The sequence below is a fragment of the Meles meles genome, chromosome 20 (genome assembly GCF_922984935.1).
Source record: "Meles meles chromosome 20, mMelMel3.1 paternal haplotype, whole genome shotgun sequence".
Classification (NCBI taxonomy): Eukaryota; Metazoa; Chordata; class Mammalia; order Carnivora; family Mustelidae; genus Meles; species Meles meles.
The window spans coordinates 40,149,374-40,271,269 of NC_060085.1; the positions used below are offsets into that span (position 1 = coordinate 40,149,374).

The following is a 121,896-nucleotide window of genomic DNA, read 5'->3' on the forward strand; positions in this document are numbered from 1 at the left end:
GTTTAGTTTTCTTCCTCCTGTTCAGAATAAAGGAGGACTTTTTTTTTTTTTTTTTTTTTTTTTTTTAATTGTGTTCACAGTGAAGACCCAAATTCCGGAGTCACCCAGACATGCATTCCAGTCCCAGCTGGGCCACTTACTGGCTGTGTGCTGGGAGGAATCCCCTTCTCCTTTCTGAGCCTATTCCCTCATCTGCCCCATTTATGGATGCAGGAGAATGAGCTTGGAGAAGACAGTAACTTGTCCAAGGTCACAGCCAGAGAGCAACACAGGCAGGATGAGAACCCAAGCCTAACCACAAGTCCAGGGTGAATGTCAGACCCCGTCCTGCCCTGAGCAGGGATCACAACCCCTCGTCTCACACAGAAAGGGTGACCTCAGCTCCCACGGCAGCCCCTTCATCCCAAGGACTCTGAGCCTGATGTGGGGTCACAGGGAAACACAGGCTGGGCGAGCAACAGGCCCACGGCCTCATCCCCAGCCTCCAGATACCCACGCAGGGAACCTCCTCCTTGCTCCTCTGGCCAAAACATGTTTTAATTGTCCGCATGCAAACCAGCTCCTCTCACACCACCGTACCCATTTCCCAGGCAGCCCCACTGTTCAGAGGCCTCAGCTAGGATGTCCTACTATAGAGGCACTGAGGAGAAAATGCTGGAGAAGGTGCCAGTGGCAGGAGGATTGCTCAAGACAGACCCATCTTTCTTTGGGAAAGACATGGTCTTCAGAGTGGAGGACAGGATGACTGCAGGGGGACTGGACAGCACAGAGAATCATATTGGCCTTTGAAGGACATCCAGGATCAGGGAACCCAGACTGAGTCAACTGCATTAGCTGCTGCCTCGCCGATGTCCCTGGGGCCCTCACTCCTGCTGACATCCAAAGGCTTCTCAGGCAAGCTCGTGGGACCCTCCATCCATGGGAAGCCCTGGTCTCAGGAGCAAGCCTGGCCACCAGGAGAATATGCAGTCCGTGCCCCCCAGGAGCAGCCTCAAGCAATGGCGAGGTAGGGATCAAATGCCTGCCGCCTTGCACCTCAAGTGGGACAGTTCCGAGGTGTGTTCCACACCGTCTCCCCGGGGACCCGCCAGCACCGAGGCCGGTTGCCCATGGCAACAATCTACTCAGTACTGTGTCCTCTCTTGGCTGCTTTCCCTTCCCTATCTCATTTCCCGACACCTCTGCCAGTGTTTCTGGGGCTCCCCTCAAACCCTCAGAGTCTGCTTCTGAGGGAGGCAGCCTCACCACAGAAAATATTTATTCATTCATTCATTCATTTATCATTCATTCATGCTACAGAATGTCTGCTGTTTTATGAGCATGAAAGTTACTTCCCATAAGCCTCTAGAAACTGAGAATTGTCATTCAGTTAGAAAACACTCATGGAGCACCTCTGTTGGCTCAGCCTCTGACGCTGGTCCCACCTCACGTATCTGGGAGGCAAGGGATACAAATAAACCCAGAATACTTAACCAAGAGTGTCCCCTGTGCCAGGCCCTGAGCAAAGACCCTCCATGAGCATCTCTTCTACCATACAGACAATGACCCCGTAAAGTGGTTATTTGTTCACCTCCTTTTTCAGACAGGGAATTGAACCTTCAGAGAGGCCAAGGTGACATGACAAGAAAGCAGCAAAGCCAGGATCCCAGCAAGGTCTGTGGGAATCCTGAGTTTGCTGAACCTTGACCTAACTGCCATGCTACACAACAGCCCACCTTCCCTGCTGCCCCCAAGGCTCCCCGCACCAGCCAAGTGGGCCTAACATTCACCCAACATCTATGGAGTCAGCTACAAGTGGAGGAGCTCAGGCCAAAAGGACTCGGGCCCCAGAGTCAATTCTCTACTCCTCCCTTTACCTGCTCTGCGACCTCAGGCAAGTCAGTTCACCTCTCTGAGCCCCAGACGCCTTGTGTCTAGAACCGGGTGATGCCTTAGGACTTCCAGAATCCAGACCTGGCCCCAGTTGCTGTATCTAAAGACACAGGTGAACGTGTTGGGGGGAGGCCATTTCCAGCTGTGTTCCAGAAGTGTCTCGGAAGCAGTGGGCTGAATCCCAGATGCCTTTCCCATGGAAACAGCATTCTCAGTCCTCAAGACCCTCTTCCAGCCACGAGGTGGCACGCTTCCAACTGGTTCACAGGATTACACCTGCCTCACTCCACCACCAGCCAGGCCCTCTTTCACAAGAGAAAACTGAGGCCCAAGAGGTAGAATTCACAAGGCCAAGAACACAGGCAAGCCTCCAAATCAGGGACCATCCAGTGGGGAAAGGGGAGGGGGGGTGGGTAGGAGCTTTGGGACGGCAGAGACTGGTGATGTCCCCCTGAGCTGTCGAAGGCCCCTGAGGCAAGGAGATTCTGTCTAGGTAGGTGGCCTTGGGCAAGTAGCCTCTCTGGACGTCAATGTCATCCTCTGTGAAATGAGATACTAATCAGCAGTATGGGGTTGCTGTAAGGATTCAATGAGATACTATGTCCAAGGCCCTCAGCTCATTTTCAGCCTAAGTGGGAGTCTTGGAGGGGCAGGGCATGACGAACGTGGCCAACCGTCCCTTTCACACATGACTCCCACAGTATCTCTAGTCTGTATACACCACTTACAATGGATCTTGACCCTTCTCCCATCGAGAAGTAGAGTCTGGGGGTGCCTGACTGGCTCTGCCGGTAGAGCACGTGACTCTCATCTCAGGGCTGTGACTTTGAGCCCCACACTGGGTGTAGAGATAACTTAAAAACAAAATCTAAAAAAAAAAGCTGAGTCCATGTCCTCGCCTCTAGAACTCTAGAGTCTGGAACTCTAGAGTCACTTCTGGCTTCTGCAGAAGTGACACTGTGGGACTTCCAAGGCTGGGTCAGGAAAGACAATGCATCTGTCCCGGCTCTTTAGCGACACCTGCTGTTTGAACGCAGCCACCATGCTGGGAGGAAGCCCAATGAGCCCCGTGGACAGATTCCCACCTAGAAGAACCAAAGGGTTCAGTGGGCAGCCCCGGCTGAGCTCCCAGCAACCAGGCAGCATGCATTGCTGGCCACGTGGCCGAGTCATCTCAGACGTACCCCCCTCCAGCCCTGGGCAAGGTACTTTGGCATTTGTCACATGGAGGTGAGGAAATCTCCCCCCGCCCAGCCCTGTCCAGATCGCAGATCCATGAGCAAAACAGATAATGGTTGTTGTTTTAAGGCACTAAGCTTGGGGGTGTTTTGTTTGCAGCAGAAGAAAAGAGATTCAGAAAGGTTCGGGGACTCACCTAAGGTCACAGCACTGGTCAGTGGAGCTAAGCCTGAAAGTCCTCAGTGTCCTGGGGCAATTCTTCCTTTCACAATCTGTGGGGGGTTTTTGTTTGTTTGTTTGTTTGTTTGTTCTTAAGAGATTTATCTATTTGAGGGAGGGGGGAGCAGAATCCCCGTTGACAGAGAGCCTGACATGGTGTGCTCCATCCCAGGACCCTGGGATCATGACTGGCGCGGAAGGCAGACGCTTAACTGACCCAGCCCCCCCAGGCACCCTCTACAATCTTCATTTAATAAATGAGGACATCAGGGCACAGAGAAACTCAGCAACACACTCCAGGTCACAAATGTTATGGGCTGAAGTGTATCTCTCCAAAAAGAGAAGTTGAAGTGTAACCTCCCCCACCCCACCTGCTAGCCCCATACTTCAAAATGTGATCCCATTTGGGGAGAGGGTTTTCAGTAGAAGTAATCAGGTTGAGATGAGGTCATTAGGGTGGGCACTCATGCAATATGACCAGTGTCCTTATTTTTTTAATAAAAGGAAATTTTGGCCATAGATCACACAGAGAAAAGACCATGTGGAGAATGTCATCTCCAAGCCAAGAAGTGCCTGAGGCTACCACAATGTAGGAGAAAAGCCTGGAACAGATTCTCCTTTATGGCCCTCAGACAGAGTCAATTGTGCGACATTTTGATTTCAGACATCTAGCTTCCAGAACTAGGCAACAATAAATTTCAAAAGTTTGAGACACCAAGTGTGTGGTAGTTACTGCAGCCCTAGGCAACTGGTAACAGCTCGGAAGTGGGAGTCTAACCCAAGTGTGTCTGAATTCTAATTGTGTTCTACTGTCTCTCCCCTGAGGCATTCCAGGAAGGCTTCCTGAAGGAAGTGGCATCTAAGTCCTGAAGGATGCAGAGGAGTAAGCCAAGAGGTGAAGGAGACAAGGGTGTTCTCTGTAGAGGGGCAGCTTGGGATGCCAGGAGACCTGCTCTAAAGGCAGAAGACGCTCTCCTGGCTGGCATGGGCAGGCGTGTGGCAAGGGCACAAGCTGGCCCGGAGGCAGGAAGAGGATGGCCTTTGTTAATCCAGCAGGCAAGCCATTTGGATGTTATCCCAAGGGCAGTGGGGAGCCATCTGCCTTTTTCTTCTGATTCTTGTCACCCCAGCAGGATTCCTCTAAGAGCATTTCACACTGGGCCCTGGCCCTCCCCCTTGGAGCCTGGAAGTGAGGGAAATCGTGGGTTTATGCTCAGCGGGAGAGGTGCTGTCTTTGCAAAGCCCCCTCAGGTCTGGGAATTAAGGGCTTCTACTGCGGCTGACTTCCACCCTGCGGGCCCCTCAAAAGGTGTCCTCACTGCCAAGTGCGAATCCAAATAAAGAAAGGCCTCCACAGAGCTCTTGCTGGGGGTAGAGGGAAGGGGGTGGTTGGGGAGGCCCTCTGAGGGTGGCTTCCTGAGATCTCCCCTACAGGGTGGCCCCATCTCAGGAGGCACTGGGTGGGATCCTCAGGTCCTTCCTGCCAATGGGAAGGCTTCCAATTAAGACGTCCCCTCCCACCCCCAGGGAGCTGGCCTGTGGAGTCATTATTAAGATCCCTGTCATCTAAGCAAGGCCCCATTGGTTGTGGCAATTTGGATGTCAGAAGCCTTTCTCCTACCACCACCATGCCCCCCAAAATCTTCTTTGCATCTCCCAAAGTCTTCCCCAACATTCCTTTCAAATTCCAATTCCTCAGCTAAACCAGAATTTCCCAAGTGTCCCTGGGCCGCCGCCGTCACCCCTTGCCCCCTCCAGTCTCCTGATGGCCTCCTGCCTCCCCCAGGACCCCCGAAGCTGCTCACCAGTCCTGGATGAACAGATGTGGCCCACAAACACCGGATCAGGGACCTGCAAGACCGAACGGAGGCTGGGCGTCAGGAGCCAGCTGCAGGGGTGTGACTGTGGCAAAGTGAACCCAGCACCCAACCACTACCCCAGAGGACCCGGCCATCTTTCTAAGAAGCTTAAGGGGTCTTTCAACCGTAAGATTCTCCTGCTGGTCACTGTCCTAAGAGGCTAGGAGACTGAGTGGTCGACCTGATGGGAGCCAGCCTTGATTGGCGGAGTTGACAGGGTTCTCCCCCAAATGGTCCTGCTGAAACTCTCTTCCCCTGTGCCGCCCCCCAGGCTGGACCCAGAGTCTTGCTTCACAGGGGTCCAGAGTATGCCCAGAAGGAGCAGAAGGAAGGCAGGGGGAGACAGGGAAGGAGTTTAACTCAGACTTCTGTTTGTGTGTGTTTGTTTTGTCTTTGCTGCTGGAAAAGAATCAGGACAGAGGGCTGCCTGTGCCTTGTTCATAGTAGGCCCCCGGGAAGTGGCCAGGCCCTCTGGGGTTATGGCAGGGCTTGGAGACAGCCTCTCCCTTCCCTGCCATGAAATCTAGATTAGGCTGGGTTTCCATGGGGAATAAAGAGGAATGATTTCCTAGGAAGGGGCTGGAGTCTGAAGGCACTCAGGGCACCACCAGGGAGGCAGCTGGGGTGGACCAGATGATCATGGACGGAGGCCGTCCCTAAGGAGGGCCCCTGCATCAGAACCCAGGCCAACCCCGCCTCACCTCACCCCCGCCTGCCCCCCTGCCTTGTTGTGCCTGAGAGGGAGCAGCCCTGGGAGGGGGGCAAAGAACTGAAGTGTGGGGAAAGGCCAGAGGGGCCTAGAATTTCTATTCTGGGGGCAAACAATGTAGCGAACACGTGGGGTGGACCCATGGGGCTGAGATGGTCCCGCCAGTCCCACCAGCCCTCAGGACTAGGGCTCGGAGTCGGGCTGAGAATGAGACCTTGGAGAATATGCAGACACCGTGCAGCTTTTCCAAAACTGAAATCAGGGCTGCAGAATCACCAGAGGAGGAAGAAAAGAAACGGAAGGAGAGTCGGAGAAACAGACAAAAGGAAAATTACAGACTGAACGCGGGAGAGAGGAAAAGAGAGGCTTGAAGGCAAATACGATGGGGAGGAGATGAAAGAGCTACACAGAGGAGGAGATCCAGAGAGGAGACGCAGGGGGATGGGAGGGAGGGAAGGAAAGGGGGGGAGGAGGAGAGTAGGGAAGGAGGGGAGGGGAGAGGAGAGTTGGGGGAAGGAGAAGGGGGAGGAGAGGAGAACAGGCCTAGGGAAGAAGGGAGAAGAGAAGGGGGCAGTTGAGAGGAGGGGAGGGGAGAGGGGAAAGAATGGAAGGAGGAGAGGAGGCTGGGAGGGAAGCACATTACAGAGGAAGAGAGGTAAAGCCGCAAGCCCCAGCACACGCAGCCTTGGGGTCCCAGGCCGCATAGCTCAGGGCTATGCTGCACCCCACACTACCCTCCGCAGTGCAGGGCATGGGGCAGAGCCCTGAGATCCAGTAGCCCTGGGCACCCAGCCCCCTAACCCCGCCCCAGTGCCCTAACCGGTTTCTGCCTTCCGCTGGGGTGAGTAGAGGCAGAAACCCCAGTCTACACCCTTGGCCCTCACCCACTGTGTGCTAGCGCAGGGTGCGGGGAGGGGGGGTGCTGCACCCTCCCCCAGGGACTGGCCTGACACAGCCCCGCAGCGGCTCACCAAGCCCCAGACGAAGGAGCCCCAGGAGCCCGGGGCGCTCAGCAGGGCAGCTTCTTCCTGGTCACGGGGTCACGGAGAGGGCACGCTCCAGGTGAAGAGCAGCCGAAAGGTTAGGTCCCATCAGCCCTAGTTTAGGTCTCTGGCCCCACCTGGCAGCAAGGAGTGCCATGGAATGTGATCTTTGTTTCAGGGGGGCTTGCCCACCTAACATCTGGAAGTTCAATTTCGAAAGAACGAAGAATATTGAGGGACATCAAGCAGAGAGCAGCAGGGCCCCAGAGAGAGGGAGCAAGAAGTCCATGGCGATAGGGGAGCCAGGAAGAAAGGGGGGCTAAAGGCATGAGGTGTTTCTGAAGGGGAGAGACCAGAGCGAGAGGTTGGGGGGCAGGGCATGGGGGTGCCGGGGAGGACAGGCCGCGGCTTTCAGTCCAAGGGGAGGCGTCATATATAGGAATCCGCAGGTTCTGGCTCTGCCCCTCATTACCTATGGCTTTGGGCAAATGACTCCAACTCCTGGGACCTCTGTTTCTGCGCCTGTAAAATGGGCATAGCCACAGCACGGACTTCATGGCTTCCTGTAAGGGTGCGGTGTGAAACGCCCGCAGCGCACACGCCAGCACGGGGCCCGCCGGGAGCCCTCAGTGACGAGAAGCTGTGGGAGAGCACAGGTGAATGGAACCAGGGGGAGAGAGGCACATGGGAAGAAGCTTCTAGGAGCCCCTTTGGCCTGGGCCATCATTTTGCCTGCTTGGAAAAACTCAGCCCCAGGTTGGCGGTCCCGGGAATGCTGCCTTGAACCCCTTCCATACTTTCTTAATTTCATCCTCACGCAGACGCTAGGAGGTGAGGTCTGTTCTCATCTCCATTTTAACGAGGGAGCCTCAGCTCTAAACACCTAATAAGCCCGCTATTGTCACAAGGCTAATAAGCAGTTGAGCTCAGGTGCCAGAAGGGGTCCGGAGAGTCCTCCCTGCCAAAAGCACACGCCATTGCAGCGGCAGGCAGCCTCAGTCTCTCTGAGATGAATGTTCTCCCCTCAGGCTTCAAAATCCTGGCTGACCCTGCTGGACCATGGAACAGAAGCCCTGAGGAACCCTGTCTGGCTGTGGAGAAAGCCCCAGGCCCAAGCATAGGAATTCAGTGAATGAGACGCTTCCCTTCCAGGCTTTTCCTTGACATTCCTCTCCTCTGGCTTGGAGGAGGAGGGGTCGCCGCAGGAAAAGCATGCGACGTCCAGCTCACTGATGCTCATGCCAGGACAGGGATCCAGCTGGGGCACGTGTGCTGGGCAGGCAGGATCCAGAGAGCAGAGGGGAGGGGCCGGGGCACAGAGGGGGCCCAGTGTTTTCTCCCAGGCGGCTTGGAACAGGATGTTCTGAAATGAGGAGGCAAGCCAAGAAGTAGGGCATGTGTGTGTGCATGGGTGTGTGCGTGCGTGTGTGTGTGTGGAAGGTGAGTGGCACAATGGGATGTCAGGGGCAGAATATGAGCAGATGGGGGAGGGTTAGGCATTTATCTGAGCAGAGCAGGTGGGAGCTAATGATGGAGGGCAGAGTGGGGGAGCAAAGGGGGGAGGGAACAGGGCAGGGGAGGGAGGAAAAGGAGGACCCCAGCGATGTCCGGGGCATCTCCTGCTCTCACTGTCCCCTGGCCCCTTCCACTGGGAAGAGCACAGGGGTCCCTGCTCTGAGGAAAGCCTCATGGACCATCCAAGTAGTTGGAGGTAGAAAGCTGGCCAAGATCTCTTCCCCTGGCTCCCTGGCCTATGGCTTCTCTGGGTGACCAGTGGTTCTATTGGAGTCACACGTCCTCTTCTTTCCCACCCCACACCCATCCTTCCTGAAGAATCAGGAGCAAGAGACTGATTTGGGACCGCTACTTCTGAACATTGCTATAGGGGGATAAGTCATGCTTCTAGTTTGATTTAGGGGTTTGTCTGGGATTCACTAATGATTCATTTGGTTCCATAAGAAGGCAGCCTTTGCAGGGGGCACATGGGTGGCTCAGTCAGTTAAGTGTCCACCTTCGACTCAGGTCATGATCCTGGAGTCAAGCCCCACATCAGGCTCCCAGCTCCATGAAGAGCCTGCTTTTCCCTCTGCTGCTCTCCCTACTCTCTCTGTCTCTGTCCAATAAATAAAATCTTTAAAAAAAAAAAAAAAAAAGGAGGGCAGCCTTTATCTTGGTGTTGATGAGGTTAGATGAGGGATGGTGGTAGCTGTCTGGTTGTCATAGGACTTGACCGGGTCTCAGACTATGGGACCCTGAGACTAGGACTGACTTGTTGACTGAAACTGGGTGGATGGATTGAGCTTGACTGGTTAGGTGACTGGTTAACCAGGAGACTGACTCGCCAACTACAAGTCTGACTGGCTAACTGGTTGATAACAATAAACTTTGCGGGTAGTTGACTTGTTGGCTGCCTAATTCAAACTGACTGGATAACTGGGTGACCAGGAGCCTTAAGTGATGATCTTGCCCGAATGACATTAACCCATTAACCGGCTGGGGGAGTGGCTGCCTCCTTCAGACTGATTGGATGACTGGGTGTCTGACAGCCACCCCAGAGCCTTGACGGATGGCCTTTAGTGCATGCTTGACTCTCAGCTGGCTGGCGGGCTGCTGTTCCTTGGTGGCTGTGACTGACCAGGCCACAGACTGGAGCTGCCAGTGACTAATGGTGACTGACCAACAGGCAGAAACTGACTATGCCCGATGGACTGCTCTGGCTGGGTGATCTGACTGTGTGCCTTAGTCCTTGAAAATCAAGTGTCTGGCTGCCTTGACCACCGCAGACCGCCTGATGACCACCTGCCGATGGTCATGGAGTTTCGCTGTGAGACACCACCCTTCCAACTGAAACACCTTCATATGCTGACTGGCTGACTGATTTTGATTGGCTGTTGGGTAACAGATGATTACTAGGGGACTGCTTGGCTATTTGAGGGGGCACTGACTGACCCTGCCTCGACTGGCCAGTTGGCCGACACATCGAGATTGACCCGGTTGGGGAGACCTACTGACCATGACTGAGTGACCACCACGTGAGTGAGCGTGTCTGACCACATAGCCCTGACTGTGTGACGGAGTCTGACACTGAGACAATGAACAACTGATTTGGCTGGGCGGGGCTTGCGGGCTGACAGGCTGGCTGTGACTGTGACCCCTGGTGTGAACAGCTGTGACTGGGTGTAATTGAGTCCAACTGTGAGTCAGTGGCTGACTGCCTGACTAGCTGACTGGTGGAGGCCGGCGGGACGACTGGCTGACTCCTGTCGTGAGAGACCCTGCCTCGCTGTGTGGCCCTGGCTGCGTGTCACAGTCTGACCATGAGACCATGACAGACTGACTGACTGACTTTCCTGGCCAACTGCCTCTGGGTCAGCTTGTAAACACAGCCCCTACCTGTCCCAGAACGATGAGAGGCCCTACAGGGAGCTAGCCCAGCCTGAGGGACAGAGCGGCTTCTGTGGAGCGGTAGGGGCGGGAAGAGGGAGGCAGGAGCCGCCAGAGGGAGAACGGGAATAGGCCCTGCCCAGGGTGGGCCCAGATGGAAAGTTCTCCACCTCACCCTTGCAGGGGCTGGGTCATTGGCCCACATTTTCTGAGCTATGTTTTTGGCTCTAGTCTTATAGCTCCTTTATTTGGGGGGAACGAGGAGGGGGGGAAGGGAGCTGGGGGAGCCTATGAAAATATTGAGCCAATAAGTCACCAGCAGGATGCCGGTTAGAGGAGCCTGCTGTGGGGGAGGGGCAGGAGGAAAGCCAGGTGGGGTGGGAGGGCTGGTTAGGGGGCTTGGACTGGGACCAAACTCTGCCCTGGAAAATTCAGGCCTTGTAATGCGGAGCTGGGGAAGCCTGAGGAAGGAGCAGCGTGTCTGTCAGGCACACCTCTCTTACTTCCTCCATTTTATAGCTGAGGAAACAGAGGCCCACAGGCCTCAGGGCCCAGGGCATTTCCCAAAAACCTTGCACCCCAGGACCTCCCCAACAGAACCCAGGAAAATGGTGAACTCCAGCCCTCTCTTAGGTGCCCCAACAGGCACTGGGCAGCCGGTTTTCAGGGGCAGAGTTGAGGACTTTGGGCAAGATGCTCGGCCTTCTGAGCCTCAGTCTCCTCATCGGGTGAAAGTATTTCTAGCAGGAAGGCATTTGGCCGAACTCAGATGCCTCTACCGCCTGCTGTATGTGTGGTTTCCTCACCCACAAATGTGAACAATATCAATAATGGCTCTTACTCTCTCAGCCTCTCCAGAGAGGGGAGAAAACAGAATCCAGACAAAGACCTCAACTCAGTGCCTGGCACTGAGTAAACATCTAAGAAATGGGAACATTCATGATTACCAATACTCACGTCCCGAGGGTATGTGAGGATTCGTAAAGATCTGCCAGGCAGATACACCTGGGAAGCCACGCAGCTCAACCCAAATGGTGAAGACAGCTGGGCATCTGCCAACAGCTCCTTCCCTGAACCCGGCTAGGCTGTCCCCAGCCGCCCTGAAATGCCACCAGGCCCCCGCAAGGATTTCACAGACTCTCTGGGGGCTTTGGCTGCTCCTGATGCCATAGCCGCTGGGGCCTGACCCCCAGGGACAGGGAGGTAAAAACAGGAGGAAATTCTCTGGGGTTCCCCTGGCAAGAGCCAAGGACCCAGTTGTCATGAAGAGGCCCTGGGTGGTGCAGAGGCCTCTTCCAGGAAGACCCGGGGTCTCAGGCCCTCCAGGGAGGAAAGACCAGGCTCTCTTCTGACCCAGGGCAGGATTTCCCCAGGAGGCTGAGAACCCAGGTATGAGCCCAGAAAAATCCCTCCCACACTAACACAGTCACCCTGTTCTCAAAGGGCTGCTGAGGATGTGAGCTCATTTGACCTTCACAGCTACCCATGGCTGCAAATTAAAACCAAGTAATGAAGCCTCACCAAGGTCACAGCTGAAGAACAGAAAGTGGCTCCTAACTCCTTCCTTCCTCATTCATTCCTTCCTGAGGCTCAAGACTTCAAACACAACTGTGTGCGAATCCCAGCTCAGCCAGTTACTGGATCTCTGACCTTGGGCCAGTGATGTCTCTGCTCAGAGCCTCAGTTTTCCCCTCTGTAAAATGCAGATGACTATATCACCAACCTCACAGGATGGTGGTAAAGTTTTGATAAAATGCTCAGTAAATGCTTTAAAAACGTAAGGCTCTGGGGCCTTTGGGTGGCTCAGTTCATTAAGCAACTGCCTTCGGCTCGGATCATGATCCCGGAGTCCCAGGATGGTGTCCCACATCGGGCTCCCAGCTCCACAGGGAGTCTGCTTCTCCCTCTGACCTTCTCCCCTCTTATGCTCTTTCTCACTCTCTCTCAAATAAATAAAACCTTAAAAAAAAAAATGTAAGGCTCAGGGAGCGGGAAGTTTCTTTCTTCGGTCCCACAGCTGCTTCCTCATCGCAAAACAGAAGGAAGGACCTACGACATGGGGTGGTTGGGAAGAGTCAACAAGCCCTTAGCATAGCTGCAGCCACCTCGCGCAGCTCCCGGGGCCACGACTCACGTCCGCAAGAGTCACCGCCTCCCCAGCTCTCGATAACAACCCCGCCCGCACACATTAAGGGCTCATTTCATAAATAGTTCATAGGAACTATTTATTTGTCTTACTCTTACTGGGTAAAGCAAAGAAGGAAACAAGCATTTAAATACAAAGGGTGTGCTAAGGGCTAAGCGGAGGTGTGGGAGAAGGCAGAAAAGGGACCCCCATGAGAGGAGAACCAGTGAGGGAAGGAGGAAGGAAAAGAAGGCATCAGACACATCTAGTGCTAAGCAGGGAGACAGATGGCACCAGCTCGGGGGCTCCCGACAGAGGCAAGGCCCTTGCAAAGGCCTGGAGGCTGGAGACAGTGAGCTTCTGGGGCCACCCCAGATCCTAGTGGGGCTAGAGTTAGAGTCCTGGGGGTGCAGGCCTGGAGAGGGGACCTCAGCCCATGCTTGGCGGGGAGGAGGGCAGAAGGAAGACCCAGATTCCTGAGGCCCAGGAACACTGGCGGAGGATCCTTTAGGCTTTGGCCAGGCTCCTGGCCAGTCCCTGAGCAACTTTCCTGCACGGGGCCTGGGAGAGGGCTGCTGGGCTCCAGGCAGGGACAATCACTGTCCCATTTTACAAAAATGTTCTCCGTTCCACTCATCACCACTTGGTGTATTAGAAATGTGGGTTATTTGTTTATTTTCTGTCTCCCCTGATTTTTAAACTGCACAAAGAGGGGTGCCTGGGTGGCTCAGTCGGTTAAGTGACTGGTTCAGCTCAGGTCATGATCCGGAGAGTCCTGGGATCTAGTCCCACATCCGGCTGTCTGCTCAGCAGGAGACTGCTTCTCCCTCTGCCTCAATCTCTCTCTGACAAATAAATAAATAAAATCTTAAACAAACAAGCAAACAAAGACCAGGATTTTTGTCTGCCTCATTCACTGTCGTATCCTCCGCACCTACAATAACAAAAAGAGCAAATGGTTCAAGTTCAGAAAGGTGACTTGCCCAGGGTCGCACAGCCAGTAAGGGACAAAAGCTAAGGATTGGAACCCAAGTGGGTCTGACCCTCCTACATTAAGGGTTTGGCTTGATGATGCCTGTCAGCCTCGTGAAGTTTCCTTATGTGGGCACCAGGCCTTCAGGCTCTGCCCTCTGCCTTCCCCTGGTTGGTGATGGGGTAATTGCGGGCGGCTGTGTGACTCACACTAGGAAATAACCAGAAGAATAAAAATAGTTTCTGTTGGCCCCGGGCATTAGGTTTCACAACAGAATGGGGGCCCCGTGAGAGCAAGGAGGGTGCCTATTTCACTTGGCATTGTGTCATCAGTGCCAGACAAATGCCCGGCCCATCGCTGGTGCTCAGGACATCTCTGTAGATGAAGACCTTTCCCTCTCTCTCTCTCTCTGGATCCTGGACCACCAGTTTCTGGCCTTGAGGTCCAGGCCATGTTCCCTGCTTCTCTGAGCATCCCTCTGACTTCTGGCTCTCCAGGCTTCATGACCCAGCCTCAGGAAGCCCCTCCCCTTCCCTGAAGTCCCTGCTCTCAGAGCCTAGTGCCCATGACAGTCACCCTGACAACATGACGGGAAAGGTCCTGAGTTGGCCTTCCTGCCCAGACGGTCCCCTCCACGCTGGCCAGAAGGTGAACGCAGATGTGCTCTGATACCCTTTCCACTGCTCTGTATCAACTTCCCCCTTCCTCAGCCAGGACTTTTCAAGAAAAACATACCCTTTGCCTTTCTCTGTACATTATTTCCTCCCAAGCTACCAGAAATTGAAATCTTCAAATTTCCCGGGCTGGGAGACGGGGAGGAAAGCAATGGGAAGGTGCAAACAAGGACTCATTAAGCCCCCTCTCCAGCCCAGAGGGGCAGCGCAGGGGCGGTTGCAAGCGTATCTCCCCAAAGGAGGAAGAGGGAGATAGGATAGATGTATTCATAGACCATCTCAGCCATGGCAGGAGGTGACTGACGCCACACGGAAGGAGGGAGAGCCGGCTCTGCAGGAAGCCTGCGGGCTTTACCTAAGAGGAGGCCCCGGTCCCTGCCACCGCAGCGATCTTTCAACCGCGTGCACAGACATTTCAGTCAGCCGCCAAGTGCCCAGTGCCAGCACTTGGTGAACTCTACTAACTCCACGTTTTAGAGCCTTTGCTTTACAAACACACTCATACTGGATCAATGTAATAATAGGGCCGCGACGAGCAGAAGACCAGCACCTCCCAGGAGCCGGGGCTCTGCGCTCTGCACTTTATCTCCGGTAAGACTCAGCGATTTCGCAATGTTTCTGTGAGATAAGGTGCATCCATTCTACTGAGGAGAAAACTGAGGCTGGGAGAGCTTCGATCACTTGCTCAGGGCCACAGTGCTCTTCTCATTTCTGCTTTTGTCCCCCTGCAAGGGGAATCAGGAAACCACTGCCTAGAGGCCAATCTGGCTGCTGCCTGTTTTCATAAAGTTTTATTGGAACACAGCCGTTATGTGGTTGCTTACGAATTGCTTCTGGCTGCTTCATGCTCTACAGGAGCAGGGCTAATTAGTCACCGCAGGGATGACACAGCCCCCCAGGCCAAAAATATTTACAATCTGGACTTGTACAGAGAAAGACCACAACCTCTGCCCTATCATCTATTCTCTGCCTGTTCCCCAAAGGGATCCCTTGTAAAACTAACTCAAGTCACGCTGCAAACTGTTTAAAATCTTTTGAATAGGATCCAAATTTCCTCCCAAAGCCCATGGAGTCAGCAGGATTTGGTACCTGCTAACCTCTCCCATTCTCACCCCCCATTGACTACATTCCAGCACATGGGACGTTTTCCCATTTACCTAATGTCCTGGGCTCTTTCTAACCTCAGGACCCTTGCACATACTGTTCCCATGTCTGGAATGCTTTTCCCCCCAGCTTTAAGTCTTCGCTCAAATACCATTTCCTCTGAAAGGCCTCTCCTGCTGTTACTCTGAATCCCCATACCCAGTCTACTTCTTTTCTAGAGTGGTCATAGTTTGTCATTTTATCTATATGTTCACTTTTAATCTCTCTCTCTCTTTTTAAGATTTTATTTATTTATTTGACACAGAGAGAGAGACAGTGAGAGCAGGAACACAAGCAGGGGGAGGTGGGAGAAGGAAAGTAGGTTCCCCACTGGACAGGGAGTCTGATATGGGGCTTGACGCCAGGCCCCTGTGATCAGGACCTGAGCCAAAGGCAGATGCTTAACAACTAAAACACCCAGGTGTTCCTAATCTCTTTTGCCCTAGGCTGTAAGCCCCAGGAGGGCAGGGACTGTCCCTGTGTTGATAAGTGCTTTATCTCCCACTGGCCCCTAGGAGATGATCTATGAACATATGAGTGACCGCAGCACATGCGTGTTGGCCTCTGGGTCCTCAGACCTCCTAGCCCCTCTCTAAGCAGACACTCTTGTCCCCTCAACCCTCCCACAAGCACTCAGAAAGCAAGACTCATAAAAGTCTGCAGAGGGACTAGGTAAGTCCTGAGACGGGGACAGCCAGGCCCTGCCCCCAGTGAATTCCCCAGGGACCAAATCCCAGCACCTCAACCTCTTTCCTTCTGTGGATATGGCTGGCCAGAGAAGAGATGTCCCTGGATGGCTGCTCCTCACTCAGGCCCCACCACATGCTCCCCAAGTTTCCCATCCCTTGAGAGAATTCAGGACACAGCTGGGCTTCCTTGGAGACAACCACACGGCAAGACTGGGTTTGGTGCTGAGTGGGACCCAGATCCCAGGTGTAAGGGGGTTGGATGCGGACCACTGAAGAGATATGTTCATGTCCTAATGCCTGCAGCTGGTAAATGCGACTGTATTTGAAGAAAGGGTCTTTACAGATGCAATTAAGATCTCAGGATGGAATCATCCCGGCTTACTGGGGCAGTTTCTAAATCTAATGACAAGGGTGCTTTTAAGAGACAGAAGAGAGGGGCACCTGGGGGGCCCAGTTGGTTGAACGTCTGCCTTGGGCTCAGGTCATGATCTTGGAGCCCTGGGATTGAGTCCTGCATGGGACACCCTGCTCAGCGGGGAATCTGCCTCTCCCTGTCTCCACCCCCGCGCTCCTGCTCTCTCTTTCTGATGAATAGATAAGATTTTTTTTAAAAGAGAGAGACAGAAGAGAAAAAGAAGCAGACCCAGGAGAGGGCCAATGTGCAGATGGAGGCAGAGGCGGCCACGCGCCCCAGAACACCTGCCAGAAGCCACCAGAAGCCCAAACCGGCAAAGCAGGAGCCTTTCCCGGAGCCCCTGGAGCCCCCGGAGAGAGTGTGGCCCTGCCACCACCGTGGCTTCAGAGGCCCGGGACCCGAACTGCGAGAGAAAACAGCTGGCCAGCTTGTGGCTAATTTGTTAGGACAGCCACCGGAAACGAATACACCTGAGAAGGGCAGCCTCCCTGACTGCATTGGCCCATAAAGGACATGCTTCGGCGAATCACAGAATCGTCTGCTGGAAGAGATGCCCAGGCCAAGTCACCTGCCATTTGCTGAACCCGGGCTCCTCGACTCCATGTGACCGTCGTTTTCACTTCCACACGCCACTCTGCTCTTCTCTTAGTATTTGCCTTCAGGGGACCCGACTGGCTCCCTTTTCGAGTGTATTTCCAGACAGCTCTTCCCCGATGGGGAGGGGGTCAGCACCACTTGGAATTCTTCACATCCAGCCTCGGTTCACGGACGCAGTCCACAGAACACTTGTGAAACCCTGACTGCATACTGGACAGCATTCGAGGCTTCAAAAACGCAGCAGGGACGACGCAGACGGGACTCCCCATCCTCGTGCGCCTGGCCACCTCCTGCAGAACAGGCTAAGGGATAACCATCCAGAGGAACACAAAGCTGTCAAAATTCACAACGTGTACTGGCATGTCCCCTCAAACTGTGTGTGACCCCCGTGTGGGGAAGTGCTGACATAGCCCCACCCCTGCCCCGCAGGGAAGGAGTGGAGGGTGGGGAGCAGGGTGGAGGCAGAGCCCCGGCTTTGAATTCTGGCTGTGCCACTTCTTGGCTCGAGGCCCTGAGAGCCTCCGTCTGCTCCCCCCAGCCCCACCCCCCAAGCAGAAGGGGTCCAGTTCCCGGGGCTCCCGGTCTGCTATGGTCAAGAGTCCCTGCTTCTGTGGGAGAGAGGGGCCTCTTCCCCAGCCCCTGGGGTACGTGCGGGTGTTGGGGCAGACACGGTGGCATTTCCCAGGTGCTGAGCCTGCTGGGCCCAGAAGCTGGCTGGGAGGGCAGCCGAGAGAGAGGCTCTGGGAGAGAAGGCACAGCCTGCCAGCGCTCAGAGCGGTGCCAACCCCATCCTCCCACGGGCGACAGGAAGGGGTGTCGTGTGACTTGTGGGATCTGTGGGCAAACAAACCGTGAAGCTGGATACTCGCCCAGGGAGGACAGGAAGCCTGCTTCTGAATCCTTTGGTTGTAATAAACATCATGCATCGAGTATCTACAATTTGTCAAACCCAGACGACCTGTTTTATATGGTTTACCAGCACAGCAATCCCCAGCTTTACAGCGAAGGAGACGGACACAGCACAAAGAGACACGGCTCTAAATGACAAGGCTCGGGTTTAAACCCAGGGCTTGTCTTAGCCACCTCACTCTACCACCTTTAACTCTATTTCTGAATTAGTAAGGTGTTTTTGATTGCAAGGGATAATTATCCAATTCACACTAAGCCCACCTCTATCCCCAAAAGAGATTTATAGTAGAGTTTAGGGCTTTCAGGCACAGCTGAATCTAGATGCTCAAACAATGTTCTCACATTTCTGTCTCACCCCTTGGCTTTGTTTTCCTCGGGATCAGCTTCATTTTATGGTACCAGAGGCACAAAGATGACTACCTGAAGCTCTTGGTTTCTACTCTGTTTTCCAGACTCACTGGAAGCGGGACCTTCTCTTCTAATAGTTCAAGCCCAAGTCCTGGGCATTATTCTCATTGGCCCAGCTTGGATCACATGACCAGCTGGGAACCAATCATTTGGTCAAGGGGTTGCTGCGTTCCCATTGGCCAGAAGTGGATCAGGTGTCCACTCCAGAAGTGAGTAGGTGGGGACAGCAACCTCCATCCGCAAAATCGCAGAGAATGAAAGTGGGGGGAGGTGATTCACCCAAGAGAAATCAGGAATCATGTACCAGCAGAATAGGTTCTTGGCAAGCAGAACCAACTGTCATCCTCTACTGCCTGTTTCTCCCTTCAGTCATTGGTGAAGTGGGAAAATCTCCGATTTCATTCTCAAGAGAAGAGGAGGAAGGGCTTCTCTAGGGCGGCAAGGAAAGGTGGGGTGAGCTACCTTCGTGCGGCAGACTGGATTGTAGAGGAAGTGGATCGCAACTCTCTCTGAACTCGTGGTATGCTGAGCCATTAGAGCCTTTGGCCAGCAGGGAATAGGTGAGTGAGTGGGAACACAAGCTTTCCATGTGTTTGTTTCATTTAGTTCGGTCTTCGGTGCTTCTGCCCTTTTACCATAACGTCTTACCCAAATTTTACCGTAATGTCTTACCATAAGACATCCTCTGGGTAAGTACAGATGGCACAGCAAAGAAATACATGGAACATTCCTGATCATAGACCCAGCCTAAAGCAGAGCTACCCCAGATGACCCACAGTCCCAAGAACAAGACACATAAATGGTTGTTTTTGTTAAGTTCTTAAGATTTGGGGTGAGTTGCTGGTTATGTGGCATTGTAACAGGAAAATCTGGAGGTTTTTATGTTGAAGGAGACCACCATTCTTTGAAGTCAACAGTCGCTGAGGAAGTTAGTACCCTGAGCTGGGGCAGTGTGTATTCTGCCAACACCCCCTAGGAACCCAGAGAGCCACCGGACTTTAACATGGCGGCCGTATTTCAACTCCTACCCAAGAAAGGCTCCAGGGGTCGAAAGGAGTTCCTGCATCTTTCTGGATGGGGTCTCTCAGGACCTTTACCAGCTGTGCTCCCTTGGGCAAGTCATTCTGAGCCTCAGTGTCCCCATCTGAAAGAAGGAATAATACTAAGCCTTGGCTGTTGCCGGGAGGGGACTGATTGAGAGCATATACAAACACAGCTACAGTGCCTGGTGTGGTGAGATGAACCTGGGACGAAAGGAATCTGGAACTTGGCGAGGCAGGTTTTTCTCTTCTGTTTTGTTTTGTTTCGTTTCAGTTATTTGAAATCACATAACCGATTTATTGACTTTGATGGTTCATCACACAAATAAAAATAAAACAACGACATGTGAACAGCGCCAAGCAATTGCTACAACTTGGACCTTTGGGGAGGAATGCCGGCTGGAGGAACAGTCACAGTTCCATGAACTGGGAAGACCTCGAACTCCCATCCTTCATTTCCACTGGGAATTTACTATCAGGTGGGATTTTAATGCCCATTGGCCAACCAGCCCCTCGTCCAGCCTTCTTTGGGCTCTGCCTCTCTCCGCCCCCTGTTCCCAGCCCTGCTGTGTGGATCTGAGTGAGATAATGGCCCCAGTCCAATATCCGTAGCAAAGCAACAGCTAATCCAGTGCCCAACCGGCTGCCAGGCACTGTGTTAGACAGTTAGGCAGAACCCTCTGAGCGCTCACCACATCCCTGCGAGGCTGCTATCCACTTTACATGGGATGAGAGCTAGACTTGGAGATTTCAAGTGACACGCCCACACCCCACGTCCCTATTCTGAGCTGTATTGCTTGGTCCTGGGTGCTGCCATCCCCAGAGGATGCTGGGTCAGCAAAAGTCACCTCCATCTTGTATGGAACCTCGGACAGAAGTTCAATGTCAGGGCCTTCCTTCTCCGCATTCTGTACTTCCCACCGCAGTCTGTGAATCTGGCCCTGGCTCCATCCAGCAGACCCAAAGCTGCAGCCTCTCCAAGCCCATCACTGGCCATATCTGGGAAGGGCATCTTTGAAACTCGAAACTTCTGACCCCACAGCAAGTTCCCTGTCCAGGCTTGGTGGCAAGCAGACATCTCCACGGCAGAGCACACTGGAAGGGGCTGCAGAGCCCCATCCTGTTGTCTCGGGATGACCTCTTCCCAGCCGCATGGCCTCAGGCATTCCCTGACCTGCCTGGGCCTCAGTTTGCCCATCTCCATGGAGCAGCACACACAGTTGATTCAGGGGTTTCCGGGTTTAGGTGAGGACGCCCTTGGAGAAGGCACCGTGGGAGAGCAGCTGTCGCAGGAGAGGCCTGGGCCACGGCTCGCCTCTGTCCTCACGGGAGCAGTGGGAACACTACTAACCTGGCTCACCCTGGGGGTCCCATCCAGCTCCAGCATTCTGTGTGATTCTTGGATCTCAACATGCATCCCCCAGAAAAGTTTTTCTTCCCTAAATGTGTTAGTTGAGACCCTTGGGATTCAAGTGACAAAAACTCAATTCAGACCAAGTTAAGCAAAAGGGAGGGCTGTAAGGGCAGAGTCCCTAGAATTCCAGGGTGGCTTTTTTCAAACTTGGCACTCCCTTGCCTAAAGCCCCTTTGAGTGGCTTTTCCCAGCCCCCGAGAAAATGTGAATGCATTCCTTTAGCCTCTCAGTCTGTCCCTGACCTGCCCCTGGTTCTCGCTCCCTCCTCCTGAGCCTCCCTCTCCCGCATCCAGGCCTTCGCACAGGCAGTGTCCTCCACCTGGGATGTTTCTCACGGAGCTCTTCCCTGTGGGTCTCCGGCTCACTCTCCCCCTTCAGGCTTCAGCTCATTTGTCACCGCTTCAGAGAGGCCTTTCCCTTCCCCTCCAACTTCGAGCTGCCTTTCGCCTGACCGGGGCCGTGTCTCCGGTCAGCATCGTCTGCAGGGAGTTACCCGCGCTCATCTTGCTGTCCATCTCCCCGCTAGACTGTCCACGGTGGCGTAAGGCTCTCTGACTTGCTTCCTGGGGCCTTCCTGATGTCCGACGCTACTCGCTGTGCACGAGGGCTCCGTGATTATGTGCGGGATGAATGAATCAACAGTTGACAGTAACTCGTCAGGCTTTATCGAGTCCGGATTCCTTTGCCTCAAAATCAGCAGGTCCCTGCAAAACAGACCCTCTTGTTTTTCTCAGCTGGAAGCCTCCCTCTCCCTCTGGGACAGGTCTGGAAGCCAGTGTATCCTTGGTAGCTCCCTGCCTCCTCCCACCAAGCCATTCTGCCCCCTACTCCCCTCCCCCCCCCCACCGCCCAAGTCTCCCCTTAATCTTCAGAAGCTAACCACTTCTGCCCATCCCCTCTCCCCTTCCAGACCAACCTGCCATCTCTCCCCGCAGGGCTCCTGCTACTGCTTCCCAGGAGTGCTCCCCTTCTCACCACACTCCAACCTCACCCCCCGCAGCTCGGCTCTGATTGTGAAGCTTTCCTAGCATCGCCCTGACACTCAGAGGAAGCTCACCGCCTTCCTGTAGACCACAGCTGTGTGTGGCCTCCCCCGAGGAGCCCCCCATGTGCCTTCCCGCCAGTCTCTTCCTGCCCCAGCCCTGTGTTCACCGGACGCTTCCCCCAGCTTAACAGAGCACTCCACACCGTTGTCCACACGCTTGGGCCAGGGCTCCTGGAGCAAGTCTGCCTCCTCTCCCTCCTTTACACCCCAGGGGCAGAGACACGGCCTGACTTTGCACACGCAGCCCAGCCCTGTTCCTGGCTTTTAGTGGTGCTTGATAAATACTGGTAAATCAATGGTTGAATAAACTCAGTTGAAAACCTATCATATGCCAGATGCTAAGCTAGACATGTAAATATGTTATCTCATTTTCTCAGCAGTCTTGCAATGTAGGCACTATTGTGTTTGTTGATTGAATACATGAATGAACCAAGGAAAGAACTAACAGGGGCAGAGCCACAGTCCACAACCACACAGAGGCCAGGAGGAAACAGAATTTGTGAAAGGCACGGAGCATTAGGCATGAGCGAATGAAAGAGAGACTGTGGCAAAATGCAGCCCCATGGCGTCTGTTACCGGTTGAGTGGTCTTCCCTTGAGATTCCTACGCTGCGGTCTCACTCTCAGGACCTCAGAATGTGATCTTACTAGGAGACAGGGTCTTGGCAGATTACATTAAGATGAGAGTGTTAGGGTAGCTCGAATCCATTGTGACTGGTGTTCTTATTAAGAGAGGAAATGGGGTCACGAGGTGCAGGCACATGGAGAGAAAAAGGCCCAGGAGAGGGGACCTGGGACGAATCCTTCCCCCACTGCCTCAGAAGGACCCCTGCCAATATCTTGATCTTGGACCTCTAGCCTCCCAACTGTGAAACCATACATTTCCGTCCTTAAAGCCCCCCAGCCTGGGGTACTTGGTTACAGACAGCGGCCCTAACCAACTCAGGCGGCCTCTGAAGGCACTGACATTCAGACGCACTTTCAAGCCCAGTGGGCCAAACGAGATTTGTCCTGAGGCCGCATCGTGTGGGAGGAGGTGCAGTGGCTTCCCGGGTCCGGCCACACTCTGTCCACTGGGAATCAGCTCTGTGGGAAGCTGAGGTCAAGCACATCAAATGGGAATTCAATTACGGTTTGGAGACGCATCCTCGAGGTCACAGATTAAATGAGGGCAGGCAATGAAGGCAGGGCCTCCCTGTGGCGCTGGTGCCCCAGGCTCGAGAGGCTGGGCAGCCGCCCTGAGCAGAGTCCAGCGAGGCCGGTTTGTCAAGCATAGGAGAAAACCTGAATTAAAAAGAAGAGGTAGATTGGATTAGTTTAGACATGTCTGTCGACTAAGATCCCCAGCATATGGTAATCAATGCTCTGTAAAGCACATTGGAACTGCCGTTTATACATATCTGATCACTGTAAAAATGGAATCTATTTTTCCCCCTCAATTCAGAAATCTCATGTTACATGGAAAGGTTAATTACAAAGCGACTTCTAAGAACCCTTTGTTGGAAGCTTCTGTTTCATTTTCTCCAAGAGGAGTCCTTGAACTCCATATTTGGGAATGCAGACTCAGGCTGGCTTCGAGAAGTCGCTTCCTGCTTCTAGCGGCCCCCAGATGCAGCCAACCTCTCAGATGGCCCGACGGAGTTGGGACTAACCAGAAACCACTTCAAACCATCCACAACCATCTAAAATGTGGTTTTGTTGCTTTTTCCATTTAGATTGAAGACCACCATCTCTTCAGCATGTCGTTCTGGTTGCAAAAGTAAGAGGGTCTCAAGTTCTGGGACCACAATGAAAGACATACAATACTCCAGTGGCTACACCAATTAGGTCTGTGTGCTCCCAGCGCTGGGGAAGGTAAACGGTCTATTACTCTGCGGGTAATGCATACCACATGGCATTCCTCGGCCTCAAGGAAGCCCGAGAGGCCTCATTTTCCCAGTGATAACTGCAGGGGCCTGGCACAGAGTAGGTCCCCAGCTCTAAGATGGAGTCCCTTCGTCACCATCAGCTTCGCCGTGAACTTCCCAGCTTGCCCTGGCCCCACTGCAGCCTTCCCAGAAGGCTCATCTTCTCTGAAGCCATGTTTGGAAACTTCCTTATAGCAGATGTGGGCAAGGCTGGTTTTTGTCTGCTTGACCATTTTTTGTTTCCTCTGGTCATAGGTGTCCATGGGGTCTCACCAGGCAATCATGAAGGTACCCAGCCAGTACCTGGATACCCAGGTATCCTGGGTATCATGGCTGGGCCCATCAGAGGACTGCATCCCTCTGTTTGGGTCAGGGATGGACATGTGACCCAAATTCCCTGGGAGTTACAACTGGTGTGTAAAGTAGCCCTCCTCTTCAAAAGAAAAAAAAAATTTATTCTGTCCTATAGGGACAACCAAAAAGGGACATTCTTGCCTGATGGAGTGTTCCTGGCTACAGCAGAACCACAAAAAGAAATCACAATGATAATAATAATAATGGTCAAATACTTATGTAGTATTGACTCTGGCAAGCACTATTCTAAATGCATTATGTTTTTACCTCCCTGAATCCCCACAACTTTCCTCTGAGGTCAGCACTCTTATCCCAGATGAGGAAACTGAGGCATAGGAAGGTTAAGTAACTTGTCCAAGGTCACAGAACAAGAGAGATTCAAATCCAGGCAATCTGGCTCCAGAGTCTTCACTCTTATGGGCTACCATAGAGCTAAGAAGGGAAAAAGAGAGAGATGTCATTGGTTAAGGCCCTGCATCTCGCCATGCCTGAAGCTACTCCTGAATTTCCCAGCATCACAAACCAATTCATTCCCTTTGGTGCTTAAGCTACTGTGTTTTGTTGTCTGTCTCTTGCAACCAAAGGAGTCCTGCTTCATACATCCCTCTAATACATTCTGCCTGGGTAGAAGGCAGACAAGAAGCATCGCAACAAATTTTCTATAGTGCATTTAACAAGGTTCTGACTATGAACATAAAATCCTTTTTTCTGCTTCTATTGTTAATCTTTTTCCACAGACTATGAAACAGAGGCTGGAAGAGATTGAACACTCCTCCAAGACTACATAGCTAGTAAGTGACAGGTGTGTCTGAGTCCCCTCAGGTCTGCCTGTCCATGATCCTGACTACCTCCCTTCAAATCCATAGTGTCATTATGTTGATTTGTTTTTTAAAGATTGATTAATTCATTGATTGATTTTGGAGAGCAGAGAGTGTAAGCAGGCATAGGGAGTGGCAGAGGGAGAGGAAGAGTCTCAAGCAGGCTCATGCTGAGTGGACAGCCCACTATGGGGCTTGATCTCAGGACCCTGAGATCATGACCTGAGCTAAAACCAAGAGTTGGATGCTTAATTGACTAAGCCAACCAGGCACCCCATCATTATGCTGATTTTTTAATGCACAGCCCAGCTTCTTCCAAAATTAACATAAAGGGTCGTAATAGAAATGCAGATGGCAGGACTGTTAAAATCAGTGTTTTTTTTTTTTTTTTAATAATCTCTACTCCCCTCCGTGTGGGGCTTGAACTGATGACCACAAGATCAAGAGTCACACGCTCTACTAATTGAGCTAGCCAGGCACCCCTAACTTTGGTGTTTTTTAACAATAGTTTTATTTATATATAATTCCCACAGTACAAGATTCAAACATTTAAAATGTACAACTCAATGATTTTCCCCATATTTACAGTGTTATGCGAGCATCACCAAAATCAACTTCAAAACACTTCATCACCCCCAAAGAAACCCTGTATCCTTTAGCAGTCACTTTCCATGTCCTACAAATTTGCCAGTTCTAGACATTTTAGTGCTTTGTTTCTTTTTACTGCCAACACTGGAAATTCTATGGAAATATTGCATTTTATTTATCCATTCATCAACTGATAGATATTTGATGGGGTTTTTTGTTTGTTTGTTTTACTCTTCGGCTATTCTAAATAATGCTGTGTACATGTTTTCCTGTTTTCATTTCTTTGGCATAAACCAGGAATTGCTGGGCTATATGGTAAGTCGATGCTTAACCTTTTGAAAAACCTCCAGACTATTTTCCAAAGTGTCTGTATGTACCATTTTACATTCTCACCAAAAGTGTCTGAGGGTTCAGGTTTCTCCATCCTCACCAACACTTTTTATAATCCTTGTTGTATTATAGCCAGCCTACAAGGTGCATCTCACCAGGGTTTTGGTTTGCATTTCTCTGATAGTTGATGATGGTGAGCATCATCATATGCTTATTGGTCATTTGTATATGAATATTGGAGAAACATCTATTCAGATCCTTTGTCCAATCGTTGTCTTTTCATGATTGAGTTGTAAGAGATCTTTATATATTCTATAAAGTCCCTTATCAAATATAGGATTTGCAAATATTTTCTCCCATTCTATGAATTGTCTTTTCACTTTTTTGATTGTGTTCTCTGAAGAATGAAAGGTTTTAATTTTTACGGAGTCCAGGTTATCATTGTTTCTTTGATTGCTTGTCCTTTTGACATCATATGTAAGAAATCATTGCCTGATCCAAAGTCATAGATCTTCTAAGGGTTTTCTTGTAAGGGTTTTATAGTTTTTAACTCTTACATTTAGGTCTTTAATCTATTTTGAATTAATTGTGTATGTGGTGTGAGGTAGCGTGTCCCACTTCATTCTTCTGTATGTGGATATCCAGTTATCCCAGCAGTGTTTGTCAAAAAGACTATTCTTTCTCTGTTTGGTTGTTTTGGCACACTTGTCAAAAATCAACTGACTGTATTTCTGGACTCTCAGTTCTACTCCATTGATCTATATGTCTACCCATATGCCAGTATCACAATATCTTGATTATTGTTGTCTTGTAATAAGTTTTTAGTATAAGAAGTGTGAGTCTTTTGGGGTTCCTGGGTGGCTCAGTGGGTTAAGCCGCTGCCTTCGGCTCAGGTCATGATCCCAGGGTCCTGGGATCGAGTCCTACGTCGGCTCTCTGCTCAGTGGGGAGCCTGCTTCCCTCTCTCTTTCTGCCTACTTGTGATCTCTCTCTGTCAAATAAATAAATAAAATCTTAAAAAAAAAAAAGAAGTGTGAGTCTTTTAATCTTGGTTTTGTTTTGTTTTTTTTTTTTTTGGTTTTTGGGGGTTTTTTGGGTTTTTTTTTTTAAGATTGAGCTATTCTTTCCATATGAATTTTAGAATCAGCTTATCAATTTCTGCAAAGAAGTCAACTGGGATTTTGATAAGATTGCACTGTGTCTGTAGATCATGGGGGTGTATGGCCATTTTAACAATATACAGTTTCTGATCCATGAACATGGGATGTATTTCCATTTATTTAGGTCTTCTGTCTCTTTCAACAATATAGTATTCAGAGAATGGGTTTTGCATTTTGTCTTTTGTTGAAAGTATTCTTTCTAAGTATTTTATTCTTTTTAATGCTATTGTAAAATGGAATTTATTTTCAGATTGTTTATTGTTGGTATATAGAAATATAATTGGCTCTTTAATATTGTTCTTTTATTCTGCTGTCTTGCTGAACTTAGTTGTAATAGCTTTTTTAGTGGATTCCTTAGGATTTTCTATAAATAAGATCATTCCAGCTGCAAATAAAGATAATTTTACTTATTTATTTCCAATTTGGGTGTCTTTTATCCCATTCTCTTGCCTACTTATCCTAGCTAGAAATTCCAGTACAAATTTGAATAAAAGTGGTAAGGGCAAACATCTCGGTTTTGCTCTTGATCTAAGGGGGAAAGTATTTAGTCTTTCTCCATGTAGTAATATGTGGGCGTTACATGGATGCCTTTCATCAGTTTGAGGAAGTTCTCTTCTATTCCTAGTTTGTTAAGTGTTTTTATATCACAAAGGTGAAAATTAGTTTTAAGAAGAGACCTCAAGACTTTCAGATAAAGACAGAGCATTGAGCACACATATCATTTTGTTCCCTCTTGGAACACCATTTAAACTAGAGTAAAAGTTTTTTTGTTTTGTTTTGTTTTTTGAAGGAAAAAAAAACCACAGATCTGAAAGAATGAAGAGGAGACAATAAAAGAAAATATTTTAAGCTGGAAAATAGATGGGTAGGTAGCCACTGCCTGCAGAAAGCCAACTCTAAGCCAAGTTGCAAAAACCAACAACCAATCAAATCCACCAAAAAGTCAGGAATTTATTGCTCACGTAATTCTAGAAGGGGAGGTGAAGGATAGGGAGGACCAAGTAAGGAGGATTGGTTAAAAGCCAGTAATAAAACCGAAGTAGATGACTTCCCACATCTGCTCCCTGGGCTCACCCCTCACTCCAGGATGCAGGGGACCCACTCCTCTCCACTCCCCTCCAAAGAGGAGGTTTACTTCCTGGAGAGTGTGAGGCAGATGTATGACTGTCCACGATGAAGGCTGTGCCTCTAGATTGCTCCCTGTATGTCTCTACCTCCAGGCAGGAATCCCAGAATGAAAAGACCTAAGGACATTTACATTCAGGGTTCCCCAAAATAGAGTTCCCCCACATCCCTCTGCATTTAACCAGCTCTATTCTTGGCTTGGTGTGTAGAGCCTCTTAGCCCTCCTCTCTTAAACAGGAGATTTAGACGCACCTGAAAAGAGCCTTTACCAGGACATAAAACAAGGAACTTAATAGCCGACTAGTCTGAGAAAAGAAAGCTTTCAATCATCATTAACTTTCTCAGATGAGAAAATATGTGGCAGGCATGAAGAAATAGGTGGAAATGACAAAAAGGAAATGTACAGAACAACAACAAAAAAATGGCTCTTGGAAATTGGAAACATGACAGAAGAAATGAAGAACTTCATAGAAGAAATGGAAGGCAAAGATGAAGTGTATCAGTTTCCTGGGGCTGCTCTAACCAAGTTCCACAGACGGGGGCTTAAAACAACAAAGATTTATTGTCTCATGGTTTCGGAGACCAGAAATCCAAAATCAACGTATCGGTAGAGATCAGTTCCTCGTGAACCAGTTCTCCAACAAGAAACTGTTCCTTGCATCTCACCCCACTTCTGGTGGTCTGCTGGCAATTCTTGGTGTCCTAAATCTTATAGAAGTCACCCCAATCTCTGCCTTCATTTTCACCCAGCGTTCACCCTTGGTGCATGTCCATCTCTGTGTCCAAACTGCCCCTGTAATAATGACACCCATTATATGGGATTAGGACATACCCCATTGACTTCAGTTTCACTTGATTACCTTTGCAAAGACCCTATTTCCAAATAAGGTCACATTCAGAGACACTGGGGGTTAGCACTTCAACATCTTCTGGGACACAAGATTCGGCCCACAGCATGAGGTCCTTTCTTTCTAAGAAGAACAAAATCCTAAAAAGAACACAAAATAGAAACCACAAGAAAATCAGAGGAGGTACAATACCTGGATAACAGAAGTTCCAGAAAGAAAAAGAGGAAATGAAGTTGTCAGTGAAATAGTTCAAAGGAGTGTCCCAACACAGAATGACTAGAATTTGGAGACTGAAAGCACCTACTGGATGTTCGGCACAGTTATGAAAAAAGACCCACACCAAAGGGCACAGTCATGAAGTGTCAGTGTACTGGGGACACAGAAGAACTTCAGAGGGAAAGGGAGAGAATACCAAGCAGACTCCCCACTGAGCCCAACATAGGGCTCAATCCCACGACCCTGAGCTAAAATCAAGAGTTGAACATTTAAACCAATTCAGCCATCCAGGCACCCCTAAGATTTTATTTTTAAGTAATCTCTGCACCCAACATGGGGCTCAAACTCACATCCCTGAGACCAAGAGTTACATGCTTAACTGAGTGAACCAGGCAGGCACCCCCAGGTAAGCCTCTTTAAATGTCCAGAGAGAACAACAACAACAAAAAAAAGTGTTTCACATGCAGGATTGGGAACCAGAGGGCTTTAGGCTTCTCATCAGCGTCACCAGATGTGAGGAAGATAAATGACTTCCAAGACTGGATTGTAGGAGGTGGGTATGAAGGAAGAGTAAAGACATTGCTGGTCTTGCAAGGTCTCAAAGAAAAAAGCTCTCACACATACATTCTTTCTCAGGAAACTACTGGAGGATGAGCTCCACTAAAATGAGGGAGTAAAGCAAGAAAGAAGAAGACCAGGATGGCAGGAAATAGGAGATACAGTGGAGAAGAGAAGGCAGGATATGCCAGGATGATGGTCAAGGGAGGTCCCACCATGAGAGCCGGGATGGAGACAGGTCAGGAGACTCTAGGAGAAACGTCTCCAAGAAGCTACAACTAGGACACCTGAAACCAATGAATCTGTTGGCAAAAAATGAGAGGACAGGCGAGTTAGAGTGTCAATTAGCCTTTAGTTTCACCCTCCCCTCTGCTTCCACCGCACAACACCCCCCCCCCACCCCACCCCGCCCTGCCACCGCTTCTGACCAGCAGCTTCCAGGAGGCTATCCCTGTGGATTACAACTCTGGGCTTCCTCACCCTTGGCTTCCTGTTGGGTTGGCTAATGAGTAACACTGGCAGGAGATGAGAGGGGATCAAACACAAGAGGTCAAGGGTCTTCCATGCCCCTCTCTGCCTGCTTGATGCCACCATCTTGGCAGCAGCTACATCATCTATCCCTCCCTGACCACAAATCCTGCAAAGCAGCCCCTTCTCCACAGCTCTGAATCTACTGGGCTCTAGTAACCCTATGTCCCCCCTTTGCCCTTCAGGCCTGGCACTGGTAATGGTTTCCCACTGTTGCCAAATTCTGGGGGTGTCTCTCCATCCTTGTCCATGCTTCTCCCGATAGACCTTTCATGGATAGACCTTGGATTGAAAGACCATGGTGTGTCAGTGACAAACTCTGTGACCAGGACCCTGACTAAGCCTGGGTGTGTTTGTTTTTGAATTGGTGATAAATGCATAGAGATATGAGCAAACAAACAAAAATAATCACTCCAGGAAAACAAACCAAAAGAAAGGAAAGACCAACTCATCATAGTTTTACCATAAAACTTCACCATGTTGTACACTTTTGTAGTCAAAATAATATACTGATACTGACCTAATCAAATATGACATAATAATACAGAGAGTAGGGTAGAGGTCAGGGAGAAGTCCAGATTTGTAGAGTGAAAAATGGGAAGAAGGAAAGAGAGCTAAAAATCTCGCCTCCCATAGCAGAAGTCAAGAGGTAATGGGTAAGATGGAAAACACAGGAAGGAGCCCACTGGACATGATTCTTATGACATACAGAAAGAACTACCAAAGAAATGGTGATAAGGTATAAAAAAGAGTTTCCTCTGAAGAAGGGGAAATGGAAGAGAAGGGAAATGGGACTGAAAGCTGGGAATGCTGTTACTCTTAATGTATTAGGTAGCTAGGACTGCATAACAAAATACCACTTAAAGGGTGGCTTAAAGAACAGATACTTATTTTTTTCACAGTTCTGGAAGTCAAAGATCAAGACACCAGTTGGGATGGGCTCTGGTGAGGCCTCGCTCCTTGACTTGTAGACAGCTGCCCTCTTACGTCCTCACATGGCCTTTTCTGTGTGTGGTGAGACAGAAGGTCTCTGGTGTCTCCATCTCTTCTTATTAGGACACCAGTCTTCTTAAGGAACCCCACTCTTACAATTTCACTTAAAATTTACCTATGCCTTTAAAGGCCCTCTCTCCAAAGAGGTCACGTGAGGAGTTAGGGCTTCAGCATTGGGGGAACACAATTCAATCCATAACACTTAATATGACCTATTGATCCAAGAGTTCTTTAGACTATGGGCACATGGAGTAGGGTGTATTTAGGGAGCATCCACTCTATGTTAAAGTGTCCTGATATAAAGACCAGGACCGAGGGCAACAAGAGATGAGCTAAGGATAGAGTATGGAGCATATATGCTTCTTAGGAGTCCTGCCCTGGGATCGCACAGCAGACTCGGCATCAAGGGCGCCAGGGATGGACCAGACTCACACAAAGAACTTCCAGAGCAGAAGCAATTAAATACGTAACTGAAATTTCATCTCTTCCCCAACCCCAAACCTCAGACCACAGAATTCCCCCACTTCAGGAACATTTCCCAGTCTTCATTCTAGAGGAATCAGACTAAAAGCAGAAAGGTGACCGGGAACGTGGGGAGGTATTAATCTTCAGCCTGGCTCTCCCGGAGTTCCACGTGCCTCCACCTGGCTTCACTTTGCTCTCATTGTTAACAAGTCAGCCAGTCAGAAGTGGAAACTGTCTTTTTCTGCTCAGAATCTCTCCTTGGATACAGGAGGGTGAACGGATTGGAACAGAGGAAGTGAAGTTGGAGTTGGTTCTTTCTCATTCTTGGTCAATTTCTGTTTATATTTCTATAGTCCAGCAAAATGGTGTGGTAGAGTAGTTAATGCTCAAAATATTTGCTGCCCCACCCCGTGGCACCCAGCCTGGGGGATGACTATACTTCCCTATCCCCCGTGGTGTATGAGGCTTTGGCTAATAAAATGTGAGTGGAAGTGATGTGTGTCACCTCTAGGCAGAGAATGGAAGGGTCCAGGCATGTTTCGCTATCCCTTCTGCCTCAAGACAGACAGTAACATCCCAGAGCGAACCTGGGTTCCAGAGTAAAGAGGACAGGAAGTGGAGCTGTTTCTCCACTTGTAGCCTGGGTGGAAAACCAACCTTTGCTTTTGTGAGTTGTGCAGATTTGAGGTGATTTGTTACAGCAGCAGAACACAGCCAGAGCTGCCTGATTCGGGTGGGGATTTCTGCAGCTTGAAGCTGCCTGACAGCAGCCCATTAACTCATGTCACCACCACATTTCTACCAAAAACACATCCTTAGTTCTTCAGGGAGAAAGTCATATATAGGAAGTGAGAGTCATGCCAAAATTGTCTGGATGCTTCTTGGCCTGCAGTGGAGATATATATATATATATATATATATATATATATATATATATATCCATATGTCCTGCTGGTTCTTTTTCTCTGGAGAGCCCTAATACATATGGGTATAAATAAAAGGTAAGGGGTCAGGAACTAGGCAGGGCACCCTAGGACGACAGTTCCACGGAAGCCATCTAGGACCCAGGCTCTATCTTTCAGCTCTTTTAATCCTTACTATGTAGCTCCCATCCTTATGATGGGATCACGATCCACAGTGACTAATGGAGTTTCAGCTGTCACCTTGAAGTTCCAACCCGGAAGCCTGAGCAATCAGGCAAAACTAAAGCATGCTTGCCTCCCTCCCATCATGAGAGGACATTAAGAGTCTCTACTGCATAACTGGAAGATGTCCTTGTTTTTATTCAAAGATTTTATTTATTTGAGAAAGAGAGAGAGAGAGAGGGAGCAGACTCCCCATGGAGCTGGGAACTCTTACGTGGGACTCGATCCCAGGACTCCGGATCGACAACTCATGCAGAAGGCAGTCACCCAACCAACTGAGTCACCCAGGCGCCCTGTCTTTGGTTTTATATTCAAATATGGCCCTTCTAATCAGACTGATTTCAGTCCGGCTGTGAACTTGGCAACACCGGGCAAGGGCTGTCAAGGTGTAAGGACTGTCGTGTTCTTATACAGTCTGTGATGGTTGCCTAATGGGAGGTTGGTCGGACTCTCATTTCCAGGGTGGACTCCTTGCAGACAAAGACTTAGAGTGGGCAGAATAAAGGGAAATGTGCTGACAGCCGATGAACTAAGAGAAAACAATCAAGCAGAGGCATACAAAACTGGGGAAATAAAAGGTTAAGCCCTGAGACTCCTGGGTGGCTCAGTTGGTTAAGTGTTGAGTCCTGGGATTGAGTCTCACATTGGGCTCCCTGCTCTGCAGGGAGTCTGCTTCTCCCTCTGCCCCTCCTCCCCTTTATTCTCTCACTCTCCATCTCTCTCAAATAAATAAATAAAACCTTAAAAAAGAAAAGTTAAATCCTTGGAGGCAAGGGGCGGCAGGATGGCCCCCATCTAGGCTCCCCCCACAGGGCCTGCTGCCTCTTGGGATGCTCACCACTTCTGTACCCCTGGTCTTGCTACTGGAGAGCCTGTTCTCCAAGAGAGTTGAGAAGGCAAAACCAGAATCTTCAGTGCGGGGAGGACTCTGGGAAGGGAGGGAGGGTATCAGAGGTGCTCACCAGTGCATGGGAGAGGGTCTCTGGCTGTATCTGCCCACTGCAGGGCCCGGGAACTGCTCTGCCAGACAGACCTCCACTCTTCTTCCTCCTGCCCCTGCCCCACTAGGCTGCAGGGCCCCTCCCTCTTTGCAAGGGACATGACAGGGGGCAGAAAGGAGAGTACAAGGTCACGCAGGTCTTGGGTTTCATTCTTCTATGTGCGGTCCCACAGCTCCGAGCCTCCCCAGCCCCTTCCCCTTCCCTGGCCCTCAGCCCACCCCTGCCCACTCTGGCTGGGCCCTGTAGCACTGGGGAGGGAAGGGTGGCTGGGACCCTGGGTGCAGCAGCAGCCCCCCCACCCCCCAACCCCCCACCTCCCCCATGGGCACAGCAGCAGCCCCCCTGCCCCTCCCCCCAAACCCCCCTCCCCCCCCCCCCCCCCCCCCCGTGGACTCTATTAAGCAAACTCTTCAGATGTCTGGATCGCGGGCGGCGGGGACTTTGGCAGGCACTGAAGTGGATGGTCACGTCAAAAGATGGCCAATGTCTCACCTGCTGTCAGGAAGAAAGGCTTCCGGCGTCCAGGGAGTCAAGAAGAACTCACTTAAGCAGGAGTGTGACTAAGATGAGAGCAGATTGCAACTGACAGCCGGGGGCTCACTGTTAGATGTCCCCAGAAAGGGATGGAGGGGAAACCCAGGAGGCGGAGAGCACGGGCTGGCCAGCTGGGACCAGGCATGCACACACCCGGGGTGGGAGGGTGGTTCTCTCCTGTCCGCAGTTAGGATGCCAGATCTTCCCTCTCCTGCACTGGGGGTTCTGTTTTACAGCCCTAAACGGTTGGATCCTCGTAACCAGTAGGCACCTGAAGGTGATATGAGCTATCCCTTTGGAAGGCTACTCTGGTTCCACATGTGGCCTCAAAGGTAGGAAATGGCAAGTGTGCAGGACACCCCAGCTACCCTGTGGGGCAGAAAACTGATATTTTGTACATATCTTACCAGGACCCAGGGACTTAGCAGCTCACTAAATCTTTATGTGCCAGTTACCATCCTACAGAGAAAAAATAAAACAGGTTAGAGAGGCTCAATAGTTTCCTCATGGCCACAGCCCATCTGTATGTACCCAGTAAGTCTTATCTATAAGTCTTTTCACAAATGCTCCCCCCTGACTTATATTAGTTGGTTAAAAACACCATATTAAAGAAAGTGAAATGAGTTTCTTTCCCGCGGGACTTCTCAGAGCTTTTGATATGCTAATGATCACGGTGGAACTCCAAGAGGGCTTCTATGTTAAACAGGATTTCTACCAAATTTATTTGGCCACAGCTAGACATCTTCCTAACTTGTGTTCAAGGAACATGCTTTGGAGGAAGCTGCCCATTCAGCCTCTTCAACACAAGAAGCCAGGATTCTGGATTAGAAGGCTTTGATTCAAATCTCAATTCCTCCACTTACTATCTGGGTGGACTTGGGCAAGTTCCTTAAAATCTCTGCTCTCCAAGTTTCCTCATTTGTAAAACAGGCAGGCAGTGATGTCTTCATTCCACAACCATTTATCCTGCCCAGACTCTGCCGGTAACCCTTCTAGACTCTGAGGGCGATGTCAGTGCTCACCTCATAGAATGTGACGGATGGGAACGTATTCCAGCGAGCAGGACACTTTTTCCTCTAAGGGGCCAGATAATAAATATTGTAGGCTCTGTGGGCCACACAGTCTCCCCTGCAACAACTCCACTCTGCCTCGGTAGCAGGAAAACAGCCACAGGCAACACAAGAATGAATGGGTGTGGCTACGTCCCAATAAAACTTTATTTATAGACACTGAAATTTGAATTTCATATAATTTTCACATGACAAATATTATTCTTTAAAAATTTTTTCAACCATTTAAAACATGTAAAATCCATCCTTAGCTCATGGGCTGTACAGAAAGAGGCAGTGGGCAAGGATTTGGCCCACAGGCTGCAATTCACCCACCCTGACTCTACTCCATAGTGTTTCTGTGAGGATTAAGGGAGCTAGTAAGGCACTAAAGTCAATACCAAGAAAGTGTGCCAGTTGCAGGCACCCCCGCCTCTGCCCAGCAGCCACCAGAGTGGTCCCACCTCTTGCTGGCCCATAGGCGAGCGGGCCCATCTGGCCACCAGCGGCCGCTAATTGCTCCCAGATGAATGGAGGTGCTTGCAATTCTCCCTCTTATTAGCCTATTTGTTGGCTGCGTCCATCGGCATTGGCAGGATGCTCTCCGCACGCAGGCGTCGCCGGAACATTACAGTATAATTTATTAGAGAGTCTTGCCTCTTGGGAGTGCCTCGCATTCACACATTTTCCACTTGGGCAGACTGTTCTAATTCCAGCCAATGAGATAACTCTGGAGACTTCTCCAAACGGGTACAAATTCCTTTAAATATGAAGAGGCAATGAATACAATTTATATATCCGCCTTGCCCCTGCACGCGGAGCTCTCCTGCTTCTGGGGCTGCTGTGACGGCTGAATTACTCAGGCTGAAAAACTGGTTCTCATCTACAATTCACTCTCCATGAGTGTATTTGTGGCTGATCTAGTGGTTTGTAGCTCAAACTTCTCTATGCCCGGAGCTTGTGACATTTACATGTGAGTGAAAAAGTCACTTCCCCATCAGTACGCACGTGCATACAGACAAAGGTACGCAAGTATGTGGAAGCAGGGACGGTACATGTGTGCAGCCCACAGCCGGCGCTTACTGAGCTCCTCCCACGGAGTGACGCCAGGACCCTGGGGGTCCCAAATTCTCCCGCTGACTGGAAACTTTTTTTTGTTTTTAATCACAACAGCACAGTGAACATCATTTTTTAAAAAATCAAACTTTTTTTTAAAATATTTATTTATTTGACAGAGAGAGATCACAAGTAGATAGAGAGGCAGACACAGAGAGAGAGAGAGAGGGAGGGAAGCAGGCTCCCTGCTGAGCAGAGAGCCCGATGCGGGACTCGATCCCAGGACCCTGAGATCATGACCTGAGCCGAAGGCAGCGGCTTAACCCACTGAGCCACCCAGGCACCCCCCAAAAATCAAACTTTTGATGAGAAGCCGTATTCATTGTAACACGGTTTGTAGATACGGAAACACCAAGTAGCTGTGAAAAATACCACTGGCTCGATTTGTATGTGGCTTGCAACCAACTGCTCTGGGCCAGGGGGCAAAGATATATATATATTTATATAAATATGTATATAATATAAAAAGAGAAAAAGGATACAAAACGGACCAAAACTTTCTCATTCATTCCCAGCATTGACAACAGTGAAGTGTCCGAGTGAATGCTCTGAAAAGAAGGTTGCTCTCTACCACTATTAAAACCATGATAGAGATCACCACGGGGTCATTGGCCCACTGCCCCTGGGAGCAGAGAAGGAAGGTTTGTTGCAGACATGAGGGAAATGAACCTAAGGAGGCTCACTTGCCCAAGGTCACCAAGGCCAGGTAGAGGTGGGAGTCTTCTACAGTTCTGACTCCAAGGGTGCATCTTGCTGCTTCCAGGAATCACATCCGTTTGGTGGATTGCCCTGTTTCTTGAGAGTCCCTGGGGTTGGCAGAACCGGTGTGACAGCCTGGGCGGTCCAGCCTGGCCTACATGGTGACAGCCATCACCGCCAGCAGGCCTATGGGTCTGGCATTTAGAGCCATAGTGCTTAGCCCTGGCCGCCTCCTCTGCTCCCATTCTGAACAGGAAAACAGCCTTTTGAAGAATCGGTGTTGGATACTTAGTTTTCTTCTTTCCTCGCTCCTCCAAGCCGCTCAGCCAGCCTTCCGTTTGGAATTCCAATGGCCGCAGGGAGTGCCCCACAATTGAAGTTGCTTAAAATCAGCCTCGCAGGGTCCTGCAATTGCTTTGGGTGGGTTTGGTCCTGGGCAGGAATGGCAAATGAATTTTACCACACCGGAACATGGGCTCATAGAGCCTGCAGAGCTGTGCTGAGGTTCCAGAATCTGAATTCAGCTGAAAAAGAGAGAGTACTGTGACTGATGCATGGTGTCTGGCACAGGCTACAGACGGGGAGACCAGGAGCTGGGGCTGCCGCTTGTATGCCAGGGCTAGGTCAAAAGCACCTGCAGGAGTGGGCCAGTTGCAGTCCAAATGCACACACTCCTCCCCCTTAGCTGTGTTTTGGCATAGCCGTGTAATCGGCACCACAGAATCACCTAGTCGCCAGATGCCCCCGAGCCAGCCCCAACCACAGCTGTGCTGAACACCTGGAGAGAAGGCAGGGTTACCAGGCAGAACAGGACACCTGGGTTAGCCACTTTCACTCGAGGGTCTGTCCTGACCTGAACCCCTCCTTCGTCTTTCTAGACACGTCCCATGACCTTTTCCAGAAAAACCAGAGCCTTCCCTGCAGTTTTCAGCGGTCTGTTTCTCTTGCCTGTAGCAGAGCCAGGACTGCCGGGGAGAACTGCGCCTTCCTTAACACCCTGAGGGGCCTCCAGGTTAGACTCTGACATCTTTGACAGGACCTCGATCAAGTTTTTAATTCCAATACAGGGACGGTTCTGAATCTCTCCTTGCTGTGACTTTAAGGGTTCAGAGTAACTCTTCCGAACTGCTGGGAGGTCAGGGACAAGACAGACCAAGGGCCTCTCGGATACCCCTCATCTCCTCTTCGCTGCCCCAGGCAGAGGCTGGCTGGGTGCCGCGTCACAGGACTCTGAAGGCAGAGCAGAAGCCTGGGCACCTTGCCGCTTCAGAGGTCATCCTAGCCTTGACCAAGACCAGTTCAGCCAGTGTCTCGCCATGCTGGTGTCAGTCTAGCCATGGTGTTCCTCGGTGGTGGTGGTGGGGGGGGGTCTAGACATGTGTCAACCCTGGGGTTTAGCTGAGGGCAAGAGGGAATGAGCCTTTGCCTCCCCTCTTGTCCTCATGACTAGAAAGGTTCCACACCCTTTCCCGAAGAGACATCCTTGCAGTTTCAAAGGGCTGACCTCTTGCTGTATGCCTCTACCTGGGGTGAGGGGCAGCTTCCATTGTCCCCAAAAGGGTGGAGTCAGTGCCACCAGCAGTGGGGACCCTCATACAGGACTCCTTAGGTACCAAAGAAAGCTGAGGGGTGAGAGGTACAGCCCCTTGCCTGTCTGTACCCACACTGGCCCCTGGGCAACAGGAGACCTAATATGACCCCTGCCCTTCCACCCTTCCAGATCCTTTCTGAGACTTCTGAGGAGTTGGACTTGGGTTGGGACTGGGTACTGGCAAAGGAGGACAGGGAGAACATAGTTCGCTGTTTCCTCTTACCAGGACTGGCCCATTTTCCAGCTCAGCGTCCTGCACCACTTCACACAGTCTTCCTTGCAGCACTAGTTCAGGTGCAAACTAGGACAAAGAAGAGTAATCGGGGGCGGATCTTGAAGTGTTTTGAGTGGTTACCATACTCTGTGGAAGGGTACGGCGGCTGCCGAGGCCTCGCGGCAGTCCCGCCACCTCTGTTTGTGTGGCTTTTAAGCCCGGCGCTGCATTTCGCTGACATCCGAGGTACATCACCACGTACCTAACTGCACTTGACCAGAAATGGGTTTTCTTCGGAGGGTTTTCAGTCATCCACTTAACTGTCGTCGGCCATCATCTCCTTTAAATCACCGCAGCCGATCGCAAAAGATGAGCTTACACACATTAGCTGGTTTTCTTCCCCCATCTGGACCTTCTTTCGCTCAGTTATGCTTGCTGCTGCAGCTTAGAGACACGTCCCGAGACACCCAAATCCACTCGCGCTTCTGATAAACGACCAGAGTCGTCCTTAGCCTCCTGCTCCCACTGGAACTATCCCACAAGCTAAAGATGCAAGTACAAAACGGAACCATTTTCCTAAGGGCTAAAATCTACACACAAGAAAGTAAAGATTTCCGCGTAAATTTTACTATTTTATTTGTGAAAAAACTACAAGCAGAATTCATAAATAGACATTTCTATTTAAAGCAGGAAAATGATAAAGTGGCTTCTAATAACATAGTCGTGCACATGCCAGTAACAGGAATATATTAACATCTTTTATTTGCTAGACAAAGAGCAGTGTCCAATATAAATTTTCCCAAAACATTTAAGACCTGTGAATTTCTGACCAGTTCACAAAACCACCAACTGACACTTTAGCATGAAGAAAAAAAACAAACCTAACAGACTGTCAGCTCTAAAGACGTTACAGAGCAGAAACTTCCGAAAGCGTTATACAAGCTGTCTTTCTGGGCAAATGAAAAATATAGCTCGTATAATACATTAACAAAAATTCACAAGATAAGATTATGTTTTGACATACTTAACAAGCATTCTCTATTTGTCTCCAACAAACAAAGCTAAGGAAATAATGTAACCATCTTTACACAGTAAATTAAGGTTACGAGTCATACACAAGAACAGAACTGCTTGCGCATTAAAAACTGTTCAGCTCCATGTCATACTCTAAATGTTGGCTCTTAAACCATTTTCGGTTACATACAAGCAAAGGTTATTATATATTCAGCAATTAATAAATTTTCAATAATTTAAGATACGGTAGCTTAAAAAAGTAGACTGAGAATGGTCTTGATAAGGCAGGTGGAACATTTTAGTGGAACTAAACTCACAGAAGCTTCTGCCAATGTTTTTAAAAGATCCAGATTGAAACTGAAAGGTTTTGATTAAAGTATCTTGTGGGTGTCCAGATGTCTTTACCTTTTTTAAAAAACTGCATGACTCGAGCAGAGCAAGTCAGGTAAGCTCTGTGTGTGCGCGCGCACGCGTGTGAAAGATCCCGTGGTATTAAAACAAATGGAAACTTGCAAGCGTAACACTGTGCTTTTTTTGTTTTGTTTCGTTTTTATAACCTGCTTACTGTGCCACTGAATACCAAGTATTTCTGGTCCTCTTTTAATATATATCTTTATCATCTACACTAGTGTTTTTACGAGCTGCCTACTAATTGTAGGGCAAACTGCAAATGCAAGAAAGTTACAGGAATTCCATTTCCAGAATTACATGCCTGAGGGATGTCATCAATTTCGGAAATTAGAAGTTTTAAGGTACCTACCGCCTCACTACCTCAACAGACGACACGATGGCAGCTAGTGGCCTGGCACCGTAACATCTGTTGAGAGAAGTCCCACTGTTAGCTGCAGGTCTATCCAAATGCCAATTTCATCTCACCCTTTCTAAAGCAATCCTCCCTTCCTTCACCCCGCCCCATTCTTTCATGTATTGATTTATCACGGAGGCAAAACTGAAAAACCAAGACATTGGCAATGAATTAATTAGCAGCCTATGAGTAGCTGGTTAATCAGCTTTTTCCACTAATCTAGGGGTCCAATCACTTTACATGAAACTAATTTTGAAAAAGTACACAGTGTTTCTGAACAAAGTGCATACCAACACTTATTGGTTCAAAAAGCAGTGCAACCCACATGAGTTTGGTGGCATTTAAATTTTTTTGTAAAAAGTTAATTAAAAAACGTAGCAATTCCTTACATCTCTGGAAAATAAATATGGCTGACTAATTTACCCTCCCTGAGACCCTTAATAAAAGGAATATTAAAACTTTAGAAGGAATGTCTTTGCAATATCCCACTAATATTAAAATGTGGATTTAAAATTCATAGTCAAATCACTATGCATTATATATTCTGATGCTTACAGAAAGCATCTGATTTCCTTTGGTTCATTAATAAATACTTTAAAAATGTATTTAAAAAGATAGTATAGCTTGCATCCCGGATACAAGCATTATTTTAAAAAGAGGGGAACAATTGTCCATGCATTTGAGAATAGGACCACAGCAACAAATGGCACTGCTTTATCGTCTATACCTTTGAGAACAGAATTTGAATTATGGTGCATTGGTGACTACAGAATAGTTTTAATGTAAATGTGAAAGGAACCTTTCCTGTTGGCTACTCAAATCAAGCTGTTAATTGTTTCTTTTTGTTTTACTCGTTGCCTCCACAGACAGGTACTTCTGTTCTTAAGCAAACCAGGTTTTCTACACCAAAACGTGGCGCTTTATCACAAATCGGCTGCCCTCCCGTGAGTCCTTCGATAAGATCAAGTAAAGGAAGGTAACACCAAGTTCCCATGAGTGAAATGACTCTGAAGCCTATGAACTGTGTGGATATGAATCTAAGAGTTAAACAGAAGAGAGACCCTAAATGCAAACAAAGCAAAACAAAACATACGAAAAATAAGGAGGGGGTGGAATCGTTATTAGTGGCCTTTGTTTTTTGTTTGTTTTTGCAAGATAGTAAAAAAACGAGTGAAAAGAAACCTTGAAAGCGTTCGCTCAAGCTATCTTTATGATGAGAGAGAAAAAGACCACAGGCTTGCAGGAAGTATGAGCTCTCCCTGCAATTCTGGCTGCTAGTGCTTACACCATTCACCACTTGAGTTCCTTCCCACAGCAGGGAATTGAGAAATGTCTCCAAACACTGAAAAGCTCCATGTTGGGAATGGATGTGCAGGTGATAACCTCTGTTCAGTAAAGCAAACAAGAGTAGATTTTAAGAAAGAGAAAGAATTCTTGTAACTAAATTGGTAGGGTAAGGAAAAGGAGGGGACACAAGGCAAACCAATTTCAATTACAAAAACCACAACTGCAATGTCACGTGCAAAGTGGAGATAGGGAGTTGCTTCTGGTATGGACCAAAAATACAGTTTAGACGGTTTTAATCCTAAAACTAAGAGACGATTTATATTTACCTCAGTCATGAGTAGAGGTCTGGAAAATGGATGGAATTCGAGTTACAGAATACCATATTTTCATGAGTGCTTATGATAAGTACAGCAATGTTAACATGTAACCGGAACTTACACGAATACTTGGCATTCTGGAGCTAGTTTAGTTACTTTCGAACGATCAAAGCCCTCCCAACTAAACCATTTGTGATTTGTCAGTTATTCCATTGCAAATGCAGGCTATCTGGAGCAGTCTTTAAATTTGAGATCACATTGTTTAAAAAATATATATTTTTCTATCGTCCAGTACTCTTTAGACAGATGAGAGAGTCAAGTTCCCACGTAGGTTGGAACATACTTCATGTAAGACTGATTTTAATTTAATTTCAGCACTTTCATAGAAGGGACTGTCCCAGATCTGTAACTGTTCAATGTTGTATTCACTTCACAGTGTATCAAGCACCAGCGTTGCCATGGATTGGTTTCAAATAACCCTTTATATATAATTTTATATTTATATATATATAGTTATATCAAAACTGATAGTACATAGTGTAACTGGAAGAAAGAACTGAACTTAAAAGGATATGCTGAAAGGATGGAGTCTGTGAACACAATAAATAAAAGTTCCCTCCCCCTCCCAACCACCCCCCCAACAAAACAAAAACAAAAAACCAGTTGTAATGTACATGGAAAATTGTGCACAGCAGATTTTTTTTTTTTTTTATAAAAAGTAGATTCAGGAGCACATCCAATTATAAATGATTGTTAGGAAAATCATATAAAACAATGGAATACATAAAAGTGTCAAGAGTAATCGTCAGGGTGCGAAATTCCTTGGTGGCCAGATGCCCATGGCAAGCAGAAATTATCCCGGCAGCTTCACTAAGAGGCCGATGTCCACAGAAGATTCTCCAGGGGGTGCAAGCAGCATGGGCAGGTGGAGGATTTGAATTTCATACCCTGATTCATAGTTTTCACAATTCCATGTGCAATTTCAGAAAGATTCATCATTTACTGCTGACATGTCGCCCTTTGGCGTGGAGGAACGGGAGGAGCCCTTGTCTGTGCTCTCCGACCCCGAGCTGCTCTGGTTCTGCTGTTCTGACCCTGCACTGGAGGTCACTGTGGATGAGGATGTCGAGGAGGAGCGAGTCTTTTCCTTAAAGTCTGTGATAATGACGGTGACGTTGCCCACAGTCACTGCCAACTGCTGTGCGGTGCTCCTGTCCACGTTTTTCAGCCGGGGCCTGAAAGCAACACCCCAGGGAACAGCCAATTAAATAAGCTATGGATTCAAAGCAACTTCATCAGTACACACGAGACTTCGTGACACTGTGGCAACAAATCTAAACGGCCACCACACATACCAAAGCTTACTCCTTTGGCAATAGAAACCAATACTGAACAAAACTTTGGACCAATGCAAATTATCATCAGTTTATCTTTTTCCTGTTGTGGCCACAGTGATACAGAAATGGCCCAAATACACACATACGTGTGTCTTCAAAGTTAACAGCCCATACCTAGCTCATGCTCCCCCCGCCACACTGTTCTCAGCCTGCAAACCCATAGGAACAAAACCGCCCGTGGGTTCTTGACTAGGACCAAGTAAATCAGAGCATCGGTGCTGTATTTCATTCTAGTTTCAAATACCTTGAGGTGTGATTCGTTTCACTGGTCTTTGTTGTAGCATTTGCAGACTGTATACTGTTTGCTTCGCTAGGAGGATCTTTCAGAATATCAGACTTTGGTCTAAGGTGGGGACACAACGAAAGGCATTTAAAACACAGCTTAGATTCACCTGCAAAATAATTTATAGTGTGCTGAGTTAGCTAAGAATGGGAACTTACTTTGTTTTCTTGTTGGTATTTTTCTTGGTGACACTAGGACTGATTTCCTTATCTTTCTCCGGTTTCTCTTTGTCTTGCTTCTCCACTTTCTCCTTCTTCTCCTTTTTAGGGGGTGGTGGGGTGGCGTACTGTTGTGCCACTTGTTGTGCCACCAGCTGAGAATTGATCCGAGGTTTTCTAGAACATTCAAGAAAAGATACATCAGTCTTTGCTTTATAAATTATTTCTCTCCTTTTATTTTTTTTTAAATTTTGGATTTACAATTTCTTCGGTATTTTAATACTGGTATCTGGCAACTCTAAACTCCTTGTTACTTCTACACTATTGTGTCTGTGCAGTACAGATTAAGTTCATGCAACGTTTCCTCCTTCAAATCCACCTCCCGTGTGTATGTATCTACCTTTAATGACACACACATGTGCTCACAAGTCTTTCAGCCTATAAAACATGACAGTATTTCTGAGAGTGCTGAGAACACTACTTCTTTTGAGCTGTCAAGATTATACTGAATGACAGCTTTCAAATACTCCTGCTGCAGAGGGTTAATCTCATTTTATTAAATGGACACTGGTAATCCCTTGAAAGGAGAATGAAATTAGAAGTGTGACATTCACTTCTCAATCTAATTATTCCAACTTGCTCGGCTCCCCTGCAGCTCTGTGATTGGCACGGACAACACATATAGAGCAATAAAAGGTAACTGTGGTTCATACTAGCTCCCAAGGGGGTGAAAGACTGAGAGTCACTATGAAAAACCTCAGACAAGTGATACATTCATTGTGCCATCAACCATTCTGTCCCCGCCAATCTCCAACTGACACCGGCTCTTAACACTATTGTTTACAAATTCTAAGTGCTGCCAAACACTGTGCACAGTGCAAAAGCATTCAGACCCAAATTGGAAAGGGAGAAAGAAGAGCCTACGTATTATTTCTATACAATATTCATTTTCAAAGACATTCCCATAGAGACTGCCATTTATAATAGAATAAAGTCTCCAAAAACAAGGTAGGAAACAAATACCCAGATGGGCCATTAATGAGGTGAACGACTGGCTGCCGAATGTAACTATCACCTTCAGACCCTAGAGCTCCCTCTCATCCCTCTCCAGGATGGAGAACTGGGCCAGGAAAAATAACCTGACACCCTAGGTCTGGCTCATCAGTGGGTAGGCCAGTGGATGGAACACTGTGGGGGTGGGGTGGGGGAGGGAACAAACCAACAAATTTGGAAAAACAAAACTTAAGAGCTGCTAGATACATGACATGCTGAAACCGTAAGTTAACCGCTGCGTTCCTCGAGCTCCTGAGAGCAGGTGTGGTGTGGATGAGGAGGAAAGCAGGCAGAAGAGGAGACAAATGGCTCACTCTCATGAGTTCACCAAGGTGAGCCCGAGCATGGAAGGCACTGGGTTTGCTCTGAGTGGTTCAGTGCTTGTTCGGTGCTCGTGTGGCTTTGCCTGAAAACAGACCAACAAAGGTGCAACCAATCTCAGATCAAGTTTCCTACCGGCCTCCAGCAACACGGGCCGTGCTCATGGGGCGGCACACATAAAACCCAGTCACAGGTACCTCTCAGCCTGGACCAAGAAATTCAAACACAGATGGGAGGTACCCTAAGGAAAGGCGGGAGTGTACTTACTCTAAGCCCGCAGTCCCCAAACACTCACAACCCCTATGTGAAAGGTCACCTTCTCTTTTCCCAGGTTCTGAGAAAGGCAGAAGCAGCTATTCTAAAACAGGCTACTCCGCCAAAGCACAAGTTCGAATGTGTTAGTCCTTACGAGGAAGATGAGCACCACTACCAAGCATTTCACCGACACTCACTGGGGACACAAACAGATCAATGTACATAAGTCAAAATAAAATGCCATACACTCAACGCCGCTCAGGTGTCAAAATGAGTAACCTAACCAAAATTATTACTGTTAAAAAAGCAGAAAAACTTGATGAAAAACTACACCTTGAGGGAGAATTTCAGTTAAGTCAGTAGGTCCACTTTACTCCAGAGAACTCTGACACACAAACACAGAGGGGGCCCTTGGACACCTGTCTAAGAGAACCTTCCACGGAGACAGAATCAAAGGTAACCACCATCCTAATCAACAGGCCCACCCAGTCTGAGTTAGAGGAGGCTGTCTCACTCTAGAACACCCTACAAAGTCCTGTCATTTGCAACGCTGTACTGAATGGTTAATCAACTGTATTCTCCTCAGTGGCAAGATCACATCTTCATCATTCTTTAACCATGTCATTCAGCACAGTGGCAGGTACTCAATAAAATTATCTACTGGATGAATAAGGACTAACAAACATAGCAGAGAAAGACCAAGTAAAATGAGACTGGACAAGGGGGTTCAAGCTTTGGTGATCGGGAGGACGTCAATGCTGACTTCCAGGAGAGCAGGCCACACGGGACCAAGAGCTGCGGAGACTTGACAGATTACAGGTTGCATGAGGCCTAGCACAGAGGTGGAAAACAGGAACCCTTCTCTGAGCATCGTGGTGCTGAGGTAGAGGATGGCTCTGGCCATTATCGAAAGCAACAGGCCAGGTTTGAGATTTCTATAGGAAAAGGAAACTTAAATCATGTTGTACGCTGAAAGAGGGAAAAAGGCCGAAGGCAGGCCAAAGAGAGGGGATAACTCATGGGGCAAAGGAGAGTAAAGTACAATGAAGAAGAGTCCTGGGAAAGGAATGGGGACACTTTTTTTCTGAGACGGGAGAAGGACACTACGTAAAAGAGGGATCATGAGGAGAAATTAGAGGAAGTCAGAGAAGAGAATCAGAAACCATGGACATTAAAAGTGGTGTATGGTTCAGTGAGAAACAGGCACTAAGAACAGAAAAGAGAGCTAGTTATGATCAGAGAGAGAAGGAAATTGCTAATTTTAATTTTTTAATTTGAGTAACTGGAGTAAAGCTGACATACAGTGTTATATTACTTTCAGGTGACTCAACAACTCTACATGCTACACCCACAAGTGCAGCTTCCATCAAAAAGGAAGTTACTCATGTCTTGGGTGTGGGAAGGGACATGAGTGTGTGGGCCATAAAGACACTCTCAACCAGCCAGACAACATGCTTGTCCAGGATGGAGTACTCCCAAACACGGCCAGCCTGCCAAGGCTCTGGGCATACCATGGCCAACAGGTGAGGTGCTGTGTGTTTCTGCCCCTGGTGATCATTCCCTATCACTTCCACAAATACACTATTAGAATTCTTCTTCAACACATGCACTGTGATCCAGTACCTATGGGGAAAAAAATCCGCATGTACAGAAAAATTCAGCCGTAATTCTTAATATGCAGCACACGTGCACAGCAATGGGACCGTTCTTACTTGCTTCTAAGAAAATGAAGAGTGGACTAGAATGGTGAAGTTGAGTGCTGTTCTCCAATAGCCTACCAGGCCACAACCTCATAAATGAAAAGGACCCAAGACTATTGGGGATCTGATAATAAGCAAAAAAGCAAGAAATACAGCGTGTCTGCTAAAAGCATATGTGTTGTTTCAAAAATATTGCTGTTTTATGTCATATATGCCCTAAAATAACAACCTAGCTCCTCAGGCATTACTTGCACCCTCCCCACAAAAAACCCTCCACAACAGACAAGCATTTATTACTTAAATTACTATAGCAGCTTTTCAACCCCCGCCCCCAAACAAGTCCCATAGAACTTCTAGAATTAGGGTACAGGGGGATGAGGTAGGAAATAAACCTAACCAATTTTTTTAAAGACTGTATTTTTAAGTAATCTCTACACCCAAGGTGGGGCTCAAACTCAGAGCCCCAAGATCAAGAGTCACATGCTCTTCTGAGCCAAGCAGGCACCTGACATCTAACCAATTTTTAGAAGGTGCACAGTGTTTGGGAACAAAGTGCATACCAATACTTCCTGGTTCAAAATGCAAAGCCAATCATTCTGAAAGGGGAAGGTAAAGAAAACTAGAAGGCTCACCAGTGTGAACCTCCCCCCCCCCCCCAAGTGTTGCCCTGTCAGGACAGTGCCGGCAGCTCCTGCTACCTGTTCCCTTTTTGTTCCAAGGCCTGTGTTGTGACTGCATGCGGAAGAAGCCGAATGTCCAATGCGCATGGAGAACGGCACACTCGGCTCCAGTGAGGCAGTGCCAGCCTCTCCAGACAAGACACCGAGGGCTGCCTTGAGTGGCGGAGGCAAGGTCCTTGCACAGTGGTCACAGGATGGGCACAGCACCTCTACGGGAGGGATGGACTGTCCCCACTTCATAAAATACGAAGACTGAGGAGCTGCAAGATAAAATTTGTCTAAGGCTAACAATTAAGTAGCTCAGCTGCGATTTTTAACCCGGATCTATCTGGACTCTCTCTGGACTCCTGCTACGAAGGTAACCTCAAATGACTCTCTCTGCTTTCAAGAGTCCAGACGTGTATGTGCACGTGTGTGTGTCTGTCTGTGAGAGACTCGGGCTCAGGGTACCAGGGATTTGAAAAGCCCAGGTTATCACCAGACAACTCGCCAAGAATGCCAGTAGCCACATTAGCCCCATCATTCTCATTCTGGAAAGGCCCCTATGGTTGTCCTTAAAGGAAGAGAAAAGGGCAGGGGGTTGACAAGAATGCTTTCCACTGTCTATGGAACATTCCCAGAAGGAGTAAACCCTTATCATGATATGGGACACCTGCAGATCAGTAAGAAATCATTCCCTTCCACAGATTTACATTGCCTAATGTCTTCTAAGTGTCATACAACACACAGTGCATTCAATGAGCACAACTTTCAACATGTTGAAAAGGTCAATTCTTCAATATGCAGGTGCCAGTCTAATTTCTTCAAAATTACCTGTTTTTCAACTAATAAACCTAAAATAAGCAATTAATAGCCTTCACAATACAGTGAAAATCAAAGCACACAGCTTAAGCTTTAGATGTCCACTAAGCCTTGAATTAAAGCCAATCAAATAACAACAACAACCCACAAATGAAAAAACCTATCTGAGAAATGTTATAAATAGGGGGGCCTAGTTTCCCTTCCTTAGAGAGTAAAGTTGACACTAAAGTTTTCTGTATCTTTAGACTTTTAATGGGAAAAATATCATCTTAAAATTATTTTATAGGTTTATTATTGCTGTTTCAATAAACATTTACGAAGGAAAATTTGTTGTGACCTTTCAATAACAGACATTAAGAAAACATGTCTATGTATTTGCATTTAAAACAACTAATATTTTGGGATGCCTGGGTGGCTCAGTCTGTTAAGCGTCTGCCTTTGGCTCAGGTCATGATCCTGGAGTCCTGGGATGGAGTCCAGCACTAGGCTCCCTCTCAGTGGGGTGTCTGCTTCTCCCTCTGTCATTCCCCCTGCTTGTGTCCTTGCTCCCTCTCTCTTTCTGACAAATAAAATCTTGGGGGGGGGTGGGACACAAAAAAACCCACACAGCTAATATTTCAGAAAAGAGTCCCTTCCATAAAAAGTGAAGCAAATCTTCATGTAGAGACAACCTATTATTTTAGACTACGAAAGAAAAATTTCAGAGTTTGAACATACCTGAATGAATGAATAGAAATGAAAGCACAAAACAATCTTTCTGAATTGTTTTTGTTATGCATACTCATGCCACTTTGGGGGAACACACATAAACCTTTTTTAAAAAAATTTTAATCAAACCTATTTTTAAGGGGTGTTTCCACCATATATGCATTTTCTTGTCTGCTTATGTACTCAGGGGAACATGAGATCTTACCACTCATTTCTCATGCATTTCTCTATCTCGGCTAGACAAACCCATTTTCTTGTGGTTCAGGCAACAAAGAACACGAAGAATCTCTAACAAATTGTATCTTTTCCTTGATTATGTTCAGCTTTCCTAAATTATCACTAACAAATTGTATCTTTTCCCTGATTATGTTCAGCTTTTCCTAAATTATCATTTGTGCATTTTGCCAACTTAAGAGAATTCCATCTGGTGTCTCACTTTTCAATTAAAATACCCCCCAAAGGCTCTGGAATCAATCAACTCATCCTTTTTTATTTTTTATTTATTTTTTTTAAGGTACTTTACAAACTTAACAAAACATCTTCACTAAGCTTGTACTTTCCTCAAGTTCTCTGGATGTTTACAACTCCCCAAACCTTTTTCTTGCCTTGGCAATCTGTTAGTTGAAGAACTAGCAACTTCAAGGATTTAACAGTTCTAAGAATGCCTTTCCAGTATTAGCTCACTCCTATCAGGAGCCCATTTTTTTATGCTGTATCACATAGTAACATAAAAGAACCTTCACACGACCCATTTTCCTGTCCCTATGTGCAAAAGGCCATCCTATACATATGTACTGGGCTAGCTAGGTCAGATTCTACCCCACTCAACAGTGACTGAACTTTTGTATTAATGATGCCCCCAAACAAAAACATATCAGCTGGGAACACAACAATGTCTGTATTTACTTCCAAGGCAATGTACACACTGGATCAACAACACTGTCCAAACCGCAATAATGGCCCCTGGCTTTGATGACTAGTACAGAAACGAGGCCCTACAAGAACAACCTGTTTTCTGTTCATTTTACCCACCAGGTCCTGGCCCATTGTTGTTGTTGTTGTTGTTGTTGTTTTAATAGCAAAGATAACCCAGAAGAGAAATGCTGTGACTAGAAACAGAAGTTAGAATTCCAGCCCCAACATAAATGACCATGAGACCTCAAAAGGTGATAGAAAACTTTTAAAATCTAGAAATGTATAGAACAGATTTAAAGGTAATAGGCCACTTTTAGGGCTCTTCCCCCTTCATGAATACTTATTTTTCAGTAATTATCATCTCATTTTATCCTCAACAATTCTAAAGTACGTTAGATAGCACTAAGAGTCTCAGTTTTAAAACAAAATGAAAGGGTTAACAACTACCCCAAAGAGAAGCAGAATCTCCAGACTATCAGGGTAGTACTCTTTCAGCTACCCATGTAAGCTGAGGCTTTTATTTATTTTTTTTAAGATTTTAAAGATTTTATATATTTATTTGACAGAGATCACAAGCAGGCAGAGGGGCAGGAGGAGAGAGAGGAGGAAGCAGGCTCTCTGCTGAGCAGAGAGCCCCGGTGCGGGGCTCGATCCCAGGACCCTGGGATCATGACCAGAGCTGAAGGCAGAGGCTTTAACCACTGAGACACGCAGGTGCCCCCCTTTTTTTAAAGAAAGGATTTTAATCTCTTAAAAATTTCTGTACTTTTTCATATTTGTTGCAGTGTTACCAGAAAGTATAATTACTAATAATCACCAACATGATCAACTAGTCCAGTGAAGAGTAACAGATGAGGAAATACAACAGATAATCTGGTTTAAAAATAAATCCCCAGGGAGTTTCTAGTTAAGTGCTTTCTCCAACACTATTTCAAAGGACTGATTATCTTAACAGACCTATGTTCAGCTTTGGGAAAACGAAACCATCCCCAACCCAATTCCTCCACAATGCAGGAAACACAAGACCTTGTCGTACCCGTTGTTAGTCCCAACAACCGGGGTGCCCCTTTAGCTGGCTGGCTGGCTGGGGCCCATGTCAATATTACTTAGACCTAGCTGGCTTTGCTGTGAAAGATCAGTACTCGTGGCCTTCCCCAGAGCTGCTCCCGCCACAATGTCAGGCCACACTGCACCAGGGTGAAAAGAAACCTGTATGATCTTGTGACTTTCACTGATGCCAATCATCATTTTAACATGGATAACTTTAAAAGTCAAGTATCACTTAACTTTGCTAGGATCATACATGGTATGGCACTATTATTAATGCCTCTCTGCTTCCCAAACAGTATCTCTTTTTGCTATTCTTTTCCTTCTAAATATAAAGAAAATATTCTTTCCTCTCTCATGTGAACAACTTGGACTGCGTATAGGCCCCGCTACTGAGAGCTAGTAGTAGTAGTTACTCAAAATGGGAACGGGTCCATATCTCATTTAATACAGTTGAAGTCAAGATTAAACGAGGTGAAGTTCACTTAGCTTACCATAGCACCTGTACACAGAATGAATGCATACTCAACAAAACAATTCCCCTTAAAAGTAACAGACACATTTCAAAACACTACTTTTCCAGCTGCAGATACTGGGAAGCAAATGGGAAGATTTGGTAAACCTTGCCCCAAGAAATGGTTCTAGAGATATAAATCCTTCACATATGTTAGTATCCTAAAGTTAATTATGCTGTCTTACACTCTCCAGATACAACTTGGTTAGGAACAACTGGCTCTAACAGAACTAATATAACCATCATTAACAAACAGCAGAATCAACAATGTTCTATTCTAGATTCAAAATTGTCATTTTGAATATTCATATGTCTCTTAAGCCCTGAAACACACTTACTTTACAAATAACCACTAAGTATATGCACTATATAAACTTTCTAGAACTCAAACACATTTAACAGGTAAAAGGAGCTACAGGTAGTTTGGAGTCTTGAAAGTAAGACATCTTTTTTTTTTTTTTTAAGATTTTATTTATTTGAGAGAGAGAGAGACAGCGGGAGAGAACACAAGTGGGGAGGAGAGCAGCAGACTCTCTGCTAAGCAGGGAGCCCAATGTGGGCTCAAACCCAGGACCCCAGGATCATGACCTAAGCTGAAGGCAGACATTTAATCGACTGAGCTACCCAGGTGCCCCAAGATATCTATTTCATAAAGCAACCTGGCAGCAGTGAGTATCTTAGCCTCATGGTTCTCAAACTATGGTCCAGAGACTCCTGGCCGGGGTGGGAGGGTGGGTCCTCCAGACCCTTTCAAGGAGGGTCTACCTACAAAAGCCAGAAATTATTTCCACAGTAATTTATTCTCCATAATAATTATTATGGAGAAAAAATTTACTAAATTTATTCTAAATTACTAAATTTAGAATTTAGTAATTCTAAAACACTACTTGCCTTTTCTCCTTCCAAAGATTATATGACATAGTGATATCACTGCTCTGACATCTCATGAAATGTGTCTGTACAGCTGACGCTTAAAGCAACACAGGTTTGAACTATAGAGGAGTGCTTATACACAAATCTTTTCTGATACAGTATAGTACTGTAAATGTATTTTCTTTTCCTTATGATTTTTTAAAAGATTTATTTATTTGACAGAGAGAGATATCACAAGTAGGCAGAGCAGCAGGCAGAGAGAGAGGGGGAAGCAGGAGGAGAGCAGAGAGGGGGGTTGGGTCCCAGGACCCTGAGATCATGCCCTGAGCCTAAGGCAGAGGCTTAACCCACTAAGCCACCCAGGCGGCCCCCTCCTTGCGATTTTCTTAGTGAGGTTTTTTCTCTAGCTTACTTTACTACAGGGATACAGTAATACATGTAATGTACAAGACAGGTGTTAATCAACTGTTTATGTTATCAGTAAGAAATGATAAGAGTAGGCAATTAGTAGTTAATTAAATTTTGAGGAAGTCAAAAGTTATATGTAGATGTGACTGCAGGGGTTGGGCAGGGAGGTCAGTACCTGTAACCCCCCTGCTGTTCAAGGGTCAACTTTATATAGTCTTGTGTTTAAAACATTTCTCAGTTTTCATTTCTGATACGGAAAATATTTATAGATAGATACAATCAATATTACTTAAAGCTCCTTGGGATCTATAATAATCTTATCAACAGAACTCCTGACCAAAACGCTTGAGAAATGCTATCCTAGAACTGTGCCAAATTTTCTTACTATGCAAGTCTGCTTTATTACAGGCAAAGAAAGCAGACACTTCAGAAAGCAACTTCTAAAATAACTGAAGCTGAAATTATTCCTCAGCAAAACTTCAAAAAAGAAACACATGAAAAGCAACATTACCTCCAAATGCAGGTTTAAAAAAGTTTGAAAATCAAGACAAATTTTAAACTTACAACTTTAAACAGAACAACTATAGACTAAAATTTGGCTTCCTTCTATTCCCTCTCCCCTGTGGTGCCAAAATAACAGATTTTTATTGTGGTCATTCAAATATTTTAAGAACATGTCCCATAATAAATATGCCCTTTAGATCTCCCACAGCCATTTCTCAGCCCACTGAGCCACCCAGGTGCCCCTCCCACAGCCACTTCTCAAAAGCGAGCCCATTCACTGATTAAGAATGTACTAGCTGCCTTGAAGTAAGGAAAACTCTTTATTAAATTCTTTTTAAACTGGACCTTCTTTGAAGATGGCTAACTGAATTTTTTTGATACCTTTATTCATAATTTTCAACATAAATTTAATTCTACAGCGACAGACTTCAGTGTCCAGACTGAAAAGGTTCTTTGGCTCGCTGGAGTATCTCTCTGAGCAGTATCTTCATGCCCCTGCTACTCTGGCGGCAGCCTATCATGTGAAGCCACCGTCCGGGACACTACAGGTGCGATGGAGGCAACTCTCCTCAGCAACTCTCTCTTTTTTTTTTTTTTAAATTTTATTTATTTGAGAGAGAGAGACAGTGAGAGAGAGCATGAGAGGGGAGAAAGTCAGAGGGAGAAGCAGACTCTCCAAGGAGCAGGGAGCCCGATGTGGGACTCGATCCCAGGACTCTGGGATCATGACCTGAGCTGAAGGCAGTCGCTTAACCAACTGAGCCACCCAGGCGCCCCCTCAGCTCCTCTCTTAGAGGAGAAAGCCCAACAGGGATCCATTCCCTACCTTCTGGGCTAGCATCTTCTACCTCTCAAACCCCATATGAGGGAAGGCACAGAGAAATGGCATGCCTTGTGCTGTCTCCTCTCCCAGTTTTGCCTCTGAAATTCCGGTTTTTGTTTTCAAATTCACTGAACATGTTTTGCCTTGTGTCTCCTACATGCCTAGTCAGGATCTGTGCCGTCGGGATGTGTGTGGATATATGCTCAGTTTTCCAAGGAACTGAGGAGAATAGATTCCAATGGCCCAGATCGCTGGTGAGGGTGTCCTTTACATTTTAGGAGGTGATCCTTGACACACAAGCTGGACTTAACAGGTGAGGTGTCTAAACTCTCCCCCTCTTTGCTTACTGTATTTTGGAACTTAACTCAGTGTGACCTTGAATGAGTTACGTATCCTCTCTAAACTTTAGTTTCCTCACTGGCAAAGCAGATTAGAGGTAAGTGATCTCTAAAGGCTCCTTTAACTAAGACACCTGTATTCAATATCTAATAGAGACAACTAGAGTATTTGTTCTCAAGGCAAAGGCAAGTTTTCAGTTTATCTTGTTAGTAACTCATTTAGCCTCTTTTTAAAAAATGGGATTGAACATCATGAGGTACATTCTACAAACTACACTGTTGTTTCAGTGACTCTGATATGACCTCTCTCTCCTCTTGCAAAAGACACACAAAATTACCTTGTAAATGATGTCAGTGATTTAAGAGGAATCACAGAAACTACGAATTTCTAAGCAAACCACATTTTCAGATGCAAATAAACCCAATGATGAACCAAGTCTTTCTCTCTCTAAGAAACACTATACTAAAGCAATCCAAATCATTCTGCAAATTACAGCTGTCAAAGATCTCATTTAAAATGAATTTCACCACTTTGAAATTACAGTTTGTGTCACAAAACTGGGCACTTGCAAAGCACACAAAAGAATGAGTACATCTTTAAAGGGGAAAAAGCGATTAGGTAATTCAAAGGAATCTAAGGTCTAGCAAGTCAGTAGCCTTTCTTCAGGTCTTGGTTTTCTCATGGGTAAAATTAAAGGGTTGGGCTTAATTAAGGTAATCTTTAAGGATTCTTTCAAACCTAACCCTTAAAAACAAAGCAAAAATGTACATACTAGAAAATAACAGTTCTAACAAACAAGCTAGTTCCTGGTCAAATTATCATGTTATAGTGGTTTCGTAAATCACTAGTAATCAAAACCTAAAGCCTGCCATCCCTTTGGAAGGCTGTTTACTACAGAGTTTTCTCAGCCTCCGCACTATCGATATCTTGGACCTCCTCATTTTTTGCTGTAGGGGCTGTGCTTAGGCACAGGGGGAGTCCTTAGCAGTATCCCAGCCTCTACCAACCAGATGCCAGTAGCACCCCATTCCTAAGTTTTGACAGGCAAAAATTTCTCCAGACACTGCCAAATGTTCTCTGGGAGGCAAAATCAAAATAATCCCCAGGTGAAACCCACTGGTCTGTACAAGAATGTAATATAGAGGAGAAATATTTACAAACATGGGGAAGCGGCCCAAATTATAACAGCACTTCTATTAAAATTTTATCAAAAGATTTCCACCAAAACTATGTGTAATGTATGTGTTCATGATTCCAGTTGCTGGGGTTTACTTACTAGAGAGTGGGATTTAGAAAGAAGAATCTGAAGAACTCTAAATATATTCACTTATTTTTTTATAAAGTTGTATGATCACTCTTCTCAAACACTGCAATAGTTTTATTAAAGTTTTGTACTGCATAGCAACACAAGGATTCACCAGTTTAAGATATATCATTTACACTGATACTAAACTCAGGTCTTTGGCAATTCCGTACATAGCCAGCATCGCAGATTTGGTCAGGAACATACCAGTTGCTCAGATCTAAGTAACATCATTTTAATGTGTAGCACCTATTCCAAGGGAAAAGCCCAAGATAAAATGTAAAGCAACTTCTGTATATTAATGACCCTGAGACCAGTCTGATCCATCACCAGAGATGCCAGAGGAAAGACTATCTGATGGCCTCTACACAATTTCAACTCTGCCTCTTAAGGTCATCTAGATTTCAGGCACTTCAGGTTAATAATCATGGTTTTTATTTCCAGTAAACAAAGGGAAATTTTAGGGTATCTCAAATGATTGAAAAATTAGACGTGAATGAAGATGAGGACTCTGAAACCACCAGGAGCTCTCAGCTACAGAAACTAGCACTGGAGTCTCAGAATTCCTTCAACTTGTTACTATGATTTGGTTTTGTTAGCAGCACGTGGGACAGTGTGGCATGGGGCGCAGACGGGACTTCCGGCACTGACTTCTACAGTACAGTGAATCTCTGAATTCAGTGTCTGGTCCTGTTTGTTACACGTGAATGACATTTCTCCAAATAACCAGAAAATCATGAGGATTATCTGAATAAGAACAGAAACCTAAATAAAGACGAGATGATGTCGAGATCCATGGTCAGCAGCCACATATCACACCCAAACAGGTCCAAGTAGGCACCTATCTTAGTGCCTAAGAAACTAGTCATGCAAGTACCAGTATCTGCTTTAGATAAAGAAAACACCTGTTGCAAAATATTGATAGCCACTTCTTTCTAGAATGAATCCCTTTAATTCTGAAGGGCCTCAGAAACTGATGTTAAGGACATTAAGAAACATTCCTATATAAAAACTCTTAATTCTGTGCACAGCCACTACCTATTAAGTATCTTTTTTTTTTTCTTTAACTTGGGCAAAATTCTCAGAAACTTTCCTAGCAATTAAGTAAACAGATGTCATCCCAAATCTATCATAATGGGTGCTGCTTAATGTTTTTAGTGTCAAACATTTGTTATTACTGTGTTCAGACCAACTTCCTGGAAATACTCTGGTATATTTTTTCCTCCTCATTATTCACATGCTACCATTACCGTAGAGCACTGCCCACTTGCCTCAATCTCTCCTACCAGATCTCTAACATCTTCACTGTCTTTCTCTGTTCTATTTCAGGACCTCAGCACGTTCCTCCTTAGTGTCCTATCAGTAATTTTCAGTCTTCCCTCTAATTAATCTCACACGATGCTACTGAAATCAAGGGTCTGAAAAAGAAAGTTTGTGTATTTCTCTAAAAGCTCTGCCCCTGCCAGTGGTTTACAGAAGTAAAACTCCCTAATTAGATGTGAAGGGCCCCCTACAATTCAGTTCCAACACTCCGCTCAAGTTCACTGTTACTCCACACTCACCACCACACCTCAGGTTGCTCCTGACTTCCACATCAAGCCACGGGTACCTTACTTAGCTCAGCTTTTTCAGAAGATATCCTTTACCACTTGCTGTGCTTGCTTATCTACTGATCCCTTAGCTTCGGAAGTGTCCTTCCCCATAACTGATGTGCAAAACCCATACCTATTTGAAGATGCAAACCAAATGCCCCAGCTTTTGGAAAGTCTCCTGGCTAATACCAGTTAGTGGCCAGATCTTCAGAGTTCCCAAACTGCCTGATCTACCTCTACTACTTAATACTCTACATTATAATACCACCTTATTTATCTGTCTCTTCTTATAAGATGATGAACATCTCTGAGGCAATACTGACATTTTAAGTTTTATGTTCCCAAACTTGTTTCAAAATAATTACTTATTTCCTGACAGTAGCTCCATTATTTCTGGCTGCAGGAATGTTGTCTGTACAACGTGGTGCAGACAGCAGATGTTGTTATCAGCATGTAACACAAGATCTTAGTATTACTTCACTGAACATTCTCTCTGGGCCTCAGACTGAGGGACTTTTGTACAACTCATCTTTTATATTGCCATTCCCCAGCAAAAGCCTAGGACACAGTAGCTTCTCAATGAATATAAATACCTACCCCGGGGACTGAACAGCTCCCAGTTTAAAAGGGGAGGAAGAAGCAAAAAAAGTAATCAGCAACGAAATGCATCCTGAAAAGAGAGGCACTGTGTTGCCTGTCCTGTATCATTTCAAATTCTCACAACTTTCTAAAGTCACTGCAGGAACCAAAGCTTGAAGGTCTGACATAAACAGAAGGCCAGAAATGGTAGAGTTTAATCCAAGTTTATGCTCTTTCCATCAACCCACACTGCCCACCCAGTGAACCTCAACAAAGGAAGGAGGAAACTTAAACCATTAAGTGAGGATAACAAAAGAGAATGGCATACTGAGAGAGAGAATGATTACAGGAAAGAACAGCCATAATATTTGAAGCTGCAGCAAATGAGGACTGAAAAAAACAGTTCTCTGAATCTGTTAATCAAGGAGGTGCATATGCAAAAAAAAGTTTCTCTTCCATTCCTTCACTACATTACACAAATGCCCCTTCACCATTCTCCTACCTCAAATATCCCAACTATTTCAACATATCCAACCTACACTCACAACTATATAGGTATGAAGAAAGCAGACTCTGACATTGTGCTGTACAATGCCTGTTATTTTTAAATATCTAGGGCCAATGAATTGGTACAAAATTCTTAAGAAGTCAAGCCTAAGGAATGCTCTTGATCTTTTCTGTTTCTCTAGCAAAGCAGAAAAATCTATGGGTAGTTAACAAATGACTTCTCAAAGCATTGCACAATCAGTAAGTCTGCTTTCTTAGTCTTACAGGAACCACATTATCACAAGAGTAAGTACTGTGGCATCAAGTGGGATTCTCCTACTACCCGCAAGCTCTCCAATTACACAGACTTATCTAAATCCTTCGCTTATAGGGGGATATTTGTATAAACTAAGATGATGGTATAGTGCATACATGCAAGTATCCACATCATTCCAACACAAGAACTTTCCAAGTTGGTGCTCCATTCCAAATCAAGTATCTGCATTCGGCATCAATGTAAGCCAATTTGCATGCCTTGTAATAAAATTCCAACAAAATAAAGGTAAGGAACCTGTGGTTTTGCAAAAATGACTCTTCAATGTCTTTGTTTGAAAGACTTTCTCCCTCTTAAACCAAACTGTTGTAACTTAACTTTCCTCAAAGATTCACTGAAAATCTGATTAACTAATTTGCAAAGATAAGAGATTTTTCAAATGTTTTGTTTCAGAAGTCTGGAAATAAGTTTTGTATGTTTCATTTTTACTAATTTTAGAGTTGCAAAAATAGTACCAAGTTGGCATGTACCTGTCATCCAGCTTCTCCTATTGTCTACTTCTTATATAAAGCTAACTATCAAACCCCAAAAATTAACACCAGGGTACAATACTGTTAACTAAACTGGACATTTTTTTTTTTTTTAAACTTAGGACCTCATTTTTTAAAAATTTTTTTTTTTTAAATATTTTCTTTATTTGACAGAGAGAAATCACAACTAGGCAGAGAGGCAGGCAGAGAGAGAGGAGAAAGCAGGCTCCCTGCGGAGCAGAGAGCCGGATGCGGGGCTCGATCCCAGGACCCTGAGATCATGACCTGAGCCAAAGGCAGAGGCTTTAACCCACTGAGCCACCCAGGCGCCCCCATTTTTTTTTTTTTTTTTTTTTTAGAGAGAGCAAGTGTTGCATAGATAAGCTGGCTGAGGGAAGAGAGAAGAGGGAGATAGAGAATCTCAAGCAGGTTCTGCACCCAGCGCAGAGCCTGACATCCCTGAGATCATGACCTGAGTCAAAATCAAGAGTCAGACACTTAACCCACTGAGCCACCCAGGTGCCTCTGGACACTTTTTTTTTTTTTTTAAATTCTCACCCCTTGTCCCACACCAATGTCCTTTTTTTCTTTCAGCATCCTGTTTAGGCTCCCCACATTGCACTGTGTTGTTACTTCTCAACAGCTCCTCAGTTTGTCTTTGATGGTCTTGATAACTTTGAAGAGTACTGGTCACTTATTTTGCAGAAATTTCCTTCATTTCTGGTTTGCCTGATATTTTCTCATGATCAAAATGAGGTCATACATTTTGACACCACCACAGCCACGATGCGTGTCCTCCTGCATGCACTGTATCAAAGGGTTCATGTTTTCACTGTCTTGTTATTTGTGACGTTAACCATTACCACTTGGCTACGGTGGTGCCAGTCAGGTTTCTCTAAAGTTACTGTCTTTTAAATCAACATCTTAAAAGAGTATCTTGAGATTATATGTAAGAATATGCAGTTTCTCCTCAAACTTTCACCCACTAACTTCAGCATCCAAATGTGAACTGCACAAAACTTATTATTGTTCTGTTTTTGCCTAATGGTGGTTTCCCAAGTCAGAATCTTTCCTTCTGTATTTATTAAATAGAATTCTACTGTAGGTTAAGAGCAGTCTCTTCTCTCCCATTTATTTTTATCAGTATGAATTCATGGGTATTTACTTTTTTTCTGTAAGTGAATAAAATCCAATACTACCCAGGTTGCCTGGGTATCTCAGTCGGTTAAGCATCTGCCTTTGGCTCAGGTCATGATCTCAGGGTCCTGGGATGGAGCCCCACATCTGGCTCCCTGATCAGCAGGGGAGGCCTGCTTCTCCCTCTCCCTCTGCTTGTGTGCCCTCTGCCCTCTCTCTCTATCACTCTGTCTCTCAAATAAACTCTTTAAAAATAAATAAATAAAATCCAATACTACCATTTATTTAGTTTGTTCCAGCTTTGGTCACCAGGAGCTCCTTCTTCAGGTTTAGTTCATTTGAAGAGCTCTCATCCTTTTCTGAGCTGTTGAAGTCCAGAAGATTTTCAGATCAACTGTTCCTAGGACTATTTTACATTCCTAAGCACTGCACCCAAAACCATTACGGCCTAGCTATAAAAGGAATAAAACACTCTCACTTATCAGTCATGTAAAGTGATAAATCATTACATCCTATCCCAATCAGTGTTATATTCCAGGCAGCACAACTATTAGCAGAAATTGGGTGATGTCTAAGCAAGTAATAAGCAAGTGAGAGCGCTAGACAGTACATTTTCTCCAAAATGTACTCACTAATCTAATGCTTCTACTAACAGAAAACTGCTGTGTTCTGAAGACATACTTGATCATCAAACATTTTGTGGCCAGAGGTAAAACTGCCAGGAGGAATGATGATGGATTCCATTTAGTCAGAAAATGTTCTCTAAAACACAACACATAAAACTATTTTTCTGGCATTGGGGGATGCAGGGCAAACTTCAGGCTCTGGAACAAACTGGAAATGGGAAAGTGTCCAAGAGCCAGAGCTGAGTGTGTGTTCAGAAGAGTAAACAGCCCATGGCGTGGGAAACAAAGAAGCCCCTCCCGTCCCCTTCGTGCAGCTCTGTCCACAGCTTTAGAAGAAATAACTAGGGGTACCTCCAAAATGACTCCCCACATGCTTACAGGTGCATGATCACCCACCATCCAAACAAAAAACAAGGGAGGCAGGTAGGAAGAGTAACAGGTGCTGTGGTCTGCTAAACAGAACAACTTTTGCCTAGGATACATTTTAAGGTGGCACAATTTATATAAGACAAAATGCATACAGTTTTAAGAGTACAGTTTAAGTTTCGACAAATGTATACAGGGGTCAACACCCCCAGTCATGGTTCCTTTGTGTCTCCCTTCCAGACAACCCCCACTCCCCGCTCCAGGAGGCCATAAATTTGGTTTTGTTACTATGGATTAAATCTTGAGTTTCATGTAAATTTATGTGAAATTATATGGCATATATTCTTCATTTGTGTATAGCTATTTTTGTTCCACATAATGTTTTGAGATTCACCCATGGTGCTGTATTTGTTTACCCAGGCTCCTAATGATGGACATTTGGGCTGCTGCCAGTTTTTAGCTATCAATGATTGAGGCTGCTATGAATATTCACCTCTAAGTCTTTGCATGGACATGTTTTCATTTCTCTTGGTTGAATTCCTATGGAAGGTGTATATTTAAACTTTATGGCAAGAGTGTATTTAACTTTTTAAGAAACTGACAAACTATTTTCCAAAGGGATTGTACTGTGCTGTATTTCCTCCAGCAAAGTATGGGTATTCCAAACGCTCCACGTCTTCAACTACACTTGCTACGGTCAGTCTTTTTAAATTGAGTTGTTCTAGTGGGTGTACAGTAGTAGCTCAATGTATTTTTTTTAAGATATTTATTGGTTTGTTTGACAGAGAGAGAAAGGGCACAAGCAGGGGGAACAGCAGGCAGGGGGAGAAGGAGAAGCAGGATCCTTGCTTAACGGGGAGTCTGAGTGGGGCTCGATCCCAGGACTCCGGGATCATGACCTGAGCTGAAGGTAGCTGCTTAACTGACTAAGCCACCCAGGCATCCCTCAATGTGGTTTTAACATACAATTCCCCAAAGACTGATGACATTTAGACAACTTTCTGCCTAGGATGTACTTTAATACAAATGCAGTTGGTGTCTTACCAGAAACAGTAAGATTTTATAATGTTTGTGAAGATCAAGAAGCTTGCCAACTGATAACCGCTGAAGCTGGGCAATGAGCAGGGAGACTGCTGTCTCTACTTTTTTGTTCAAATTGTGTTCGTTAAATACAAAACCAGAAGCCTGCTGGGTTGCATGCCCACAGAATGTGTTGTTTTAACTGAACTCAGAAAAACTCAGAAAAGAATGAGGTAAAGATGACTACTTGTCCAATTTTGGCACAGCGTAATGAAATAAAGCATTATGACTCTGAACTGAACAGCTTTAAGAAACGACTATGAATGAACTCCTATAAATTACCCAATAGACCCAGAAGAGCAAGAGTGTACATATTACATACAAAGGTTTATAAGAATACATGAGTAAAATACAGACACAGCAGACAGGTAACAAGACTGGAAAAAAGAGCTACCACTTTGGATGAAAGAATGAAATTCTGAGGAGGTTCAACAAACTGGAATCTGGATGTGAGATCAGACAATAAGATTTCACAAAACAGCAATCTTAATGGAGATTATCTGCTTGTATTTCTTAACCTAAATATAACTGGAGTAGTGAAAAGATTCCTAGATGTTAAGGAAATGGACTTTTAGCTCTGGTTATTTTATCAATTTGCAGAATAACTAAACAACAAGAACCACAGCCTTCAGCCTTGATTAAAAAGAAAAAACCAGTCCTGCATTCCTGTCATAGGGTTGAGGATAAAATGTTGGACCAGCAAAACAAACACTTGGGGAGACAAGTATAGAAGACCTATTTTGGTTTTCACACTCACACTTTTGCATACATATTCAAGTTTTATTTTATTTATTTTTAAAAAGATTTTATTTATTTATTTGACAGAGAGAGATCACAAGTAGATAGAGAGGCAGGCAGAGAGAGAGAGAGGGAAGCAGGCTCCCTGCTGAGCAGAGAGCCCGATGCGGGACTCGATCCCAGGACCCTGAGACCACGACCCGAGCCGAAGGCAGCGGCTTAACCCACTGCGCCACCAAAAACTTTGGATTTAGTAAGAATGGAAGAATATTTCCCTAAGTTTCATGTCAATATATGCCTCAGAGGGTTGATGCTACAAAAATACTCCAACAAGAAAAAAAAGGCAAACCTTCATTGCCGTACTACATTTATTGAGTACCAGTGGTGATAAATCAATTTTCTGGGTAAGTAAATCTGCCCAGGGCCAAACAGTGTTGTTGGTTTTTTAAAAAATAGATTTAAAAAATTATATCCTATATTTCTCGTATTACTAAATACTACATGGAAAATAATTTAACTTTTTCTGATTATTTTAGGCAATTATAATTAGGTTTCCTGGAGAAGTATGCAGAGATACTCCCAGTCCTTACAGGCCATGCCACAGTCCAAGACATGGACAAAGTCTTGTGGACATGGTCCATGTCCACAAGAGTGCCACAGCAGTGCCGTTTCTGCTACCTTAGCACCTGCCCACTGTTTCTGCCATTAATAAAGGGTCAGTAAAGGAGCCTGGAACACACTTATAAACTAAAAGGCTAGAACTGAGAATACAGTTGTTTCAGAAGCAGGTTATTATGTACTCAGTGTCTGACCACTCATCCAGTATCTTCTCCAAATGAAACTTTTTCTCCTAAATGAGTTATGACTGTAATAAATCCATCAGACATAAAAACACATTTAAGAATTATACTTAACTGTTCTTAGTAGTAAGTCACAGCCGTATCATCTCAATATGTATACACATCCCTAACCTAAAACCTAGTAAGGAAAACTTGAAAAAAGACAAACTCGTAAGTCATCCTCATCCTGTAAGTAGGAGCTATCTCCCAGGAATGACAAATACAAGAAACCAAGACCAAAGTGTTCCCTTCAAACAGCAGCTAGCCAACGTATTTTTAACTGGTAGGGAAATAGGTGAGGACATATGAGGACTAACCATTAAAGTCTTAATCATACAGAGGTGTTTCCTACCCAACAAATGACCCATCTTCCCTTGAAAGAATCAGCAAATTCTTAATTTATAGAAAATTACCAAAAAAAATCAGAAATTTACAAAAACTAAATAATATTAATTATTTATCAATTTAACTTTTTTGTTTCCGATAACAGTAGAATGAGCTTCATTCTACCTTTTCATCTGCTGAAGAATGTGATAAGCCCCTTGCTCACCACCTTTTGGCAAAAGTGAACAAACTATCTCATTATGTGAACATGCTTAGAATAGAATGACAGGCAGAGCAAGTGATTCAACTGTGGGGGGAGACATGGCATACAGCAATCCCCCAACCCTAATTTTCTGAATTGTGAGTAATCATCCACAGTCCAAGATCCACAGACTGGATAGGACGGTTACTGCCAACTTCCACATGCACCCAAGCTTCAAATAAGCCCATCTCTTGATCAAAACCATCTTGCCTGAAGCCCCAATTCTGCCTGTGCACAGCTGCACCACTCAGAGGAAATCAACCATACTTAGGAAAAAAACCCAGAAGTTTCTCTCAGTTCTGTTCCCTATGAGGGAGGATGGAAATTCAAGCCTGTACATACTTACGGGTCTACGAATGCAAAATCAGCCCCATACGAAATGTTGCAAGAAAATGAAGGTGAATGAGACAGGGGACAGAATGAAGTACTACAGGATATCTACTAAAAAAAGTACATATACAGAGTACATCAGAGTTTTGTGCAAAAGGGAAATACATCCAGTTGGTGTGGTAAGAATTATCTCCAAGGGCGCCTGGGTGGCTCAGTCATTAAGCGTCTGCCTTCGGCTCAGGTCATGATCCCAGAGTCCTAGGATCAAGTCCTGCACCCAGCTCCCGGCTCCTCAGGAAGCCTACTTCTTCTCACTCTCCCACTCCCTCTGCTGTGTTCCCTCTCTCACTGTGTCTATCAAATAAATAAAATCTTAAAAAAAAAAAAAAAAAAGGAAAAAAGAAGTATCTCCTCTCCGAGGAGGAGAAAGAAAGGGTTTCAAGAGGACTATGAAGAATAAACAGGACTTTCAAACTTCTGAAGACCTAGCCTGGGCTTGTAATCAAAATGTGACTTTACAGAAACCTAGACCAGTTGCCAAAAGGTGCAAACAGAGGTTTCTCAAAGAAATACATTTGTGGGGGCGCCTGGGTGGCTCAGTGGATTAAGCCGCTGCCTTCGGCTCAGGTCATGATCTCAGGGTCCTGGGATCGAGCCCCGCATCGGGCTCTCTGCTCCGCAGGGAGCCTGCTTCCTCCTCTCTTTCTGCCTGCCTCTCTGCTCACTTGTGATCTCTCTGTCAAATAAATAAATAAAATCTTTATTAAAAAAAAAAAAAAAAAAAAAAAAAAAAAAAAAAAAAGAAATACATTTGTGAAAAATGCCCTAGTATCCTCCTCAAAGTTCACAACAGATCATAAACATCAAAGACTAAAAATCGTACATTAAATCCACGTAACTGTCTTTATACAAAGATTCCACATTTATTTAATCACAGAAGCCATCTCTGGTTTTGCTTATTTTCCCTGTTCATATTCATTGAATTTCTACCTTTTCAGAGAATCTTCTTTCTCTGTTCCATCTGCCTCACCAGTGAACTAAAGTGTGAGGACTAGAACCTCTTTTTGGGGGGGGGGGGAAGAATAGGGTGGGGGTGGTATTCTGTTATCCTAAAGGAAGTTGTGGTTTGTTTCCGGTTTTTTCCAGTAATCTAAGTGTCTGTGAAAAAAGTCTGAATCCATAGCCAATAGAGTAATGAGTTTAATCATTTTAAAAATTACAATTCCTCAGGGCAATCTTATTGTAGTTACAGGATTATAAATGCCTTCCAAAAATGTTAATACATAGGAGAATACCCGCAGAGGTTGCTCAAGTAAGCTCGGATCTTTTTCTGGACTAGTAGCACATAGTATGATGTCTTGTGATGCTGGGCAGCTGCGCATGAATTCAACAAATGGCATGAGATGTTATTTTACTTATTTCTATATGGGGAGGGTGGAGAAGGGGAGAGAGAATCCTAGGCAGGCTCCGCACCCAGTGTGGAACCCAATGTAGGGCTTGATCTCATGGGCCTGAGATGATGACCTGAGCTGAAACCAAGCGTCAGACGTTTAACTGACTGTGCCACCAAGTGCAGCTTACATGAGATATTATATAAAATACATCCCACTAAAAGAAGGTTGTGTTAGATGATTTTGCCCAACTGCAGACTAACCCAAGTATTCTGAGCACATTTAAGGTAGGTTGGGCCAAGCTGTGATGTTCCATAGGTTAGGTATTATTACATGCACTGTAGACTTCATATTCTCAACTCAAAATGAGTTTATCAGGACACAACCCCCTAAGTCAAGGTAGATCTACTGTTTTTTCACAGTAATAAGTAATTTCCTTTATTTCATAGACAAAGAGGCTTAGAGATAATTAGTAATTTTCTCGAGAATCTGGATTGCATTTAACACATGGTAACAACCAGGTCAGTGCCTAACCAAGACTTGTAAACATTTATCCCAGCTTATTCACAGAAGGGTCACTGCCTAAAAATCCAAGCCCCAAGTGATGTCATGTTTTCTTAATATTATCAGGTGTCAAAGGGAAACTTTTACGTTTCCCACTTTCTAACACCAACTGAGATGTCAACAATTTTAATGTGTTACTACTTCAGAAAGATTAAAATATGGGAAAGTGATGTATCAGAACAGGCAAAGAAGGGTATGATTTGATTTATTCCTATGGATCACTTAACTCTTGCCCAGAACAGTTACCACTGCAACAGATACAGTGTATTTACAACTGAATTAACTTAAAAAATACTGCGATGTTCTATTTTTTTTTAAAGTTTTTTCTACTTATTTATTTAACAGAGATACACAGCAAGAGAGGGAACATAAGCAGGGGGAGTGGGAGAGGGAGAAGCAGGCCTCCCACTGAGCAGGGAGCCTGAAACAATGCGGAGCTCAATTCCAGGACCCTGGGATTATGACCTGAGCCCTGGGATCATGACCTAAGCTCAAGGCAGACACTTAACTACTGAGCCACCCAGGCACCTCCCAAAAAATACTCCAATTTTCTAGTTCTGAAATCAGATTGGACTCCCTCCCTCCAAAACAGTTACCTTTTATTAATATGCAACCTAAAGCTTCAGGGAAGTGGCTGATGTTGCCATATGACTATCAACTGCCTTTTATTTTATTTATCTACTCGAGAGAGTGAGCACAGGAGTGAGAATGAAAGAGAGCATGAGCAGGGAGCCCGATGTAGGGCTCTCCATCCTAGGACCACGACCTGAGCTGAAGGCAGATGCTTAACTGAGCCACCCAGGTGTCCCTGTCAATTGCTACTTAAAAAGTCACCTTAGAAAATAAAAAAATTTCCAAATCCAGGAAAAATTACTCTTCTTAAAATTAATCTGCACTGGGGCGCCTGGGTGGCTCAGTGGGTTAAAGCCTCTGCCTTCAGCTCAGGTCATGATCTCAAGGTTCTGGGATCAAGCCCCGCATCGGGCTCTCTGCTCGGCAGGGAGGCTGCTTCCCCCTGCCCCCTCCTGCTTGTGATCTCTGTCTGTCAAATAAATAAATAAAATCTTTAAAAAAAATTGATCTGCACTTTATTCTGCTGCTCTGGGGCACAAAGAGAAAAGAGCATGGGTTAGTAGAGGGAATTATGGGACACCTACACTAATAAATTTTCCCAGAAAAATACCAGACTTGTGTCCCTGGGATGTTTATTCACTGTGCTAACTGTTAAGGAAACAGAAATAAAGAACACTACCTATATATCTCAAATAAATTCTTCAGTACTTAAATGGGTGGAGTCTTCCATGGAAGCTTTTGTGAACTAAAGTTATTAAGCTACTCAAAAAAAAAGTATGTGCACAAGTAATTATCTGCACACAATTTCAGATTTGTAGATCCCATGGTTATGACTGGTCCAACAAATACCAATTTATATAAAAACAAACAAGAACAGGGATGACTGGCCAAGATTCCATCTGGAACTTGCAGAATCTCAGAATGCTAATGTTCAAACTGTCTGATTCTTTTCATCCACTAGGAGAACTATAAATTCAGTAATTAAGGTGGATCATGCCTGGAACACTATCCAAAAACATAGCTAAATTTGAATGGCAGGCCACACACACACAAATGCCACCTTACCTTTTCTTATTGTTTTTTGTCATCCTACTTTTTTTCTATAAGTCACCTACATTATTTCCACTAAGGTACAATATCCACAACCAAGAATTATTCCATCTTTCCCTCTCCACTCAGCCCTGTCATTGCATTTTATTACAGAGAAATTAGCAGTTTTTTTTATTTTTAAACTATTTACCTATTCTGAAATTGAGTTTTTGCCTGTGTGTTTAAATTCCCTAATTATTTTATGATCAAGCATAGTTCACTTATTCTTTTTTGAAATCTGAGCCTCTGTAAAATATGATCCTGAAGATGAAGAGGATTACCAAACATCTAGTATTATAGGACTTAGAGAAGCTGTGTTTCTATTCTCCTATGACACTTTGAACATTAGCTCTGAATTCAAAGTCTGTACTCCGAAGTCCTCTCAGACTAGAGATATTTTGGAATATGTTCCAACATGAGGGAGTAAGTATTTTTTTTTTTAATATTTTATTTATTTGACAGAGAGAAATCACAACCAGGCAGAGAGGCAGGCAGAGAGAGAGGAGGAAGCAGGCTCCCCGCCAAGCACAGAGCCCGACGCGGGGCTCGACCCCAGGACCCCGGGACCACGACCCAAGCCGAAGGCAGAGGCCCTAACCCACTGAGCGATTAAGTTTTTTTAAAAGGGTTTATTCAATCTCCTTCGCAACTGAATCCATTGGGTCAATTTGAAAATGTAACTATTACAGGAGACTCCTGAGTTGATGAGGGTAGAATAAAATGGAGTGGCTTGGGTAAGATGAGTTCCACAGGCCTATGTAGCCAGTTTGGGGCAAAGGCAACTTTAAAAAGTAGAGATGTGGCCTCTCCTGGGTGCCTCCAAATGAAATCTCAACATCCCTGATAAGAGTCTACTCTTTCCAACCAAGCAGCCTTCCTTCCAGGTAAAACAGTACTCCAGAGTAGTCTTTTCTTTTTGACTGTGGGGCTGCACTTAATGACATGCATCTAACGAACAGAGTATGACTTAAGTGACTTCTGAACTTAGAATATAAATAGTGTGGCTTCCCTCTTGCTCACTCTTGGACCACTGTGAGAAGCCAGCAGTCATGGTCATGAGGAAACTTAAAAGCCTTAAGGAGAGGTTTATATGGTAAGCAACCAAGACCTACCTCCAGCCGGCAAGGAACTGAGGTCTTCAGCAAAGTCATTTAAGTAAGTCATTTTGAGAAGCAGACCCCTAACCTCAGGCAAGCCTTCAGATGACTGCGGCCCAACCCAACATCCTGTTAAAAGCTCATTAGGGACCCTGAGCCAGAATCACTCAGGTAAACCATTCCTAGATTTCTAATTCTGAGAGGAGGTTTCAGAATTGAATAAAACTGGTTAAAAGCTACAAACTTCCACTTACAAGACTTAAAAGTACTGGGGATATAATGTATGACATGAAGAATATATTAACAATGCTCACAGTATATTTGAAAGTTACTAAGAGAATGAATCCTAGGGTGCCTGGGTGGCTCAGCTGGTTAAGCAACTCCCTTGGGCTCAGGTCATAATCCTGGAGTCCTGGGATCCAGTCCTGCATCGGGCTCCCAGCTCCATGGGGAATCTGCTTCTCTCTCTGACCTTCTCCCTTCTCATGCTCTCTCTCACTCTCTCAAATAAATAAAAATCTTAAAAAAAAAAAAAAAGAGAGAGAGAGAGAGAGAGAATAAATCCTAAAAGTTCTCATCACAAGGGAAAAACCTTCCCCCTCACTGCCTTTTTTTTTTTTAAACTCTATGAGGCAACAGAACTTACTGTGGTAATCATTTCACAATATATGTAAGTCAATTCATTATGCTGTATGCCTTAATAGTGCTGTATTATCAATTATAGATCAATAAAACTTTAAAGGAAAAAAGGGTGTGAGATAATACATTTAAGTTGCTATTTAGAGGATAATTTGTTACATAGCTCTAGATAACTCATACACACACACACACACACACACACCCACCCCTCCCATATTTCCCAAATATACAGTATTTTATAAAATTTTAAAAAAAAAAAGCCTAGAAAAAAAGACACACATTTCAGGTTGTAAGACATCTACTATTTTCTACAAAACTCTTAAGGTTATACATCCTGATCAGATCCACTCTAAAGCAAATAAAGGTTAATCTGAGGAAGCTAAAAGTGAATCTTAATTAATTAAAGTAACCCAGCTCTGACCTCATAGTCGACTCTTCAGATATTCAATCAAATACTGTCAATAGTTACTGTATTCCTTTAGACCATGAGTCAGCCAATTTTTGATGTAGAAGGCCAGACTATTTTTGCCTCTATAGGCCAAGAGGCAAAAATAAAGATTATGGACATACTTATGTAACAACCATTTAAAAATATAAAGACCATTCTGAGCTTTCCAGACCCAATAAATACAGGTGGTCAGCTTCAGAGCCTAAACTACAAAAAGTATATCATCTCTCATATAAAAGCAATCCACAACTTTCAGTGTCCGTATTTCAAAGGACTTCCCCACAGGCTGCACTTTATGCAAATATCAGTTAAAAAAAAATCTTATTAACTGGATTGGCTGCTTTTTACTAAACAGTAAGGCTTGCCATTCCAAAGTTAATAGTATCTCAACCAGAGTCAGAATAACAGCAACAGCATTCCTGTCAAACTGAAAGAAATGCAAATTTGTTTCACTAATAATATTAAGGGCAAGAGAGCCATAATGGTAATACTCCCAGCAAATAATTTATCATTAAACAAGGGGTTTGAGTAGTAAAAATGACATACTGGTTTATAGCCAAAACAATAAGGAATTCTACTACTTACCTTCAACTATTACCATTATCATAACCTCTGCCTTTAAAACTCAAGTTAGTTTCCTCAATATATATATATGTAAATATAATTACTGTACATTTGGGAAATGTAAGCTTTGAGTATAGTTTTGAGATAGATACACACATATATTATACATAATATATATACAGCATATGCTATATATCTATATATAGCTATAGCACACAGCTCTGTAAAATCAGCTTATTTGCACCAATGGCTGGAGTGAGGTTAATCATACTACATTAGCCGCCATTACAATTAAGAGTCAGGAGACCTCTAACATCTAGTCCTTACACTCTGTGACTAGCTGTTCAGTCTTTGTCCCATCTTTTGTCTTCTCTGGGATTAATATTCCACATAACAGAACTAGAATTTATTATATCTGAAACTTCTAAATAGTAAAAAATCTATTACTGATACACACACACACACACACACACACACACACACACTTAAAACAAGAAGGCTGAAATAAGTTAATTCTGTCTCCTTAACTGATATTAGGTGGTAAGCAGGTATTATACTGAACAGAAGAAAAGAAAATGAAAAGAAGTTAAGGTCTGGAAAATACTCCATTTGCTTAAGTTTTCATATTAGGAGAATTCTCTAAGCCAATGAAATGTCTTCCAAGAGAATGTCAATCTCCTTGTTAATCTGCCTTAAGAGAGTGTTTTATCCCTGTCTCTAACATGCAAACCCATTAATCTCCACAGAATTCCCCCCCCATAAAGACTTCCCATTAAATGCACTCTCTTAAGCGAAAATATCACTCAAGAACTTGAAATCAGGCTGGCGGGCCAATCAATGACCCTGAAAACTCCTATAGGAAAATAACAGGATCAAGCTACAGCCGCCACAAATGGATACCCAGTACTGACTGGGAGATTTTGTTTAGTCCTGCACTCAATTTGGCGAAAGAGTATCCTGCCTGGTGACTGAATGCATTTAGGGATGACATTATCCTATCTTTGGCATATGGTGACAGCAAGGATCCAATCTAAATCCATGCATAGTATGTACTGAGAAACTGTTTAGAGTCTTCAATATTCTAGATATATTTAGCATAAAGTTGTAAATTTACTTAAGAGTCCATTCTGAACTAAAATATAAAAAAATGAAAAATATTAAGCACTTTAGGAAAACTCAATGTTTTAAGAAACACATTTTTAAAAATTTATTTAATAAATTTAGCGCTGTGCCATGGCTAATGATCTTCTAGCCAATAAAAATCTATTCCACAAAATTATTAAGGGCTGAAAAGAGGAACAGGAAAGACCTAAATGTTTCAAAGTAAAGAGTGGAAATGAAACTAATGTTTAATTGAGATTTGGGACTTAAACAAAATCTGACCATTATTCTCCTTCCTCTGTGTTCTACAAAAGATGTGATGGCTTACAATTTTTTTAAGTCACAGATTAAATATTTATATATAAAAAATCAGTAATAAATGAAAAACAAAAGCAGAAAGTGAGTAGTAGGAAAAAGAATATACAATAGTTGCTATATATAGTTCATCGAACGCCAAATTTTGGCTCACAGCCTCCCAGGGCTCCCCTGGGTACATCTGAAAACCACTGAGTAACAGATTCTGGTTGGGGCCACTTGATCATTAGGAGTAAATGGACTAAGGAGTCTCTCTAATCTTCCTCTGGTATCAGTAGTTTTTTTGTTTTTGTCCATTTGGGGAAGTAGCTAAACACAATCTGTTGGAGGAGAAATTTTCAGATGAGGGTCTAGATACTAGCAACCAGATAAAATTAACTGCTTAAGTATGAAAACAATTAAAGCACTTAAAACCAGGCCATCTGCCTGCTTGTGAGGTGCAACAGAGAAAGCTACAGGCAGTGTTACAGTTTTTTGTTATCTGAAGAGCCCATCTCAGCACACCGACAAGTTATTGAACTGACCTCCCTGAAGTTCTCCATCACAGGCCACGTAAGGTGATTCTCACCTGGAAAATTTTCAGCAAAGGTGCCCACCAGGATCACAGAAAGGTCTTCAGATTATTGCCATGGATACTCCGGCTTTGCCAATGCTTTCCAATGAGTTTAACCTCTAAATAAGCATAAGCCTGGCAAGGCCAGTCATTAGCAAAGAACACGGATAAGTCTCTGCATTTTATTCCCTGTACAATTAAAAAACAGAAATAACTAATAAAAAAGGTCAACCATGATTATAATCTTTTCCTTAGTTTACATACTAGGATGTGTCTTATTTATTTATTTATTTATTTATTTTTTTTTTTTTTGGATGTGTCTTATTTAAAGCTGTGAGGTAAGTCCAGACAAAAAGAATAGCCGACAACCATGTTCTACTGGTTCTTCCAACTACAAAATTGTTTACTCCAATTTCTTTTGTTTTACAGATGACAAAAACAAAATGCAGATACTTAGTGATTTTCCAAACGTTTTACTGCCATTTTGTCCCACGATCCTAACTCCTGGGTAGAGTGGTCTTGCCTTTTTCATTCCATAACACTGCCTTCCTTATAAAATTTCATATAAATCTCCTGAATATTACAGAATATTAATATTAATGTGGTGTTAATATTATAATTAATATTATTATACTCCTAAGTATCAGAAATTTGTCTTACAGCTCATCTATCAATAAGCATCAAAAAATTAATGAATAATTGGGTTTGCCTGCCAATTTTGGACTTAAGATGATCTCCACCTCAAAAAAAACCCACTCAACAAAGTCACAAGTACTTTAAGTCAATGAATTTTGCTGCCATTTGACAATGTTTCCACTACAAAATAACTGTTCTTTATTATCTCTCTACTACAAGTTTTCTCACAGACTCCTTACCATCCATCCCACAAATAGGAATGACAAATAGCCAGCACCAATCCCTTCCCTTCCAAACCCAGAGCAAACATGGGAGAGAACAGAAGAGGCTCTAGAATCCTCCAAACTACACTCCAGAAAGCTATAAGATTCTCACACCTAGTATTTCCAGTTCCTTCCTTTTTTTTTTTTTTTTTTTTGCTACCTAAGCCTCTACACTAATGCCAAAATCATCTTTTAAAATAGGACTATGATCTTTCCTCTAAAATCTTCACTGTTCTTTCAATTACCTAGAAAGTCAATCCTAAAGCCCACAATGTAACACCAATCTAAAGCCTGCCACCTATATACTTAACAAATATGTCTGGCTACTGACCCTGTTCACCCCCTCCAAATAACAACTATTCCTTTTCCTATTTCCGTTACAAAGCTTCTCCTGACTGCTCCTGTTCAGGACACTGTCTCCAGCCAAGCAGTCTTCGAGCTTCTATTAGCTCTCCTATCCTCTTTATTTGGTTCTGTAGACACACATAGCTAATGGAATTTTTGTCCAATTACTCTGTACTTTCATTTATTCATTCATTCAACATATACTGTATCTCAAGTGCTGTGCTAAATGCTAGAAATACAACAGTGGGTAGAAACAGGCTGATCCCTACTACTCCTAAAGAGCTTCATCTGAATAGTCAAACCAGCAAATAATCACAAATAGAAAATTACAAAAGAGGAAAATATTCCAAAGAAATGTCAAGGGCATATTCAAAGAAAGTAGTCTTGGGGTGGAGTTAATGCGGGATGTGGGGAGGAAGAGTCAAGGACAGAACTCTCAGGTAGGGGAAAAATGGAAAATGGCACTTGGTATGAAAGAAAGTCTTATGGTGTTAGGTAATACTAAAACAAGACCAAGGTCGCCAATATGCAGAGACCAGGCAGCAAAAGATGAGGCTGGAAGAGCAAGCAGGCAGCCAGACCGGCACTATTAATTAGGATCCATCTATTCCAGTCGCCATAAATTCCCTATCTGCTACTATAATCAACAACTTAAAAAGTACTTGCTGAATGAAGTTAAATATGGAAATGTGCTGAAATATTAACAAAATATGCAACTTGCTAAACAAATCAGCAGCCTGGTAGCCAATCCTACCAAATTCATATCATGATTCCCAATCATGTTTACTTACCCTCAGAGATCTGATGCAGATCAACTGGGGGCCCTTAAAGAACAAGGATGCTCTGGCCCTACCAACCGTAATACTGATTTAATGGGTATTTTATGGGGGCCACCTAGACAAATGCATTTTATTTTACCTACTTTTCCTGGTCTACATGTTTTTATCTATAACTGAAGTATAACTGGCTTACAAGTTCATGAGTTTCAAGTATACAACATACTGATTTGACAATTATACACACTACTCATTGCTTATAGTAAGTGTAGTCACCATACAATATTATTGTACTATTATGGACTATATTCCCTACGTTGTACTTTTCATCTCTGTTACTTATGATTTATTTTATAACTGGAAGTGTGCACCTCTTAATCCCCTTCATCTATTTTGCTCATCCATCTCCCTATCCACCTTCCCTCTGGCAACCACCAATTTATTCTATTTATGTGTCTTTTTTTTGTCTTTTTGTTTTTTAGATTCTACACATAAGTGACATCACATGGTACTTGTCTTTCCTGGTCTAACTTATTTTACTTAGCATAATGCCTATACATCTGTCCACGTTGTCACAAATGGTACTATCTCACTCTTTTTTTATGGCTGAGTAATACTCCACTGGCAATATACCACATTTTCTTTATTCATCTATCGATGGACACTTGACTGACTTTCTTATCTTGACTATTGTAAATAATGCTGCAGTAAACATAGGGATGCATTTTATCCTTTTGAATTCGTGAGGTTTTTTGGTTGTTGTTATTGTTGTTTCCTTGAGTGAATACCCTGTAGAGTTACTGGATCCTATGGTATTTCTATTTTTTTTATTTTTGAGGAACATCCATACTGTTTCCCACAGTGGTTGCACCAATTTACAATCTCCCCAATAATGCATGAGGATTCCATTTTCTCCACATCCTTGCCAACACCTGTTATTTCTTGTCTTTGATTTTAGCCATCCAGAAAGAGATAAAGTGATATCTCATTGTGGTTCTAATCTGCATTTCTCTGATTAGTGATGTTGGAACATCTTTTTATATGCCTACCAGCCATCTGTGTGCATCATCTTTGGAAAAATGTCTATTCCGGTCCTCTGTTCATTTTTAAATTGAAATGTTTTTTTGGTGATGAGTCTATATATTTTGGATATTAGATATGTAATTTGTAAATATCTTCTATTCACTAGGTTGCCTTTTTTATTTTGTTGATTGTTTCCTTTGCTGTAAAGAAGCTGTTTATTTTGGTTAGTCCCAATAATTTATTTTCGCTTTTGCAACTCTTGCCTGAGGAGACAATATCTAGAAAAATGTTGCTGTGGCCAATGTCTAGGAGATTACCACCAATGTTTTCTTTTAGGAATTTTATGGATCCAGGTCTCACATTTAAGTCAAAACTCCATTTTGAGTTTATTTTGTATATGGTTTAAGAAAGTGGTTCAGTTTCATTCTAAGACACCATCTTTCCCCAACCATATATATCCTTGCCTCCTCTGTCACAGATTAAATGACCACACATACAGGAATGGGCTTATTTTGGGTTCTCTATCCTGTTCCATTGACCTGTGCCTATTTTTGTGCCAGTACCACACCTTTGTACTATTTCTTCATATCTGGGATTGTGATACCTCTAGTTTTGTTCTTACTCAAAAATATTTTGGCTAGTCCAGGTCTTTTGTATTTCCACACAAATTCTGGAATTGTTTTATAGGTCTATGAAAAAATGCTATTGGTATTTTGATACGGATTGCGCTGAATCTGTAGACTGCTTTGAGTAATATGGACATTTTGACAATACTAAGTCTTCTAATCCATAAGCATGGTATACTTCTCCATATGTTTGTTTACACTGTCTACACCTCAGTGTCTTACACAGTTTTGGGAGTATGAAGTTTTTCACCTGGATTAAAATTTATTCCCACATATTTTACTGAGCAGAAGTATTTTAAACAGCTCCCAGGAGACTCTAATGTGAAGTCTGGGTAGAGAATCATTTGTCTTAGGGATAGTTTCCCTAACAAACTTCTCAGAGATGGCTTTTGTTTCTTCTAGCTGCTCCTTTTGAGATAGGCCCTTCCCCTATTCCTCCTAGGTTTAACACAACTGCTGGTGTTCCCAAACACATCTGTGTAGCTACATCCAAGGAACCACATTCATTCTTTTTATACCCTTTTGAACAAGCAAGTTGCTATAAAAAGCAAAGGGAGTGGAGGTGTTGAATTGGAATTTAAAAACCACCCTGAAATAACCCAGTTCAGTCTTGAATACTCTAGTCAAAATTCTCATTTGTGCAACAGGGGTAAAATTCCTAAGGTGGGAGACAAAATGAGAAGATGAGTAAATTCTGCCCAAGACAGAGCAATGTGCCCCATCATGAGCAAAAAAGGGAGAACGAACTGGGAAAGGGTAATCAACTGATTCATGTCTGCTTGCTTCCCAGGCAAAGAAAGAAAATTACTGAAAGAAACTGAAAGAAAATTACAGAGGGCAGGGTCCCAAGAAATTGGGAGGAGAGGAGTGCATTCAAAATTGCTCCTGAGGTTGCAGGCATACATCAGTTATGAGAACCCAAATACAAGTGAAATGTAGGTTGACTCTTAAGCTATTAAAATTGCCTGAATTTAAGGAGAGATTTTGGCTATAGCTTTTGTTTTATAATAAAAGAAAACTGGTAATCAAGGTTACCTATAATAATGGGATTCTATCCTTAATGCTGCTTATATACAAAGGTAATATTTAAAATAATTCAAAATTAAATGCATGTTATGAACAATTTTAGAATTCACTGGCTGCTTTAGATTATCTGTGCATGCCATGTTCTTCAGTATCAGGTTGAGGTGCAAGGCACAAAGGAGATTTTAAATCATTACATAGGCAGTTTTACCTATTAAAAAAAATCGGGATTTGTTTGATGAAATTTATCTCAAAAGATACAATCCAATTTCACCTTCTCTGTTTAAAAACTAAACCCATTCTAAGAACAATTACAAATGACACAAGGAGAAAAATTAGCTCTCTCCAAGAACTTTCTGTTCTAAGATGAACCTGGGCCAACTGTAAATCACACCATCCTGGCACCATTATTTGAGGCCATTTTTCATTTAAGGAGTCTCACATCAATGGCAGAAGTGCCTTTCATTACCCATCCCACTTAATGCACAAAATCTCCCTCCTGTTCCACTGACTGGAGTATACAGAGCTGATGTGAGAGTGCATTATTGGGCTTCTTAATGCCTTTGCTTCCTGTTAGCTAAGGGTTGAACACACTTGTCAAAGCATCTGAACTATGTAGCACATGTGGAACTGTCAGCCTAACAGTGTTTTAAGGAGAATCTTGAGTGTATGAATGAAATAAACAGCGTTCAGCAAATGCCTCCCACCTCCAAACTTCTAAATTTCAAACATACATGAAATGTTTTTTTTCTTTGAATTCAGAACAAGAACATTCCATGTTACCTTTTGATGACATAATTTAAAGCACATTTCATATTTCCTTCCCGAAACATAATTACACTCTGAAAAAGAAGTCTAACTGAAAAACGCCATCCACCGTAAGTCAGTCTTTTAACAAAGGCTGCATTCTTGGAAATACATTCTATCCCACTGTCACCATTAAGGCAATGGTATGTCTTTGTATTTAAAATATTCATTTAATATAAATCTTAGACCGGCAGAAAAAAATGCAAAATTACTTTATCACGCATCAGGCAGCATTTTCAACTATATCTCTGTTCATGTGGTATTTAAAAATTATTTCTATAAACTCAGCAATACTCCCAAACCATTTCCTCTACATTTAGTATTTCTTCCAATTGCAGATGAAAACACACAAAACATTAAACCACCCCTTAATAAAACTGTTTTTAAAGTAATGAGCCTGTTTACACTGGACCAAGCTTAATGCCAATAAAAGAAAGATATTTGGATTCCCTTTTGGAGATTATGATCTAAACCTATAGACAATGCAAGATATTCAGTGCATACAACGTTAAAAAAAAAAATATCTGGGGGCACCTGGGTGGCTCAGTGGATTAAAGCCTCTGCCTTCGGCTCAGGTCATGATCTCAGAGTCCTGGGATGGAGCCCCACATCGGGGTCTCTGCTCAGTGGGAAGTCTGCTTCCTCCTATCTCTCTCTCTCTCTGCCTGCCTTTCTGCTTACTTGTGATCTCTCTCTGTCAAATAAATAAATAAAATCTTTAAAAGAAAAATCTGGTGCAAGGTAATAGTTCATTCAGTGAACTGGTCAATGAATACAAAGGCAAAGGAGTAATAGCAATTTGCTGCAATAAATCCTTAGGACTTCATACAGAATAGTTGAACACATCCTAATTTTTAGAGGAATCTATGTGACTCAAATCTCTGAGGTTACTGAAGGGAGGAGGGGGACAAGCTCAGAAGAGACATTTCAGAAATAAATGCAATTAAAAAGAAACCCTGAACAGGAAAAAAAAAAAAAATGAAGTAGATTACTGTGTATAAATCTATACCATCTATAGAAGGGAAAGAAGTATGTAGACCTGAGATGAAAAAAATGTAATCTGTTCAAGAAAGGGGGACTTTGGAATATAAAACAACTGATACAATGTGCTCAGCCAAGTACCAAATGGAAAAACCTGCATTCTCATTTCTTCCTTGGGTGGTTAACATAGATAGCTAAGTTACTCAAAGTGGGAAGTTTATTAATGGACAGAGATCTTAGCTTTACTTTCAAAAGTATATAGTTGTTATTCTTCTCCCCATATTCGTAATTTTTAACACATTACCCATTATATCAGGTGATCTCTTAAAAATTGTTATTATGCATTTGCAAGGTGGTTAAGGATTCTTCCTCATAGCAAGACTGATGCTCAATATAAGAGAACTTAAAGGTCTGACTTACTGAGGTACTAAATGCTGAATAATCTGAACAAAAACAAGTAAGTTTCCAAAGAATCAAAACCAGCTTCACCTTAGTTCTCCACCAAATTTGGAAAGGCAAAGCCTAAAGAGATGGGTCCACAGTCAAGGGTGATCCTTCACAACAACACAACTACCTTCCACTCCCCACTTTTCTTCTCCTCAGTGTAACTCCTTCCTCTGTAACTCAAGTCAGCGTATCATACTGACTGTAGGTGTGCTCTGGATGGGTTATGGCTAGCCTCCTCTTTAAAATGACAGTGATGGGGTGCCTGGGTGGCTCAGTGGGTTAAAGCCTCTCAGGGTCCTGGGATCAAGCCCCACATCGGGCTCTCTGCTCAGTGGGGAGCTTGCTTCCTCCTCTCTCTCTGCCTACTTGTGATCTCTATCTGTCAAATAAAAAAATAAAATCTTAAAAAAAATAAAATAAAATGACAGTGATGCCAGGCACCTTCATGGCTGCTGTAAAGATAAGAGTCACCTAAAAATGCCTTGTACCAGGCCTGGGAAACTTACTGGAGATTCACTGGTCACTCATTAAGTAGTTATTATCCCAGCTCCTGCTGTAGACAAACTACAGCTCATCTGGGCTTTTCAGTACACACCTGCTCACCTCTGGTATACTCCTTTCTCCTGTCTCTCACAGAGTCTCAAAGTTCATTCTTTCACTCTCACTGATTATACCAAAGCATGAGCCCAAGTTCCCACATGCTCTATGGGGCTAAATCTAAGCTGTTACCCTTCTGACCCATTCCTCAGTAGCATTGGTACTTTAAGTCATTCTCCGGAGATAACCTCTTCCCAGACCACTCTTTCTGCTGCCCAATTCAACCCATGGTATCATTCTTTTTAATTATACCTTGAGAATCACTTCTTTCATTGACTTGACAAATATTTCATGAATATCCACTATATGCAAGACCCTATGCATTATTAGCCCCGCTGATTGACAAAGGAACTGAAAGCTGGAAACCTCTCCGTAATTCAAACCTAGAATTCTCAGTTTCGCTTACACATCACACTGGTACTATGTTGTTTCCTCACTTTCAACACAGTTATTCATATATTCAAGTAATTCTCACAAAACAACAATTTCACAAATGAGAAAACTATAATAGGTTCAGCAATGGTATGGACCTTCTAAGACCTAGCTAGTGACAATGCAAGTAACGTAACCTTTTTTAAGTCTTCTGTGTATACCTCTGAAGCTCTACTGATGTACTTTTCAAAGACCTTGCTGGCTTATTCTCTACAACTAATATTCACTACCACTAATTCACTACACACCTGTGTTTGATGCATTACGGTTTAATATTCTCAAGACACAGTTTAATATTCTTGTGGTCCTGTCAGGTCGTAGCAACAGTTCTGGGTTTGAGTGTGGTATTACAGAAGCAAAGATTGCATTTCTATCCCTATGTAGACCAAGGTGTTCTGCTATTTGGTGCCCAGACACGCTGCTGCTATTTCTGCTGCAAAACCTTCCTGTAAATGCCTACCATTACCCAGAGCCAGAGAGTGTAATGCTTCATTCAAAAGTCAACCAACACACATTAGGTATTGACAAGTCAAACAGTACCTGTCTTCTAGGGATGGATAGGGGCAGGGGTGACCATACAATTAGGTAAAACGTTAATTTTAAGTGGGAAAGATGATGGTGGGGATGCTAGGTATTGTGGCACAAAAAAGCGGGAATAGCAAGTATGCCCTGGGAGATAAGTGAAGGAAATGATGAGTCTTTAGTGAACCAAGTGAACAAAGGAAACATCCCTAGGAGGAAAAAAAAAATCCACGTAAGGGGACAGAGACAAGTAAGTGTGGGAAAGTCCCGAATCATATGGACAGCAGGTGCTCACTAAGTACTCGGGTTACTGGAAAACTAAAAGCATATGGCTGGTGGTGATGTCTCCAACACAAAGATCATCACTGCTGCCAATTTTGGTTTGCAGAGATAAAGTCACACAAGAATGGAGTCTACTCGTGATGTATTCTTCTAGCGCCAAAGCCAGTCTCAGCCTCAACCACCCAACTCAAAAAAAAAAATGACTTCGGTGGTCATTTCCTCAATTCTCCCAAGGGCATACAGAACCAGTATGATTCCGAATGCAGAGAGAAGGTAATGTACTACCCCGTGGAAGCCTCGAACAGTGGAGCCAGTTCTATTCAGAATGGATTAAGAAAGGCTGTTGGGATAAAGAATGCTGTGTTTGCACTTATCTCAGTACTGAACACAGAACGGATACATAACTCAACCTGAGGTTTGTTCTCTTATCTGAAAGCTAGTACTAAACGGTAAGGAATTTCCATTGCTGTTGTGTTTCTCTCAGAGGGGAGAGGGGAAAAAGCAGAAACATACACTATTTTTCCCAGGTCGTAATAAGATAGTGGCAAATAAGGCAATTGTTAAGCCTTTCAGATGATGTATTTAAAACAAAGCTTTGTTAAAAAAAAAAAAAATAGAAGAAGAAGAGAAAGAATACAGACTGTAAATTGGAGATTTAAAGCTGGAAAGCACTGCTAAGCTCTAATAAGTAGAAACCGTTCATCTTACAGATTAGAAAACAAAAGGCAGAGAAGGTGTGTGACCTGCCCAGGGTCACAGTGGGTGCTCGGGCAGAGGCCTCACACTGACTCCAGACTTTAAAGGCATTCTCCATTTCATTTCTTGTCCTCCTTTCAAGCAACATACCCCACTTCAAAAATGAGACTTCATAATGGAGTAATAAGTAGCAACAGCAATCATGGGGAACAAAAGCATTGTTTTACGATGCTTCACAAACTCAGTATTTATATTCACTTGAACTGGTTGTATTTCAGCATCAGCTTTTTAGTCTAAAAATACTTTTAAACGTGTTACTCTATTACTGACATTGTTCTAATCATCGAGAAACTGATTACTACCAGGAAAAGTATTTTCTAATGTGCTAAGAACACCTAATGTAGAGATAACAGTTTTGTAGTTATTAAAAATTAGATCATTAAGGTTTCTGTAAGAAGATACTTTACACAAGTTCAACTGTAGTGTGTCCCATTTAACCCTTGCTCTACCAGGATGAATAATCAAAGTCTGAATTTACTTGACTCAAGCCAAAGTATTTTCATGTTCCATTTAACAGTGGTTGTTAACCTACCTCATGGTTGCTGTGATGTATTCAGAAACTTTGAAGTATATTGTAAACTATCTATATTCAGATACCTCAGAACACAAACCTAAGTACATCTTACATATAAGGAAAACGAGTAATCAACTCTAGCACACAAGACAAATTTTAGAATAGAAAATATTAAGGATAATTAGCCAATTTGTAAATCTGATGACAAACTCTCTTCTTATTTATCTCTAGAAGCTAATGGAAAAAGAAGACCCCCCCCCCCCCCCCATGCACCAAGAAACCATTTCGTAGGTGACCAGGACCACATACACACCTGGCAACTTTCAAGGCCAAGATCTATAGGGAGGCAAAAATGAGGCTGGTTCACTCTTAACTATGTCAGAAGACTAAGAATGATTCCAATCAATCCTTGTGCAGCCATATTAATGATGTGAATAAGAAACAGTAAACATTTTTTTTTTGGTACTGCACCAAAAGGGATTCCATTATTTTTAGCAAATTTACCTTTTATAGCACATTTATCCTTAAATGTAGTAGAGCAGCCTAAAGATCAGACCAAGTATACTGGTCAAAGCCAATTTCTTCCCCAAACACCTTCCCCTCCGTATTCCCCAAAACACTGCAAACAACTGTTACCAGAAAATATTCTTCAAAAACAGAAAACCAAAATCCATCATCAACTCCCAACTAAATGCTGTGAAGAAAAACCTAATTAACTCACACTGTGAAAATGCATATAATAAGCAAAAATATAGTGTTGGGGGAAAAAATTAAATCAAGGTTAACTTTGGTTACCTGCTTGTTCACTACCGACCTTTCTTCAACAGGCTGCAAGCATGCTTCCTGGTTTGTAATCAAAAGCATCCACATCGGCTGGGAACGGGCCTTGCCTACTCAGTTTCCTAGGCTATGGGTGGCAAGAGGACAGGATCAGATTTTTCCTACACAGCTAGGTGCCACTTTGCTAGATGCAGCCTAACACAATAGGACCCATCACCATAGAAGGCTTGAAAACTGTTACGGGAAATTTGTTTCTGGCAAACTCCAAAACAGTAGATGTTTAAAAGATTATAGCATGCTTATTAAAACACTTTCCCATATTTTCACTTCTGTGCATCAATTACGTTGGGAGAAACTAACTTACATGTCTGCAGAAGCAGACACTCCGTATCCACAAGATGAACCTCCACACAACTGTGTACAATGTACAGCCCAGGAGACACCTCCCAAAAAGGCACACAGCTAATTCTCTGATGGGAATGCTCTCGCACACCACCTTACATGTTACTCCACATTCCAAATGTCACACACTTTCTCCCTTGCAGATTTCTCATTTAAGCTTTTCAGTGAAGCAACTGAATTCCTACCAAACTCCCCCCATCTTTTCATTAACTTTAAATTAACTTTAAATAACTGTTTTACTTTCTAGCAAAAAGAAAAATAAAACTTTTGCAAGCAAAAATCTGCCCATGAAGCTGGAAGTGTGCACTCTTCAGTCCATACCATCATGTCCTGAGAGGCGAAGTCGGGCCCCTCCGATTTCAAGTTCATTCTCAGAGTTGCCTAAATGGTGCAAGCCTGTGCATGTTTATACAATTCCCAAAGCAGGACTTTTCTGTACAGAGAAGATTCATAAAAGACATGGCAGTGCTAAGTATACTGATGAGGTACTCAAATATCTCTCTAAGCTGGTATGTACCTGAGAAGTTTACTTTTGTCATCAGTGTACTGATTTTTTTTTTAAGATTTTATTTATTTATTTGACAGAGAGATCATAAGTAGGCAGAGAGGCAGGCAGAGAGAGAGGAGGAAGCAGGCTCCCTGTTGAGCAGAGAGCCTGATGCGGGGCTCGATCCCAGGACCTGAGATCATGACCTGAGCCGAAGGCAGAGGCTTTAACCCACTGAGCCCCAGGTGCCCCCGGTGTACTGACTTTTGCATATGAGATGATGAGCGGGTAAGAACTCCAACCCTAATGCCATAATTAGGCACAAAGTTTGCCTTCCTTCCCTTATCAGATTTTAATATTTATTCAAAATCTGCCTTGTATTTGCTAATTTTGCTAGTAAGCCAATGATGGCAAACTAAGATGAAATGTACAGGTATGAAGGGATGAAAAAAGACAACAAAAAATTAACACCTCTCAAGTCAGAATTACACTGCAGCAATTATTTCCAGATGGCAATTTTTAAAAAGCTTGTTGCAACAATGAAGTTTGTATTTAAAAGCCTCAAAAGGAGAAATAGAAGACTCTTTATATTTCTTCTGCTATGAGTTCTAAACAGAGTGAGAAGAGACAATAGAGTTCAAATGGAGACACTGGTTCTCCACCAGTCTGAATTTCTAATAATAATTGGAGAGCATTTGGCATTCGTTTTAGGGTGTGTATATATTGTGCATCTCCATCAAGCTCATACTTGTACTTCAAGGTAATATCCTGAACAGGCCTAGGGTGAAAGTACTTACTGCTTTTTCACTATAAACGAATGATGAAAAAAAAAACTGTTCGCACAAAATTTATACTACATTCAGAAGGTTCTGGGGCAAAAAATATAAATACTCTAAGCTGTTTTTCATTGTTGGTTAAGAAAACTAAGAAACAAGAAAAGAAGGCAGTAACCCAGTATCATTTTACCAACAGTAATAAAAGCTCCTAATGTACATATATCATTCTTTCACTGGTAAAACTGCCTTCTTAAAAAATGTACTTCTATAAGACAAAAAAATATAACTGGACTTCATCAGAATTAAAAACTTGTGCCCTTCAAAAGACACAGGTTAAGAAAAATGAAAAGGTATACGTACTTACTAAAGGACATAATATATCCGGGATGTAAAACCCTTACCAACTCCAGACAGACAGACAGACAACCCAATTTTAAAAGTGGGCAAAATATCTGAATTTGACCAAAAAACATATACAAATTGGCTAATAAGCCTAAGGTGCTCAGTATCATTAGTCATCTGAAAAATGCAAATTAAAACCACAATGAGGTTCCACAACATATCCACTAAAAAGGCTATAATCAGAAGTGTTGGTGAGGACATGAAGAAACTAGAATCTTCATATGTTGTAATATAAAACAGTACAACCACTTTGGAAAACAGTTCAACAGCTTCTTCAAAGGTTAAACATGAAACTATCATAAAAGTCAATAGTCCACCTAGATTACCTACTCAAGAGAAACCCATGTCTGTGCAAATGTTTATAGTAGTACTGTTCTTTTTTTTTCCTTTTTTTTTTTTTAATAGTAGCACTATTCTTAGCAGCCACAGATTGGAAACAATCCTAATCCACTGGCGGATGAATAAAGAAAATGCAGTTTATCCATGCAATGAAATAGTACCCAGCTATGAGATGGGACAAACCTTAAAACATGCTAAGTGAAAGAAGCCAGATATAAAAGACTATATACAGAATTATTCCATTGACACAGTATTTCTTCAGAGACTAAAAGGTATCAGTGGTTGCCTGGAGAGTACAAACTGACTGCAAACAGGCAACAGGGAAATTTTTGAGGTGATTTAAGTGTTCCAAAACCGGACTATGGCAATGACTGTACAACTGTATAAACTCACTAAATTGTTTAACAGGTGAATTGTATATTATAATATTTTTAAAAAAGCTGTTATAAGTGAAAACCCAACCCTCCAAAAATTTTAATAGAAGCTAATTTAATTTTCAAAATATTCTCACAGAAGATTGTATTTTCAAACACCAACTGTATTAGAATTGAAAGGAACTTAAGACGACAGTTTTCCATTTAAGGCGTATTGTTTAGCAACATCAAACACAGCAGATATTTCATTCTTATCTACATGGTCAAAAAAAAAACCACATAATCAATACATTGCTCAGTAATTGTACTCTTGGGCATTTACTCTAAAGAAAGAAAAACCTGTGTTCACGCAAGAACCTTTACATAAGTAAGTGTTTCCAGCAGCTTTATCCGATCATAGGCCAAAACTGAAAACAACTCAAATACCCTTCAAAGGGTGGATATTATAGCTTCAGTATGTCCACAGCATGGAATACCACTTAAAAATAAAAAGGGATTAACTACTAATACACACAATTTGAATGCACCTTAAAGAAATTACAATTAAGTGGAAAAAAAAATCCACTCTTAAAGGGTAACATATATATGATTCCATTTACAAAACCTTCTTGAAATGACAAAATCACTGAAGAGAGACCAGATTAGTGGTTGCGGAAGAGGCAGGGAGCAGAGGAAGTGACTGTAGGGATTCTTGTGATGGACTCATTCTGTATCTTTACTATGATGGTGGCATTAAAAACTACATGTATGGTAACATTACCTACAACTAAATACGTGTATACACACACTCTCTCTCATTTCCTCTACCTTACAACGCCACAGATAGCTCTAAGTAAAAGTTGGGAATTTAAATAAAGTCTGGATTGTGTCATTGTCAATTTTCTGGATGTGTTACTGCTTTCTACAATCATTCAAGACATTATCACCAGGAAAAACAGGATAAAGGTTATAGGAGATGTGATATGTCTCCAGTATTTCTTACAACTGCATATAAATCTACAATTATTTGAACATAAAATTTTTTTAAAGTTAAAAAAATTCAATATAGTATATTTGCACTGCTACCTCCACAGAATACCAATAGCTCACATATTCTGAGGCTGCATTACGTTTTAAGTCTTGCAATATATTACTCTTTTTTATGGGGTAGAAATCTTCTCCTGCACAGCAGACCAAAGAAAAGTGATCACAATCAATCATTAACTACTGATTCTTAAATACCAGAGAACAAATGTAGGAAAGAAATTCAGCACCTAAAACTTCTACATCAAGATGCATAAAAACAATCTCTAGAGGTGGATTTAAAATTTTAACCAAAAACCCAGGAACAATCTCTTCAATCGGAAAGGTATTGCACAGATGAAGCCATGCCTTCGAGACTGTAGGACACACAAAAAGGCATACCCTTCGTTATTAATGCCAGGTTTACCAAGTTCAAATCCCCAACCTAGGTTCTTAGCACCGTGACACCTTAAACTCCCAACTGATAGGATACCTGGTTAGTGGAAAGAATTATCACAATAAACTGCTTATACTTCAGTCTTTTGGGAGCCTGAGTTCATCTTCTTCTCTCAACTCCACATAAAGCATGCAAAGCTATACTCTTTCCATCTGGTGACCTACTGATGGCACCCAGCAAGTCTTCAAATGCAATGGACAGCTGCCAGAAAAAGGAGCGCTGAGAGTAAAGGTGGAGAAGCCTTCCTTTCCATTTCAAATTAAAAAGCAACAGTAAAGGAGCCATTTGAAAACTGTTATGTTACCTGACACTTAAAATAAAAGAAAGAAAAACAAGATGGGCACATACTGTGGTCCTTTTGCACCCTGAAATTACAGGTAACAAAACGAAGGACAGAAAACATGAGAAGAGACCATAAAGGCACCAAAAGAAAGGAACACCAAAGTTCAAATTATAACTCAGGGAACAATGTCCAGAAGATTAAGCCTTCTTAACATTCCAACACAGTTAACAAACAGAGAAGGATTTCAAACAGCTAACAAACATACAAAAAGAAGTTTAAATTTCTGGATAAGGAAAATATACATTAAAAGAATGAAATGCCATTTACCACCCTCCCATTTTCCACTCTCATTTCTAGATCAGAAACCTGATAACCCCAAGTGTAGGTATTCTACAAGAAAACTGGAATTCTGCTGTTAGCAAAAACACTTTGGAGACCAATTTGTAATTCTTAATGCTCAAAAGGCCCATATCCTATAATCTCGCAATTCCATTTTAAGATCTCTTGTACTTGTCACAAGATGTGTACAAAGATGCTCACAAAAGTGTTATCTGTAATAAGGACAAGGAAAATCCACCTAAGAATAGATAAGCTGTATTTTATCCAAGGGAACAGTATGTAACAGTAAAAATATGCAAACTAGATCCAGTATCAACATGGTTTATATCTCACACTATGCTAAGTCAAAACAAAAACAAACAAAAAACAAACAAAAAACACCAAGGTGCAAAAAGATATGTAAAGTACACCATTTAGATAGATTTTCCAAACTAAGAAAAAAGGCTTATACTGATGATGAATTCATACAAACATGTACCCCAAAATTGGGAAATATGCAAAGGAATGATATATATCTCCTTCAGCTATAGTGGTTGGGAAAGGCACTGAGGCAGAAAAAGTCAGAAGAGGTGCTCACTGTTTCAATTCCTGCAAAATGTTCAGTTTGAATATTTTAATCAAAACTATCCAAATCAAATGTAGAAAAAAATGTTAACATTTACTAAACTTAGGGCATGAGTATTACCTTGTGTTTTTCTATTAGTTTAAAAGATCGTGTTTTTTCAAAGGTTTTAAAACGGGAAAGTACATTAAGTCAAAGGTAAAAAGGAGATGCAAATTCTATCAGGAATCAAGAAGAGACATCATTACAAATCTTAGAGATATTACAAGGATAAGGGAAACTTACAATTTGTGTATGTGACAGCTTAGATGAGAGGTCTCAAAGAATTTTTCTAATTACCAAAGGTTACATAAGAATAGGTGATATAAACAGACCTATATATATTTTTAAAAACTGATTTGTACTTAAAGACTTCAACAATTAAAACAAAACCAAAAGAATACCCCCAACCAAGACGACTTCAATACTAAAATACAATTTTATTGACATATTAGCAACCGACAATTGGAAATAAAACATAAAGTACAACTTAACAATAGCATTAAAAAATTAACCATTCAGGGATAAATGTAACAAAATATGTGTAAGATCTGTATGCTACAATGTACAAAACACTGAAGAGAGAACCAAAGACTTAACTAAGAGATATACCATACTTGTAGATGAGAAAACTCATTAATGTTAAAATCAATTTTCCTCAAAATGATCTGTAGTTATGATATCCAACACAGCAGCCACTAGTAACATGGATATTTACATCTGCGTTTAATTAAAATCTCATAAAATTTAGAATTCGTTTCCTCAATTTCACTAACCACTTTTGAAGTGGTCAAGTCACATGTTGTCAATCACTACCATACTGGACAGTGTAGATGGGAAACATTACCCTCATTACAAGTTCTTACTGCTACTGGACAGAGCTATCTACAGAGTCAATGCAATCCAGTCAAAATCTCACCAAATTTCACAGAAATGAGGATGGAAAAAGAGGATCTCATATACTCTAAATAAATAATTTTTAAAAATTCCAGAAAAGTAGTACCAAGCTGAGGGACTGATGTTACTGGATTTCATGATTTGTGATGACTGCTAACAGTATGTAAAGACATTGTGGTACTGGCAAAAACACAAAGTCCAGATACATAAACACACACACATGAGATCATTTGATTTTGAACAAAGATACCAATGTAACTCATTACAGAAAGGAGAGTCTTTTCAATAAATGGTACAAAAAAGCTGGGATGTCCATACATAAAAATTAAGAACCTCAATCCATACTCTTATCCATATATAAGAATTAACTCAAAATGGATTAAACACCTAACTGTAAAACCTCAGAGTTATTAAAAAACTTCTGAGAAAACATAAAGGAAAATGTTTAGGACCCCCATCTATGCAAAGATTTCTTGGATAAAACATAAAAAGCATTAAGTTGCAAATGAAAAAAATACATATATTGAGTTTCAAAAAATTAAAAATCTCCATTCTCTGAAAGACAGCATTTCCCCAGTTTTGAGAAATAATTGACACATGCCAGTATATAAGTTTAAGGTGTAGAGCATAAGGTTTGATTTATATACATCATAAAACGATTACCACAAGTTTGGAGCAGCCATCATCTCATATAAATAAAATAAAAAGGAAAAAAGTTCTCCTTGTGGTAAGAACTCTGAGAACGCACTCCTTTAACAATTTTCCTAAACGTCATACAACAGAATTATGGTCATGATGCTGTACATTTCATCCTTAGTACTTATTTATCTTATAACTTGGCATTTGTGCCTTTTGACCACCTTCCTCAAATTCTCTCTTCCACTGAAAGACACCATTAAGAAAATGAAAAGTCAATGATGAGGAGAAAAAATATACAAAATACGTTATCTAATAAACTGTTATTTGGAATATATGAAAACTTGTATGAAAGCTGAGTAATAAATGCAATGGGCAAAAAAAAAATCTGAAGTCATTTCCCCAGAGATATATGGGTGACTTACATAAAAACACATGAAAAGATGAGGCGCCTGGGTGGCTCAGTGGGTTAAAGCCTCTGCCTTCGGCTCAGGTCATGATCCCAGGTCCTGGGATCGAGCCCCGCATCAGGCTCTCCACTCAGTGGGGAGACTGCTTCCCCCTCTCTCTCTCTGCCTGCTTCTGTGCCTACTTGTGATCTCTGTCAAATAAATAAAATCTTAAAAAAAAACAAAACAAAACACATGAAAAGAGACTTATCATTAGTCATTAAGGCAATGCAAATTAAAACTACAATGACAGACCACTAAAATCCGCTATACTGGTATTACAAAAAGACAAAGAACTGGCAATGTCAAATACTGAGGATGCACAGACAGGGATTTCTACACTGTTGATGATGAAAAACAAAATGGTACTCTTGGGGATGATGCAAATATTATTCTTGACAGTAATTACAGGGTTAATAAGTTCATAAAATTCACAGAACTGTACACCAAGAAGGATTAATCTTACTGTATGTGAATACCTCAGTATACCTGACCTCAAGTATTTTCTTTAAAATATTTTAACATTTCAGTTTTCCAAACTCAATTCAAACTTCCCTAACAACTCTCATCATATACTTCTAAATGTACTTCTGAAAGCCTCATATTACCATACTGATCAAACCTCAACTCCAAAGACAATCAAATGTTCCACATGACTAGACAATCTAGTATTTCCAATGCATAGTACTGTAGAGCTAATCACATAAACTTCAAAAAGGATAAAAGGCATGTAAAGTATTCCACCTCTGCCAAAGTACTACAGGAGCTCCACAATCATCTATGAAGAAAATCATCCAAGAAGAATAATCAAATGAAAGGAGTCTAAAAGCAAAGGAAATCTTAGGGAGTATTACACGTGTGATGGTAACAACAACAACAAATCACCACCCACATCCATACATCCCTCCCACGGGGAGAAATTAGGTGGGCAGACAAACTAAGAGAAAGATAATTCACACCCTGAATCCCCTAATATCAAATTTCCCTGTCATGCAAACCAAATCATAGGACTTCCTATGACAACACCCAAGTACTGGAAGTCTAAGATAGTTCAGACTGTAACAGGGAGTATTTCACAGAAATGCTTTATACAGAGAAAAATGAGAGCTGGAAATTGAGAAGAAACAGTTCTGATTTCATTATGAAATACCCTCGTGCCTACCACAGTTCTGAATCTTCAATGTAAAGAAACCGTAAAATCTAAGACATAATAGCACTCATACTGCAGCGTACAGAGGAATGCCTCTTATCATCTTCCTAAAGCTTGGTCTGTCAGAAAGGTGATACAACTCGGAAGAAGAGGACAAAACTAGTCCAGAAGTCTAGTCCACATTCTACTACCACTAACCTGTTTCATGACTTGGGGCCAGTCACTTAACCTCACTGGATTCTAGTTTTCCTGGATATAATGACTGGATAAAATCATCTCTAAGGTCCATTCTAAAAAAAACTTTTACATGGAGGAAAAACAGTAGCCCAGGGCAATTCAAAGAATTCTAGCTCTTCTTGGCCAGATATAACTGTAGTCATTATAAATGTGGATTTAACAGCTCATTTTATAAAAATGTTCATTATTTATTTCCCATAGCCTATAGGCTTTAAGTAGAAAGTACAGTGCTGCTCAACAAACCCTACACACAAGAAACATGTAGAAAACAACATCAAGGGCCATCACAAACTGCTAAAAGCTATGATAAAGAGAAATCTTAAAAGCAATTAAGACACACTTTGTAAAGAAAAAAGGGGGGGGATGGCAGCAGATTACTCATCTGAAATAATGAAACGCAGGAAACAATGGAACACCACCTTTAAGGTACTGAAAGAAATAAACTGAACCCAGAATTCTATACCCACTGAAAACATCTTTCAAAACAAGGACAGAAACTGGAAGCCTCATACACCGTTGGTAATATAAAATGGTGCAGCCACTTTGGAAAACAGGTTTAAGAGTTACCATTTGTCCCAGCAATTGCAATTCTAAGTCTATATCCCAGAGAAATTAAAACATGTATCCATACAAAAATGTGTACACTAATGTTCATGGCAGCATTATTCATTAATAGCCAAAAGGTGGTTTATTATACAACAAATACTACTTGGCTATTAACAGGAGTAGGTACTGATATATGCTACAACATACATGTTTCCAAGGTGAGCCTTAGAAACATTATAGTAGTGAAAGGACCCAGTCACAAGAGACCATATGTCATTTGATTCCATTTATACAGAATACCCAGAACCCTGAATCTTTAAAGAGTTAGTTTATCAGTTCCCTAGGACTGGGGATGGCTGGGTGCACTGGGAGTGGGGGCACCCTGAAGGGTCACAGGTAAAAAGCAGGGGATTCCTTTTGGGGGTGATGAAATGAGGCCACAGTTCATAATTCTGCGAATATACTAAAGACCAATGAACTGCACACTTTAAATAGATGAACTGTATTATATATGTGTTGTATCCTCAAAAAGCTCTTATCAGAAGAAAAGCAAAATAGAAACTGAGAAGTAAAAAACAAAAGAATCAATCACCGGCAGACCCAAACTATAAGAATGTTACAGGAAGTCCTTCAGGCAGAAGGAAAACATTACCGCATGGAAATCTGGCTCTACACAAAGGAATGAAGAGCACTAGAAATGGTAGGTATGTGGAAAAATAGAAAAGATTTCTTCTATTATATTTCACTATCTCTTTAAAAGATAATTGCCTATATAAAAATTCTCTTAGGGAGGATTACAACAGAACTAATAGCAGAAAAGCTAGGTACAGGAAAGTGGCAGCATATTTCTACTCTTATACTACAGATGACCCCTGAACAACACGGTTTGAACTGCATGGGTCCAATTACAAGTGGATTTCTTCTCAAAAAATACATGGTACAGGGGCGCCTGGGTGGCTCAGTGGGTTAGAGCCTCTGCCTTCGGCTCAGGTCATGATCCCAGAGTCCTGGGATCGAGCCCCGCATCGGGCTCTCTGCTCCGCAGGGAGTCTGCTTCTTCCTCTCTCTCTGCCTGCCTTTCTGCCTAGTTATGATTTCTCTCTGTCAAATAAATAGAATATAAAAAAAAAAAAAATACGTGGTACAAAAATATTGTAAATGCATTTTCTCTTCCTTATGATTTTCTTAGTATTTTCTTTTCTCTAACTTAGTTCACCACATTATACATTGTATAATATATACAGCATACATAATATGTTAACTGACTGCTTATGTTATTGCTAAGTCTTCCTGTAAACAGTAGGCTGTAAGTATTTAAGTTCTGGGGGACTCATAAGTTATATTTGGATTTCCACTATATATGGGGCTGGCACCCCTAATCCCCAAGTTGTTCAATGGTCAACTGATATGTAAAGAAGTATATCTCTTGAAGACAATCTTAGATATACTAAACGAATAACTAAAACCAGAGAGTTATAGCGAAGAAGAAAGGATATAAACTGGATTAAAAAAACAAACAAACTCAACTAAGCCAAAGACAGCAGAAGAAAAGAGGAAAGAGGATGGGTGGGAAAAACAGAAAACAAATAGCAAGGCAGATTTAAAAAGAATCACATCAATAATCATAACAACTGAAAATGGTCTTTTTAAAAGGGCAAAGACTACAATAGTTAAAAAAAGAAACCCAATTATATCTGCATATAAGAAATTCACATCAAATATAAAGACACAAATATGGGAAAAAGTACATTATGCTAACCCTATTCATTTATTCAATCTACTTAATACACGACAAAGTAGTATCAGAGCAAAAAAATTACGTGATAAAGGTGTTTCATAATGACAAAGGGCTCAATTCCTTAAGACATAATTCTATGTTTAATCCATCCAATAAGCAGAATTAAATTAGAAGTAAAAAACAGCAGGATAATTGGAAAATTCTCACATATTTGGAAATGAAGCAACAATTCAAAATAAAGCATCAGCCAAAAGAGAAAGGGACAATCAGAAAATATTTTGAGCCAAATGAAAATGAAATACATTATCAAATTTTATGGATTGTAACTAAAGTAGTACTTGAGAGTTTAATTTATAGCATCAAATGCCTTTACATGGAAAAAAAAAAAAAAAGTCCTCTAATCAATGACCACACTAATACTTTAGGAAACTAGGAACAGAAGAGCAAGTAACACTCAAAATAAGCAAAATAAAGACCAGATCTGGTATCACGGGAAAACAAGATAAACAAAGAAAAAACAATAAAATCAAAATCTTGTTGAGATAAAATCAGAAAGACACAAATCAATAAGGAAATGAAAGGAGACACCTCAATAAATGCTACAGGTATTAAAATAAATGTACAAGAATGTTCGAGACAGCTACAGGTATTAAAAAGAATGATATGGGAATATTATCAATACTTTTACTTCAGTAAAATGGGCAAATTCCTACATTTCTTGAAAGGCACACACTGTCAAAACTCATTCAAGAGGAAACAAATAATCTAAATATTCCTATACACTTACAGAAATTTAATTTGTAGTTAAAACCTCCATAAGGAAAACTCTAGGCCCAGATGGCTTCACTAGTGAATTCTAACAAACACTTACGAAGAAATAATATCAATTCTATACAAACTCTTCGAGTAAAATGAGGAGAAGAAAAATGATGTGTTCCCACCTTATTCTAGGAGAACCACATCAGTCTAAATACAAAACCAACTATGTTGCAAGAAAGCTAGACCAATCCGAAAGACAAGAGACAGAGATAAGGAGAGAGCTCGAGCACTGATGAGAGCTAAAGCAGCAGGGTCCCTGAGGCAGGACTGCTGGGATCATGCATGACCTGAGCTGAAGGTAGACACTTAACAGACTGAGTCGCCCAGGCATCCCAGATGCAAATACTCTTTAGAAAGAAAATAATCTAACTCAGATTACTGCCAACAGAATACACAGTGGGATTTTTCCCAGGAGTGAAAGACTGGTTTAGAATTCCAAAAATCAACCAATGTAATTCAGAATTAAAAATGAAAAACTGTATGACTGTCTTAAAAGATGCAGGAGATGCAGAACAGGGAAGTGTACCTGACAAATCCAACATCTATTCCTTAATTTAAAACTCTTAGCAAACTAGAAGAGAACTTCCTCAACCTACCAAAAACTACAACTAATACCATACTTAACGATAAAAGACTGAATGCTTTACTCCATTAAAACCCAAGAACAATGCAGGGATGACAACTTTTACTACTTTTATTCAACACTGTTCTGAAGAGTTAAACTATGTAGTAGGCAAGAAGAGAAAAATAAAAAGCATCCAAATTGGAAAAGTAAAACTGTCTTAATTCACAGATAAGATCACCTATGGAAAAAACTGCAAAATCCTCAGAAAGCTACTGGAATAGGTAAGTTTAGCAAAGATGCAGTACAAGACATACAAAAATAACTATTTGTAAAAATCAGCTAAGAACAATTTGTATAGCATCAAAAATGTGAAACACTTTGTGATGAATTTGACACTGCTAAGAGAAGACCTAACTAAAGAGGAAACCTACCATTTTCAGGGATTTGAACACTGAATCTAATCTGGTTAAGATGTCAGTTTTCTACAAATTCAATGAATTCCAATAAAAAGCCCAGCAGGCTTTTTTGTAGAAATTGACATGGTGGGGATGCCTGGGTGGTCAGTCACTGAAACATGTGCTTTCAGCTCAGGTCATGATACCAGAGTCCTGGGACTGGGTCCTGCACTGGGCTCCCTGCTCAGTGGAAAGCCTGCTCCTCCCTCTGCCTGCCTCTCTCTGACAAATAAAGACAGATCTTTTAAAAAAAAAATTTTAATTGACAGGGTGATTCTAAAACTTACATGCAAATACAAAGGATCTAGCAGAATAGCCGAAGTGACTTTGAAAATGAACAATATTAGTAGTCTTATACTCCCTGATTTCAAGACCTTAAAAAACAACACTAAGACAGTATAGTACCAGTGTAAAGACAAAACAGATTGTTGGAACAAGACAGAGTCCAGAAACAGCATCAAATACACAGTCCATTGATTTTCACCAAGATGCCAAGGCAATTCAATGAAGAAAGAATAATCTTTCCAATAAATGATGCCAGAATAACAGGATGGCCATATGTTAAAACAAAAAACAAAAACAAACAAACAAAAAAACCCCAAACCAGCTTACCTCACCCTTACAAATCTGTATATAAGCACCACTTCAAAACAGACTACATACCCAAATATAATGAGTTAAAACTGTGAAACTTCTACTAACAAAAATCTGAGAAAATTCTGGTGATGTTGGGTTTGGCAAAGATTTCTTAAATATGACACAAAAATAAAAGTTACAAGAGAAAACAAACAGGACTTCATCTAGTATTCTTCAACAGACTTTTAAAACATACATCTGAATCTAGAATAAAGAACTCTCACAATTCAGTAAGTCAACCAAACTTAAAAATGGGTAAAAGATATTAAAAAAACTTTAAAAGATGGCAAATAAGCATGTGAAAATAACGATCTTTATTAGTTATTAGGAAATACAAAACCACAATGAAATACCATCAGACACCCCCTATTTGCCTAAAATTAAAAAGGCTATACATCAAGGCTGGCCAAAATGTGGAACAACTTAACTCTCACACACTGCTTTGGGAATTTAACACATACAACCACTGTGGGGAAAAAAAAAAAAAAGAAAAAAAAGAAAGAGTTGGCAGTTTGTTAAAAAGTTAAAAACACCAGTGATTCCACTGCTTTACTCAAGTAAAATGAAAGTGTACGTCTACACAAGACTTGCTCAGGAATGTACAAGACAGCTCTATCTGTATTGGCCAGAAACTGGAAATTCCAATGTCCATCAACACGTGGATAGATATAATGGCAAAACAGGCATATACTGGAATAGTATTCAGCAATAAAAAGGGATAAAAATAAACATGGATCAATCTCTAAAATAAGCATACTGATTTAAAGAAACCAAAGGAAAACCCAAAAGTACATACTGTAGAATCACAGTTACACAAAATTCAAGAAAATGCAAACTAACCTGTAGTTACAGAAAGCAGATTAGTGGTTGACTGGGGATAGAAAAGGATAGAAGGAATTACCAAAGGGCAAGAGAAAATTTTGGGAGGTGACAAATATGACAATTATCTTATCTGTGGGGGTTTTCCAGGGTATTCTTTAAACCTGGGTATCTTATAGGCCAATTATATTTTAATAAAGCTAAAAGAAATTAAACCCTGATAACAAGATGTTCTTTTTCTCCTGATTACAATACTTTTTAGTTTTTTTGAGGATTGAGTAATACAGAGGTAGAGAAAAATACGCATTACTGTATAAATTAATCTGCGTTTTACTGTTCATTTTTTAAAATTAGGAGATCAGATCTAGTTGTTTAGTTCTGTTTGAGAATGTATTCTAGAAATGTTACAAATACATCATTTTTTTGTAGAGCAAAGTATTTTCTCACTAGCTTTTAAGTATTTTCAAAATGCTTTACCTTCATTCCTAGTAGTTTTAATTGGCAATAGAGCCTAACATTTTAGCTGTAAATTTAGTATCAATACCGTAATTACCATTACTTACACACACACACACACACACACACACACACACACCCATAAATTATAACATGCATCTTTTCAGAAACAATCTGTACCATCAGGGTTTCACCAAGGCATAAAGTGGTTGGAAGAGTTCATAAATCTAAGTTCTTTACAACTTAATGTAATTTGGGGGGGGTCACTGCGCTCTTATATTCCCTATAGAAGAGTAAAATCCTACTCTTCTTCCCAAGCTCCACACCAGTATCCGGTCCAGCAAAAACACACAGCCAGGCTAAGTTTAAAGATCAATATTCTAGTTAGCTCTTTCTTGCTTCATAGCATCTAAAAGTTTTTGTGGGGCTGGACACAGGGAGATGTGGGACTTGTTTTCACCACTTTTGAATCCCTGAGTCTTGAAAAGCCAGAGGTAAGGGAAGAAAAGGAAACCAACTATCACTTGCCAGAAGCCTTCTTTTTTACATTTCAGGGCTTGGGTTTGTTTGTTAGAGCTGGGGCTGAGTGGTGATAAAAAGGTTTAAACTAATGATTAAAATGAATTTCCGGGTTACATGAACAAAGTCTAAATCATATAAATTCAAGTGGAAAACGGCACGAACTGCTCTGCATTCATCAGCTGTTCTTTGCGGCAAAGCAGAGGAGGCCAACAAGATTGCTTTCTTGATTCTAAAGTGGCAATTCTTAAAAATGTGTTCATTCATATACAATAAATAGTATTCCACAATTATTAACTTTTTTAAAAAGACTTTTATTTATTTATTTGACAGAGACATCACAAGTAGGCAGAGAGGCAGGCAGAGAGAGAGGGGAAGCAGGCTCCCCGCTGAGCAGAGATCCCGATGCGATGCATGGCTGGATCCCAGGACCCTGAGATCACGACCTGAGCAGAAGGCAGAGGCTTAACCCACTGAGCCACCCAGGCGTCCCAGTATTCCACAGTTTAACATAAGTTTCTGCCAAACTGAAGGCCAAATTATAATCCTCCAGAATGGACCTACAGAAAAAGTCTGATTTATCTGCAAACTACAAATATTCTACTCTAAAGGACAATCCATCAGCCCAAAAGCCTGTTCTTTAAAGGAAAGAAAATAAATAAATAAATAAATAAATAAAAACAAGAAAACCATATTCTGTAACTTACTTTTTACAATCTAGGTAGATTTGCTCAATTGCATAAAGGTAAGAGAGTTTTTTATGATGGAAGAAGACTAAGTAGCAGATACTACCCATGAAGCCTGAGCTGTAAGTTTAGTTCATACCTCTTTCCTCAAAAATTGATTTGTTTGCACTAGGTTTAGAAAAGTTAAAATGACACAGAAATAGTCAACATATATCTGTCATTATGTTAGAATTTCAAAGATTTTCCACCACTTCAGCATACTAAGACTTTGTAGAAAACTACCATAAATTTAAATTTCACTGTAGAGATAAGACACTTGAAAAAGTAAAGAGTTTTAACAAATACAACCCTCATTTCTAAAACATTGTTTCATATAAAACTAGAGGGCCTGGATAAAGGAAGGAGGAATAAGAAAAAATAATCAGACCTATTTACCTATTTATTTGACAAAAATCAATGAACTGGAAACAAAGCAAACTTCTGGTGACTGCAAAACAAAACTGAAAAGTAAAGATTTAACTGGTCACTGAGAAGAACAAAGCAAATATCCTTATACAATTTTCTGAGCATGTTATGAATAAAATTAATTCTGAAAATACACCTTTCAAAACCACAAGAGGATCACAATGATTCATCAAGTTACCATTAGCTGGTTTAACTAATACGATTAAGCCCAACACTAAATTTAGCAAAAGTTCCCCAGTTAGGGATCAACATATTGCTGTGTACTAAATTTACTCATGTTTGTATAGGACATTTCCTGTTTGCAAATGTTTTTACAACTAGGTATGGATTTTTTAAGGTTGCATGTAAATCTCTTTAGAAGCCAACTTGCAGTTCGGCATTAGTCTCTATTTTCACTGAGAATTTATATATTCGCAAAGTTTGTGTTCCATTAATTAAACGCTTATTAATAGTTACCAAATTTAAAATGTCACAAATTCTTATTTACCAGAACATTCCAACTCATCAGATGTATCTTCTCTCATGAAATTCATTATTAGATCAATGACTTTTGGAAATACTGATATACAGGTGCACCTGGATGGCTCAGTTGGTTAAGCATCTCCCTTTGACCTAGGTCATGATCCCAGGGTTCTGGAATTGAGCCCCACATCGGTTTCCCTGTTGGGCGGGGAGCCAGCTTCTCCCTCTCCATGCCATCTCCCCAACCACTCCCCCAACCTAGCCTTGTGCACTCAATTCCAGGCACACAGGCATTCTCTGTCAAAAAAACAAATGAAATCCAAAGAAAAAAGAAGATAAAATATACAATTAAGAGGCTTCATTTATAAAACAGTACCAACTCAAAGGGAAAGATCACCTAGGACTTCAATCCTGGAAAATAACAGATAAAATACCAGTATCTAAATTACTAATAGCTCAAAAGACTGTCCAGCCCACCTCTTGAAAATCCCTTGCTAAGGGAAGCCCAATCATTCTGAGTCCTATTTAGCTGTAAAATTTCCAAGAAAAACAGAGACTTCATGATCTTGTCAATTTTAATCCTTTTCCTCCTTAAGCCATACCATATCTAGACCACTCTAGCCACTGTTCTACAAACGTTTCAAGATAACTGTTTCTAAAGCCTTAAGCCAGCAAGCACAGAACAAAATGGAATGTAAGAGAAAGGCATTTTCTAGTTCTCCTGAGGTGACCCTTTTTAAAACAGTCACTGGTTGAGGAAAATTCTATTTTGCAATAAATTGTTGTCTCAGCTGTGAGCAGAGGAGCAGATATGAACTTGAAAGGGAGATGATAAAGAGAGCTAATGTTAAGAGACTATGTAAAAGGATGCCCCGGTGGCTCAGTCAGTTAAGCGGCTGTCCTCGGCTCAGGTCGTAATTCCAAGGTCCTGGAATCGAGTCCCACATTGGACTCCTTGCTCGGTGGGGAACCTGCTTCTCCCTCTGCCTGCCATTCTGCCTGCTTGTGCTCTCTCCCTGACAAATAAATTAATTAAAAAAAAAACAAAAAAACAAAAAACAGGTGAGAGACTATGCAAAGAGGGGCACCTGGGTGGCTTGGTCCTTCAGCCTCTGCCTTCGGCTCAGGTATTGATCCCGGGGTCCTGGGATCGAGCCCTGCACAGGGCTCCCTGGTTGGCAGGAGGGCGGCCTCTTCCTCTCCCACTCCCCCTGCTTGTATCCCCTCTCTCACCGTCATTCTCTGTGTCAAATAAATAAATAAATAATCTTTTTAAAAAAAGAGAGAGAGAGGCTATACAAAGAGTAAAATTAAAAACTAAAGAGAGGAAGTAAACAAATGTTGGCAGTATTTCCAAGTCATACACCAAGTGCTTTTCAAAATTTTTAATAGACATACCCTATTTGCAGAAAAAAATTGATCAATATATGACATTATTTTAAAAAGGAAACATTTTAAAACTAGAGATTGGGAGAATGGATTACACTTTAAAAGTTACACTTAAGAATACAGAAGCTGTAGCAAGACTTTGCCTCTGAAGATTTAACAGTGTGTCAGTGGCACTATCCTTGGCCATGTGGGCTTCAAATTTAAATCTGGGGCAAAAATGTAAAAAGGGAATTCCACTACAAAATGAAATGCACAAAGTTCTTCAATGACCACAGAAAAAAAGAATCGAGAGTTTTCCCAAAAGAGTTTACATGAGCTGAGTCTTACATCTAAAGGTGACTTTTACCAAGTGAAACTAAGAGGTGGAACGTCTTCAGGCAACACAGTGACATGAGAGAACATGCTGAGGAACACAAGTTTGACCAGAAGGCACATGGTAAGAAGTGGCAAAGATGAGCTGGTAGGTAGGACAGAGCCAGACCATGACAGGCCTCGCAGGTCATTTAAGAAGACAAGGCAATACCTCCTCCGGCAATCAGGCAGCAATCAGGCAGCAAGAAGGATTCTAGGCAGACAAGCTACACGATCTGTTTTCTAGAGAGATCACTAGACACCTGACTGAGCAAAGCTACTCCAAGAGGCCAGGGGCAGGTCTGTACCATAGAGATTTAAAATTAATGAAGTTCACAATGAACTGAAAAATTAAATAATGAGGACCTAAAGTAAGGTGGTAGTGACAGGAATATAGGAGGAATAAAACAACAGAATTTGGCATCTGACAGCTACAGTTGGGTGTCTAATGATGCCTATAGACTGGTGGCTGTATAAATGGTAATACTGTTTTCAGAAAAAAAGCTTATTAAAAACAGTATGAATGTGAAGCTGGAGAAGATCTGAGTCAAGTGTAACCGTGCTAATATAAACCCAGCTGGGAATGTAAACTCCAAGGCTCATCTTATCTGTAAAATGGAGATATGTATCATACCCTTAAAACGATTAAATGAGACAATGCATGAAACAGTCTTAATACAGTGCCTATTTGTTAAATGCAGGTTAAATGTTGGCCCTTATCAGCATTACTATTAGGTTGTGTGCAGGTTACAGATGAAGACTTTGATGAGGAGTCCCACTCTTCTTCCTGTTACCCAATGAAGCTCCTTCTAGGTCTGTGTTCCAATTACTCCCTCAATAACAGCTATTCAATAAATACTAAGCATAAAAAAGTGCAAATGTACACCTGTTCTAATAGAATCAAACTTTACCTTGGGGCATAACACAGTATTAACTATTTTAGTAATACACTTTCCAAAAAAAAGAAAAAGAAGCACTGAGTCTTTCTTTTAATTAAACAACAAAGACTATGAAGACCCCTAGGGCTGTAGTACACCATTCTGTAGTTAATACACCTTCCACACCAGGTGTTTTGACAGAAAGCTCTTATCTTAAAGATGTAATAGGAGGGGGCACCTGGGTGGCTCAGTGGATTAAGCCGCTGCCTTCGGCTCAGGTCATGATCCCAGGGTCCTGGGATCGAGCCCCACATCGGGCTCTCTGCTCAGCAGGGAGCCTGCTTCCATCTCTCTCTCTCTGCCTGCCTCTCTGCCTGCTTGTGATCTCTGTCAAATAAATAAATAAAATCTTTAAAAAAAAAAAAAAGATGTAATAGGAGGATAACTGAATCTAGTCATCTGGTCAGTCTGTGATGAGTTTAAGTTCTTAGACTGGGAAAGAGAAGAACAAAGATTTTTAAGTCCATAAATGAAGGATTATTAGTGAAGGATTTCAAAATAAAAACCTCAATTATAACTTAAATAAGGATACTTCAACTACACATACTTTTTTTAAAGATTTTATTTGTTTATTCGACAGAGAGAGAGACAGCACAAGCAGGCAGAGTGGCAGGAAGAGGGACAGAGAAGCAGGCTCCCTGCCTAGCAAGGAGCCCCATGAGGGACACAATCCTAGGATCCTGGGATCATGACCTGAGCGGAAGGCAGCTGCTTAACCGACTGAGCCACCCAGCATCCCACAACTACACATACTCTTGCCAAAAAGTTTTAACAGATAAAACCTTCTTATTAAGAGATTCTGAAATGTATAAATATCCTGGGGGTGGAGGAGTGACACATTACAAATAAATTATTTTCAATAAACTTTAGACAAGTAATTTAGCATCATGGTATTTCATTATTACATAAGAAACTGCCAAAACTGACATAAATCACAGTATTACTGGAGGAACAAAGAAATCATCCAGTTCCATGAATTTCAGGGAACTTCAATTAACTGCAATCCACGGTTTAAAATCCCAACCCTGCATATGTATCTACACACACATAATATCGTTCAATGTGACATTTTTAAACCTTTAATCACAATATAATTGCAGTAAACAGACACTGTGTATACTGAAACTTTTTTTTTTTAAGATTTTATTTATTTACTCGACAGAGATCACAAGTAGGCAGAGAGACAGGAAGGGAAGCAGGCTCCCAGCCAAGCAGAGAGCCCGACTCGGGGCTCGATCCCAGAACCCTGGGATTATGACCCAAGCCAAAGGCAGAGGCCTTAACCCACTGAGCCACCCAGGCGCCCCTATACTGAAACTTTTAAGACATCCTAAAGCACTGAGAAAAAAAAAATTTATCAAACGTAATTACATCGAATTTCAGTTAGTCTGGATGGAAAGCCACATTCCACAGTCCTCACAAAAAGAAAAAAAAAAAAAAAAAAAACCACTCTAACTGCAGAATTTCCTGCTGCTAAGATTCACCAAAATCAGAAATGACTTCTTCATGAAGAATTCTGAGGTGTCCTTAGTACATTTACAGGTTCGGCAGACAAGGAGAGAGGCATTGTCAGGCAAGCAAGTAAGGAGGAGGCTGGTGGGGGGGGGGCGGGGGCGGGCAAAGAACACTCTACCTACCCACCTCCCCCCATTATCACTCCTGTTTTGAGCACCAAAATGCAATCACTGCTATTATAAATAAACATCAATGACGTACACCAAAAGTATAGGTCACGATGAGTTCATTGTCATACATTTTGTTCCAGAGTACTCAACAACAAATTAGAAGACTTGTGACTCCTTCAATTTTCTTAACTGGAGAAAAAAACAAAAACCAAAAAAACACCAACACAAATAAAGACAGCAATGCATACACTGGAAAGCAGAACCTACACATTAGAACACAGAGACCAAAGGCCTAATTATATGTGCTCCATCAGACCCTGTCCAGGCACCACTGCCTTGGGAGAGTCAAACATTCACAAAATCACTGCTGCCTCTGACTACTGATTTTAATGATGGCATGCCATGTTCTTTCAAAGAATTGTGGAATTTTCTGAATGAGTAAAGTGATAAACAGTACTTCAAAAGCGATTCTAAGACAGTCACCAGTATTATACTGCCTATTCTCAGCCCATTTTCATGAGTATATTTCATTAAGAGACAGAGTGAGAAAAACTCAACATTATAAACAGAAACATCACAACAAGCAAAATAAAGCGCTTAACCTAATAGGCTTACATTAACCTTTTTCATCATAGATGATATGATTAATATCTAATAATAGCTAATAATCTCAGGATAATTCTAAACAAAGTGGACACTATATTATTGCCCTTATCTAATTTAAATGGCCCTGGAAAAGTGTTCTCCCCTGAGACAGCAGAGGAGGAAGGAAAGAAATTAAAAGAATGCAGTTAGAGCACTTTGGTTCCCTATTAATTTGTCCATTTAATTATGTCACCTTTCTATTTCTTCTGTTCTACTAACTGGGTATGAAATCAACTAAGTTACTTCACTTTTCTGAGTCTCAACTTCCTCAACTGTGAAAGTTGGAAAACCAACTCTATCTCAGAATTGCTTTGAGTGTTACACTGGAAAAAACAGACAAAAAACTGGTACGGTAAATGTAAAGTGCGATGCAAATACACAGTATTTGAGAATATCATCTTAAGACTTAAAAGTCTAAATGGTCAAGTGCCTGGTGAAATACCCTGCACACGAGTGCTCAAATATTTGTCCCTTTATTCCATCATCATTTAAAACTTAGGTCCCAAAAGTTCAATTCTGGAAAACAAAGACTATCTCATGTACTACTTATGTATTTTTCACTAGCCAAGCCTTGGCTCTCAACTCCAACTACTACTCTCCAATATGGTCGCCACATGTGGCTACCGAGCACTTGAAAGGTGGCTAGTCTGAACTTGGTTGTGCTGTAACTGTAAAATGCATACCACATCATAGTATGATAAAAAGAATGTAAGATATCTCACTGCAATTTTATACTGATTACATATTGAAATGATAACATTCTGGATATAACTGATTAAACAAAATAAGTTTCTTAAAAATGATTTCACCAAAGGACACCTGGGTGGCTCAGTTAATTAAGCTTGAGCTCAGTTCATGATCTCAGAGTCCTGGGATCAAATCCCACATCCAGCTCTTTGCTTAGCAGGGAGCCTGCTTCTCCTTTCAGCCTGGTCCACCTCCTCTGCCTGGCCCCCCGCCCCGCTTGTGCACACACTCTGTCTGTCTGTCTGTCTCTCTCTCTGACAAATAAAATCTTTAAAAATAATCATTTCATTTGCTTTTTACTTTCTCACTGTGGTTAATGAAGCCTAAAATTTCATGTGGCTTGCAATATATATACTTACATTGGACAACACTGAGTCAGAACATCATACAGGACATTTGTAATACCAAGAGCAAAAAACAGCTTTAAATTTACAAACACAACATGTTTTAGAGTATAAATAAATTCTCTAATCTCAGCTAATAGCTATTTAAGTGCTAAATCAGTGTAACCAATATAAACAAAACTTTACAATCTCAGTGTAAATGTTACTTAAATTTCAACATTCCAGAATTAGATTTTTAGAACTTTTTATGAACACTGGTTTTTCCAACTACAAAAGTGACACCAACTCATCTAAACTATAGAAATTACAGAAAAGCATACACACACACAAAAGAATCCAAAAGAATCCACCATGCTACTACTCAGAATAATTTGATCACTCATCACTTCCAGGTAAATATATTAAATTAAGTGGTATGAAATATTAAAGTGGGATATATATTTTATCATTTTGAAACTTGTTTTTTCCCAATACTGTGAACATTTCCTTTTATTACATATTCTTTCTAAAACTTCACATTTTGAAATAATTACAGATTCACAGAGTGTTCCAAAAAACAGTATGTAAGTCCCATATAAATTGCACCCCATTTACCAAACAGGGTTGCATCCTCTGAATTACAGTACATCAAAACCAAGAAACTGACATTGGGACACATGTATACTGTTTTAGGTCACCTTATCACATGTGTAGATTCATGTAACAACCACCACAATCAAGATTAGATTTAATTAACAACAGAACATTCCCTCTCAGTACCCCTTTACAGTTACAACCACCCCTCCTTGGTGACTGTTAATCTAACTTTGCTATTACAAAAACGTGAATGGCTGCCTACAGTGTGTGACCTGTACAGATTGGCTTTTTTCACTCAGCATCAAGCCCTTGAAATCCACGCCAGCTGTTATATGTATCCAGAGTTTGTTCCTTCTTAATTGCTGAGTTGTATTCCATCTGGTATGGATGTATCACTCATCTACTGAAGGACATTTGGGTTATTTCCAGTTTTAGGGTACTACAAATCTGACATTTTTAAGAGCTGCAAAATATTTATAACTGTTGCATAGTTTTTATCAATTCCTTGATTTCTATGTAGGCATTTTTTTTTTTTAACTGCAGCAAGAATTACTATCAAACTCCACTTTTTGGGCCACAGATCCTCGTGGTCTTAGCAAAAGACCTGCCCCTCATGTAGCACTCTACCAACACTTCATGAGTTCATCGGCCAGGCAGCTATTTTTTGTTATAATAATGACGTAACAAATGTATTACACAGCAATTTTTATATGTAGAGAACACTAATTCCTAGTTGAAATGTTAGGTCACAAGGTACAAGTATTTTTAAAGGAATTGATACCAACTGGCCTTCAGAAAATTTAAAGCAACTTATTTAGCACCAAGACTCTGTTACAATGTTCACTTCTTCCTAGACTCACTAAAAATTTTTTAGTATTTAAAATTCGACTTGCCAAAAATGTTGTTTTGTATTTAAGTAATAGAAGTTATACATTTCTCATGTTTCCTGACTTAATTTGTAGTTCTTTTATTAATTACCTATTCATATTCTTTGGCCAACATTCTACTGAAACACTAGTTGACTGTCAAACTTGGTTCTAACATATGTTACAAAGAAACAGGTTTTTAAAAATACATGTATCTGAAATCCAAAAGGCATATTAATAGCCCAAGACAATATCTGATTTTTCAATGTGGAAGACACAAGTTTAGTTGATATAGTCCCCCAATTTATAAGTACTCTTCTATTACACACAATGTATTTATTAAGAAATTGCCTAATTCCAGCTCGAAGTTCATGTACATGTTCATGTACATCCCTACATTCATGTGGGGAAGCCTGGGTGGCTGAGTCAGTTAAACAACTGCCTTGAGCTCAGGTCATGATCCCAGGGTCCTGAGATTGAGTCCTGCATCCCTCTGCCTGCCACTCTCCCTGCTTCTGCTCGCTCACTCTCTCTGACAAATAAAATCTTTTAAATAAATAAATAAAAGCATGAATGTAGATCACTTCTCTTAAATTCACTGTGAAATGTCAAGACATAAATTTTCTCTAACATCAAAACTATCTCCAGTTTCATTAAGAAACAGGGCTGGCTTCTCTTTAGAATTTAAGGTCATCTAACCAATAGTTCTCAAAATTGTGCTCCCTAGACCAGCATTAGCAGCACTAACATCACCTAGTAACTTCTAAGAAATGCAAATTCACAGGCCCTACCCCAGGCCTACTTAATAAAAAAAACCCCGGAAGGTGGTGGGTAGAGCCAGAAATCAAGCAATGTGTTTCAACAAGCATTCCAGGAGATTCTGATACATACTGGAGTTTGAGAATCACACGTTAAACAAATTTAATAGAAAAGCATTAAATCTGGATTGCCTTACACACTTAATCTTTTCATGAAAGACTTCGGCAAAGTTAATCATGCCACAGATACGAAGAATTCAAAGACATATTTTCATTCTCCCCCAAAAGTAAAAAAAAACCAAAAAGAAAACTGGAAACTGGATGTTAGCTTTATTTCCTACAAAAAGGAATCCCTAAAACCACAAAGTGATCACAAAAAATTTCCTTAGAAGAAAAACCCAAAATGAACCATAAAAAACCAGCAGGTCAGAACTGATGTCTTTCAAACCGGAGACTCAATTAGTTTTGTATCACACACTGCTTGATACTCCTTTTCCTACATGGAACTACAGCCTACAACACTTTGAAAATTCAATGAACTAGCATATTAAACAGCACCTGGAAAACTATAATTACTCAAATTGTGGACCAGGGAATGAATAAATAAATAAATTGGTCAAATAAAAACAATTCTGTATGGCAGAATAAAAGTGACCTTTATGTTGTTTTGTCCCCTAACTTCTTAATAAGCACGTATTACCACATTCACAACCAAAATAAAGGAGAATCATGACTATATGTAATGATACAGGAAAATACCCTACAATACATCAGTTATTTTTAAGTTTTACCAATGCACGGATAATCTCTCTCCTTCGTGTAATAAAAATTTACAAGAGGCTGGGGTAGTACCAGATAAACAGAGTTCCAGCCTTCATGCTTACTAAAGTTTGAAATTAGAAGTGAATGCATCGAGTATTAACCCAGTTACAAAGGTGTGTTACTATGGTAGCTACTTCCTATCCAGCTGGGTAAGTGTCCCATTTCCCTCCAGGGAAGACCTTCTGAGCAGGGAGCCCAATGAGGCTCAATCCCAGGACCTCAGGATCATGACCTGAGCCAAAGGCAGATGCCTAACCAAATGAGCCACCCAGGTACCCCAAGACAATAGAACTGTTTGGTTTTGACTGAAGGTAGTTTAAGCTGAATTTTTATTTCTTGAAACCTTGAATATTCTGGCAGACTTATGACATTAAATAACTGTTAGTTTTCTAAAAGAATGAACAGTATATAAACCTTATACCCTACACATGAAATCTGATCTCTTCTTAGAAAGCAGTCACCAGGTTTATTTTCTCCATGACTAACCACCAAGTACTCAATAGGTTTTAAGATCCAGCACAGGCTGATAAAACTGGCATCCTACATCACCTTTAATTTCCTGTCCCTCCCAAAGCTACTTCATCTTAAAATGTATTGCTAATGCTCTTAAATATAAAGTTTTAAGTAAGATTTTTTTAAAACATATCCCTTCTACCTGTTTCTTTTCTCAACCAAAGAATCATTTAAATAGTTTTTCTAGGGGCACCTGGGTGGCTCAGTGGGTTAAAGCCTCTGCTCAGGTCATGATCCCAGGGTCCTGGGATCGAGCCCCACGTCGGGCTCTCTGCTCCACGGGGAGCCTGCTTCCTCCTCTCTCTCTGCCTGCCTCTCTGCCTACTTGTGATTTCTCTCTGTCAAATAAATAAAAATATTTTAAAAAATAAATAAATAAAAAATAAATAAATAAATAAATAGTTTTTCTAAAATGATAAAGGGAGGGAAAGAGAGCATTATCTAATCCTATTGCAAAATCAAAATTTCTGGGCGCCTGGGTGGCTCAGTGGTTTAAGCCGCTGCCTTTGGCTCAGGTCATGATCTCAGGGTCCTGGGATCAAGTCCCGCATCCGGCTCTCTGCTCAGCAGGGATCCTGCTTCCCTCTCTCTCTCTCTCTCTGCCTGCCTCTCTATCTACTTGTGATCTCTCTCTGTCAAATAAATAAATAAAATCTTTAAAAAAAAAAAAAAGAAAAATCAAAATTTCACTTGTTTACCTTATGATTTCAACTATTCATGAATTCTGACTAACACTGCAGTTTTCTTGCACTGTCTTTACTGACAATTCTTCTTTGACACAACAATCACTGCATAGAACTGAAATTAAAGCTAAATAAATGAAGTAAATGAGTCAAGACTTCAATTTAACAGAATTAATCCAGATTACTCAACAGAATATACTCCATGTACAACTTCCAACTTTTTTTTTTTTTTAAAGATTTATTTATTTGACAGAGATCACAAGCAGGCAGAGAGGGAGAGGGAAGCAGGCTCCCTGCTGAGCAGAGAGCTTATGCGGGGCTTGATCCCGGGACCTAGGATCATGACCTGAGTGGAAGGCAGAGGCTTTATCCCACTGAGCCACCCAGGCACCCCGACAACTTCCAACTTATAGGTGTATTAACACAAGAGAACTTACACGATGGACAGCATAACCTCTCCATCAATACCCAACACGTTCTGTGCCCATTTTTAAACGACCTTTTAGACGCCAGGTTACATGCACACCCATCTAGTTCCTTACAACTGATTTTCCACATGACTGATCCTCCGCTTCATTATCAGATTTTTAAGACTTTTGGCTGCTTAAATAACCAAATGGGCAATCAAAAAGGATTAGGAATCATCAGAGTTATTGTTTAGGTAAATGTGCTCATGCTCTGCAGCTCCAAACCACTCCAGGAAGTACTTTAAATGCACTGCCTACAGCGTCCAAGACTCAAGTTCTGTGTTTAATTTCCAGCACATGTTTAGAAAAACAAAACCAGAAAAACAGGTATATTACTTTTAAGGACACACTTCATAAAGACAACTTTCCCCTAAACTAGTAACATTACACACACAGGATTCAAGCCCTAATATGAAAGCTTATTTATTACATAAAACTTTTAAACTAACTGGAACAGTTTTAAGGGGGATTCCAATTGAAACTCGTCTTCATCTATTCTATATACACTTACTGAACCTGTCAGTGCCAGGCACTGTACTACATTGTTAAGAAAAATAAAGCTGTGAAAAGAAAAGGCCCTGGGCACCTGGGTGGCTCAAGTCAGTTAAGCTTAGGACTCTTGGTTTCTGCTCAGGTCATAACCTCAGGGTCATCACATGGAGCCCCACATGGGGCTCTGAGGCTGCATGGAGACTGCTTAAAACTCTCTCCCTCTGTCCCCACCATCCCTCCCTCTCTCAAATTAAAATAATTAGTTTTTGGTTTTTTTTTTAAAGGTTCTACCCTCAAAAAAGGTAGAACATAACAGGTGTTATATTCTAGGTAAAACAGGTAAAAACATAATAGGTGATCAAATAAAAATTCTGTTCAAGTGTTAAATGAGTTATACATGATTTGGAGGGGGAGGCAATCAAATATAAATATAATTCAAGTGTTAATGTTGAGCTACACCTGACTGGAGTGATGAAAAGGCTTCCTGAGACATTTGGGAGTACAAATAGTAGTGAGGCAGGACACAGAAGGAAGGGAAAGCATTTCAGAGAAAATCCAGAGAAGAGAAGGTGTGAAGGTGTGGAAATGAGGTATCATGGTCCATGCCTGGGAAACAAGCAGTTTGTCAGGAAACACACACACACACACACACACACACACACACACACACGCTATTTGTGGAGGGTAGATGGGATTTGGTGGCAGTCTGCTTGCAGAAATCCTAAAGGAATATGAAAGGACTAAATCAGAAGCCCCTTGTGATGCTTTAGCACTTGGACTTTATCTTAAAGGCGATGAGAAGTAGGAGGTAATTTAAGTGGACCCAGCAGAGAGAGTTGGCTTTGACTGCCATGAGCATGGATGCATAAGGCTGGTGATGGCTATTATACAGTAAATGGGAATTACAAGCCTGTGGGGAGAAGTAGAAAGGTGTGGATGACATCTGAAGTGAAGGAAGAGCTGAAAAGGATGTAGGAGGGAGCAAACTACTAACTTGTATCAGCCTGTACAACAAACTACATCTAAGAATCATAAATCCCAGATTCAGTAAGGCCTTTCCCAATATAACCACACAGACCAACTATCTCTACCATGTACTCATTTATTCCATGCCTACCACCACTGGGTGCGCCTCACACCACTGAAGATCTTTTTGTCTCACCTTTTCAACATCTGTTAGGTTCCCTGAAAGCAGGCATTTTCTATTTACTTAACCAATGACTTGAAATATAAATGACTGATAAAATACTACTACTGATGAGGCAAAAGCTTACTCCATTTATGTACTGTAGAAAAGTTCCACACACCAGGCTTTATCTTTACACTCAATGATGTGTGAATTTACACTACAGCTGAGAGAAGACACCTGTGTTCAAGTATGTAGGTAATAAAAAGATACCAAGGAGATATCCTATTTCTAGAATGTGTAAGGGTCTACATGCAAAGTTGAGCTCTAAAATAGTCTTAGGATGAAACAGCAGCACTGGTAAACTCAGACCCATGCACACAAACACGGATGAATCTCAGTAAGGCAGGCCCAGGAGTGCATCTAACTGGATGACTCCACTTACACCAAATTCAGAAACATGCACAACTGCTCCCCAGCACTGGAAGTCAAGAACAGTGGCTGAAGTTACTGTCAAGAGTGTATCATAGGGGCACCTGGGTGGCTCAGTGGGTTAAAGCCTCTGCCTTCAGCTCAGGTCATGATCTTAGGGTCCTGGGATCGAGCTCCCTGCTCAGCAGGGAGCCTGCTTCCTCCTCTCTCTCTCTGCCTGCCTGCCTACTTGTGATCTCTGTCAAATAAATAAATAAAATCTTAAAAAAAAAAAAAAAGGGTATCATAGACTCTGGGATCCTGGGTGCAAGTCACATGGTGTGTTCACCTTGTGAAGGTTCCTCAAGCCTTTTGCTTATGATTTGTGCACTTCTCTGTATATATGCTACAGTTCAAAAAGTTTACTTAAAGGGGTGCCTGGGTGGCTCAGTGGTTAAGCATCCAACTCCTGACTTTGGCTCAGGTCATCTCAGGGTCCTGGGATGGAGCCCTTAGTCTGGCTCGGGGTTCAGTACAGAGTGTACTTAAGATTCTCTCTCTCCCTCTGCCCCCTACGGAGATGCTCTCAAATAAACAAATATCTTTAAAAGAATAAATAAACCTTAAAAACAAACAAACAAAAACCATCCTTACCTAAAAAAGGAGGGAACTTCCTGATGGGGAGGAAGATGCCACAAACAAAAAGGCCAGAGCCAAAGAGAAACTGAGAGCCAAAAGACTGCAGAACATTTCAGTTCAGACTGCAAAGGAGACATTTAGGGATCCACTATTACCTGAAGTTCTAATGAACTGAGGTAGTGCTGACAACCTCCTCAAGTAGCTGCCATTTACCAAAATAGTTTTTATTAATCTTGGAATTTCTTCAGCATTGACAGAAGCACAGGATAAATGTATGCCACATGAGGAATCCACTCAAACCTCCCATCCCAGTAACAAACAGGATATACTGACAAGTTAGCTGGCCTGGCCTCAGTACATGGCAGACAACTAAGGAAAAGCTGACTAGCCTGTACACAAAGGTTCCAACTTTAAATTGTCCCCAACCCAATGAGCTAAATGGCAGAGGCTATAGAAATAAACTACAGAAGTAACGATCCCTTGCTCCAAAAGAAAGGAGCATGCATGCTGCCTAAAAAGGCAAATGTGTACCTTAACACTGTCTAAAAACAGGTTCTCATTACTCTGTAGTTCCACATTCTGCTGATTTCTCAAAACACTTGCCACTGGCCAAAATTATTTTATTTTTCTGTTTGCTTGCTTTTCTCTTCTTCTCCATAGTATTCCAAACTCCATGAGAACAAGGACCTTGTCTGTTTCCCCACCACTGTACACCAGAGCCCATTTGGCTGTGTGCTCAATAAAAATTTGTCAAATAACCACAACTACCCAGGTAATTTACTTTAAGGTCACCAAGTATACATAAGATCAAGTCAGTACCAATACATCAGTAAGTTCAATGTAATAGCAAATACAAAATAAATTATACCGTTTCTGGGTAAGAGCGATCTTTAAAAACCTACCAGCTTTGAGGCCAAAAGGTTTGGTAAAGTTTGATGGTTCAGAAGACACGTAATTTTTCCATGTATTTCATGGAGAAATTTTATGAAAGACAAACACTACAGTAAAACCCATGTGACCTAAGGAGAAAAACCACTGTGGTGGATGATCTGAAACCATAGGGAAGAAACCTGGCTCGACTCCAGGTTAGGTACACCCCACCCCTACTTTCTGGGAGTTTCTTACCTGAAAATTATTACCTCAGGGAGATGCACTTCTGAAGCAAGATTAGAACTTTCACGTCTCGCTAAGTATGTATGTTTTCCCCTAAAACTTCTAAAGTACTTCATGACTATTCAGGGGCTATTGAGTTGTTAGGCTACCTGAATTTGAGGAGAGAAATGTCCAAACTTACAACTTCAAAAAATAAGGGAGTTCCAGAACAAAGGAAACATTTTCCAAACAAAACAGAGTACCAACTTCTAATTCAACATCATGAGTACCAGAATTTTTTTTAAGTGACATAATTTTATTACACATCTAAAGTAATTTCCTCACTTCTGCCTGCAAAAGCTCTAAAAACTTTGTTCAGAGAGATGGTATGCAAATAAACGTGATTTGAACCCAGCATCACAATAAAATCTGGCACTTAAGACTAGTAAAGTTCTCAATCTATAGTAATTACCCAACACAAAGATTTACCAACTTTCAAGTGAGTGTCATTTAAGCAGTAGCCGAGGGTCAAAATGCAGCACTATGATCAAAGAGGCACTGATCAGCTCCTCCTGCTGCAGCAGTAGCTTGGCAATCTTCATTTCCAACAAAGCCATTATTGGACTCAGAGAAGTAGCAAGACCAAAGCAAAGTACATTGACTCTACCACCGAGTCTAGGAAGTTACTCTGCTCAACACTCAAGAACTTCCACTTAACAAAATTGTTCAGTAAAGTTGTTAATACGCAGGGGTTTTTCATTCTAAAAGCTGATGGCGTCATCTTTCACAAGACTGGCAAACCCTACTTTATCTATCTCCTATTATCACCTAAGAAAGGGATAGAGTTTTCCTCTCCACCCACAACCACCTTAAATATACACTCCTTTATTTCCTATGTTGAAAGGCTTAGGGTAGAGTTCTCTCAGCATGGTGAGGAGGCAACCTTCCCAGGAGCAGGCGACCCCTCCATGCTTTTAAGTTGTATCACAGAACAAACAGGAGAAAACCATAGGATGTGATGGAAATCTTCCCAAACTGATTTGTGGTGATGGCTGCACAAGTCCTTAAAATGACTGAAATTCAATGAATCGCGCACTTACTCTTAGTGAATTCTACAGTATGTAAATCATACCTCAATAAAACTATACAATAATCACCAGCAAGGAGCAGAGTGCGATGATATAGTTAGAAAAAGGAATGTATCTAAGACCCAAAGAGACCCTCCATATAACTGACACATCAAATATAGACCCCTGTTGTCCCCTGAACCTCTAAGTATCCTATTAAGTATTTCCTCCTCCTTCCCTTAACATGTTCCTTTGGAGCATCTGACCTCCTTCCATTCTGCTCTGTACTGCTCCAGTAAGAAAAAAGACCTTATGAATCACTTCCATGAATCTACCTGGAGAATTCAACATATAAAGTACACATGGCAAGAACAATGAAAAGTTGGCAGGTGAACTTATAGAAATCAATTCTCTTTTCAGAAGAAATGGGAAGGAGGAGGCATCCTAATTGATTCCCCAAGCCAGACTGCTCCAATCTCCCACACAGCACTTTATTTATACCTCTGTCAGAGCCTTTAAAACTTGGATTCTGCTCATCCTTGTGCATTTCTACCACCCCCCCCCCCACCTCACCAATGTTTTGACCAGTATCTTTCACACCCTAGGAATTTAATAAATGCTCTTTGGTAAGAGTTATTATTCTCCTCATTAAATTAAGTGACACCAATTCTATCCTCAAAGGGTAAATACAGTTCTGTGTCCTACTGGACCTACTACTAATTAAACTCTGACTTCCTTCGTTGACTTGGTAGATTATGTCAATAAAGACAAAAATGATGAACAAACTCCAAAATGACCACTGGCTAGGCCAGCAGCTAGGCTGTTGTTATAATATGAATAAGAAACACCAGCTCAGAGCAATAAAACCCAATTTCTATGCCAGCTAGCAGGTTAACAAAGCCCTTTTATTATTTTTTAAAAGTTATTCTAAAATCACAAATTTTTGCCTATTACTCAGCATCCAAACCCAACAAGTTTTCTCCTGTCATCAATACCAGATCTGATTAAAACTATGCAAGACAAAAAGTATTAAATCTTTGAAGTACCAAAAAAATTACAAAAAAAAAGACCCAGGAAAATCACAGAGCAGTAACTAGTATGGCAGGGAAATCAGTTTCTACACCTCATAACGCCTGGATGAAGACCTGTTGAAAGTCGCCTTCCCGCATAAAACCCATTTCTAGCCTAAGAAAGCCAAAATGTCTGCTTTCCAATTAAAGATGGCTTCAAGAATAGATCTCAAACACCAAAACACTGACAATAACCAAGATGAAACAAAAAGGCCACGTAAAGGTATCGCGACTTTTAATAAGAGTGTTAAGTCCTCAGATCTTGGAAATCTGTGTTCAAATCCTACTCAACCAGAAACCTCAAAAAATTACCTGAAAACCCTTAAAGATAAGAGATAAGTATCCTGTTCCTGAAATATTTCGTCTTTAGTAATTTAATATATCCGTTAAAAAACTGAATTTCACTGTCATCAGCTGTAACTCTGAAAAAACTTTGAGCATAGATTTTTAAAATCAAAACCTCCCACATGCTTCCAAAAAGTTGATAAGTCAGATTTTTTTTAAAAAACATGTAGAAACTGAAATGCATTTCATTATAAGATAATTATTCCCAGCAATACATCAGATGTAAACTTGAATTTGGTTTTGCTCTTCACCAGTTAAGTTCTCAAGTTCTTAGGAGTTTCCTAGTCATTTACTTGAACATCATCTACGGTAACACTCAAAGCAAAACCACAATAAAGAGGTTTGGCCTCTGAGGGATTCTACATGTAAAAAAACATTACTCATAAATAAAATACAATTACTATTGCTTTAAATAACAAATACATTTCTAAACTTTCATGCCATTTGATGGAATTCCCTGTTTCAGAGAGCCAAACAAAATCTATTAAGCTCCCAATAAGTGTTTTTTAACTAAATTTGTTCTATCATAATACAAAAAGTGACATGAATTTGCTGTAAAAACTTCTGGAGAAATATTTTTAGTTCTTGAGTACTTTCATTCAAAACACTCTTTATTGAAAGAGTTAGTGGAAGTTGCAGAACTGCTCCACCAGTAATTGGACCAAATCATCCTAGAATTATATTCTTTAGGTTACCCAATATCCTAGGTAATCCCAAGTATAAATAAAGCAGTGAAACCCTGGCAGGATACGTTGAGTCAAAGAATAACATCCAGTGAGAACTATAGAGTACTGCAACACAATCATATTGGAACACTACCGACTCAAAAACAAGTACCTGATGAAATGAGACTTCTGGCAATCCAACTTATATCTTCAAGGATCCTCTAGGCACTCACTCCTCCCCAGCTTTCACACCCTTAAAGCCCAATGCCTTCCTATGAAATGACATCAAGAGTACCTTAACTTCAAACTCCAACATTAAGGACACAAACTGCAGATTCAATTTAAAAGATGACCAGAAGGCTACAAATTCAGCTTCGACATTTTATCCAAATATATCTAAACATTAAAGGTGGAGTAGTTCAACTCGTTTTGATACCAGATGCGATTTACTACCCTCACAAAAATGCAAAGGAATTCTTTCAACATTCTTTTCACTGCAACAAGACTTTAAACACAAAAAAAAAACTTCAATAGTCTATTCATTTCACCATTTTGCAGAATCGTCCTCCATCACCCCTCTGCATAAGATAATCAGAAAAAAAAAAAAAAAAAAAAAAACACAAACTGACAGTTCAGTTTCCCAAAAAAATGCACTTGCTTTATCAAACCCCAACATTTATTTTCAAGCACAAGAAAGTAACAGACATTTGTAGCTCAAGACAGAAAAAGCACAACAACCAGCATAACTGTACATCCACCACTAAATCGCTCAGAAAAGAAAAAAATAATTCAGGACAGGCAAATTAAAAGCATTCTACACATGGTGAAAATAAAAGGTCTAAACTCCTACAATCCATAGCAAAAGCACTGCTTCCTCTCTTTTTGAGCCAATACCAATAAGCCAATGGATACAAGTGTCAAATAAATCCAGCCTGTTAGAAATAAGACGAAAACCTGGAAAAATTCCCTCCCATAAATCATTCAGTGAATAGGACCGCTTCGCACCCAACACGAAACACACACAACTAAAACCACACATAAACCACCCCCAAATGCAAAAAAGCCATAATCAACAAGTTGGAAAGAGAGCATAAAGTATAGCTCTCCACCCTCTCCCCGACCTTAAAAAACAAAAAGTCCTTCAACAAAAGCTAACACAGATCTTCAAGTACCTGGTGGAGGTGCCTTTCCTCACATCGCAGATGCTGCATTTAAAGGCTTCAGCGCTGTTTCTGAAGGTGCAGACGCTACAATCCCAAAAGCCTTCGTCTGCGGCAGGTTTCGCTTGTCTTTTCGGCCTTCGGAGGAGTGAGGAGTAGGGGAAAGGGGAGGGAAGAGACAGGGAGCAGGAAAAAGGGGGAGAAACAGCAAAACACAGGCGCTGGTGAGCCGTCGCAATTTCGCAGGAATCCAGTGCTGGAAACTTCGCTTGGGCGACCACCCACCCACCCTTTCCGGGGACCGTAACAGGGACTGGGGAGGGCACGGGGCGCCCCCACCGGCACCCTGCAACCTCTGGGCCCGGACGGTGCTGCCTCGCACAGCAGGCGGCAGCGGCGGCGCCCCGGGAAAGGCCGCGGCAGGCGCAGGAAGCGGGCGGACTTGTGGACTTGAGCGTGGGGCTGGGGGGGCTGGCAGGGGAGCCGCGGGCCGGATCTGGAGGGGGCGCGCAGGGGCAGCCCGAGGCCGGCGGCGGGGAGTGGGCCGGCTCCTTCCCTCTCCCCTCCCATGCTCGCGCCCTCCCTCCCTCCCCACCTGGTTAAATCTCCCTTTGTCTGGGAGGAGTGGCGGCGGCGGCGGCGGCGGAGGGCGGCTGAGGAGGAGCCGCCATGGCTGCGGCGCGCACGGCCGCCGGCCCCGAGCGGGAGCGACACCGCCTCCCGCCGCCGCCGCCACCGCCCGCCGCCGCCGCCTCCCCCCGCCCCCGGATCTCCATCTTAGCAGCGCCTCCCCCCGCCCCGGGTGGCTCCGGGGCCTAGTCGTCGCCGGCCCCCGCCCGCCCCCAGCCCTCCCTCCCCTTCCGCCCCCTCAGCGCCGAGCAGGTACCTGGTCGGGCTCTTCTTGTCGCCCATGGTCATGGATGGGCTGTACCCCCGCCCCCCCCAAAGCCGAAACCGGCGCCGCTCGGAGGAGAAACGCCGTCCGGGGAGTCGTCGCGGACCGGCCCCCCTCCCTCCCCCGCGCCCGCCCGCCCGCCCTCAGCCGCTGGGGCTCGAGCTCCGGCCGCCGCCGCCGCCGCCGCTGCCAGTCTCCGGACGAGACTAGTCCCCGCCAGCGCCGCCTCCGCCGAGTGACTGACGAGGGGCGGGGCCGGGCGCCGCGCGTCACGCGCGGTGTAGCCAATGGGAGAACGGCGGCCGGCGCCGCGAAGGCGGGGGCGGGGCGCGGGGGAGGGCGTGGCGTGGCGGACGTGGGCCGGGCTGTCGGTGTGCGTGCCCGGGAGTGTGTGCGCGCTGGGGGCGCGCGTGCCTGCTGGTGGCCCCGCGGCCCGGCGTGGCGGAGCGTGCGAGCCCGGCGAGGCGCACGTGGCCGCGCCTGGGAAGCGGCGATGGGCTCCGGACCCCGCGCGTCCACCTTAAGG

At 42.7% G+C, this 121,896-nt stretch overlaps 1 protein-coding gene and 1 non-coding gene across 2 annotated transcripts; both read right to left on the reverse strand.

The window, feature by feature from the left end:
• Nucleotides 1-39,494: 39,494 nt before the first annotated feature.
• Nucleotides 39,495-121,558, reverse strand: LOC123933040 (RING1 and YY1 binding protein). Its single transcript, XM_045991916.1, has 5 exons — nt 121,362-121,558; nt 120,488-120,613; nt 44,137-44,313; nt 43,940-44,038; nt 39,495-43,533 (listed from the first exon to the last, which is right to left on the reverse strand). Exons 1-5 carry the CDS (start codon nt 121,391-121,393, stop codon nt 43,281-43,283), a joined length of 687 nt encoding a protein of 228 aa, XP_045847872.1. The 5' UTR covers nt 121,394-121,558; the 3' UTR covers nt 39,495-43,280.
• LOC123933297 lies at nt 108,835-108,982 on the reverse strand. The gene has a single exon (XR_006816545.1). It is a non-coding gene; the product is annotated as a small nucleolar RNA SNORA62/SNORA6 family (small nucleolar RNA).
• Nucleotides 121,559-121,896: the final 338 nt, after the last annotated feature.

Bases quoted from the DNA above. Each gene is read 5' to 3' on its own strand.
- LOC123933040 (XM_045991916.1), bottom strand. From the start codon at position 121,393: ATGACCATGGGCGACAAGAAGAGCCCGACCAG. The intron at 44,314-120,487 runs GTACTTGAAGAT...TGAATGTTCTAG, and splicing joins AGGAAAGGCACCTCCACCAG to AAAACCTCGGATCAATTCTC. The intron at 43,534-43,939 runs GTATTTGAAACT...TGTTGCTTTCAG, and splicing joins GAAACGAATCACACCTCAAG to GCCCCGGCTGAAAAACGTGG.